Below are 144,179 nucleotides of genomic sequence, written 5' to 3'. Positions count from 1 at the left end.
AAAAATTAACAATGTTGCACCTTCTTCCTGCCTCCTGTTGCTGGATTTTTAATTTTACAGTGGTATTTTCTGTGTAATTGCTATGTAAAAAATACAAAAAAGTCAATTCTGCAGGGACCAGATGCAGAGTAAAAGACTGAATAATGCTGGCTGTGCATTGGCACACTTCTAGACACTCTGATTGAAGGATAAAGAAAAACCCTGCTAATCTTTCAGAATAATCTTCAACAGACTGTAATCTTCAAGCTGATGGTGTCTTTTCACTCATATTATGTTTCTTATCTCAATATTTAATAAAATGTTTATTAGATTATTGTTTTTTCAGTAATGCATGAAAAATGGCAGATGTTTGGATTCATACAGCTTCAGAAGGTGTGTAGAAGGGTCCTCTGTAGAAGTGGGCTACCTCTTGTACTTACTCTGCAAAAAGTTTGAATTCACATTTAACATTAGGAATCTGAGTACCCCCATCAAGTTAACCGTTACTGAACGTGGTTTTGCTGGCCTGGGACACTGTATGTTCTTAAGCCAAAGCTGGCTCATTTATTCTGCTTAGAAAAGCCAAATTGGCCATCAGAGTAAGCCACTAAAATGCCTATCCCACATCACGTATCCATACCGTAGCTGCTCCCAGGTAGTTTGTTAGTCTGTGTAACTTGTACTCTGCTGGCATAGCAGAGCCTGCTGCCCTCGCTGGGAGGCAGATTAACTGCAAGGCGAGAACAGATGGTCTTTCTGCTCCTCGCTGAGGGCACTCTATCATGGAGGGGGCAGAGTTAATCTGCGGCTAGGACGTGCTAGCCAGAGTGGCTGAAGGCGTCCTGCTGGACTGCACGACTTGCTTTTCCGTTTGCGCAGACCCCATATGGGCTCTTAGAAGGACAGGAGGGCTGGGGCTGCTTGGTGCCAATATGTTTTCCCTGTGGCTGCCTTCCTGGAACTGCAGTCCAGGGCGACGGTTCTGCTGGCAGAAGCTTTCCTAACTAGAGACAAATCTGGTTTGCAGATTATACGTCTGAATTTCCTCCTGAGTAGCACAGTGCTCTGAAGGGTAGGAATGGTTAGATTTGCTAGGCAATCGGAACGATTGCTTAAGTGTAAACTGTGTGAAAGAAGCAGATAAGAGTATATTTTTCCTGTAGCTCCACAGTAGCTATTTAAATTTGACAGGCGAGGTAGTGCATCCAGTATTATAATTGTATTAAATAATTCGAATGAGATAAAAATGAGAAAGGGTTACTTGTATTCCTGGATGATTTCCAGTCCTGTGTTACCTGCAAGTGAGACATGTTGCCATAGGGAAGTTTCAGCCACTCTAGAATTTCAGTAAAATTTTTCTGTTTGAAATAGTAGGACAAAAGTTACATCTCTACATATTTAGCAATTTATGACTCATTTTAGTTTGTGAGAATATAACGAACCCTCTAGTTACTGTAAGGTTTGTCTCAATTTAACTGTAACATAATATTTAAGCTTCATAGTTCCCTACTGACTAGTATTTTTTTTTTCCTATTGGTTACTTAAGAGTCTGAACCATGACTTCCCACTAGAATAAAATAGCAATGAAGACTGCTTGCTGTAGGTCTGAATTTTATCTGGGGAATTGGAGCAGAACAGACACTAAGTGAAACTGCTCTAAATCTCAGCCATAGAGGACGTAACCTCTGTTTCTTCCTTAGCTGTCAAATAAGAGTGTCCTAGTTCCTTTTTCCTTTGTGTGTGGTTTCCCTCTGGTACAGTTTTTACTAATGGGTACTTTATTACAAATATTCTGAGCTGACTTCTATCTTAATAGATGCTTAGGAGCTTTTACAAATGTCTCCATAAAAATCTATGGTGTATCTGTAAAATGGATAAATCTGCACTCTGCTGTAATGTTTTAAAACTGAAACTGTGTATGCGCACAAAAAATGTGGTTAGATGGAAAATTGTCCTTAAAACAGAATATTTCTACGTGGTTTGCGAATCTAATGGCACTATTGAAAAATATTAGACTGCATATTAATCTGTGGGTTTACAAAGTAATTTAGGAAGGACAGGAGAAAGTATTATGCTAGCTGTGGCAGGAAGACTTTCCATGCCGTAGATTCAAAGGTGGTTTATGTCAGTCATCACTCTAAATATTTTATAGTAAGAATTGTTGTATGTTAAGTGATGTGTGTTTGTCTGTTCCATTACAATAAGCAAACAAGAAGCACCATGAAAACAGCTTCCCCAGTTGCCATTCCTGGGGATGCTTTCAGCAGCACTGGTGGCTGTTGAAAGGTTATGGAGAGGGACATGCCTCCAGTTTGGTGATGGAAAAAAAGATATGCTGGTGGTGTACATACTCGGCAAACAGAGGGCTTCCATTATTGGTCACAAAATTCTTATTGTATTGCACTGTCAGGGTTTTATGCAAACATAATTATTTCTTTAGCACCATGAGAGAGTACGCATGAGTCATTTGGTAATTATGTGCCAAATTATGACTGTTCTTAAATTCATCTAATACTAAATATAAAGCATTTAAAATTACAGTGCAGTTCTTAAAAGATTTTCATTATCACTGTATTGAATTTTGTGTACACATATGTGAGTTTTATGGCTTGTAATGATAGATGCAAAAGATGCCTTAGAATAATAGTGATTACTAGTGTGACATGGAATTTATTTATGGTAGTACATCACCCAAGAGGTACTTAGATGCGTTTTTAGAAATCCTAGATAATTGTTTGTTACTGATGTCTAACTGTTTCTTTCCTCTTTCTCTGGATGTAAAATGAAGTCCTTTACAAGACACATTGAGTCTGGGGAAAAAAAAACGAGGGAGGGGAGCTCATTTTACATGTCAGTGATTATATTATAAAATACAGCTATGGAACAGACCTAATCGCTCTATGACTGTTGCCTATATCTGGCTGTGAGCATAAGAGAAAGCTGTAGAAACTATGGCTGATACAGATATCATTAGAAAGGAAATCCCACCTACTGAGGAAATCCCACCATCTTTTAATGTGCCAAATGAATATGCAACCTGCACATGGTAACAAACTGAAGTCTCAGTAAAGCTCGTGTAATATAAATTGAAACGGGGAATAATTAATGTGTTAATGCATTTTGTGCCTACTGTGCTCATCTAGTAATCAGATTATATTGCTAAATGTAATCAGAATTGTACAAAAGAATAATTACATAATAAAGCTAACTTCACCAGAAATTTGAAAAGAAACTAAATTGCTGAAATGAAGTGAAGCAAATTGTAGATTATTTATTCTCACTGGTAATCGTCCTTGTAAAATAAAAGAGTAATTTTTAGGTATGCTTCTTTTCAAACTGAATTGAAAAAAAAATTTGAGAGGAGGGAATCAGGAAATCAATATAATCAGAAATAATAGCAATATACATGTTAGTCATCTACCCAAGTCAAAAAACATAATGTGTTTCTGGTTATACAACCTGAAATTAAGGAAAATTTCCATATCCATAATATATGACAAAAAGGTGAATTATTATTGTTGATGCAAATGGATATTGAATGAAGCCCATGCCCAAACAAACTAATGCAAAATCATTCTCAGGGTTGAATTCTATGAAATAGTGATTTTTTTCTTAGCTTGTGAATCCTTTTTTTTTTTTTTTGCTAATATTATTGATATTCCTTAAGAGGATGACAGTATTAAAAGTGAATTAATTTTACTAGAGGTTGTTTCAATAGCATACTGTACTGAACTGGACCAAACTGTCTCCAGCATGGCCCTGCCTGCATACATTCGGAGTAAAGTTAGCGGCTAGATTCAGGTAAACACACTAGAGTAGAACTTTAGTCCAGGAATGCTACTTTTGGACCTTATTTAATGAGTGAGGTAGTTAATCTGTTTGTTGCTAATAGCTTGGTATGGATTTATGTTTTTAAAGCTCAGTCCTGTATGTTGGATGAATTTTGTGTAATTATTTAATCAGCTCGGTCTGACTGAATCACTGTTACTTTTCATGAGTAAGTTGGTAAATGCTCATGAGAGGTGCTTCCTATCTGGAGCAGAAAAAGATGAGATTGTCCTGTAGAAAATATCAAGAGAGTATCCCCTTTGCAATTAATTCAAGGAAAAGAAAAAACTTCAAGAACAAACCCACATTGAAGAATTTAGCCCTAACCTTAAATATTCTTGGAAAAATAGGTTTAAAAATAGAATCTTAGTGAAGAGTGTTTGGAAATGGCTCAAGCCTTTGCACATACTTCATCTGTTTGTTGGCATATGCAGATTGTTTCCTGTAGGTTATAGATCAACTTGATAACAGACTAGGTGCTAATCTTAAGAAATATTTTATTAAAGTAACCAGAAGTATTTTTTTTTTTTGTGTTACAGGGAGATTTGAAATGATGTTAATCTGCAGTGATAGTGCGGAGCTTAAGCACATTTAGTGGTTGCAGAAAATGGCTCGGTTCCCATTTTGTTTAGTTGTGTCCTGCTTAGTCTACATGAAACAATAGTGGTTCACTTTCTTTCCAAAAAAGTTACCACACAAGGCCTTTTGTTCCTTAAGTGTTACTGTTTATAAATACTGCTTTATCTTACATTTAGTGGTGCATTAATTACCTGAATAATGTCCAGATTAAAAGAAAGAAAGAAATGTACTCCGACATTTAAAGAACAAACCAAAAAAACTCCACTTCAATTGCTAGTTTTCAAAATTTAGCAAAACTTACCACTTTTCCAGTTACTGCTGTGAAATAGCAGGACTCTCATCTGGTACTGTATGCAGCACCTTAGTCAAGGAACTATTGTTATAGAGCAGATAAGATTAAAAAAGTCATTGGGTTTGATGAAAACCTGCATGAACAGTGGGGAAAAAAGCCAAAGTTACCATAGCAACCACCAGTGCTTTAGACAGAAGCTAAGTAAAGAGAGGAGAAATGTAACAGAAAATATGAGGGCTATTTCATAAAGCATTAAAAAATAAAAATGAAATTTTAAGGCAAATATGATTAATACTCAGCTTTTATCACTTAAATGCCTGATAAGCAGCTGATTGTCTTTAAAATAAAAATATGAGGACCAGTATTAATAAAGAAGTTTTAGTGCTGGAGTCTGTTAGACCCTATTAAGGAGGTACTTTTGTGAATTTGGTGGAAAAATGAGTGAAAGTTTTATGACTTGGGGGGGGGGGGGGGGGGGGTGTCCTTATATTCTTCCCTGCAGATGGTTTTCTGAATAACTGCAGTCTTAACCCGTGTGGTAGAATAGGCTCTGAAAATGCCTTTCATGATATAAACATGACCAAAAGTCTTCCTAATAAAAGCGGTCCCACGGTGGGAATACTGCGAGTTCTTCATGGGATGGTACGTTGGGTCAACTGACCGTGTAGCACTCCTTTCAGTACAGGAGTGGCAAAGGCAGCTTTAAAATTCTTGGACATCAAAATTTGAAGAAAGCAGCGTTGATATGTTTAGGGGTGAGAGTTGCCCATATATAAAGGCTTTAGGTAAAAGAATGTGCAGCCAGTCGCCTGTGCCTTTGTGTCTGAACCTGTGTTCTGATATCGGTGATTAATTTAAAGGCTGAGCTTTGGTATTTTTTTTGTCTTTTTGAATGGAGTCAGCATTCTACAGTGATTTGATATTGAGTATGAAGTCTAGTGGTTTGCCTATATATTGCTTCACAGTTGTGCAGAATTAGATTTTTATGTGGGTGAACATCAAATGTACATGGGATAAGATTGCAAGCATTGTTTCTTTTCTACTTCCTATGCAGCTATTAAGTGTTAAATTTGATCTTAGTCCTCATAGAGCAAAACAGCCCATGTTGAAAACTTAAGCAAATAAGAAAACTATGAAAATGAAAAATGCACTTCAGTGTTTTATCCTGAAAAGAGTGCTTTGTATGACTATTGAAACAGTCTAAAAGTTCGAGTACAAAAAGGGAAACAGAAAGCACTTTATCATTTGTTTAAAATACAGTCTGACTCTGCTCTTGCCGTCTCTTCGAAGGACTGTGTTGGTGTCTGCTTGGTTGCAGCACAGTTATCCTCTGATATTGTTAGAATATGATTCTGTCGTATAGTGGTAGGTAGTACCTAACTGTCCTAGACAGTACCATAGCCTGGGGCTTTGCATACACGTCAGTGCAGTTGTTACTAGTGTCTGTTTCTTCTGGGAAACAAGGCATTGTTTCCGAAAAAAACAGATTTTGGTTATTTTATAAACCACAGCAAAATGAAAATGTTTTCCTCTCCTCCTTGCTCGTATGGAAGTTTATAGAAGGGTAAAAAGTTTTGCATTATTCCCCAAAGTCTTCCTGTGAATCCAAATAAAACACTTGTGATAAGTTCCTTATTGTAAAGTGGGCATAGTATTTTTTTTCTCCTCTGATATTATATGAATTACAAATATATGTCTACATTAAAGTGAGAACTGATACTGGTTAAGCTGAAATAATGAATGTTGTAGAGAAGAAAGGCAGTCTGAATTTCTGTAAATGCTTAAGGTTCCTAGTCTGAAAAACAAGTAGGAGATCTAGAAACACTTTGGCAATGATCTCTTACGTATTTAATTGCCCTGTCTAAAAAGACACTCGGTAGTATCTCTAGAGCATGATTTATGCTCCAGATTAAATGCAACAGATTTTTACTACAGTATATAAATTTCGCTTTAGGAAAAACTACGAGGAAAATGCATTCTAGATCAGTTCACCTATGCCATTCAGGACTTGTATTTAAATATTTAATGAACTCTTGTCTGTATCAGGTTGGGGTTTGACCTGAGAAAAGGGCTTTCTAGTGTGGCTGGGCTTCATGTAGTAAAGTTTTGTGTTGGGACAAGGCATTATAAAGCAGCCAACTTTGAAGCACAAGCTGGAGTGGAGCAACCAGGAACCTTTATAAAAAAAGCAGTGTAGGTGCTGGTTCCTGCTGCAGTTGGACTTTGGCACAGGTGGTTGCTGCTCCCTGCTGAGCCCTCTTTCCTGCAGACAGAGCCCTTTGCACCGTGTGCCTGCCTCTGCTAGAGGCGTGATCCAAAAGCCCTGTAGAAATCTTCCAAATCTCAGTATGCGGCCTTGTTATCACGTAACACAATCTGTTAGACTATTGAGGTATGTATGGTACGCCCTGACAAGGTACTGTTGATGTGTGTTTCAAGGTAGAAACTCATAAACATTACGTTCTGAAATAGTTTTCTGCAACATCTCTGTTAAGTTCCTGCCGAGCTTGTTTAACACAAGCAAAATAGGAATTGTTTTCTAGCCTGGTTTTTTGTGCTATGTTTTTATAGATGTGTGAAAACTTAGAAGTGTAGTGCTGTTAGTGGGTTGTGCAGGCTTGAAATATGAAGCACGATGTGAGAAAATGTGGTCTGTCACTAATGTCATGAGGTAGGAACACGACTGAACTCTGACTGTTTGGGTAGATTAAACTAAACCCCACTAGGTGGTGCAAGCAAATAAATCACCTTGCCAAATACTTCGCTCCAGATGAATAAATTTGGGGAAAGGGTGTCTTTCACTAAATTAAAATACAGTCTTTGTTTTTTGATTTGTGATTATTTATAGTAGTTACTAAATTTTTACATTTAATTCTGTCTTAGACTGCTCTTTCCATATACAAGAAAAAAGTGCATTCTGGTTTTTGCTTAGACTTGCATATCTGCCTTTCTTGTAGTGTAGGCTGGTGTCACGATGCTGTATTCATAGCTGGGGTGGTGGCTCACAGAGGAAATAGCAGAGGACTTCCACTGTGTTTCGCTGTGCTATCAGAAGTGGCTGCTGTGAAATAATATCCTTCCTAGGGGGCTTACTGAGGCATTTTCAGACTTATCATCTGCTTGGAGAATTCTCTCTCAGGATCTCTCTTGTTGAGGTTTATCTTCTGCTAGGTTCACTTTGGATTTGCTTACCTTTACAGCAGTATTGTGTACATACAATTAAAACTATTTATTGATGAGAAAAAACAAATTTCAAACAGTAAGTTACAATAGCATACCGTCAATTTACTGTCCTGATAGAAGTGGAATGAATAAGGTTCCAGTAGCAAATAATTTTTGAAACACAATCTATGCTGTTGGTCTGTAAGAGTTGATGTACTATGTCTAATAGATTAGTGGTTCTATTATGTATTTAAAAAAAAAAAACAAAACAAAACCAAAAACAACAACAAAAAAACCCACCAGAAAACCACAAAACAAAACCCCAAAGCTGGAAAGACTCCTTCATTGTACTCCTGGAGGTGATTATAATATAACATTATCAGTGTATGTTGCACTGACTATATCATCTCTCAATAGCTGATTTTTTAAACTGTTTTTTCTTTTCTTCTTCCTCTTCTCCATTGAAAAGACCTCTTGCATAATGGTGAGTTTACTAAAGATGCACTGGCTGATAGTTGGTCAACATCTTTTTATAGCTGTAAGATCAGTAGGAAAAGTATTTGAATAAAAAAAAAATCCACATTCTTGAGATAAGTAGAAATTCCTGGGGCTTTCCACTTATGGAGAGCTATCAGCACTGTCACTTTCTTGTTATAAATCATATTTCACCAGAGTTTGTATGGCTTCCCAGTCGACCCCAGGCTGCCAACTCTTCTGAGAAGGCAGTGGCATCGTGGTTCTGCCAGGAGGCTGAGGAAACCCCTGCCTGTGCTAAAGGGCAAGTGCTGCAGTGAGAATGTTGTCGGCTGCTTAGCAGTCCGCTTGAGATAGCAGGTGTTCTTCTTACTGCTGTCTTCCCCACTAGATCTGTCTTTTGGGCCTTTCCCTCTCGATGAATACAGTGTGTCTGTGAGTACTATGTTACCTCGTTTCAGTCCAGGACTCTCTAATAAGGCAATAACTGCAGTTACTAAGCAGCTTTCTAGTGAAAGTTTAGTACTTTTCAGTGCAGTCTATTTACTGAAATGGAAATTTTTCATTTCAAAGTGACTTATATATTCATCAGTGGGGATGGGTGTGTTTGCCGCATTCCTCCTAGTCTTGATAAATGCAGCAGAAGCAGGTTTTTGGTTTTTGTTTTGTTTTGGTGGGGTTTTTTTAGGAAATAAGGCAGGGAGACATTAAAGTATAAAAAGCCTGTGCCCATGAAATCTTAATTGGCCAGCAGCCATAAAGAATACATAATACCAGCCACACATAGTCAACACATACTCTGAGTTATACAATAAGATTTTGTTAGAAAGTATAGCCTCTATAGGGTAGACATAGAAAAATTGGTGCAGAGGTATTAGGCTTAAAATGCAGAAAGAAAATTTTTTTTTTTTCTTAGTTTCCTTGGGTAGTAGACCAATATACTTGATTGCCATCATACACTTTTAGTTATCATTAACTCCAAAACCAGAGTAGAATTATATGATGATGCACATAGAAGAGGTTCATAGTATGTATGTTAACCTACTTTGATATTCCTGCTGAAAAAAATCATTGTCTGTTGTTTTGGTTACTTGTATTGCAAAAGTGTATGTGAGTCTCACAGTCTCACTCATGAATGAGGATCCGCTGTAGCTGAGCAATGAAAATACACAAGAAAGATAACACACCTGCCACCATGATGCTTATGTTCAAAGTACTCTTAACAATTTTAGTGACAATATGTTGAACATTCATGAAAACATGAGAGAAAAGGGATGATTTAGAAATCCAGTTTGTTTTTCACAAAACACTTAAAATATGAAGTTAAAAGGTGCAGGACAGAATGTAAACTCTTTACTAGACTTCATATATTTGATAATATGTAGCATGGAAAATTTTGTAGCAAGAAATCTTCTTTTGGCTACTGCATGTCTTTGTGCTTCCCTCACTTCGGATTTTTTTTTGAGCATATTCCTGTGCAATTGGAGTTGTTCCATTGTTTCTGTAACCATTAGTTATTCCATATGCAGGTGGTGAAAGAGAAGTCTGGCCTCATTATCTGTGCTAAATGAACCAAGAAACTTTTAATTCTTGCCTTAATTTCTTAGTCGCATTTTATGTATATGTGTATACACACACAGAGACACATGTATATTTATATATAGGGTTGTGAAAGACCTTAGCAGCATTGGAGATTTTGTTCTTTTACGTAAGGTGTACTGAGAGCCTGAAGTTCTAAAAGCTGAGCGGCAGATTGGCATTGTGGTGTTTTCTGCTTTACACAGTCTCTTGCTGGTAGTATCTACTGATAATGTATACTTAGCATTCAGATTTACTGATACAATGTTCTGTAGATTGTCAACATTTGCAGGAAATTACTTAAATAGCGGAAGAACCTACCACTGGAATGAGATAAAGACCAAGATTAGGTTAATAACACTAGGGCTCCAATCTTAGTTAAAATTGCAAGTAATTTTTATGTAAACCCTTACATTTGTTTAAAAAAAAAATCCTCTGACAAAAGAAGGGATTTTTTTTTTCTGTGCTTTGGTTTTGTTTTGGAAAGTAAAATCGGATCAACCCGTTTAACGTATATACTCTACTGCCTTAAGACAGTCTTAGACAGTCATGGTCAGCTGAAGTTTGGGCATGTTCTGACTGAATACTGAAGGTTTAATTTTGAAAGTTAAAGTCCCATTTTCAAAAATAACTTTAATATTAATTTTTGTTTGACATTTTTGTTACGATAATAATTCTACTAACTCATAAATTATTTTTACTGTGGGCAAGGTCCAACCCATATAAGTGTTCTTGAAAAATGTATTACTTAATTTTTTAGGAACTTCATATTTCATAGAAGTAGCTTTTGCTTTATTACATTATAAAGAAGATCTTTGATGATTGCTTAAACATTGCTTAGCATTTACCATGTTGATGATTAAGATGTTGCAGAATTCATATCAACATAGGTATGGAAATAACCCAAAACTTCTGTAAAAAAGCTTTTTTGTATTAAATGGTTTTCTCTCTTTACTCTTGCAGTAAGACAAATAAAACACCACAGAGAGTTTAAGGTAACTGAGAAGGAAAGATGGGGATGGACATGCCTGTAGCCCTCAGAGCTGCTTCTGTTCCTGCTTTAGCCTTGCCCCTTGGAGACTGCAGAGAGAAAGGGAGCAGATAGTTTGTGGCATGCTCAGAGCTACTGCATCTGTCCCTTCCCAGCAAGAACAGAGTGAGGTAATTGAAAATCTGGACTTGGCAGGTGTCTGAGATGCCGGGTTTCATGTCAGGTATTTGGATTGGAAATCACCTTGGAACATTAGAAATCTGGCTTGTCCGGCCTACTGTTTGGCATTGCAACCAGGGATAACTTGCAGATCTAGGCATATGTCTTGTACAGGTATAGCTGGCAGATGCTGTAACTACTACAGGATTGAATTGGGTGGAAGGAGATAGTGTCCCTCTCTCTGTCCCACAGACCTCAGACCTAGTGGCTTGCTTGGATAGGCAGGGGAATTCCCAAGTTTGTATGCCTTCTAGGAGCTTGGCAAGTCACGTGCCGTGTATTTGACCCAGGAAAAGTACAACTTGCTGCCACTGCTTCTGTTCTTGGGAGTGGACCACTAAAATTGTTCAGGTTTTGAAGGCTATAAGGTCTGTAAAGTCACTGAACTTAATATAAGGTACTCTGGTTAATATGCTAGTGGTCTGTGGTGGACAGGAGATGAGTCCTTTCTCGTGCTAGTACTATGAAATAAGTGAGGACAGAAAGACAGGCCATAAAATACCAATATGAAGAAAAAGGGTGACTGGTTTACAGGGTCAAACATTAATAGATTCACTGTTCAACATCAGCAGACTCAGTAACCTGCAGTACCTTGGCCTCAGAGAGTATAATATAGCTAAGTGTTTGGTTTTGAACTCGAGGTTTCATCTGCCATTAACAAGAACAAACAAAACCAGAATCCAGGCAAAAAAGTGCACAAGTCATCTATAAATAACAGAAAATAACAGTCCAGAGATAAGACTGATAAAAAGCGTAAGAGCTACATACATTCTGTGCAGCTTTCTGTGAAGAAAAGCCCTCCTAATGTGCCTAGCCATATGATGTTACATAGGTACATGTGTTGACAGGAGATCTAAAGCATTTACTGCTAGCTGACTGGAATGCTACTCAGTTCTGTCTGCCATGGCCACCCTTAGGACTCTTAGAGTTGGTTACAGAGAGGAACAGTACTGGTGAAAGAAGGGAAAGCAGTTGGTTAAGTTTTGTGGTACAGTGTTTTGCAGTCCTTGGTGTGTCTTTGTTGTCTGCTTTATGGAAATGTGTTACTGATCATGTTGTATCCCAAAAGATCGAATGCAGCATCTAGTGTTCAGAGGAGACTTGGCTGGACAGTAAACCATTTCTCTAAAGCCCAGAACTGTAATTTTTATGATTAATTTTCTGAGTGCCCAGTGTATAGCATGTTTCTTTCAAGAAAACCTGGGTCTCTATTATTGGTACCAATATATGCTCTTTTCTACACCCATAGAAAGAAGTTCAGTTGGTGCCTTTTCTTGTTGTTTCATATCTGTAGGGGCTGGAAGCCGACAGGCTGATTAGCAGCTCTGCTGTAAAGGATCTGGAGGTAGTGGTGGACACCAGGTTGAATATGAACCAACAGAGTGCTGCCATCATCAATAAGGCAGGCTGCCTACTGAGCTGCATGAGGAGGAATATGATTAGCAGATTGAGCAATATTGTTATTTCTCTTTGATGCTGGTGAAGCTCCACCTGAAATACTGTGTCTGGCTTTTGGCCTTCCCCTTTGAGAAACATGCTGAGACAGTGGAGAGGGATTGCCAAGATGGTCAGGGCTCAAAGCACACAACCTGTGAGAGGTGGTTGAGAGATCTGGGCTTGCTTAGCCTTGAAAAGATGGGAAATGTAATAGCAGGCTGCAACTGTTCAAAATGCAGTTACGGAGATGGTTAAGGTAAGCTCTTTTGGTAACAAGGGGCATTTGCTCTAGGTTGTGGCTTGGGAGGTTCAGGTTGTATGTTAGGAAAAATGTTTTTGCAAAGAGGGTAAAGTAGCACTAAAGCATGTTACACAGAGAAGTTGTGAAGGTTTCGAAGACTCAGCTAGCCAAAGCCACGGCTGACCCGATCTGGTGTTGGGAGGTTGAACTGGATGATCTCCAAAAGTCCCTTAGAAACAACATTTCTGTAATTCTTTGTAGTTATCTACATTGATGAATTGGAGTAAAGGGACAAAAAGGTAAAGTAGGAAGCTTGAAATGGAGGGGGTAAGGTAGAACGTCTGAGGATGGTGCTGGGCAGAGAACAGACGTTGCCACTGCTACTTTGACAGATTCTTGTAGTGAAGTAAGCGGTCTCATGAGAAATTATAGCTGGATGGTACATTACGTGACTCATGAACTGAAAAAATAGAAATATGTACTGTAGGTGTAGAAATATTGGACTTAAAATGTGTGTATTACAGGGTTTTTAGAAGGTGCTTGTTGAAAAGTGTACCACCATGAACAAATGCAGGTACGTTGTTTAATTTGAACATATGCAGGAAGGAACAGTGGTATTAAACAAAATATGAACTTTGCTATAAAGACTAATTGTAGCCACTAAATAATGGAATTGCTATCCTGGCACATTCCCATGTTAATTCTTTGTTTTAGAAACATCCTCCTGCTGATTTTTCTGACTTTCTGTGCACTGGTAGGTGGTATTGAATTGACCTATGTAAAGATTAGGCACTGCTGATAAACTTTCAGTTACGAAAAATGGACAAGCTTGCTTTATCCAGCTGAAAGTATAATTCTAACATGTACTGGTAGTAGTATTTAAACTGCGTGTGTGATGTGGTGGCAGGGGAGGGTTTGGTCTTTTTTCTTTGAGAATTCTGTGAAATTCAGTCACAGGTTTCCAAAACAGTCATAGAGTGATAATAACCTGTGGGTTTTTTTAACCACCCTTTTAAACATTTTCCCATGCACTTCAGAAGGACTGGGTCCAAGGGGGAAATTTGCAGCCTCAGTTACTAGATACAGCACATATGCACTTCAAACTAGATTGAACGTTTGCTCAGCTGGGTGGGTGGTGTTCTTTTCTGACAGGTTTGGACGATCAGGGGAAGCTCCTCTGATATTGCTGGACTTATCTGCATAAACATGCCCTGAGCTTGGGCAATCTGATGGAGATGCTTGTTCTCTTCCTGCGCCTCCCCCCCACCCCAACCCTTCCTGCTGTAAGAATGAATTAACATTAAGCAATGAGTACCTACTTTTAGCTGTGGAGTCAGATGATGATTTTTAGTGATAGAGGAGAGACTTTGCTGGTCTTTTTATCTCCAATTTTTGATTAGCATTTTGGGCTTCAGCAACATCATCATGTTGAAGTTTAAATTAATTCAAAAGAGATTTTCTAATTTACCTAAAATGTGGAATATTTGAGATAACAAAATGAAGCCCTACAGGTCATGTGTTTTCCAGTAGCAGCAAAGTCAGTCTGCTTACTTAAGCTAATATTCTTTTTAATTCTTTTCCTGTGTCTTGCCTAAGTATAAAAATAGGAGCAGGAAGGATAGAGAGTCCCTTCAGCGACTAAACATATTTTGACAAAAGTCATTGGCTAGAAAAGAGCAGAGAGACAATATTGGTCAACCTGGGTTAAAACACTGTAGACTTCTATCAGCTTTTTAGGTTCTTGGGATGGTTAAGAATATGTGGCTTGACAAAGGTTTATCACCTGAAATTCTTTGGATAAGAAATTATGTGTGGATCGCAGAAAGGCAGAAGAAACATTTGTTACAGTTTAGTTTTATCCAGTTTATGAAGCAACAGATTATAACTCAATGTGTCTGGGAGACTCTGGGAACACCAGCAGACCTGTTTATGAAAAGGTCCAACAGAAATCACTGCACATTCAGAGACTTAAGGTATTTTTTTAAACTCCAGAAATAAGTCTGTACAACTAGTTTGGGTCAAAATCTTTCACTTTTATTTGAAAAGAAACGAATTTTGCATTTCTAAACCATAAGATGCTTTGCTGCCTTGTTCTACAGGAATCTCTCTGTAAAGGCCAGCACACTGAAGTAAAATATTTTTTCTTTTCAATGCAAGTCAGTAGCTTCCTTCTTCAGATAATTATAAATCTGATTGTGCCTAACATTGATTTAGTTTTTCATTGCATCAGAGATCATTTTTGCCTTCAGTTTATTTTTTCCTTCATCTCCATGTTGTATTGTTCATTTTTGTGCGATCTTCTTTTTAAGCCATCTTTGATAGTATGCCACCTGCTGCATTAGGTTCTGCAAGCATCATGAAGTGGCGGTCACAGCATTCAAGGACCAAAGAATCTTGGTGTGCTTCGCTGTACTTGTGAAATGCCTGCATATTTCCACTGTAGGCATAGCTCCCTCCTCTCCTCGTCTTTGAATATGCACTAATCACCCACTCAAAGACATGACTTTTAGACTCCACAGCAATGAACTGCAAAAAATGGACATTAGCATTCTGCTAGACAGTCCTGCAAGGTCGCCCAAGGTAAGCTGCCAGCTGTCCAGCTTACCAAAGGTCAGCACTCTGGTAGTGGATGAAATTGTTTGCATTATTAGGTATACAGGTCTTTAGAGGGGAACATCTACACTCACCTGAGCAAAGGTTGCGGCAACAAAGCCTACACAGAATGCTTTCTTAAGTAGCCGAAAGACTTGTTTTGACCCTTTAACTGAAGAAACTGATGCCATGAAGGAGATGTTGTAAGGAAGTTCCTCAGAATGACTGTACTCTCGAGTGTTTGCTTCTCTTTTTTGTGACTATCCATGTGGTAAACATGCTCATAGGCAAATCTTGCATTCCCTTAAAAAGATAAGGAAAGGATTGATTAGCACATTTTTTGGGGGAAAGAGCAGAGTTAATCATGATCTCATCTTTTCAAGCACTGGCATTTTCCATGTCTGTTAGTGCTTCTGTTGTTTAAACATACCCTATTCTTAAATACACGTGACATTAGGGTTTAGCAGATAGATCAAGTACCTGGCGTTAATCCAAGGTCTAATTCTTAATCTTCTGTAGTATGGATATGGTAGATAAATTTCTCAATGGCCAATTTTAAAAACTATTCACTCAAACCCGACATAGCCCATTTCAGTCTCTCTTTAATAGGAAACCTAATAACTTTTTCTGATGTGGTGCATAAAGCTCTGGCATTTTGTTTTCTTTTTATTGCCAGATTCAAGCGTGTTCATGTATTTACAGTCAATAAAGCTATCAGTGCTGTACACAGGTTTAGATTAATAATTTCAACCTTTCAGTCTGGGGTGTCTGATTTAGGCCACTGCTGTGTTATTTGCATCCTTTGGTCACATACTGACTGTCCGATCAATTGCAGTATTTCTGCTTTCGAGCCACTTCTAGAAGTGGGACAATCCGTTCCAGTATTTTCATTCATACTATTCACAAGTTACCTGTCAAACAAACCAGGCCACACTTTAGGAGCAGTGTGAGTCTTGTACATTTACAGCAAATAAAGAAGGTAACCCCCAAACTCCTTTTTCCATAATGCATTTTTGTCTCTGATACCATCTTCTTTACCCTGTTCACACTCTGACTTTGATTTTGCGTAGTTTCCAAGAGAGGTGGTTATATATTAGGACTTTGAAAGTATTGTTGCTTGATGATAAAGAGGTACAATATTACCTATGCATGGGTCATATGCATGAAAGAATGTGTGAGCTGTCCAAACCCTCAAATCTAGAGACTGTATAGGAAGGAAGGAATATTGATTGGCCTTAGTCCTATTGCCTCATATAATTAGTGAATATCTATATTTGCCCAAAGAGCCAGGTTTTATGGCTTGTCCCATTAGCTAGACTTTTCTCTCTCTTGAGGTGTCTTAACAGTCCATTTCTGCCATGAGCAAACCAGTTAAGGATCACATGCTGCTCTTTTTTTTTCCAGTATTTGTAATACTTGCATGACATAAAATATATCTCTGCCCTAAAGCCACTGTACCTATTCTGTGTAGCAGACTGTAGGCTGGATTAGCACTTGTGGCAAAATGTGCCACCTCTTGATGCTAGGGATTTATTTTTCTTTAGCACACGTTGACTCTCTCAGGATTTTTCCCATAAGACCGAGCATGCAAATATAAATAACAAATAAGATTTTTCACTAAATATCTTGACACATTTTACTGGATTTAGATTCGTTTTCTGCAGTTTCTGTTTCATGCATACTTTCCTTCATCTAAGAGCAGTCACAGTGGCAGTATAAAAATAACTTTTAAATTGAATTTCTCGAGATCCTCCTCTTCTGCTATCTCTTACTGCTTCCCACTTCTCTTTTGATTGTATGTTTCTTTCTAGTCTTCTCCCTGAAAATCAAGATCTCCTTATGCTTTGCATTACCAGCTGTCAGGCGTGATGCCGTATATGCTGATATGCCACTGTGTTAGCTTGCTTTGGCACTGTTGGCAGTGCTCTGCTGTCATGCTCAATTGAGACAGAAAGGACCATTTCTTACTGGAAAATTAATTCCTGAAAAATGACTTTTGTTTTTGTAATAGAATTGTTTTGAAAGAAATTAAACATACGAGGAAATTTGTATTACAACAAATTAGCCCTTAATTTTATAAAGGTTTAAGTGTCAAATATAAATGAACTAAACAGTGAGGCCAACTAATTTTGTGAAATTACAGCCTCAAATTGCCACATGTGATTTGAGGGCAAATTCCATCAACTTGAGATTTTTTTTTTTTTTTTGGTATTTTGTTTTTTTTTCTTGACATAGCTGCTTTTGAGCGAAAGTGAATGCCACCCCAGGCATCTGGAAATTTGGTCTGGAAGGAGTAGTAACCTATTTACTAGCATCCCTCTGTGAAAGGGAGAGGCAAGGTCAGGATGATTGTAATGGAGATGATCTTTCTCCTGACCTGTTCTCTTCCTCCACCCTGCAAAAGAGGAGGAAGTAGAACATACGCTTCTGTGTTGACATTTTTCTCCTCTCTAGTCATGGCCTTCCTATCCTTTACGCTTTTTAGAAGAGGATTGCCTTTTACAGGTAATTCTGCCAGCCTGGCAAGCCCAGTGTTAGTGGGCTACTAATCTTAGGGCTAATGTAAAATTAAGTAGCAGTTTTGCAGCAAGTTTCTTTCTCCTTGGTACTAACTGCCCTGATCGTGGCTTTTCTTTGATCCATTTGCAAAGCTGACCAAGGTAACCAATGTAATTTTCTTAAAGACAGAATACAAGGCTTCTGTGCTTGTAAATGAGACAGACTGATGTACTGTCCTGCAGTCATTTGGTGTTTAACTGTTAGCACGGTCCCTGATGCTATCTTGGCTCATGCCAGCTGGCGCTCTCCCGGACAATGTTTGTGTGTGGTTCAGGACATAACACGTGCCTAGAGTAGCCAGTTTTGGATGCAGCCCCCACTTTGGGGGAGAGAATGCAGCCATGTAGTTGTGAGCTCCGTCAGGTCGCTTGATCTTATTGGCAGCGAGCTGTCTCTCTTCTTATTTAAAAGACTATTTAAAATACAGCCTCTGTGCCCACCTGCAGGGGATTTTAGGCTCCGATAGCTGTTTCTGGCCTTTTCCCAGGACAGACAAGTCTTGACTTTACCCTGTTCTTGGAGCTTTTGTGGTGGATGCTGTTCCATAGAAGCCTTTCGTATGCAGTGTTTCATCCTCTGTGCTGCTTGTAGGATAGCAATTTCTTGTTGCATCATGCAGTTTTCACCTTTGTTAGAAAGAATGACTGCACAACAGGTTTTGTTGATAAGATAAAAGAAGCAAAAAGAAATTTATAGGAAGTTGCCTTATACCTGGTATACAATTGTTTAGACCAGTAAACTGGTGCTTGCTCTGAGAAATGAAAACAAGATCTATGGAGGCTTCATAGCAAGCAAGTAAACAAGATCTGTGGAGGCTTCACTCTTCAGAGGAGTTTATATTGCTTATATCTGTTAAAATGAATACTGAAAGTGGTATTGCTAGCTGACAGTTATACTGGTAGAACTTTGCGTGTTGGACATTTTGAAGCACTTTGAAGCATTTTCCAAACTCATTGTATATGAGTACTTGAAAACTGAGACCAGGAAGGTACCTCTGTCATCAAGTTCAATTTCTGTCACAGGTATCATCACTTGACAGAAAAATTGAAAAGATAAATCAGGCAAAAATTGTGGTTTTTCTCACAAAATTTTTACTTTTATTTGCTTAAAATACAACATAACTTCTAGGGGTAATTGCCTTTTTTAGCTAAAAAGAATGTCACTAGTATTAGATGCTTTTAATTTTCCAATGTGTAAATAGCTATGAATAGTGAATATAATTGCAGTTCGGATCTGACTCTTGGTCAGAACCATGAGTAGAAGTGGATGAGAATAACCCTAGAAAAATATGTGTTGAAATATTCTGATAATTGATCAAAGAAGAGAAAAGAGCTGGGAACAAAGCATTCAGGAAAACCTCTGTGAAGCCATATATATGCTTATGAATTTAGGGGGAAAAAAAAATCGGTCATGGTCAGTAAGAACTTGTTGATGACTTATGTTGGCTCAATAATCTGCATATTCTTCTCACAGTTAATTTTTGCTTGACAGATCTGAGCATATCGTACTAGGAGGAAGTGGTATGTTCTTTCATTTGATGAAATGCCATGCAATGGCTTTAGATGATGGCACTGCAGTATCATAACAATGAAGAGTACACTATTATTGCCAAATTTGCAAAGATCATTTAATGTGAGTTATTCTTGCACTTTATTTAGTAGCCTCAAATGCCCAAAGTTTATCGATACACTGCTTTTTTGTACCTGCTAGCTCAAGTTATTGACTAGCTCCAGATAGAGGATATAGTTGGGCAATATTTCATATGGCTTTTGTCAAGAGTTTTGAGCTTCCATGCTTTAATTTATGCAGTTTAATATAAAAGATTGAGATACATGCTCATCCAGTTGAGGAGGATTATGTGCAGGAGAGAAGAATCAAAACTCTCTTTTGTAGACTTGACAGCTAGTACCTCACTGAGTATGTAAGCATGTTCATGGGAGAAGTTTATGGCATTTAAGCAAAAATTTTGAGAGAACAGTTCTGAACTTTCCTTCCAAAATACCTGTGCGCATGTGTGTATACATATTATAGTGTGGGTACATATATGTAGACACATGTATGTATATATAGTATAACATGCACCTATCTTATCTATATCTTATAATTTATATATATAAAAAATGTAGTGTAGTTAAATTGATTTTCTATTTTAGAAAGTAAATTAGAAAAAACTAAAAAAAGTCTTTCATGATGTTGAAAGGCTCCTATCAGCCTAATTTCAATTTAAATCTAATTACTTTAAAAAACATGTTTATACTATTCTCCCCTCCCTATTTTTTTAGTAAAGCTTCCTAAGGCTCAAAATTATCTTGATAATTTTTCTCTTTTTAATCCTTTGACATTTGAAGAAAGGCATTTTTTTCTGCAGTCGACAAGGAGGGTGTTTGACTATGCAAGGGAGTGCTGTCTCTGTCTGGACAGAAAACATTGCCCAATGTACAAAGTCATTGATAGAACAGTCAAACTTTATAGTAATTGCAGCTGTTACTTGCAGCTTCAAGTATTTAGTTTTGGGTTTTGAGATACTGGTTTGGTTTTTTTTTTTTCCCCAGACTTGCAGTGTCCCTGTAAAGGCTGTAGAGATAAGTGTTCAAGATATTGATGAATATTTTGTTCTATGTACAGTGGTTTCATATCTAGAACTATGGCTAAGAAATGGGTTTATGTAGCTGGTATCCATAAATCAAGGTATTGTGTCAGCTAACAGGCTCCCAGTAGAACAGAAGTCATCTCAAATTCACGCTGACTGTGGGTAGCAAAATAGGCAGTGGTATGTTTGCCAGTCAGGACTCCGCAAATGATAGAAAGTAGAAAGGAAATGAGTGGAAAGGTTCCTTCTGCACACCGCAGTGGAGTTGTGGTGCCCACTCTAAGCTCTGATGGTTGTGTTGGACTACAACAGCAGTGTATTTCATGTTGTGAGTACAAGTTCATCATTGCCATAATAGTCCAAAACCTCTTAAGTAAATGAGCTGTTTCAGTAGACCAGGTTCAGTAGTTCGGAGCTTGCTTACTTAATTTTTCTTAAGCACATTAGGCAGTTCTAGACAGGCTGTCGCCATGATCTTTGAAATATTGCCATGTTTCCTTCATTCCCTGCTTTTAAATTTCTTATACAGTAAGACTTTCATACATCCTCATACTCTGTTCATTACAGATTTCTGGGTATTCAGGCTCTTATTTGGAGCTTAAAAGCATTCCAAACCACAACATAAATTCAGAAATGGAAAAGGGAAGAGATGTGCATTTATTGTCCTCTCTTTTACCACAACCTGTTCATATCCTAGTGCAGAGTCTAAGTCTGTAGTTTCTGGCTCTTACCTGACAGCCAGTCTGCAGGTAAATTAACCCAGCAAGTATGTATCATTTTTCACTAGACTGGGTCTAAGGTAGTAATTTGAACCTGGAAAACAATGTCTTGGCCACAGTTTTTGTCTGAAAGTAACTCTGCTTTAACTTTGTAGGAAGGCCTTGTTTTTGTAGGGATCTTTTTTTCCCCCCTTCATTTCTTGTCATATTACTCAAAATCCTATATTCAGAACTCTTCAGAAAGATTGAGCAATGACTGATGAAAACCATGAATGATACTTTGAAAAATGTAGCACATGCTGTGCAGTTCCAGTAGAAGAAAGCAGTGGGGTTGAAGGGTTTAAAACAATGCTTTCATATTAATTTACTATCATTTAAATAATCTTTTAAGAGACTGCTTATGGATTCTGAATTTTCAGTTGCAACTACAGTTTATTCGAAGCTTAAAGGGATATGATGCATTTTCTTTGAAGTATTCTACTCTTTTTGTTCATGCTGGTTCTCTGGCTTATTTGAAACCAGTAGTACACACTACTGTGCCAGCAAATGCACATCTGTTTGTGGTGTTGAACTTCTACCACATCTGAGCACTGATGTGCACTTGCAGCAAAAATGGGAAACGGTGAATAATCCCTCCTGCCTTTTGAGATGGTCATATTTGAATTATGTTGGCAGGATTGAGTTAAGAAGCTTGTATTGTTACCAGTGCTGAATCCGCTCTATAAACGCGTAAGGCTTTTTTCCTGTGGGGATTTCAATCCAGCTTTCACCAGCACTTTGTCTAAAACTAAATTTAAAGGTTTTCTTAGGTGTCTGCTGCTAAACTTGTGGTTTATGTTTTGGTCAGGGAAAAAATTCACAATGTTATATACATTTCTGTTTACTATAAATTCATTCTTTCACTCAACTTCGTAAGAAATATATTCAGTTAAGGTCTTAACATGCACTTTTTCTTCTTCTTAAACAAAATAATCTCCCAGATACCACACATTTAAAAGTAATGTACCTGAAACTCTTAAATTTCAGTAATTCAGTAAACACTGTACTGATAAATGAGAACTTCTTTTCTTCCCAGGCTTCCAAAGGATGAGCTGGCAACGGAACCACTAAAATATGCTGAACAACTTCCTGTAGCTCAGATAATACACCAGGTATGTCTTTCTATTTTAAGGGTTTTCTTTGAGAATAAACAACATCTGTAATAAAATCTGCTTTTCTAGGTCATAGAGAATCAATGCCCTCACTCTGGAAGTATGTAAAAACAGCATACTCTTGTTCAGATGACAACTATTAAAGTCTTACTCTGAACATGGCAATAAAAAGATGCTTGCTGTATGACACAGTTGACACTTCAGAGGTTGCTGTTAAAATTGTTGTGTGTCTACTGATACAAAAGAAAAAAAAATCCATTAATTTCTTTGACTTTGCATCGTGACCTAAATTGTGTTCCCCTTTGTGAAAAAGCAGCCAAAGTATAGAATCATTATTGTGCAATAATTGTCATGACGAGTTGGGTAGGGAAAACAATCTCCCCTTCAAATACAGTTCTGAATTAGCACTCTATTTTTGTTTGCTTTTTGTTTTGCACAATAAAAAAACAGATTGAGATTTTTGCCTAGATTGTGCCTTCTAACCGTGTCTTCATTTAAAATCAATACTTTTCTATCGATTTAGGTAAACAAATGAGGGATGATGTGGTGTCATGGTTTAACCCCAGCTGGCAACTAAGCATCACACAGCCGCTCGCTCACTCCCCCCCACTGGAATTGAGGGGGAGAATCGGAAGGGTAAAAGTGAGAAAACTCGTGGGTTGAGAGAAAGACAGTTTCATCAGTAAAGCAAAAGCTATGCACTCAAGCAAAGCAAAACAAGGAATTCATTCCCTACTTCCCATTGGCAGGCAGGTGTTCAGCCATCTCCAGGAAAGCAGGGCTCCATCATGCATAACAGTTACTTGGGAAGACAAGCGCCATCACTCTGAATGTGCCCCCTTTCCTTCTTCTTCCCACAGCTTTACATATGCTGAGCATGTTGTCATATGGTACAGAATATCCCTTGGGTCAGTTGGGGTCAGCTGCCCCAGCTGTGTCCCCTCCCAACTTCTTGTGCACCCCCAGCCTACTTGCTGGTGGGGTGGGGTGAGGAGCAGAAAAGGCCTTCACTCTGTGTAAGCACTGCTCAGCAGTAACTAAAACAGATCCCCCTATTATCAACACTGTTTTCAGCACAAATCCAAACCATAACCCCATATTAGCTACTATGAAGAAAATTAACTACCCCAGCCAAAACCAGCACATGTGGACATGTGAGCTGGGATTGAATAGCAGGCTACAGTTTTTATTATAGCATGTCGTCACCCCCCCCGCCCCGACCTTTTTTCCAATTTATGGCAAGGAGGAGGAAGAGATCTTTTCTGTGCAGAAGATTCTATACTCCTTTCTTGCTCTTTTCTCAAAGTTCAAGGTCTGATTCTCAGTCTGTCCTGCTGGTAGATTAGATGGCCAGCCTGCATTCACCTATCTTCTCATTCTTTGCTGTTAGCCACAGTGGGCTCTGCCTATTTTGTGGAAATGCTCATGGCCAAATAACATAAATAAAACTTGTGATATACTGTAAAACATGATATGGAGACTTAGCATCTCTCTTCTTGGTGATGCATTAAAGAAAGCAAAAAGACCTGCTCTGTTGCAGTCGTTTGGAATTTTCTCAAAAAAAAAAAAAAATTATTTTGACTTGTAGATGTGAGTCCTGCTTCAGGGACAGGTAACTATAGTTTTCCTAAGTCAGGACTGAATAGGTCAGATTACTGTTTTCCTCATGGTACCTTGGTAGTACGGAATCTTTCAGGTAATCAGGTATACTCTGAAAAATTGACCTGAAAGTTGGGGAAAATAATGACAGTTCATCATGGGAGACAAAATGGTACAGTCCATTCACTGCCTTGGGATAAGGAAAACTTCCAAGCTGAAAACTGGGACTTGGTGTTGGTCAGGGTAGCAATAGCCAGATAGACAATGTGAGATAAAGGTGTGGTTTCAGGCTGAGCTGGTTTTGAAGTTTTAAAGATCAACAGGAACACATAAAAGTCCACTAAATATCAAAGCTGCTTATAAAATCCTATTAGTGTTAATTATTACTGTAGATCTTTTCAAATACCTTTGTCAATCAGTGTTTTTAAGCAGTTGAGTCCTACGCTGCAGGCAGTGCTGACTTTACCTTAAAGGAAACGTAAGCTTTATTTTAAAACTTTGAAGTGTACAGGTCTCTTCTGCGAGATATAAACACAAGGGATTTTAAAACTTTTGGCTGAAATCTGCACCTCCAGGACAACTCTCTGATGTGTTCAGAACATGGAAGATTGGAAATCAGGACCAGTTTGTATGTCAGGAACTCCCTGGTGTTGTCAGAGCTTCAAATGACCCAACAGCCTGCAAATGTCACATTTAAAATTCTGTCTTCATGCCTGACTCTCAGCATAAATGAATTAAACAGCAGAGCAGGCAGCCAGTCAATATGTTCTTAACAGTGAGAGTGAGCAATGAAACAGTTTGGGGGTTGTTTGGAATCAGTAAATAGAAACTGCACGGAATGGCTCACCTAGAGGAAAATCTCAAATAGGAAACAGAATTAACCTTTAAGATGGTTGACCGGACGAAATGTCATAGTAATATTTTTACAACATTAGGTAGGTAATAACCACAGAGGGTTCATTTGGCTACTCTGTGTTACAGTGCAATACTCTATTGTACTGTGGAAAGGCAAAAATCTGTTTTTTAATGTACTCTTATCTGTTTTCTGTAACAAATTTGCCGGTAGTATAGAGCTGTGGTCCACACAAGGCAGCAAAACAGACCCAACAGAACTGCAGATGTCTTTGATGTAGAGAAACGGAATAAAATGACCATTGTTTAGCTATGATGTCAGGGAGTCAGGCATCATGCCCTGGTTTTGTATGATTGTGAATGCCCTTTTCGAGCCTCGAGGAGCTGTAAGCATACTCTGCACCAGTGACCTGGTGAATTAGCACTGCAAAGATTATAATGTATTGTTTCTAAGGAACCTGTGACAATTGGGACATGTAGTGCAAGGCCCATGTTAAGTTTATATGAACAAGTATTTTTTACTTTAAGAAAACAGAAAGAAATTATAAGGAAAACAATTAACATGAGTAAAACCAGTTATTATTATGTGTGGTGTTATGATGCTTTATCCAAATGGGTAATCACTGTGTTTAGTATGGGTTGTTTCTTTATTGTTGTTTCTATGTCACATGTAAGATTTCTTTCATGTTAACCCATGTTTTGTTTACCTCTAGGCAGAAATAAAGGCATCAGTAATGTATATTTATAGTATAAATATAGATTAAAACTTCACAATGATAGAAAGGTATCCTAAATCAGTATAATGCCAAAGTACATTTTAATTATAGTTAGTAGCCAACATGACCACTAATTCTATCCAAACTTCACTATAAATTTATTCTCCTGAACACCCCTAAAAGTCTGCATGTTTTTCTTGGGCATTTACATGTGATTTCTAACATTTTCTTCAGTACTTCATCTCTGGTATTTTAAAAAATGTTATACTAATGAACAGAAAGTACCTTTTGATTTCTAATCTGGTTATTCTACAAGAAAATTTCAGACTCGGTACATCCTAAGCTATTTAACGGAAGGACACACAGAATCTGACTTTGGCATTGATCTGAAACTTTATGGCACTAATAATTATTTATATTATATAGCAGTATAAAACCAAAACCGATTCTCAGAAATGTGTTATATTTAATGCATTAGGCCATGGTTAACTAAAAAGACAAAATGTGAAGAAATGTAAATAAATAGCAGAATGAAAACAAATACTAACATATAAGCCACTAGTTTTTAGACACAAACCAAAATCAGACATTTGTAAATAAAGTAGCTTTCTCCATTTTCAAAAACAAAAAGGAAAAATGTGTGCTTTTAACTGAAATAACAAAACCACTAGTGCTTGGTAAAGGAATGCAGTCATTAGTATAAACATCTAAAATGGCAAAAGTTAACCTTTCAGAGGAATACCCACATAAGACAGCCTTTTTAATGAGGTTCTTTATGTACGGCCATGCATACAATGTTGCTACTTAGAATTTTATGAATAGTAAGGCCCCCCCCCCCCCCAAAAAAAAAAAAAAAAAAGAGAGAGAAAAAGGAGAGGGGACTCTAATTCTGCAGTTGTCTTTAGTAGAAACAGGTCTGGTGAAAACAGGATAAACTGCATTTGAGAAGATTGTTTTCATTTATCATAAAGGATATTCATTACTGGCCTTCCAATTCAGCAAGGTATTTTAATAAAAGTACCTAACTTCAGTGCCAGTGCTCATGCTCTGAATGTCACTATGTGTTAATATCTTTTGCCTAATTGGGATTTAAGGATATTGAGGAGACTTAAACTGTTACAGTGTCTTAGTGATGGAAGAATGTTTTATTGATGAAAGGCACGTTTCAGTGGATAAATGCCACGTCTCCTCATGTTGTTATAATTGAAAACAAAATGAAACAGCAAATTCAGACCACAATCAACTTGCATACTTGTTTTAGTCCATTGTAAAATATTAAGCAGATCAATTAACGTGCTGTTGAAACAGGATGGTATTTCAGGAAACTAACTTCCAGCCCATAGTGGCAATTGCACAATTTACGTAAAATTTGACATGGCTTACAGTTGCACATTTACTTAAAAATAAGAGTTCCTAGGTGTTTTCTCGTGTAGGGGAATGCATGGGGAGAATGATAGATATAACTTCTCATTAAATTAGATTGAGTTTCCTTTTGAGATATGTGTTAAGTTTGTTTGTTTTGTAGAGTTTTTAACCAGTGTGTTTCTGTAGCCTCTCTGTAAAAGCCTTAGTGGAAAATGCCTTCTGTAATGTCAGATTACTGAGATATTGTGCTAACCCTGTTGGGTAAATGTCTCTCTATTCCAGATTCCGGTTGAGCAACTCATAGGAGCACCATTAGCTTTGCTGAGTTTAGACTCGGAGAATGTTAGGGAGTCGCCACATCCAGTCCACTTTAAGGGTATTGACTGCAATCCACAATAAGGGAAATTTAAATAAGAAATTTAAGAAAGAAGATGGGAGCAGATTCCCCAGAGTTATAGATGGACAGGCTGATGGTCATCAAAGATGACTGTAGAGTTGCAGTTCTGTATTAAGTCTTGCCAGAAGGTCTTTGTTTCCATAATTTCTGTGCTTCTGTAATGAATTTGCCGTGTTCCCCCTCCCCCTGCTCCCCCCCCCCCCAAAAAAAATCCTTTTGCTTTGAAGATTAGTTTTTATTCATTCTTGGGACTTCATTCTCACACTGTAGAGGGGTGTTAGTTTATTGCATTTGTTGATGTTATTCCCGTTTCATGCTGATTTAATTGAGAGAGGTTTTCTTTAGCAGCATTTGGCAGAAATTGTTGAAACAGTATTAAGAAAATAGAACACACCATGTTGTATAGATTTTTTTGAAGTATTTTTTGATTATCTATAACACAACAATTTTAGCTCTCAGACTTAAATGTTTTCACAAACATTAAATTAAAGTGGTTTTATGTGGCTTACGATCTTTGTGAAATGCTCAACATGAAAATTAACCCATCACGTGCTGACAGAGTCTTGAAAGCATAACTTTTACAATTCAGGGATCATGCTGGTGCCCTGCCCCTCACCTCGTAGCTGCCCCACAGCAGTTGTTACCTTTCAAGCGGGGCCTCTCGCACTCCGTCTGTGTCTGGCCTGACAGTGGAGTCTTGGTTCCTGTCTGTTTTGTGAAAACCATTAGCGGTGTTCAGAACTCTGGTCAAGTATGCAAGGTGTTTAGTAGCACAGTGGTAGCACAGATTTTGAATTTTTTTATGCAGATGGTAATTTTGGTTTATGGATAATAATTTATTAAAAGTTTTAAAGTACTTTGATAAGTGACACTTGCATTTTACTGTGTCTTCACAAGCTAAGAGGTTCAAAAGCAACTTGTGGTACTTAGATGTGTCAGGTTGGATGTGTAAAGTTTTAGACACAGCTGTTTAACCATTTTCTGAAAATCCATTCTTGTAGCTGTGTTTGAAAACGACTTTAAGCATTAGCTTGCTTTTTAAAACTCTGGTCATAGTATTCAGCTGGATGATGTCAGAGATAAAATACGACCTTTCACCAAAAGGTCCAAATTTTGCCACACCTGTTAGCACAGACACAGGTCTTTCAGGAACACTTTTCTTTGTCAGAACTGAATTTTTTCAGGTTGATTGAAAATTGAATTTCTCATATCAAAGATTAGAAAGTGATCTCACTTTAGAATTCGATTTTATTTTAACAAAATACATTACATGGCTACCCAGCAAAAAGCCTTGTGGCACATCACCTCGCACTAGGACACCTGCCTGGTCAGGTTTTACTTTTGCAGTTCTGAGCAACATACTGAAGACAGTGTTGTCCACTTACCACTGCCACTTCTTGTGCCACTTTGGAGTATATGGAGAACAGCAGCCTGTTCTGGCAGTGTTCATGTCTGCTCCAGACTGGAGGTGAGAAAAGCTGTTTCTGATGTATGTCATGGAAATCTGTCAACATCTTCTTCCTCACCAGCTGACCTGAAGTTCTTTTTGGGGCTCAGGTGTTCTGACTATACTCATGTGCAGAACTAAACCCAGGTGTGCTGTACAGCTTTTGCTGAACCAGTCTTTCTTCATCTAGGGCGCTTGGGGTGTATAGCAGTTAGGAATTAATGTGGTTTAGTAAGATTTTTTTTCAATTCCTTTTCTGTATTAAACATATGTTTGTGAATTGTGTAACCTAGAGGTGGTTTGCCTGCATTTTACAACTCTAATGGAATTGGTCTCAAGTGGAATCATGACTGGATGTTATCCAGTAAATAAGAACTTGCTTCTTTCCCTAAATCATATACAGTATGTGGATTTAATTTCTTTCACTGTTGCATAACTTAGAGATTATTTAAATTCTTTTGGCTCCCTTTAAATTGAATGCTACCTACTAGAAAACTCTGTGCTCAAAAGGAGCAGAACAAACTTTCTGTGAAAAGCTATTACCGCACAGTTTTGCCAACCACCAAACCAAATATAGTATGTCATAGAGCAGCACAGATACTCCTGCCAACACTGTGTGCTACTTGGTGCATATAGTTGCTTTGAAGTTCACTCCCTAATATTTCTTATAATATTAAGGTTGATTAAAAAAATTGTGAGTAGCAGAGTCTTGCTGTATATATGAGTCATGTAATGTATGCAATGTGTAGCTTTATATCTAGAGCATGACTGCTTAATTATTTTGATAGTACTGTTTTCTACAAAATAGTAAATGAAGAATGGAATACTCCCCTGTTTCTCTGACTCCAAGAAATCACCAAACATATTCTTGACTTGATTGTAGCTTGTACAGATGTTCTACTGGGAAAACATTAAACCAGAAACATTTTCAGGCATTTTTTCATCTACTGCAGAGACAGTGATGGTATTCAGCACCTGCATATGTAAGCTGGTAGTCCACACAAACGATAAGGTTGTCTCTCTTCTTTTTCTTAGTCAGAAATTAAGTAGCACGTTAGCCTAATGAAATCTCATAAGCAAAGTCTTGACTTTGCTGAATATTCCTCAAATAGAGCGTATTTCTGAGTGTAGCATAAAATATTTTTGTAAAAGATTTAAACTATTTCTTTTATTTGCTGTTGTTTTTCTCATCAGTGCTTTCTGATCATAGAAGACAATGATGTGGTTTTAGCATAAATTAGTGATGATCTGTTTTTACAGACAAGGTGCAGCTGCTTTTGTTTTGTTATGTTTTTCATCTGAGCATGAGAGAAACCCTCTGGAAACAGAGACCTAGTAAAGCAGTCTCTTTTCTTCCATCTTCCCATTAAAGGGCTGTTATGGGTGATCACTCTCTGCCTATCCAGGATCATTATTTTACTGTTTCTCAACCACAGAGAAGGTTCTGCTTCTTTTTCTCTGTGTTAAGTTGAAGTATTAGATGGACGTTCTTCTCTTAGTCTTCAAGGCAATAAAGATAAGTATCTTAGAATTATTTTTCTTTCAAATGTTGCCTCCCAAATCTTAAAAATTTAGCAGTGATTATGAGGAACTTCATTTTTGTAAGGATAGACTACCAAGATACTTATGCATGGGGAACTCTTCTTTTGTCTGCACACAACACTGCTTGGCAGAGCCAGAAAAGAAGCATGAGTGGTTTTTGTTGCTGACCAAGCATTACAGGGGAACTGAATGTAGTATTAAATTATTCCAATTATAGCTGAATACAATGGATTGAATAACTAAATGCATTGAAAGGTAGCTTGCATGAGGAACCTGAGCTGTCAGTTGTAGGGCTCTTGTTTTTAACTGTTTCCTACTAGAAATGCCACACTGAACATTTTCTGTAAGCCAAGAAGCAGAAACTTTGCTGTGGCCTGTTCCAGCTACCCAAAGATATTGTAGATGGAGGACGGTAGCTTTTTCTTGCCAGAAATGTTGCACGCATGGTCCATCCTTTCTTCCCTGTTTGTGGATTAAAACATGTAACTTTACCTCCTTCCAGAATGAAACCAAAGTATATTTTCAAACCAACAAAAGAATTATCTCTTTTTTTTCCTATTACACAGCTCTGTTAAGAACAGTTAGTTGAGCAGCTATCAGAATGTTCTGTTTGATGTACATGTACGTTATTAGCTTGTCTGGGCGCCAGTAGGGTCCGGTCTCTGCTGTCATGTCTTTGAATGTGAATTTATCACTTCTTCACAGAAGTGGCACCCAGCAAGGTGACGGTAACCCCTAGACCACACTCTCCCTCAGATAGTCAGCTCTTCAGGGAGATGCAATAGCAGAAATGGATGCAACTGATGCAGTGTTTTCAAAATGACCATTTTGGGCTGTACAGATCCTGCAGTTTGGACAAAGAAGTATAGCACCGAACTGTTCAGTTTTCTGAGGTCATGTCTTTTTTCTCTTTCTCTGACCTATGAAAACCATTTCAAGATTGGCATTGTATCTTCATTCTTCTTTGGCACAGAATGGGAGATCAGTTTGACAGGCAGCTTGGAGTAATTTAACTAGGGGCTGCCCCTCAAGTGGCCACACTCCTCTCTCCCTCACTCCTGTTAGAGTCCTGTGCTCATTAAGCACAGCAGTGAGCTGAAAACTACTGCTAAAAAAAAAAAAAAAAAAAAAAAAAAAGGCGTTTGTCAGCCTGGCTGGATATGTGACTACAGAATTTCTAAAGCCAACCAGAATAGGTAGTATCAGCCAAAAATGATAAAGTGTATGTATATTCCCTGCAACGTTTTGTTTATACTTCTCATGAGCAGGTGATAGAGAGTGCAAATAATTGTTAACTCTGGAAAGTTGAAGAGGAAATAAATTTAAGGCTTTTGTGCATAGCATGGGAGTGTTCAGTTTGCCCTTGAGAATACTAGTAATATGAGGCATTATATGTGAATGTAGTGTCATCCATTTCATAGATTATAAGACATCAGTTTCATACCCACCACCATATAGAATTGTCAGACGTACTATTAAAAATATATTAAAAGATACCCCAGCTTTATAGTAGCTATAATTGTTAGAGGTGCCACATTGGATTTGCAGCTCCTTTAAGAGGTAATTCCTGTAATAGTTTCTTTTTAATAAGCACTATCTAAGATGTAAAATGAAGGAAGAGGTTCAGGAAGTGACTGTAGCATGTCAGGCTTTATAGAGTGCTGTAGATCTTTGTGGTTTACTCATCTGAACTTCAAATAACTGCATTTGAAGGGTTGGTAGTAGCTGTATAACCATGAACTCTAAAAATTATTACATTTCTTATATTAAAAAAATGACTTGTGCTTTTTTTCAGCTGAGTCAGTCATATCTTTGATGATCCTATACACACACAAACCTTTCAATTTGCACTATTGATCTTGCTATGTCTTTATTTTGGCTTTGGACTTGATTGTGCTACGAACCCCTTTTGTTGTGCTTTACAACCTGCTCACAACTGATTTTAAGACTGTGGTTACTGTTTCTCTTGTGCTGTAGCTATGCTCAGAGCTTTACAGAAAGAGGTTCAAAAATGCTTACAGCTTAAAGTAAACTTGACATAGCATGTTGGCAAAAAGCAAAATAAGGTTAACAGTGAGAGATTCTGATTTGTAGACTAAGGCCATAAAGGACTGTTACGTTAATCTCTTCTGAATTTCTGCACAGAGTACATAGATACTTGATTTATATTCTCCCTTCTTTGTGGCTATATTGAAATCAGGAAGGATGACTAGAAGAAGGGAGTGAGTAGAGGCTGGTAGGTGTTTAATCAAAATATTGTAATTATGGGGGAATATAAATGAGGCGGACAATTATGGCATGTTATTACATGTACATGATTACAGGAAGTATGCACGATATTACAGCTGTTACTGAAGAAGCAATATGTACATGTCCCAGGGGTCTCAATTGCTAACGTCATGTGAATTGTTGCACAGTGCTATAGATAAAATATCAATAGCTATCTCGCTTTGTTTTGGGCAGCTTATGTTAGAACTGCTGCTGTTGCTGCAGATGTAAGGAGGTTATTTTTAAGTGAGTTCTGTGATTTGAGACTCTTTGCTCTCCTTTGTGGTCATAATAAGCTTGGCTAATGTCCGAGCTTTTTTGCTAAAATTATCTCTCCAGCCATTTTCACTCTCAACATTGTAGTCCTCTATTAAGCATATAATTCACTTCTTTCATCATTCTTTGCTTCTGTGAGATTTTTTGTGATACACTGGTGTGCATTCATTTGCATTTGTCATTTATAAACCTGGATTCTTAGACGTTCTGAGTCTTTCTGGATTTGTCTGTACTGGGTCCCATTTACTTGCTGTTCCTTCAAATATTGGAAAAGTGAATACTATTTAGGTCACCGTGGTGAGTTGTCTCCAGTGGGGATAACTGAATAGGTTTTCAGTGCATAATGGTATGCAAATAATATACCTCTGCCTCTCGCGGGAATAGACTAAATATATGCACAAGCTTTCTGTGACCTTAATAGGTTTGTAGGCATCATAATACACATGGTATCTGATGTACAAATATTTCAACTGTGGTTGAGAGCAAAGAAATGTATGAAATAACTCTGTGAATTTAGTATGTGATCCACATACCTTACTCTGTATGGAAGTGGATACCAACAATATAGCTGATTTACTTTTGTAACATAAGTAATAGGTTTTAATAATAGTCACCATTAATAAAACAGAAGATGCTTAATGTCTTATGCTTAGAACATGCTAATTCATTACACTGGTGGAGTGTATTCATGCACAATGCAAGATGAAACTGAAAAACGTACAGTAAAATGATAAATCAGTTACTCCATTAGACTTTTTATGTTTCTGATGTTTCGCATGTAAAAATGCCTTTTAAAAATTTTGCTTCTTTTTAGTTTATTACAGGTTCTAGAGCAATTCAGGAAACAGATGCTGCATTTAAAAAAGCTTTGCTTTAGTGAAGCTTTCTGTGCAAGAGAATGCATTCTTCCTAAAACTTCATTTTACTTAAATTAACTTGTATTTCCACTGAGGATGGCTTATATTAAGCACAAAGGGAGGCTTAGCAGTTTAGACTTCCATCAAATAAACTGCATAACTAAAAAGAGAAGATGCCAAGCCTCACACTCTTGTACTTGAAAGTATTGTGTTCTCTCTCCTGGGAACTCAAGATTAGAGAAATTATAAAGGCTTTGCATAAAAACAGGGAGTTAGAATTAATTTTTGCTTAAGCGGGGAAGTGTCAAAAGCCTATTATGGTAATTTTTCAATTTTGTCTTAACTATTCACACATTTTTAAATAGTTGTACAATTGAGTGGAGGCATAATTGATGTGTTGTGGTTTCTTTTTTTTTTTTTTCCTTGGGCCATCATAAAACATAGTTTAGGTGCACTTAGGCTTGGAAGAAGTAGGTGTGCTAATTAAGTAGATGAAAATTTTCATATCATAGTGAGAAAATTTGCCTAATGGATTGGAATAGTATTCTAAGAATGGTTCCCCTATGCTTAATTACATCCAAGTACCAAATATCAATATTACATGAAGACAATTAAGCTACAAAAACCTTAGTGAGGAAGCATAATTCCTAGCAGTAGAATTTTGGGGTTGTAGAGACGATCATCTTCATTATTATTATTATTATAGTAAACAGTAGCAGTAAAAGTCTACATAAAAAAGTTACTTAATAACTTTATTCATTGTCTTTTAATGTAAATTAAAAGCTGAAAATATAATGGAATGAAGAGCTACTGCTACATTTTTTTGTTAATCTTTATTGAATTAAAAAAAAAATAAGGCTTGTCTATATCATAACAGCCTATAAAGTGCTAGGGTAATAGTTTAAAAATTATGCTTGATCTAAAACAAGTTTTAGGACTTCCCTAATTAAAGGAAAATTGATTTAGCAAAACCTTTTAATGGTAAATTAAATCACTTTTTCTTTTAGTAAATACAGTATTTAACAGAAGAAGTACAACTCCAGAGTTGCTTTAATTTTGGTGATCAGTTTTGCTGTTCCATAGGAGGAGTCTTTGGTGGAACAAGCTTTGCATTTGGAATGAGACTTACTGGCAAATGTGAAAGTAAGCAACGCTCCTAAGTGGTCATGGATTAGTAAGACTTTTGGTTTTATATGCAGAGAAAGGGCCTCTTTCCTACCTTTCAGCTAATTTTTCTGCAGATGCCTCTTTCGGCTATGAAGGAGCTGCCTTTGGCATCCCCAAATTGTGCCCAACTTGTTCAGAAGTTTTCTGGCTTTGTCTGCAGTAGAAACTGGTGAAAAGACAGAGATTTGCTGTGTTACAGGGATGAGGCGTGTTCTGCTTTATCACTTTTCCTGCCGCTGCCGAATGCTTCTGTCAAGACCCGCTTTTAGTTTCTCTTAACTTGTACCTTAGAGTAGTCTGATTCTGCCTTAGCTCTTCTCTCGCCAAAAGCTGTGACCGGGAACTGCCCAACCAGAAGTACAATATGATCATGCGGGTTTTGTGAGATGAGGCCTGGACTGGAGGGTCAGCATCCATTCTGGCTGTTAAATCAGTTCTTCACTTTACAGGTTTGGTGTCTTGTGTTGCGTCCCTGGGATGATAATGCCGGCAATGAGAAAGCCAAGTGCAGGCATGGATGTGTGTGTGGAGTGGAGAGAAAGGAGGGAATGCTTTCCTTAGGCAAAGGGCAAAGTATTTAGTCTTTATTCCTTATTTTATTGCTTAAAACTGATTGCGCTGGACATAGAAACAATGTTTGTGTGTGTGTAAGAACATGTGTAATTTGAGTGTAAAAGTAAATTCTTGGCTTAGTTTGTGTTACCTGTTACTAAATATATGCAGGATCAGGACCTTTCTATATAAAGCAGATTACTGAAGTATGTTATAGTAGGTTGTCCAAGATGCAAGATTTAATTTCGTTTTCTGGTGTTGGTTCAGTGTTCTGTAACATTTTCATTTCTCACATAACCTTGTACAGTTTTTATTAATCATTACTTTTTTATTGTTTACACATGAAAGCTTCTCTGATAGACAGTGTTTATTTAAATGGTATTTCAGTGAGTAGTAAAATTAGCAGTAACAGTTTTGCTAGGTTTTTCCTTCTATCTACTATATTTCTTCTGAGCTTATGCAGCATAAAAAGTAGCTGTTACCAATCAGCTCACAGCGATAATGAAAAAATATAAATGTTATCAATCTTAGCTTGATGTATTTTGCAGTGCTGTGGCAGCAGATACCTTTCTGAACACTTTTCCTCGGGTGAAGGCACTGTTAGCTCCAAATGTATTCACACATTTATCCCACTTAACTGTGTAAACTTAGTGAGGTGTTATTGGTGATTTTTTTGTGTTAAGTTAATTATATTTTGTTTACCCTTCAATAGCATGCTGTGAGGAGCACGGCAATGTAACTCGCAAGCTCTTGACAGGACTGATGAATGGCCAGAGATAGAGATATTGGCAGGCTGCTCTCTAGTGCTCTGTCTAGAATTGTTTTCCTAAATAATTCAGGGGGTTGAAATTTGATGAAATCATTTCCATTTGAAGAATGAATGGAAGGGGTAAATGAATGAAGACTCCAGTAATGGAGCAGTTGTGTTTATACTGTTGGACAGACGAGACGGCATCCCTTGTCGTTGTCCCTGCGCAAATTCTTTGCATGAGGTTGTGATTCAGCTTTGCGCAAGCGATTACTTCCGTAGTGCCTGGCTCTCTTGCCGGGTGTGTGGCACCCTGCCGAAGCCAGCTCTCTCCTCCCCCCCGCCTCCCCACATGCTGACAGCTGGCTCCTCTGGCTCGCTGTTCTGGAGGAGCCCGCTCCAGTGATGGGGCTCTGTGAATTAGTGAGCGATCGTGTATTTTCAGGAGGGAGTGCTTAACACGAAAGACCATAGACAAATACATGGCTGACGGATGATGAGTAGTACTTAGAGGGGACTGAGTGACAACATGACATCAGTAGGGCGGCAACCTGTGGTTAGTTGAGATGGTAGGCAGGAAAGGTGCAACTGGTTTGCCACTAGATAAGACCATCTGTGGTTTTACCTTTTTTGAAGAGTTACCCTTCTGGAAAGATGCTGATACTGTACATATTACGTGTGGTAGTCTGGGGGGGGTGGTGGTGGTGTGTGTGCACGCGTATACTCAGCTACACTCCTTCATTTTTCCAGAAAGATGGTCTTTTTTTACCCCCATGTAGCATGCAACCGATGAACCTAGTATCATGCAAATGTCATGTGGGAACAGTGAATATTTATGATACCATAAATCTGCCATTCTTTCTTAATGGCAGCTGCCTACAAAAACTTTGCAGTAATGGATCTGCTCTCAGGGACTCCTTGTTCTTTGACATACCAAGCGTAACAGAAATGGCTTTCTGGTGTAGGTGTAATTATGTGCAACCACTAAGTAAGTGTCTGTATTACTGCTGTGTCCGTGTTTTATGATTTGTTTTCGAGGTTGTATAGCAGCTAGAGTAGCCAAAAGTATTAGGTTGATATTTCAGAATAGTTCTTTTTCCTTTTCCTTTCTTTCTGCTCACATAGAGAGTACATACAACCTAAACTTGGGTGAGAATATTTGTCTGGCATATGAGTGCAAAATTACTGAAGAGAACAATTGCCTTTAAAAACTGGGGGGTGGTGGGGAACAAACCGATCTATCACCAGCTGTGATACACAGGTTTCTCACTGAAAATGAAAATGTTTTGCAATAAAAACACAGCTGTATTTGATCTTGCTCATATAAATGTGCAGGCACCTTTTGCCTCAGCCCTGCGTCTCCCTCCATCCATTTTTTCATGCCTGCCTCTTAAATGTAGTGCTGTTTTGAGCTGTGCAAGCTGGAGCCAGAAAACGTGGAGCTGTATTGCACACATGTATAATGTAGCACACAGCTCAGGGCAAAGGAGAACTTTTTTACTGCTCATTTTTTAAATCACTGTAACTATAATTTAAAACTGCGTGAGTAAGGAATATTTGTTTGGATTACAGTTTCTTAAAACGTAGCTCTTGAGATATTTGATTAGATCTTATACTCAATATGGCACATTGAGTATAAGATCTAATGTTGTCTAACATCTGTTGTTAATACAGACTGTCACCTTGAAATAAATTAATAGATACTCATGGGATATCCAGAAAAAAATGTGTGGTTAGAAGCATCGCTACTACTTTGAAAGGAATAGCGTAATAATTTATGAACATCATGGTATCTCCATATAAACGGAAACAGCGTCGTTTGAATTTGAATGATGAAAATTATACTTCATAATGGAAGTTCTAAGGCATGCAATTAATTTTACGAGACCAAGAAAAAACCTGCCTCAGAGGATATTGATTTAAAAGCATTTGAATGGACTTACATTGTAGTCCAGAGACACTATGGGAAATCCAAGTTAGATTTCCAAGGAGGAAGCGGGAGTGCTGTGCTCCTTAGGAAGGTTGGGCTGGGTGAGGCTGGTACTTGGAGTAATCATCCCAGGCTGAAACAGGTCGGAGCCCACGCATGCACATACTGCCTTGTCTGCTTTGCTGAGAGGTTGGGTCTGGTTCTGCTCCCGCTGGCAACATGGCGTTGCATTTGTATGAACAAGATCTGCACCGTAGAAGACTTGAGATAATCTTTTCCCAGGGGAAAGTGAGCGGTGCATGCTGCTTGGAAAAGTAGTGCTCTGAGAATAGCTTGGCCCTCTTTACACAGTTGTATTTTTGTGAATGCAGAATATCTTTGTCTCTCTAGCAGCCTCTACGCACCCTTTTCACCTCCTTGGTTCTTTGCAGCTGCTGTGTCTATCTGCTTAACCCAAAGTTTCGGTAGCAGCCAGTGAGTTGCTTTTCTATCTGATGATTTTTAGAGGTCCTCTCCACTGAGGTCTGCCTCGCTAGTGCATATTTTTGTCATTTTCTGACCCCCTCCAGTGTAAGGACCTCAAGAAGTTTATCTTTCCGTTTGTGGCATGGCACTGTGCACTGAATGCCTTTAGTCTTGTTTTTGCTAATCATCCTCCTCTTGTTTAAATTAGTTAAATACATTAAAAAAGAAGGTTACTTCTCAAAGTAGCGGTGGCCAAGTTTTGAATACCGAGTCTACTTCATTAAGCTGCTCATCTTCGATTTTTGCATGCTTCAGTTAGCATGCAGCTTTGTGCTTGCAAATGTAATTCATATATTTGCTGTGGACTTAGGTGCCCTTTTGTGAAAAACCATGATCGTGGCTTCATGTAAGACTATGAATTTGATTAAAATATAAAAACCAATTTGCTTAATATACCTTAAATAGATGTAGTTGGGTTTTTTTTTCTAAATATGACTTCATATTTTGATTTTTTTCATCTCCACCCTAAAGCATACATGCATTCTGTAATGTAACTCACTGGTAGCTCAGCCCTTGCACCTCACCAGAGGTAAAACCTCTGCTGTGCCAGTCTCTTGAAGATAGATACGGGTGGCTACTGCTGCCAGTACAGAGCTGTGTGTGTTAGCTTTGGATGTGGCAAATCACACGCCTGTTTGGAAGTCCCCTAGTACAGTCCCCGTTGTGTTTGCCAGGCCGGCATCATTCATCTGAGTGCTGGCTTGTCTGGGAATTAAACTGCACTGGGTCCCAGGTGCTGGGAAAGCTCCCTTTGATTAGAAGTAGTGTGTTATGAATTGTGTCACAGGTTGGAAGATTAATGAATAATTGTTAAACTGCTCAAAGCACTTTAAAGTGTTGTGTAATGCTGAGAGATAACACTGAAAGTAGAGAATAGTATGTAGAATTTCATGTCTAAAAAGCCCTTATAGATTATATACTTTAGAAGGAAATGACAAACTAAAGCTATCGTAACAGTACTGTAGTTTATATTACGGTGATTATACAGTTTTCAAAGTAAATATTTAAAATGCAGTTGTTGGCATTGATACATTAATTTAGGTTAACTGCTGTTCTTTCCCATATCCTTCGTGAGTTTTTGTTGTTGATGAGTGAACTTTCTTCATTATTTTATTAATACTGGAGACATCAGTAATCATGGCACTGTGGTTAATAAATACAAACTGGGAGATTAGACAAAAGTGCTTTAAATTGTTTTGCAAATTAACAGGCACTGTTTATGTTGGAGTTCTCTTATGACTTTAATCTTGCTGTGGGCACAAAAGAGGATTAAACTATTTACTAGATGGCTGGAGTTACTTGATTTCCCCCACCCCCCACGAGGACCCCAAATCCAAACTGTGACTGACAAATTAGAAGCGTGTACTTCCACTAAAAGCTGTGAGGAGATACTTTATGCTGTGATTTGCTTGTGATACATATAAATTCATTCTGAAATTAAACTTTGTTGTGTGCTTTGTCATAAGAACTGAGTGGATTACCCAGTTTGAAATTTTAAATTGCAAGTAAACCTGAATTGTTACCGAGTGCCTCCAGGAAATATATAATGTGCTGTTTGCGTGGTGCACTGCATAGCAGAACTTGGCTTTTCCAAGGAGTTTTCTTGTCCTTCAGTTTGAGATCAGTGGGGTTTTTTCTGAGATGAGAAGCAGGTGGATTGTTCCAGTTTTGGATCTGAGGTTGGCTGTGGATTTCCAAGACCTCTTTTGAAATGTGGCTCGCTCTTTTTTTCAGATTTCAATATTGGTCTTTAACACAGACCCTAAGACCATAAAATTACGTATCTTGAGAAACAAGAAAGAAAACCTTTAGTATTGCAATGGAAGAAATAGAAATGGTCATTTAAATAGGGAATGACCAAGAAGAAAACTTGGAAATTTACATCCCAAAACACATAGAATTCACCCCAATGATCTGATAGCGACGGCGAGCACTGCACAGACAAGCAGCAAGCATGCTTCACTTCCCTGCAAGTGCTTGCTGGCCCCCAAGACTAGCAGAGGTGGAGAACTCCGGAGGGGTGCACGGGTTTTCTCCCCAGTGCTGTAGCTGCTGCTGTTTGCCAGGAAGCCTCAGAATCCTGGGTGATGTTTTATACCTCGTGTGCTGCAATAAATAGGCCAAAACCTGGTCTAGGGCACTCTGCATTGAAACTCCAGAGAGAATCAAGCAGGGATTAATTTGAAATACGATAGCTGCCACTTTAATGGACTCGTTGGAGCACAGCACTTCTAATGTTTTATTTTTGTGCAGTTACATACGGATATTTTGCACTCGTCATACAAACGCACACCATCTGCCTCAGGTTGGGGAGAACATCCCCCCTAGCAAGGATGCTGTGCGCGTTCATTTTTAAGGTTTTGCCCACTTTCTTAAAGCCCTGTTCGGAATAAGATGCTGGAGGAGCCTGAAGAATTTACGTATCCCTTTTCCATTTGGGAATTACTACATTCCTGACTATAATACTGTGTGCACCGCTTTCTTTACTGCCACCATCCCAATGTGGATTCTGGGTTTAACCCAAAGCTTTCTGTACCGATATTTGTGTCCTTATTGAGGATGCTAATGCAAAAGGAGGTCTGTTGGAAGAGGACTGTAAGGTTGGATTATAATGATACTTAGCACAGTGTTTTCCACGTGAAATGTTAATACATTATGTTTTAAATCTTATTTCTGTTCTGATGTAACACTTTAAAATTAAACCATTCTTAATGTAATTACCACTTCAGCTTTAATACTTTTTTATTATTTTTTGCATAAAACTCATTTTAATTGGAGTAACAAGTATTGCATGTTTTATGAAACACCTTCATTGAAAGTCTTGGATCCTTTCCATTCGGGTCCCTGCAGACCCATCCAGTTTGAAAATACACTGCTTTATCCTCTCCTTAATTACAGTACTTGGAGCAACTCTCTGTTAACTGTTTTTTAAGTTCCACCGGATAATGAGTCTACCAGAACTAGAGAGCGTACAACAGAAAACTGTTCACAGGAGGAAGCTTGCTGTTGCTTAGCTACCTATCTTTTAAATTTGGAATCTAGCCCTTAAGCTGCTGAATGTATTTGTTCATGACACGTTGTACCATTTTATATGTGCATTTCACCTATGTGTTACTGCTATTATTGTAGGGATAAAGAGGGCGTTTATAATGGGGTTGTATTGTGGCGTAGATCACAAAACCTAAATACGTCTGTTACATAAGCACTAGTGGGTATACTAAGTCCTTAGGTGGGTACTACAACAATGAAATTCAGAATAACTTGAGCCAAAAGAGCTACTGCCTCTGCTCTTACAGATCAGTCGCAAATATCAGAAAGTGGTGCATAATTTGTAAGTACTGCAGCTAACCTGTAGTCTTTTAATAGTACACATTCTCACATCAATTTAGGCATAATAAAGATACATAATTAATTGCAAAGTAACATACTGCAACACTGAACATTTTTTTTTGTCCATGTAGTGTTTTCTCACAAGTGAGAAAATGCCTGACTTTCACAGAAATTTGCTGGAATAAGACCCTGAACTAGGCAGTGTTCATAGGATAAATACTGATTTTTTTTTTTTTTTTTTTTTTTAGGAATCTGGGAAAAACATTCTATTCACTAATGCTTTCTGATCAGTCCTAAAATTGATATAAAGGGACCTAGGGATTGCTTATGGCCACAGAACTGGTATAAGCATAGAAAGAAATTCTGTCTTTTCTAAACCTTCTTCCAGTACATGGGTCTAAAAAGGAAACTTCTTCATTTGCTATTAAAGTGATTCTTTCTTACTTTGATAGTTTTTCCCATTAGGAGGCATGTCTGTGACTCTTCCCCACCTGCCTGCACAAAATAGTCAAAGCAGCTTCTGCAGCGCAGTTGAGGCTCACACGTGTTTATAGAAGGGCATCCCCGCCTTGGCCTCTGTCTCCATTATGCAAGACCGCTGACGTAGCTGTGACAGCTCGGAGCGATGCCGTGCTTCCTCGCTGACAGAGGCACACCGGCGGTGCCCGTGGTAGCGACGCAGCTCTGCCAAGGGGAAAGAGTTGTTGAGTCTGGCTTTACAACGGTGAGAGCCGGCCTATGTTACAAGTGCAATTCGCTGACATAATTTATGGTAATGGTGACTCCATCTTACATGTCGATGGGTTTGATTGACAGGTGCAAAATGCAGCTTTTTGTAAAGGAACTTAAGTGCTGTTTGCTGCTTAGCTGAGATGCCCAGCTGGACTAAGATTTGTTATTGAAGTTTTCTACGTTATATTTGTTATGATTTTAGAAGGATGAACTTGTCAATTCAAAAGCTAATTGCATGTTTAATTCAGCGATGAACTTTCTTGGGAATCTGTGATCAAGTTAATTTAAAGAACATTACATATTTCAGCTCTTACAGGTATACTTTGTAGGTTTAAACGTGGATCTGTGTAATCCTGTTTTAGGTATTCATAAGATTTTGATGTTTATGCCCCTAGTGGAAAATACTGGCATATTTCAATGTAATTTCGTGCTCAATTAACCTCACTATTGACTTACAGATACACAATAGAGTTGCATCTCTTTGCCCTTTTACTGGGGTTTAGTATTTATGTGTAGATTTCAGTTTCTGGGTCTGTAAATCTTTCTCATTAAGATAATTTATTTTTAAGATTACTAAGTCTGTAGCTCTTGTATAGCCTCATATGTATGTTTTGTTGTGCCTTCGTGTTTTTAATTCTTCACATTTTAACATCGCATCCCATGGCTTTAAACTGACTATATCTATGTCCTTGACTTCCCAGCACGGAGCCATTGCCGTGCTGGCCTCCGTTTGCTTGCGGAATTCCATGGAGGCTTCAGTACGTGGCGTGACAAAATGTAAAACCATACTCATAGATCACCTTATAAATATTTATTCATATAAATTCTTTAAAGAAATTAAATTACGTGTTCTATACAAAATAGGAGAGAGAGGCTTTTAGTGTCACTGACTGCAAATTGAAGTCATTTGTCTAGAAGGGTCAGGTGCCGCTTTGTGGTAAGGAATTTGTCTGAGATCCAAGAAAGGAAAGATTGATAGTACAAAGAGATTGATGAAACGGGCACTGCAATATGCATACGAAGTTACGGGTTAATTAGGAGGATTTAAACAAGAAAGTTCCTTTGTGTGGAGAAGTGTCGTGCGCTGTTTCTTTCAGAAGCGAGGTGTGCTGGCAGCCTTTTTGAACACGCAGAGCTAATTTTCTGAGATGTTTATATGGAGATGGGTGGTTGCGAGTGTCAGCGAGGTGGCAGATTACTAACAGCATGAACACTGCAGCTGATCGGTGCTTCTTAGGAAATTGAGTGGTTTGCATATATAGACACCATCTCCGCTTGTATCTTTGGTTTTGTTGTTGTTGATGTAAATTATAATGCTGTGATTCCTGTATCAGAGTAAAATCATTAATATTTCAGACTGCCAAGTTCTTCGGGTGTCTCAGGTGACATGGCTATTTGCTGTAATTTTTAATTACAAGCATGGTACTTAGTTTTAGCTTCAGGATTTTTCTCTATGTAGCTTAGAAAATGGGAGCCTCAGCAAACATTGTTTTCTTGTTGATAAGAAAGCTGTTTTGAAAGAACAGACGCTGCAAACTGTTCCTTATTGCATTACAGTTCACTAGCCACCTGGTACATTTAGTCGAGAACAACAAGCTTCCAATGCAGATTCACGCAGAAATGGAAACTGTACCATCTTTTGTAATAGTATTCACATGGCAGAAAGAGAATTTTAAATTTGACTTAAATGCAACAAAACCAAAATACTCTCTGTACCCGTTGTGTCTCGTTCTGTACAAGGACAAAGTAATGCAAATCTTTCAGCAAGGCAGGAGTAAAAAGCTCAGCAAGCATTCAGTATTTATTATTGTAATAGTAAATCATCTCTGTCTGCCTAGAAGATCTGTAAAACATACCTGCTGAGGGCAAGAGTAGGCACAGGCATGACAGACCAAGTATACTTCTAAATACTTTAATTCTGATATTTTGTTACGATAGTCTTAACTAAAATTCTGCACTCATATAGCTTCACCTTATTCTTAGCCTCAGAGACAGATCTTGGGGCACATAGCAGCTCTTATCTTCTACAATCCATTTCTCACTGAATATGGAGTATCTGAAATTTTTTTAAATATGAGGAGGAAGAGGACAGACAAGTTTTATCTTGTGTTACTGCTAAGTGTGAGATAGAAAAGGCCTTAAATTGCAGTGTATTGCTTTTTACTGAAGATGGAAAAAATTGTTGAAGGGACAGGTATTTGAATTGCAGAATATATTTCTATGTTAAGGAAAGGCAGTTAGACTCAATGAGGCCCCTGGGAAATGTGATTGACATTAAAACCAATCCTATTTTGGTTTATGATACTCCTGTAATAATGAATCGTAGCTTCTTATGTGGTTAAATATCTGTTTATTCACATAATTCTGAGTACAAAAGAAGCTGTAGAAAACATTCCAGGTAGTGGAAAAACACTCTTTTTTTTTCACATTTTCACATGTTAGGAACTGTTTTTCATACTCACAGCATTTTTCTCTTGTATTAAGATGAGACCAGATACGAGAAAATCTATCCAAACAAATGAATTTCAACACGTCCCACAAGGCTGATACGCACCGTCAAAGTGGTGTCTCAGGCACAGTTCTAGTAGCCTTTTTGTGGTAGCTTGAGTAGCAGCTCACCTCCCATCAGCCTTTCCACCACGTCAAGAAGAAAGATGCTTCTACTTTATGAAGAAATACAGCTTACTGGTATCTTTCTCTACTGCACGGATGGGGTTTTTTTCCCCTCAGTTGATAAATACAGTGCCTGTTTAATGTGAAAACTAAGTATGAATTCTTTGTTTTTCTCTTTTTTTTTTCTTTTTTTCAGAAACCAAAACAAAAGGACTGGCATCCTCCCGGAGGATTTATTTTAGGACTCTGGGCATTGATCATCATGGTTTTCTTCAAAACATATGGAATCAAGCACATGAAACACATCTTCTGAATTTGAGCAAGCAAGATGATTGCATTGACTGCTACTTTGGATTCATTGGTGTCATCTGAGTGCTCTGTATGTGTATTGTGGTTGTAGTGACAAACAGTGTTGAGATTTTGCTTCTAAAGGTACTTTTGAAGTCATCTCTTCTGCCCCTTTTTCTGAAAGGAGTCTAACAAATGGATTGAATGTTAGACTTTTAATTTTTTCTTGGTTTAAACATATTTTAATGCTTTTCTGAGCAATTTTTCTTTCTGGTCAAACTTAAAAAAAGAGGAGGGACCTAAACACAGTAACAGAATTTCTGAGGCTGATTGTGAATTGTAAATGGGCAAATTCTTTCCCCCGTACTTCAAAGTAAATCTTAGAAGTAGTCAACCTGTCACCAAAGAACTAGACATTGTGCAGAACGTTATTTAAGATGTCATTTTATCAATAAAAACTTAAGCCACTTGGCAGACTTTGGCATGACATATTGAAAGCTTTCTTCTCAAAAAATAAAAATACTCTAGAATATATTGATTTTTTTCTTACTCTTTTTTCTTCCCTGTTAAATACAACCCTTAGATCAGTCCTTTCACCTTAGGCAGTTTTGAGTCTAGGATTCTATGAGTTGGTGAAAGTGAAACGTATGATATATATGATGGTACATGATGACCTTACTAAATCTACTTCAAAAAATGCCAAAAACCAGTGAAACTACAACTTCAACATGTCCATTAGGAAGTCTTCATAGGTCTTCTATTTTCACTCCGTACAACGTGGAGTTGGATGTTTTCAGGATTCTCAGCGCACTGGATTTTTGCACAGAAGAAAATTGACTCTGGCATCAGGATGAAAAATGTTATAAAATGTACTATTGTATTCAGTAGTTTCTGAGCCCTTGGAAAATGAGCTTTATCGCCTAGGTTTTGTAAATTCTGTTTTGGCATATTGATTTGTTCTTCTTGGACATTTACTGATGAATGTATGCTAAAAGGGTTTTGTCTGTATAATATACGGATATTAGTGAAGAGAAGAGCAAATTTGTGCATGTATAGAAACAAGTCTGTCAGCAAGGAGAAGCTTTTGCAGTATGCTTTTGGGACCTGTTCTCTAGCTTAATCATAATAAAGCTTACATGATGCATACATGGTGTAAATGCTGGATATGTATGTCTAAAAGTTATTAGGAATTACTTGTAATCACATATAATACCAGAGCCAATGTATTTTTCTTAGAGTATGGTATTGAGCGTTTCCATATTGCACAGAACATACAAATTTGAGTGCTTAAGCATTTTTGTTGTCCTTTTTTCTTCTCTTTCAGATTGATTGTGGCATCATAGCCTTGGGTTCAGGGTAGCAAACTTGTCAGAGAGCTGTGTGTGTACACCGACTAGGAGGGCTACAGAGAAGGCAGCCATTGAGGCTTCCAGCTGCTTCTAAGGGCTGATGCCAGAGAACAATAAAAACAGCAGTGTAGTACATCTCTTCAGTATTAAAAGCTTATTTTTTTTTTCCTCCATACATCTTCTAGGCTCAGAGAGGATAAAGGTACAAAATGATCCGTTACCAGGAGGTAAACACTTGCCTGGTACACCCCTACCTCACTGCAAATTTATGGTACTGAGAACTTCCAGTTGTGCTTTTTGGTGAACAGCAGGAATTGTTTTCAGTAGCGTGTGCTAAGCACCAAGAATAGGAATTAATCGGTATTTAAAACAAAAGCATTCCTACACCACTGTCCTTGTAGTTCTGTAAACTGATACTCTGTGATGAATAATACTAGAGATTTCTTCCCAGGTTGCTGATGAGAAGTTTTTGTATAACTGATGCACAGGTATCCCCTGCCAACAACAGTGCAACTTTAATGTGAAAGATGAAAGCTTTGTTTGCTGGAAGCATCTCCCTCAGAGAGGGGGGAGTTGAACGGTCTGAGCAGCGTTCCTAGTGCCAGCTGTCTTCAACAATGCGTTGGGTTTTGGGGTGGCTTTTTTGGATAGCACCCTTCATAAGCAATGACTTTGTATCCAAAATCTGATACAACAGTTATTTTTCTTAAAAAGAGAAACCTTCCCCGCCTCCCCCAGCTATTTCTAATGCTACAATCAACTAAGATCTGTTGTAGACTGTATAGAAGTGCAGAGACACACTACTGAAATGTGTAGACACAATATAGAAATTAATCCTACAGAATTTTGTAGAGGATTTGCTTAGCTTTCATTTTTTTAATCCAGCCCTTGATACTCTTTTTCAATTGTAACGAATATTTTTAATCAAATATTTATTTTATACGCAAGTTTTGTCACGCTTCAAAAAGTGGCTAAAGTGAAGTTGATACAGCTTTGTGCCTTGCTTCAGTTGCAATTACACTTACTCAGACTCCTCAGACCCTATTAAATTTTTCTCTTTCCTTCTTTCAGCCACCTTTTGCAGGAAGTGATAGATAGAAACATCAACAGAACTCAGCTGAATTTTGCAAGTAGCAGAAGATACCAAAGATGCACTCCTTTTAAAATCTTATCTGCTTGGGGAAAAGGAGGCAATTAGGTGGGTTATTAAAATGCAATTTATGAATAGAAGCACTCAGTGAGCGTGCCTGTGAAGGTGATTAAATTGAAGCGAGAACAACAATTTGACTGGAATGCAGCAACCTATGCTTTGGGCATTTCTAACATTTTCATTGCACAAAGTGAGGAGTTACAGATCGTTCTCAGTGTCACCATAAAGTTGCCTGTGCTACTTATGACTCAATATTTTCTATACAGTGGTAACTTTTATTCCTTGAATAGTTACAGTCTGAAAGCAAGTATAGAAATGTCGCGGAATTGTCTGTAAATGTGTTGTGTGTGTTTATTTATTTAAAGTTAGTAATCTTTTCGTTTTCCCTGAGAGCCCTTCAAACTCAGTTTGGAGTCTGGGCTCTGGGAACCAGCCAGGTTGTTCTCGATCACAAACCATTTGTGTTTTTCATGCCAAACAATGTGCTTGTGCAGTATAGATGCTTCCTCTGTTGTGCGCAGATGATCTTTTTAATGGGATCCAGAAAACAAGCCAGATGGCAGTTTCTTGATGTTTGTTTGCATAGGAACTTCTAGAGCAGAATTAAATTTCAGCATTTTGTGAGTCTACAAAGATAGGTCTGTGAACCAAGCATGCCCATGCTTGCAAAATTTTGTACGTTCATGTCTACACCCTGTACTATGTAACTGCATTGACAGGTCTTGCAATGGGTTTCATAGACATTGTTTAGAATACTCATGGATGATAAAAACGTAAGTTGTTTCATTTCAGTTTTTCAGCTGTCTTTCAGGGTCACATATTGAAATGCATTACTATTACAGAACTGAAGAAATGGTAAGTTACCAGTAGGTTTATACTTGCATACACATTCTCTCATGTCTCTGCACTTCATTTGATTTCTGAACTGTCTATGAAATGCTGTATACGTTTGAGAACACTGTTTTGTATGACCATGCCCAAATGTTTATGCAAATTTATCATGCTAAGCTACACTTTTGGAACAGACTGAAAAGTGAGATTCCCACAAAAATCAGTGAAGAAGCCTGAGTAGTGATGAGGTCATCAGCATTTCATTGGCCTATGCCCGCTAAATCTTTTTATATTTATGTGAATATCACCATGAAATGCTGTTGTCTTAGCATAAGCAAAGATCATAAACTGTTCAAAAGTATCTTTACAAATATCATTAGTGAAGTGTATCTCTTCTATGGAGCGGACTCTTTTTTGTCTGTTGTTTTTTCCCCCTAGAAGCTGGTCTCCATTATTGATTACAGAAAAGCAAATGTAATCTGGTTCTAATCCTGTTGCTGAATGTCCGCAGATTGAGCTTGTTTCCATCACTTGTTTCAGCAGTCGGGGACTTCCATTCTCTGGTACCACATCCACAAAAGGTATTGGAAGTGAATGGATCTCATGGTCTAATGTGCCTTAGATGAGCATCATTGCATGCTAAAGCAGGGCTGAGTTGCGCATAGTACTAAATCAGTGATATGTGAAGGAGAAAAGACCAGATTCAGCTGTGAATTTATCATGGGTGAAGAGGATTTGCGAAGTGATGAGGACAGGGAAGTGTTGTACTGTATTCCTCAACATGTACGAGGGATTTGAAGGACTAACTGTCCCACAGACAAGCGAAGTCTGCAGCCTTGGCAATTCTGATACCAACAGCTTGTCATTCAAGGTTTTTTTGAAGCTTGAGAGCTGCTGCTTCTCTTCTTTGATGGATGCATAGAGGGAAGGAATAAAAAGAAGCTTCTGGTCTGAAGACTTACAAAAACTGAGCTAATTACCCCTTCAGTATAGATGGGGAAGTGGGATGCTGCCAGTTGTTGGTAAATAGCTAGATTTGTTCCAGTACTTTGTTGTGTTGTGAACTGAAAAGCTTCTACAAGTTCAAGATTATTTGGACTTGAAAAAAATAGATGAAGTGGAAGGCAGTTCACAAAGTGGGAATGGTGTATCTCACAGTCTGCAGCATTTGGAGAGATGACAACCTTTGTATATGTCACAATGTGGGGACAAAGACTGGGGGCGTCAGAAAATTCAGTGTCCCTGTGTACAGATCTTCCAGCTCTGTCTGTGTCACAGAGCTGTGTGTGACCTGGTAGAATTTTATCATGCTTCCAGACTAATTCACCTTCGGACTGAGGACAAGCATAAAATATGTCACCCATGAGACTAATCTATCCATAAAGTTACGAACTACAGAAAATAGCAGGGTATATAATGAAAGTGTCTTCTCAACCATCACTTCAGCACTTCTGTACAATAATGAGCATAATAGTTTTTGCGTTTTTTTAAGTGGTGAAAGATTTAAAAAAAAAGGGGGGGGGGGGCGGGAAATGTGTTTCTTGTGGAAGATAATATCTTCTGCTGTGTGCACTCTGCTATTATTTCTGCTTTCCCTCTTTCCGTGAACTTTTAAAAATAATATGCTGTAGGGAAATGCATCTTGAAAGCGTTTGTGTTTTATGATGAAAGCTTGTATATGCTGCATAACATACTCTGAAATCAGCATTTCATAGCACTAATTTCACTTGCAAGTTCTTTAAAATGAGTTACTTTTTCTCCCTTAATGAGGACTTTTGCCTGATTTAGTGATTAAATTGATAGTTTTAAGGTTTTAGTTCAAAGTTTATGAAGATGTACATCTATTAATGTTTGATTGTGCTGTGTCGTCTTCCCCATGCAAATTTTGGATTTAACCTTTTTTTTTTCCTCTCTCTTTCTTTTAATGTACATGCACAAAGAACACTGAAGCCTTGTCCAAAACTGAGCCAGTTTTGCTGCTCTGGCCACCAGCGTTACTAGAGATGTGAATTGTATCAGCAGAAGTTATTTTGGCGGCATTGTTTACAGCAATCCATTGAACAAACCAAGCTATGCCAGAAACAGACTGTTTCCATAGTATAACAGCAATGCTGGCAAAGCTCAGCCATAGATGCTCTTTCTTCTGAAGTGACTTCTTTTCATGCTGCTGGCCACTACACAGCTGTGGTGACAGAGCCTATGGGACCAGGCGACTGGGCTGTGGTTTATTTAGGAGATTTGTGGCACGTCACAGCAGTCCCTATGTCAAAGCTGACTAATCCGAAATAGCAAATATATTTCCTTTCTTGTCTGTACAGGGACTTACTGGAATAATGCTGTTATATATTAAATGCTTGGCTTGGTCCACTGGTTTTGCATGTAGTGGGCGTTTTAAGCTTAGGTTCTGTCCTTTATATTCAGTTCCAATATAATGGTACTTACTTTCTTTGTCAAATGCTTTGATATTTACCAAAGAGCAACATCACTAAGCATTAGATACTTCTGTTCTTTTTCTGTTAAGTTACTTGCTTTTTCTGTACTGGTTTTCCTGTCCAGGTTAAGTTTGTAGCTCAAAATATTATGGCTCAAAATTGTGATGGTTTTAGGGTCCCCTTCCCTCCCTTGGTCTTTATAGTGCAAATGGAATAGCAGATGAGGTCATCAGTATATCATTGCAACGTATGTTTGTATTTTGTACAGTTCTTTTACATACCATTCTCTGCAGCAGTCCCTGTCTTTGCTTGGGTTTTTTTTGTGTATAGAAGGTTTTCTGCACTTGTTTTATTGCTCATTTCTATATAGCTGCTCCTTCTCTGCAATATCATTTTTAATGGACTGACCAGGAATAGCTTTTTAGTGTTTCATGTAATGCTCGTCTACAGATGTATAGCCATATTTTTAAAAAAAAATCCACACCACTGCTGTAGTGGGAAATGTTCCAGTTTTGTCCAACACAAATGAACAGTCCCACTGAATACCAGTAACCTCTTTCAATTTTGGCGTGTGCAGCTTGGTTACAGCAAGGATGCAATGGGAGGCAGCATATCCTCATAGGTTACAAATCTGTTTACTACTTTTGCCTTTTTTGTTAAAACATAAACCTAACCTAAGCTCTTGCCTTTAAATGCAGCCACACCAAATGGTTCCTTTCAGAAATTCCTTCATTTTGCTATTAACAGAGTCACATCGTGTTGTATGTTTGCATTCTAACTAATAGGCTCCAACTGATCTGATAGCCAAAGTGAAGTCAGCAAGGTCCTAAAACCTTATACCTTGCTAAATATGCATTATTCCCTGTATCTTCCCTGAACTTCAGGAAGGATCTAGTATCCTAAAAGCTATCTTAACAGTTGTCTGGGTTGTGTAAAAAAGCTGACAGATTTAAATATCACCAGGCATCTCCTAAATGAGATAAATCTGTTCTGAGAAACCATATTACTAAGATGACTTTCCTTGGCTGTTGAAAAGGGTCCAGTCTTGCTCTCCATCTGAGCTAGATGCTTTGACATTGCTTGCAGTAAAATGAGAAGGTAGTTACTGTTGTTAGATCTTGTGGCTGCCTGGCACACTGTGAGTATGGCACAACTGTAACTGGGCTTTAGCATACAAGTTGATGTTCACTGGATGCAAGAATTTTTTTCATATTTTTTTATCTATTTATTTAGAGAGTCAAGCCCCTGTATCCTGTGTCTAGGAGTGACCTATGGTGGATGCCCAGGGAGGAGTACAGAAAAGCAGAGAAAATAAATTGTTATGTTTTCCTGTGGAATTCTGCTTGTAACCTTAAGCTGATGATGTATCCTCTTAGCCTGCATTTCCTATGTTCAGATGGGTTTCGTAGGTGAGGAGCTTCTCTTTTATCCCATGGTACCGTAGCTTCTTTGGAAGTCTTTTGAGAGATACCTTGCAAAATTAGTTTTGTGGAGCTCCAGGTGGACTCATCGCCTGGATCTTCTTGTCCACTTGCTTCAGAGAGCTTTGAAGAACTCTAAATGGATTGGCGAGGCATGACTTTTTTTACAAAAGCTGCACTACATCTTAGCCAATTTATCTTCTTTATGACTGCTAATTCTGTTCTTTGTTACAGTTTTCCATCCATTTGTCTGGGTTGCTGGGGTTGCTTGTCTGTAGTTTCCTGTCTTTTCTGTCTTCCTGACAAACTCCTGGTCAAAGCACTCCGCAGTGAACAAGGACACTGTGTGTTGATCATCTGCCAAGTAGTTTCTCTGGCTCAGTGTGGTGTTCAGTGACAGACAACACAGGGAAATTTCTTCCTTTTCTGCTGGCAGTGCAGGCGTGTGTCCTGTGACGGCTGTGCGCTCTCTTGCCGGCACCCCGGGGCAGGTGCCACAGCAGGGAAGGAGACGCTGGTTCACGGCCAGTTTCCACATGTCTGCATTTGCCGTGGAGCCTGTTCTAGTCAGCCGTGATGAAAGTCACCATCTTTGTTTCTACTGCGATACTGAAACTCCATCCTCACAGTGGTCAAAAGGTATCATTTGACATTTCATGTTTTGTTGTAATTTTCAGTATAGAAAACAACAGTCTAGTAGTTTTAATGGTGTTTAGCATAAGCAGAGCCATTTTACAGCCATTTTATAAAACATCCTCTGAGTTTTATACTTTTCTGTTCCAGTATGGAGAAATTTCTCACCATCTTAGACTTTTGTCCTTTCATATTTCCTAGGTTTTTTTAAAGGAGATTGTCCTTAAAAATTTTTTTTTCTTCTCATAAAATCTTATACCTGTGACATGTAAGGCATGCTTCCAGGAGACAGCTGGAAACTCAAAAGTGATCAGTATTAACTGATGGACCAGGAAAGGTGAAGTACGGATACCTGTAAGGTTTCTGTACTTCTCTTTTGGACTACATTTTGTTGTCTTATAAGTACTCTTTCACTGCTTAATGTTTTCTTTCTTTGTTTTTTATCCCTAAGCTATGCTTTTAATTGAACTAGATATTACATCTCCTTGCATTAAATAAAATAATGAACTTTCATTAGTCAGAGGTGATTATCAGAATTTTTCAAAGAGTTCTTGTGGCACATATGATAGACCTGTAGAATATTGAAAAGAAACTTCTGCAGGACAGCCATTGCTATTGAGCCACAACTTTCTACTCTGTCAGCTCCAGCCTGACTTTCATCTTCCTGTTCCAGGGGAATATAGCTAGAGAGCTGTAAAAAGCCCCACGTTTTATTCCTTACTCTTTAGCTTCCCCTCACCCCATCCCCCAGTGTTTTTCCAGCTATTTCCTTGCCTTCTCAGAGCTATCTTTGGTAAAAATCACTTAGTTTCCCGTGAAGTTTGCCTGAGAAATACTGCAGGACAAGACCCAGGTAAGCACTGCCTGCAGAAGTTTATCACTTTACACTCCTGTCTGTATGTATGTAGATGTACTATATGACATTGCCGTTGTGTGTTCTACTGGCTAGAGCCAGGAGTAGCTGCCAGCAGACCTGACTCTCTTCTAAAACCTAGTGCTAAGGCTGTAACTTGGTCTGAGTAGTTTCTTAACCTCCCCTTTCCTCAGTTTCCTTACCAGGAATAAACAGTATTAACTTGTCTTTCTGAGGTGCTTTAACACTTTGGATGGAAGGTTCTCTCAAAGTGCATCGTGGTTTTGCTTTTTATCGTGATGCTGTTAGCTGGGCATCTCACAGCCATTGTGCCAAAACAGCAGAAACCAATAACCGTATTTTTCTGTTCCTAGTTGCAGAGATATTTTATCATTTTCAATTCCAGTTGCACACACCACGGCATAAGAGCTATGGTTCTTCCAAATGAAAAATAGCTACTCCGATGAAGCCAAGCATAAAAGCATAAGGTATGCAAGGAGTTCAGAACTAAGGTACCATAGATCTTAAAACTGCTGATGTCTGTAAACACTGTTTTGCAACAGTTTTTAATATGTGAAATGATGTGCGCTGAAGATCATGAATCGATCAAATTATAGTGAAGAGTGTAAGATGACAGCATAAACCAGAGAATGGCAGCAGTGCCTAGTCTGTACTACTTATCTCTGGTCTGACAGCATTTTCTCTCATAAATCTGTTTGTTTTATAACTAGGCCATAAAACCTTACTTCAGGCTGAAAGAAGCAGGATATGCTGTAGTTCAAACACTGTGCTTTTGTAGAAAAATAAATCAGTAATTTGTAAATTAAAATTGCAGCACTTTAAAAATTATTTACATTTCTTTTACACTCTTATAACTTGTGCTTTCTACACTGGATTTATATTCCACATAAATCTGTGCGATCAATCCTATTTAAAACTTGCTGTCTCCTTGGCTTCATCACATTCCTTTTGCAGTGAGTTTTATATATACAGGTGTGACTTACTCTTAGAAAATACTCCTTCATACTTTTTGTAATTGGGGGAACCTGCTGAAACTGCACAGGAAGTTGATGAGAGTAAAGTGAGTTCTGGGCTTGTTTTGTTTAAAAGCCTGCATGTGCATAAGGGTAACAAGAACACATGGTTGTTATTAACAGAAACTGAAGAAGGAATATTTATAATCCTTAGCTTCACTTGTTAGGAGATCTAATGTCAGTTTATCCCATGTTTCACCTTCACATTCTTAATGCTTCATCTGATCTGCTTGGTATTGACCAGTCTTGCAGGCAGGAAACGAGCAGGTGGAGCACAACAGTCTGGCAAGTCCTCATGTTTCTACTGAATACTTAAAGTAGATCAGTATAATTTATTTTGAAATGATCTATTTTTAACAATAACATAACTAAACATTTAGCATACGCATCCCGCAGCCCTCGATTAATGGAAAAACCGAGAGCGCTCTATTTTAGAATGACAAGATCTTTTTATAATTATATCACTAATAAAATAACAAAAGGATGATGGCATCAGAGGACCTGCTGTGACCTGTACCATCTCTTGCAGTCGCATTAGAAATGATCTGTAAATCAATTTGACAGCGTTCATCAATTTGAGCAATACATGCTCGATACACGCCCCAGTACACATGCTGAAAGGGATGTTCAAATTACCATTAGTTCAAAATCCAGTCTGTGTTTTGTAGAATGTTGTGAAACTGAATGGAAGGAATAAAACAGTCCGTGAAAGAGGGAGAGTTAAACACCAGCTGACAAGAGACAGGTTACAAACAATTGGCAATAGTAGAGCTTTGCGTTCAGTTTGTATGCTGAGCGGTGTGTACCAGGAAGAACACCAAATGAAAACTTTTAAGGCAAAAGAGGTTATAGTTTCTTGCTCTTTGATAGTGGGGAGGGCTGCAGCAAGGCGAGTGGCTCTTGGACGCCTGCTCTTCAGGTCCATGCAGTGTTACAGGGCTAACACTGTTTTGCCCCCGACAGGGCAGTTCACTTTGCCCCCAGAGATTCGGGGTGTCTGTAGGGCAGCTGCAGCTATTGCTATCCAGGTTTGGAAAGAGGAAGACTGTGGGTTATAAGTGGGTTTAAATGATAGTGAGCTTGGTCCCAGTTCTGCGTATTGCCTCTGAGGTTCAGCTTCTTGGATTTAGATGTTTTAAGGTAATATCTTTGTTCTAGCTTTAGTATTTGTCTAATGAGACACCTTTCGTCACCTGAGGTATAATGTTTCATGCAATAATTACTCCTACTGATTACTTTGAAGAAATTAGAGATTTAGTATCTGTGAGGCAAAAGGAAAAATAATACTGTAACTGAAATCTTCTTTATTCACAAGCCAAGCGTAACCCAGTAATTCACACTGTGAGGTTCCATATACAGCACTAGCATCATCCGTCCCCTTGGTTTGCAGGGACTCGCCATGCACGTGTACGTCACAAAAAACCCACCAAGTGTAACTTTGCTCTTTTCAAGGGGTCAGTTTTGTACTTGTGGAACTCTTTTCATGTCCCACCTTCAGCGCGATCCAGGATCTCCGAGATCAGCGGTGATCTTGGAACAGTGGAAGGCAGAGATTTTTGCAGGTGCAGTGTTGGCTTTTTGGCTACTGTGGCTGGTATTGTAGTACCTGATAGCGCAGCTTCTTGATTTCAGACATTTGGTCATGTTTCAAGCCGTTGTTCCCTGGTTTGTAGTCTGTTGCCTCAGGGGGATTGCTCCTTCCGCCTCTTGCAGGACTACAAGAGGCAGAACAGAACACAAGCCCTCCAGCCTTAGCTGGTCTCTTCTTCATTGAAAGCATGCTGCTATAGACAGTGATTGGGGGTTTTTGGATAAACTTTGCCCTCCTTCCTCCCACCCCTACTTAAAAAACAGCAGCTTGATAGCACAGCAGCAAATGCACATTAATATCAAACAGAATTTTCACTACCATTTTCATATTAACATGAGATGTCAGAATATAAAGTTAGCTAGATCTGCACATGGGACCATTCTTGCTGTTAAAGGCTTTAGGCTGGAACGGAGCCCAAAATTTTTAAAAGAAATGCAACATTTCCAGATCAAATATTAATTACATGCTATATAGAATCATATTTTTCAACAAATTTTATAAATAAAAAGCTAGGCCTTTCAACCCATCAGCAATATTCATTTTGGATTTGAAAGATTATGAAAGATAAACAACCACAGAACTGTGAATTAGAAAAATACTGGCCTAGGTTGCATAAAAACCTCCATTAAATAAATACTGTAAGTTTTCACTATGAAAATTCAGTGGCATTGTACTTTAAAAAACCATAATGAAGTAACCATCCCATTAACGATACTCGAGTTGTTTTCACAAATCACGTACACATACAGGAAGTCAGATGGCCAAAAAAAGGCTATATACGGGATTAATACATAGTTCGACAGAAAGTACTCTTGATATGCTCTGCTCCTTCATCATAACTTCCTGACTGTTGTTGCAGTTATCAGCTGCAAATCCCGTTACCCTTCTCCTCTAGGTCGCCTTGCTGTCCTACAAGGTCCAACACCCCGAAGGCTGACACAGCGGGTGACTGTGATTGCGGTCTTGTGCATTTGTCCCTCAGACCACTGGTTTAATCTCAGGGTGACGTACAGTGAGCGGTTCTGGTTTCCAGTCTGGTTGGAAAAAGTGAATATTGAATGTCCGTGCCCAGTTCTCAAACACTCGTTTCTCTGTGATGAAACGATGATGGCTGCCCTTTCGTCCCCGCTCGTGTGAAATGTACATTGTGCATTCATCAGGTCCCAAAGGTTCGTAATAATGATAAGGTACTGAAAGATGATTAGGATCCCTGTGGAAGAAAGAAAACAGGTGGAAGCCTGAGATGTTCTTTTTTACTGATTGAAAAGATGCTATCTTTAATAAGCTGATGGGCTCAAATCCACTTTTTCTCCCAGTTAAACCAGATTTCTAGGTAGCTGTATTTTTCTTGCATATTTAATACATCAGAATGGGGCAAAGGTGTTTTCTTTGCTCTTTCTTACTGTTTTCCTTTAAACCCCTCCTCCCAGTTAAATAAAGGACAGTAGTAGCTCAAAAACAAGGGAGAGTGCTGCAGGGCTGTGTTACTATGAAATTTGAAGCAAACTGCTTAAAAGAGAGTTATATCTAGGTTGTGATTTGGAAAAAGCCTTGCAGAGATATTTACTGAACTGGGGGAAGAAAGGCAAGGGGAAGATAGAGGGGATAGGGAAGATAGCTAATGTCACCTACGCAAAATTCTCTAATTTTTCTTATTTTACCATTACCCATATTGTATGTGCAGTGGTAATGTATGATATTGCTGCTGCTTTCCATTCGTACCTTAGATTAACGTTTTAATTCAATCAATCTAGCTTCCTGGTAACACAACACGGTGATCAATCTTACAAGACCAGAATAACAATACAATTACATTTCTAGAATAAGATGGATTCTAAATTTACTGTCTATATTCTCACCGGAATACATAAGACAGTGAAAAGAAATCCTTCAATACTTCACCTACAAAAAACATATTTGTAATGTGAAAAATACCCTTCATATAGAAATTTAATACTTTTAGCCACAATTATTAGATCTCAATCTTTAATTTTTCACATACTTTTTTGATACATTGGATCTCTTATTATAATCTCTTAAATGAATCATTTGTATGGTTACTGTAAATCTAACAGGATACATTTTAATGTGATTTATTTTTTCTTAAGAACTACGAAACAAATAGGCCTCTGTCTCTCATTTAGACTGCTCACTCTTTCTGCACTGAAGCTGGATTTTACTCTAGCATTCTCAAGGGTAAACCGATATTGCTTGGTGGATATTTACTGCTTTAAAGTTAGGATTAGTGAAGTTGAAAACATATCTCCAGCAGACTTTGAACAAATGCAGTCACAGTGGAAATAAGTTAAATTGCTCAGGGCCCGATACTGTAAAGTGAGCCTGCAAGGCTGCTGGCCCCGATACCTCCGGGTAGATTTGGTTGGGATCCTCCCTCCGCTGCCCCATCCTACCCTTTTTTTAATGAAGGCTTGAACTGGGTTTGCAGAACATGAACTAGAAGAGCAAAAAGCAGGAAATTAATCACTGTATGGCTCTTCCCTATTCCTTTGCTGTACGCTGAAATTAGCAATGGGTGATAGCGATAACTGGAATCAAACCTCACAGAGGATCTACAGGAACGCTGGTCTGTCTTTTTTCTCCACACAGACCCCAAAGTAAACAGGTACAGGGGGTGGGTGGATCAGAGAGGAAGGAGAGGAGGCTCGATAGTGCTCCTCTTTCTTCTCCCGCACTCTGCTAACTCAGTATTTACCTAGGTCTTATGTTATCAGTATTCTACCAGTGGATATTTTAGCAATTGATTTCCCTTTTGAAGACAGGGATTCTACATTACATCAAAGACTCTGAAGCTAACACCAGAGTACCCTGAGCAGATGCCCTTAGCTCCAGGCTGTAACAGGTCACTGTATTTTGTGCAACGTCCCATCAGAAACACCTGCTGCCCGGGGCCTGGCAGGCGAAGAGAGGCAGAGGAGCGCAGTGCGGGCACCCCGCTGAGTTCAGGCAACCCCTGATGGGTGCTGTCAAGGCTGGTATGCAGGCCTACTGGCTGAACTGGAGGTGAATTCAATGCAAAAATGAAAATGCTAGTGGCTTTAGACCTCTCCGAGACTACTCTGCAGCTGACCGAGGCTTTGAGGCTGAATTCCAAATGTTGTATTTCAGATTTAGGAACTCTGAAAGGCAGTTAGGTACCTAGGACATTATGTCTGAAGTCCTTCTCCTTTCATGGGAGTTCTGGATTCCCCTAGATTGCATGCTAGTAAGGTTTGGATTTGAACTCTGGCTAGAGTAACTACACCATAACCCAAATTAACTGTACTGTGTTATCTTCTAACTCTGCAATTAGCTTGTGTCACTGGCAAATGAAATGCATGAGTAATTTCTATACGGAAATTGCTTGCCACCTCATTTATTAACATTAAAACAGATGCTGTTTTATCACTGACTGATACTGGACATTAATCAGTATTTTGTCAGACTTTGCATGCATATTAATATCACAGCTGGGAGGAATCTAGGAAAGTTCCGCTGTAAAATATACGATACTTCCTGCCTAAGAGCCTGCCAGCACAGCAACCGTGTCAGTGCTTGGAGCCAGTGTCAGTCATCTACTGTTTGCCACTTCGGTGCACATTTTCCCACAGATGGCATCCACCCACAGTGAAAGCTTAAAATACAGCCAACACTGTTTGCCGCAAAAGAAACAAGGCAGAAAACCAAGGCCATCCCATATCAGAGTCTGGTCAACCTCTTCCTTTACCAATGAAGAGCTCTTATAAATCAACCCACTGAAACTATATGTACTCACACACTTTGTAAAATAATGCATATTTTGAAGGGTGAATAAAGTGTCATTAACATGTTGAGTGATGGGCAAGGGACTATGAAGATTGCTGGATAATTTTTTGCCTTCTGTTCCCAGGATCCCATTTCCTCACCCTCCATACTAGCCCTGTTTCTCAAACCATTTATGCATTTTTGTTACTAAGGTACGGAGGTGAGATCCAGGCGTATGGACAAAAGAGCATGACTGTCTCCCATGCAGTTTACAATCCTGTGAGCACCCCTTCTTCCATCAAGTCCCTCATAAGCCCCAGGAAATGTAGCTAGCAACAATTTCTTCTTTGCACTTGATTTAAAGCAATTGGAAGTGGAGAGAGGGAGGTAAGAAAACACTAGATTTAAAAGCTGTACCCAAAGGAATAAAAGGATTTCAAATGCCAATTTTCAGGCAAATTATCACAGATGGGAAATGGCCTGGCAGTCAGATGAGGATTCTTACAGAAAAATGATCTGGCTCCATAATTGGAGCAAAAATTATTCGTATTAGTTAAAATAAGGCTCAGAATAAAACTTTTAAGTTTCTGTGAGTTCCAGATAGGCCCATGAAGAGCAGGGGGGGTTAAAGAGAGCTCTTCTCACTAACAGCCTGCGTTTTCCTTCTGTACATGAGTACCCAGAGATACCTGCAAGGAGCCAGCCTCTCGCTGCTGCCGATACGCCAGCGGACAGGGATTGGAGTCACTACAAACTGCGTTAAGGCTTGTCTGGGTCCTTCCCACCAATGCTGCTGAGCAGCCACAAGGAAAAGCGGCAGCACTGCAGTGCCTTCAGGAATTGTGGTGCTGCCTGTGCGCCACAATCTGGCTGCTGATGTAGGGAGGCAAGAGGAAAATCCTTGACGTCCCAGTTGAGGAGTGAGTCCTGTGCATACGGCAGGCTGCCAAAGGGAGCTCAGAGAGAGAGAAATGCTTCCCATCTGGGGTGCTAGTTTGCTCCAGCAAGGGCTAGGATTGGATCCCTGGGCACTGGAAAAAATACAGCAAGGTGGCTTGTCTTCTTGTGACGAAAGAGTGAGGGGTGCACACACTCCAAAATCTTTGCAATGTGCATGGAAGCACAAGCTTTCATCTTATTCTAGAATGTGCAAGTCGGATGTATTTAACAGCATGAGACCAATATCAAAGTCATTAACCCTTACTACAGCATAAATCTGTAGCAAAATAAAGGGATTCGATATTTACATATAGCTTTGCTGTAAACGACTAGAAATTTATAATAATCAGGTCACCAATTCCAGTTCAGCTATAAAAATCAATGTCCAGTGAAAGTAAATAGAAACGAATCTAAAACATGTTGTTGCAATTAATAGTGACAAATCTTTTAGTCTGTACTCCAGACTCCTTCACTAGACTATTTTTCCTGCACGGGTGGGAAGCAATTTGGTTAATGATCTTAAGCTAATAATTTGTAGCAGAACCAACAGTATGATATTCACGATACCTTTGAGATGTCCTTCACGTTACAGATGTGATACTAATTTAGTTCCATGACAGTGATCACCCACGCGCATTACTTACTCCACAAATTAATATTTAAAAAATAATGGGTAGCTGCTGAAGTTATAAATTTGGTGATATTAAATCTGAATAGAAATGAGTGTGTTTGGTTTGTTTCTTTTTTTTAAAATCTTAATGATTCTTTAGTTGCAGAACAACTAGAGTTCCTATATGATCTCACACGCACACGAGAGAGGTAGGGTGGGATTTTGTTTTGGTTTTTGTTTTTTTTTCTTTTTACATGGTACATTTGTATTTTTTCTGCTTGAAAACCAGGAAATATGGCTTAAAATTACAGAATACTTCTTTATTTCTGCTGTTCTATTTTACTGTCTTATTTCTTTGAAAGGAAGCACTGTTCAGCTTCTTAATGAGTGACCGAAGAGCAAACTAAGAAGGTTAACTGTATTTATGGCAAGCGTTCCTTTCATAGATCTTCATGGATAGCTTCTTCCAGGCATGGCAACTGCAGTTTTCCCCTTCATCAGCTGGGGAATAAACCTGAAGTAAAGACACTTCATATTCTTTTGATTAAGAAATGACCTTTTCCCTTTTTACAACCAGGTAAGTGTACCTTTATGTTAAGATTTTTTTATACAGGCTGTAAGCATTATTACATCTATCAACAACAGGATTGATTACAGCCTTTCTTGTGTTATATTTTAATATTATATCCACTTGATTTCAGTGTATCAATTCTATGAAAGACTTTCATATAGTCTCAGTGACAATTTTAGCCTCTTTAATTAAGTTTATGTATCTAAACTAGTCTGACTGCCTGAAAAGTTAGGATTGACCGTTGCTTTCCGGTGAATGGCTGTCTTCTGCATTTTTAGCTCATCAGTTTCTTTAAGAACTATTTCCATGTGCCACTGGAATACAGCTACTTCTGGAGTAAGACAGACCAGCCACTTACAGAAACTGAAGAAGTGTGTCTTGGCCAACTGAAATGACAGGGGAACTGAAATGATGTGCTGTGGAAGGTATTTATGTTGTCTGGAATATCTGATCTAGTTTGTTATTTCCCTTGGAGAATTCATGATGAAATCTGGCAGTACATCACAGCATTTATCATCAGTGTTTTGTTATAATTTGTAGCAATTCTTACAAAGTGGAATTTAGTGTTGACATTTTATATTGTAATTTCTTCTGGGATTTCTACTGTGTGCCCAGGACAAATGCAGATTCCCAAATAATCTTTTTCAGTGCTCAGAAGAAAGTCAAAGCAGTCCTGTTCGTTGATAGATGAGCTAACCTGTCACTGCAGCCTTGCTCCCCTTGCCCCTGAAAGGCATCTTGAATTAGTCAATGAACCAGACTTCAGTGAGATCACTAAATTTGCAACAGAAAATTCAAGCAAGTACTTCTTAGCGAAAGGGATTCATGAGCAGGTGATGAAACGTGACACGGATGCCATCGTTCCAGACTGCCAGTACCAGCTCTGCGCATTGCTGGGTCACCCAGCAGTGCAGACGGGATGAGGACGGGGTGTGGGCACGTAACCACATTCTTCCGAAAGGCCAGAGTGCGAGGCCTACTAATGGGTGGACAGGTGATACTCCAGTCAGCACAAAGACTGCTGATGTAAAACACATTTGTGCGAATTTATACTGGATCAGTGCTTTGCATCATGCAGCTAACCTGATTTTGGTCCAGTACCAGAAGTCCTGAGCATTGTTTCCCTCTGTCGCTGATCCGTAGTAGGAAACCTCAACCAGCACCTTGGGCCTGAGTCCTGAATATGGCTGGAGGCACAACGCAGCCGTAAAACGTACACATGCTGTTACTTTATAAAACACCACGAAGGGGTCACATAGCTTCCGCTGACAGAATTTGTGTGCTGCTTCTACCACTTGTGGCCCACGCCCTGCCTGACCAAAATGGGTGACTACAGGACTGATCATCTATTCTGCATGTCTAAATCCTGAGGTTTTATTTTTTTGGTGGGGATTATTTAGGAAGCTACTTTACTGGAAGATTGGGATTCATGTGACAGAGATAAAACCACCTTAATTTGAGTTGCGTAGAAAGTTCAATTTAGAAACTAGTCACTGTGAGAACTCCGTTCCGCTATTAACTTGGGGGGAAACTTTAAAAACAAATTAAAAGTAATGTCTTCCAGTACTCCTTTCTTCAAATTAATTTCATGCCAATTATTGCATTACTTTTAGCTGATAAATATTCAGAGACTAAAAGAAACCAACAAGATGGATTAATTCTCCCACACTACAAACAAAATTTTTAAATATTTTATATAACATAATTAAATGCTGTTTGTTGTTTTCAGAATCAGATCTTGGGACATGTTAATTAATTGCTTTAAGACAACTGAAGACATGTTGCAGAGAAAAAAAAAGAAAAGATTCAGATATTTATCTGTAACGTTCAACCTTGTTGGCTAATAATGATTCCAAAATAAATCCTACCTGCAGAAATCCGGTGGCACCATGCCATAAACATTTATCCTGTCACAGAGCTCTAATGCGATAGTCATTGTGAACCAGCCCGTGCTAAGCCAAGTGTTGGATATCTTCCTGAAAGCAAAAACATAATTAAGTTTCTAGGCTGACAAATGATTCTTGAGATATGTGAAGCAATTTCTGGGCATTTTTTTCATTCTTGTGAAAGGTTATGAAAATTGGGCAACCAAGACTACTTTGCTCATTCATCTTTAATGATTTCGCTCGTGTCTTCTGTCAGTGGACTAATCTATGCAGAAACTGCCCTTGCTGTAATTAATTTTGGGCACAGCAATGTTAATATTTAGCTAACCTTTTGGTAAGTTTACCTTAAGTGACTGAAACTTTATGTCCTATATTTATATTCTTCTGCTAGTAATCTATACACATCTGTAATCACCTAATGGAGCTTACACACTAAGTGCTCAGGAAGACACATTACGGGGGATGAAGAGCGCTGCTTAAAATGCCGCCTCCCACAGCATACAGAGGAGCCTGGCTGCTGGAGCGAGGTCTGGCCTCAAGTGCTCGCTCTAACCATCTTTCCTCCCACCTCGTCCATGATTTGGTTTCCAGAAGCTCCAAGCCACTCGCTGCGACTGCTGGCAGGAAACTTTTAGTTAGCTGCAGCTATGCCTGTCCCTTAGCCAGCATGGGGAACCTTCATCCTAGGTGCTACCCCTCTGCCTGCCCAAAGTCCCAGCCCTGCCTGGTGGGACGCTTGAATATGAATGACGGTGCTGCAAGGGAGCCCTCTAAGGCAGCTCCTTTCCTGGCCTTCTCTGCAGGCTGGGAGAAATCTTTAAAAGAAGCACAACTGATCCCAGCATTATTTATGCAAAATAGGAGATATCGCCATGTAACTGCTCACAGGTGTAAGAGATTTACAAGCTGCGCTTCAATTTTGCTTCTTATCTGCAGAACGGCAACAGTAGCGTTTCCTCTTCCTAGCATTTGCTTGTCACCGCTGTTTAGCCTGTAAGAGCTGGGCACTATCGTGGTTACTGGTTGCCTGGCATATGCGCTGAAAGTCCCAGTCCTCTGTTAAGTTCCTGCACTGTCCCTATGCCTGGGGAGAGCTGGCAGTCTTGGAGCGGGAGGGTCAAGAGAACGCCAGTGAGGAGCACGTCTTAAAGGTGTCATGAAGGCACAGTTAGGGGCAGCGCTACAGGACCAAGTCGGGCACCTCTCTTCGAAGTGGAGGCACATAGTTGGGTATTTGCTCCAGAGAAAACAAGTTCACTCAAGGTCTCCTTTCAAATGCTGTTAAAGGAGGAGACGGCAGGTCTCCCGAATGCTGCTCACTCAGCTGGAAAAGTCCCAGAGGAAGAAGTTCAAGCTTGTGTCCTCTGTGTCCCAAAAAGGCCTCGGATTCCTGATGCGGTCCTGTCACAGCGACTGGCTCTCCTTTCATCTCTTACTAAAGCTCAGGCACCGTGAGAGCAAGTGCAGGCTCCTGGATGGCTTGTGTGCTGTGTCAGATTGTATTAATATGGAATCTACATCAACCCCCTTCCACCATGCCTACATCTGCCTGACACCTGCAAATTTGGTGACTCCCCCCCAAAAAAAGCAGAGCAAAGAACATGAAGTTCTCATCAGAGCAGTCACCTGGGAATCCCAGGTCCTGAGCCCAGTTCCAAGGCCATCTTCTGCAGTTTACCCAGTGACGGCGGAATGCACAACAGGCCTGGAAGCAGGGACCTGAAGCCACAACAGCCACTGCAAGCAAGGGCCAGCATTCACTAATGTAATTTAGTGGGCAGGAGCCCACCATGCAGCTTCCCAAGCCAATGCTGAACAAGTTGGTTCCAAGTAGGTCACCTACAGGGCAGTAGGAGGGAGATGTTTTAAGCACTGTGAGATTGAGGAATACTCTGTACCAAAGTTTCCCGTTTCCTCGGTGAATTAGACTATTACAAAGGTGGTTATCAATGCCAGCTGCTTAAAAGGCACTTCTAAACATAAGGGAATTCTTTAACCAAAAATGCCAGAAGGATGCTGGGGAGCCTACGTAATTTGTCCTGTCCTTTGTGGGTCACCTGGTAATGTATGAACTCCAGAAACGTACATTTTTACTGCTCCTGACATACAGACTTCCAGGCTAAGCTAGCATTTGGAGAATAACATGATTTAAGTATCTCATTAGTTCCAATTATGGGGCCTTATTTATTTTTTGAATTTGCACTTAAGCTTGGAGGGGGTGTTGCAATTTGTCACAATGTCATAGCTGGGTCATAAGCTCAGCAGAGGCCTTCAGGCACCACAACAATACCAAACAGTAAATAACAGGCTTTGGCTCAAAATTATTAGGAAAGGGAAAGCTGGGGAAGAGCCTCAAAAATTAATTTGCTTTCCTGCCACTTGAGAGTTTCTGAGCCAATGAATTGCTAGGTAATGCAGGAACATGGTCAGGCTAATAGTACTTTGGAGCTTGCACAAGGCCAGCATTTTAGGTGCCTAAGACCTCACATTCCAAAACCGTGGGAGCAGTTATAGCTAGACCATGACCGAAGTGGCTGAGTTTTGCACAGGTCAGGCAACCTAGCTAGGCTGTCCGCTGGGTTAGTTTTCTTTTTGCTTCCACACACTTATGCTGTAATTTAGTGTTTGCAAAAAATAGGAGAATAACTGAATTTAAATAAACTAGCTTAAAAGCTAAACAATGAAATACAGATTTAAAAACTCGAACTCAAGTACCACTTTGGCCTCTTTAAAATACGATGTCTGTAGGACAGCAACATAGAAACAGGGTTACAGTGTCTTGCCTTTTCATAAAAGATCTGAACAAGAACCCAACAAAAGAATACTGTTTTTATACCTAATCAGCTGTAATGAAAGAATATGAAGGACTGTCATGTGCTTATTAGGGGAAATTATCAGATATTCTTTTATACGATGAACTAACACACTGTGCTGATAATTCTGTAGTGCACACTAAATTACAATTAAAGGCCTTTCTGCTCCACCAAAATCTCATTTATAATCTCTATGGAAATACTCTTCCTGCAGTTATTTCATTTATGCTTCCTTTATCTAATTACTATAATATTGGTTCTGAATCATATTTTCTTAATGTACCCTTATTCAATTATAAAGTTATTTTCAAGTACAGTTACTTTATAATACCAAGTATATTGCTCTGCAGCCTTTGTCATTCACCGTACTATTTAACTGGCAATGTTTTCTGAAGGTTTCCCTTCATTTCAAAAATCAGCTTTTTTTCGAAAAGCACAATACATCCAATTACCTTTTTTCTCATCACTTTCAAGACAGAAATGAATGGTTTGATTATTGCAACCTTGCAATCAGGCTTCTCTCTCCCTCCTTTGATTTTTGCACGCCCTAATGTCAAGAGCTCAGCAGAAACCTCCCAGGGAACAGCAACATTCTGGGCTGTACAGTGTTCTGCTCCTGCCCCCACAGCTACAGGAATTTTCTTCCCTTACAAATTCCTTCCTACCCCTGTTTCTTTTCATCTTCCCTCTCTTTTTCTATGTTGCCTATTTATTTATTTTCATCTCCCGTTTTAATCTCCTTAGCCCTTCAAGTATGCTGTATGTGCCCTCTAAAGGAGCGGTTCATGCACAGCAGAGCCTGCAATTTCTTAAAAGCAGCAGGACCTGTTTGTGAGGCTGCATTTTTGCGAGCATCCAGGTGCCCTTCATTCACACTGGGGGTTCAGGGTGCCCAAAACCGAGTCCACTATAAACTCGTTTTAATGTCACTAATGTCTCAAACGCCTTGAGACTATTTCGGGAGCCAAGATTGAGCCTGGTGCCTGTGCAGAAAAAGAACTGCTTTCTTCACATGCGCAGCTGCAGGCCTCCTGCTCCGGATGGGTGATGCAGAATCAGAAGGAGCAGCTTGCCTGAAACTGCACAGCAAGTGCCAGGAAAGGCCTGGGACCCTGGCTCCCCGTGGCAGAACTGGCCAGGCTGAAGCAGAGAAGGTAAACGGTTCCTCAAAACTGGGGACTGCACGTGGTCTTACACTGAAAGAGTAATCCAGGAAAGGAGGTGGCAGCGTGCCTTCCTTGTGCGCAGGGTCAGACCCTTAGGGCTGATGGTGGCCCAGTTCCAGCGCAACTACAGCTTTGGTAACTTCCATGCCTTTGTAAATACTGGACATCATACAAATAATCCTTTGCACTGTTCCTGAAGGGTTCAAATGCTTAATTCACCTTCTCATTTCGCTCTACTCTGGGTGAACAAACCTGGAAAAGACAGTAACACAGCAGAACTGGCAGGGTGTCTCCCCTTGTTATCCTTCCTTCTTCTGGCAGAGGCAGTCTCTGGCAGAGACTCACAAGCACGGATTTGAGGATGAAGAGAGAAGGACCTTTAATAGTAAGACACTGACCAAGTTACTGCGTGCTCCAGCATTAGCATGAGTCAGCCAAGAACTCAGATACGTAGTTTGATCCACTATAACTGAACAGAGCTCTACAAGCAAACCATGTGGGGGGCGACAGGCAAAGGCAGCAAATGCGAGGCAAAGATACAGTCGCCGTCAGCTAAGAGGACACAACAGTTTCCTCTAATACTGGTTCTGCCTTTGTTGTGCAGCCCAGAAAACAAACTCCGCGCTCTTGAGTCCTCCCTGTCCACAAGAGGATCGAGCCCAGCTCCAAGCTTTGGTGTGTATGTACAGTATTTGTGAAGCTAGAAAATCTCACAGTGAGTTACTGCACAATAAACCTACCTCTTCATTTGTACCCAAGTGGGGACCCTGTTCCATTTTTACCGCAGCATGTTTAATAAGTAAAAAATAGGAGTTCATTAAAAATAAATGTATTTCTTGCTAGGAAGTCTTCAGTTTAAATGCCCATTTTCAAACATTATATGTGAAAATGCTCAAGTTCTGCGGTTGGTCACTTATTAAAAATTTCATTTGAAGATCAGCCTACAAGTTGTAAACAGTCTCATGAAGATATAACTATCATAATAACTTTCCTTTTCCCAGTTGGAAATACAAGATGAACTGTTCCGAAGCACCTAATGTATGACTAATGTTTATTTGTTTTACAAGAAGCTTTACTGCAATGTTCCAAGAATGCTTAAATTCAATAAACAGCTATTATATTTCACTGAATGGTGGCATTTTCTCTGTAAGAAAACATAACCTATCCATTCTGATTTTTCAGAATCGGTAAAAAAACTTTCAGGTATATTACCCCAGAGTGAGATTTAAACAGCTTCTGCCTCCTTGGCTGGTACAAACACTACATCCAGATTTTGGTATTCTAAGTTGATGAGGTAATGCTCCATACAAATTATTTGGATGGGTATTTTTTACTTATGTTACAAGTGATGTTATTTGGCATGTCATACCATATTACCACTCATGAGGCAGAGGATTTAATGGGTGTGATGGTCCCTCTGAGCAGATCTGAAATTAGTATATATGAACTACATTATTTTACTACTGTATGACAGCATCCACATAGGTTCTCACCTGTCTTTCCCAGTTTCCCGTTTAAAAAGGTCATCAAATTGGAGCATCTTGTGGCGAGAAATCATATACGCTTTTAATTGAGGCAGTATCTGATTCATCAGCTGCAGGTTATTATACACCAAGCCTTTACCATCTCTCCTCATGTAGCTGCTAGGACCCCAGAAGATAAACACAGCACCGTGGCTCATATTTAAGAGTTCGTTGCGATTTCGCAAAATCCTCTGAATACTGGAGTGTGCAATGACTCGAAGGCTCGTTTTGTTTCCAACATCTTTTCCATAACCTCGAGTAGGCGCATCATTCATTCGTATTACGCACTCTGTCTCGTCGATTCTGTCACCTTGTTTACTTCCCAGAAGGTGTCCAGAGCTGGTCACCAATGCACAACTCTTGCAGTGCATTTTTAAAGGCTGCAAAAACATACATACTTCAAAATTAGCTGTAAACATCTTCCCGTTCACTACATGATAACTATATTTTACATGTACGTGGCATATTTTACAGCAAAAATCTCAAGAGGACTTTACGTAAATCTCGCCCGGCAGTCTTCCCAAATAACTGGGGACACATTACCTGTACATTTTGTAGATGGGGAAAATGAGGTATAGATGTATAGCCCTTAAAGTTCCTCTGTGGAGTTAAGTCCACTGTTTAAATCCTCCTTGCCACTGCTGCATCATATACAGTAATCACAACGGCTTCTATACTGTTCCCAAGTTGCATAGGATTGTACTTCTTCCATTTGCCATAAATGAGCTATAATTGGAGTATTTTTGATTATTCCTCTTCCAATTTCTTTTTCAGGAAATAATCAATTGTAAGTCCTCAGAAGCACAAGTGTGAATAACTTTTCAACCTTGGGGTCAGGACATTTTGCTAAAGGAAGAGCGTTATACCTTGGTCCAATCCTTCCACCAAGTTGGTGCCCTTACCACTGCACTGCTCTTGTACCGCCTTTGTGGTTCAACAGTCAGAGCTGGTCATTAATGGCTGCGTATATTTTACATGACAGTGAGTTAGTGCACTGAACTTTTTCTAGCTTGTCAGGTCACGTTTAAAAGTTACACAGTAAAATGGAACAGGAGGTGCCTGTTCAGTGAGTGTCTGACTTCATGGAATCAGGAGAGTAAAACAAGCTTTCATGAAAATGAAAATGCATTATAAATCATATTACTGCAGTATGCCACCAATATAGATATCAGTAAGAGGAGTATGTAAGTGTATCTGCTATACAGCATGAGAACTAAAAAGGGGCAGCGGGTTAACAGTATCCCCAGAGTGCTAATTCCTAACAAGAATACAATAAACTGGGTGTGCCTTGTGCCCTCCATGAAACAGTATCTTGCAGCATTTAAGACCAGTAACAATAGATTATAGAACATACAGCGTGTGTAAGCTTACTAAAAAAGATTATAGAACATACAGGGTGTGTAATCTCTGAGGGGGGGGGAAAAAGGCAAAGCAACTGAACTGGCTGGTCACCAGTTTGAAGTTCCTTGGAAGGCCATTTTGGTTCATGATCATTTTTGATCTATTGATCTTCTTCCCTAAGGTTGTCTACCAGAATTTTATTTTCATCATTAACCATAAAGAATGGCATTCCAATACATTCCTGGTGAGTAACAGGCTTGTTTAATTCCAGAGGCTGAAAGGCAGACACAGAACATGCTGAGAGCAGCCATCTCCTGCACTGTGGCCCTGGCCTGATCCTGTAGCATACAGAAGAGGTGACAGGTTTCATTGGCTCTGGAGCGTGCTAGCGACCTAAACCCATCTTTGACAATGAGGGCCTGTATTGGGGCTGGCAGAGATGGAGTTAATTCTCTCCATAGCAGCCCTCATAGTGCTGTGCTTTCCATTGGTCACTAGAAGGGTGTTGATAATGCACCAGCGTTTTGGCTACTGCTGAGCAGTGCTCACGCAGCATCAAGGTTGTCTCAGCAGCATTCCCACCACCACCACCATCAGCAGTAGGCTGCGGGTGGGCAAGATCTTGGGAAGGGACATAGCCAGGACAGCTGACCTGAAACCAAAGGGATGTATGACACCTGCTCAGCAATAAAAGCCAAGAGAAAGGAGAAAGGGAGGGGACATTTGTTATTTATGACATTTGTCTTCTGGAGCAACCGTGACGCATACTAAAGCCCTGCTTCCCGGGAAGTGGCTGGACATTGCCTGCTGATGGGAAGCAGAGAATAAAAAAAGATCTTTGTTTTCCTTTTTCTTCCATGCATGGCCTTTGCTTTTGCTTTTATTAAACTGCCTTTATCTTGACCCACAAGGGAGGGGTTCTTTTTTTCCCCATCTCATTTTCTTTCCCCCTCTGTCCTGCTGAGGAGAGGGTGACAGAGCGGCTTGGTGGCACCTGGAGTCCAGCCAAGGTCAACCCACCACAGGGCCACAGCACCTCAAGCTCAAACCCTGTGGCTCTCCATGGCAGCTCGTCGTTCATGTCATTACAAACATAGCTAGCATGTCTCCAGGTGTAAACTTGGGGTGTTTACTAGCAATGAGAAGTTATGATGACGTATAATTACACTTGGTATCACCCACATGTATATAGGAATCAAATGACTCAATTAGCATGCTGTGAGGCACAGCTTAAAACTCTAAAGCTGAAAAGAAGACATAACCTAGCTTTGAGATAATCTCAATCCCCTGTCTGGAAATGTTTTGGCCCCCAGCATTTGAAGGGTATATTTTAAGTAACTTGTTTTTAATTTTGAAGGTAGTAAGTGGTTGCAGTCTGAGCTTTTTTTCTATGAGAATGGCTAATGAATGATAAAGTGCTTTTTAATTAAAGGCAAAGTAACGGAACTATAAAATTTGCGTAATGATACAACCAGTAAGCTTTATATCTCCATCTTCCCCAAACAACAAAGTCCCTTTTCTTTCACATACATGGCTTGTAATCCAGAGCTAATGATATGGGTAGAAACGTTCATGCCTTTGTGAGCCAAGGTTCCTAATGCAGTATTTACATGTATTTTCCTTTAAGCTTTCATCTGCCACTTTGATGAATTACCTAGCAAAAGGCTCTAAGGTGAACTTGCTGCTCCACCATCATGCTTGGGAAAGCAAGATGAAGTGCTAATGAGGTTCAAGGAAATGTAGTCAGCACCAATGTTAACTCACATGGGTGGGAATATCCACATAGCAAGACATTTGCACCTAAACAATCTCTGCTGGTTTCTGGCCTACTGAGCTACAACTTACTTGTTTCTTTTAAAAGTCTTCCAGAGAATCCATCAATTGTTAGGAAACAAGGGTGACCATCAGTGGAGCTGTGAAAACTTGGGAGGGCAGGATGAGAGAGGGGATGTCAACATTTGCTAGATGATAAACATTTAACACCCCTCCAAAACATCTGTCCCAGATCTTGTTTGAAAACCGTTCCTTCTGGGAAAAAGTCTTTAGACTGAAACATTCAGGTATTGCCCAGCTACTTCTTGGATGATGCATGGGGGCTGAGCCCATGTAGCTGCTCCGGGCAAGCCATTTTCAGTCACCTCACTCAGACTCTTTCAGTCGAAATCTACAAAACTCGCACCTAAAAATTGTCAGAGGAATTCACAGCCAACAGCCACAACATTCTCATACCAGCTGTTTATAATGCTTTGACAATATTGGAAGCAAGGGGAAAAAAAGCTATTGGCTGTAATATCATCTCATTGGGAGGCAGTGGTTGCACCAGAAATGTCATCTACTTAAGCAATAATAATGGAGGCACAAGGCAGTTCTTTGGGATTGATGACCAGCTGGGAAAAGTTGATGGCCTGAGAATAACCAGGGGCCATTAAGCCAGAAGGACATTAACTCCACAGAAAGCTCTCTGTTACGGTAATTATTACAGTGATATTTGGACAAAAAAAAAGCAAAGCCATGACATACGAGTATTTTAGGTAGGCGATGCAACCCTTACTTCATCAGCCTTGCTTCAAAATGCCCAGAAAAGGGATAGGGTGAGAGGTAGGTGAGTTTTATGGCGTCTGTATTAATTATCTTGAAATGTAACATACAATGCATGTAAAAGCTGCTGACATTTAATGGTACCCATTGTCAAAAAGCAGCCACATTTTCATGTGTACCTGAACTGCATATACAGCACCTGGCACAACGTGGCAGAGCACGTGGCTACTTCTGCAACACAAGTCACTCATATCAATACTCGGGGCACTTGGTGAACAAGCCAAGTAAATTGCCCAAATTACCTCTCAGTTCCTGTCACCTAAAAGTACATATGGGGAGAGAGAAAAAAAGAGGTTACAAGAGAGCAACCTCAGAGTGCTAGAACCCGAGAAGATGGCAAAATCGACTGGTGCTTTTCTGGGATAGATGGGCTATCCCAAGGGAATGACGGGAGCAGGTGAACCTTGCTAGGTTCTGGTAAACCCCATAACAGCACCTCGGTGGCCATAACAAATGAGTGCTGCCCTGTCACGGGCCAAACTGACTCCTGGCAACTTTCACTTACCTAGCTTATAGCCCAGTAAGTCCTGTTGCTATATCGTATACTTCTGATTTAATACCAACCAACAGACAAACAGAAACAAAAAACAATGCCACAGTTGTTTCTGTGTTTTCCAATTTGAGGCAATCTGCTCTATTATTGACTTCAAAATCTATGTTAGCCAATGATCGAAAAATGTTATTTTCAGACACTTTATTGCTCAAAAAAAAAATCAATGGGAAAATGTTATTCCTGATTCAAAATATGTTACTCTTAGATATAATTATTTTCTTTGTGATGAAATCAAATGATCGATTTTTTTTTCTGCTTATACAAGTTTTTTGATTTTAAAGCCAAGATTTAGAAAACAAGACAATTCCCTCCAGTAAAGTCAGGAACACTGGAAAACACACTTTTTCCTATACTGAGTACTTAATGACCTACTTTCAAGACCCCTGGGTTCAGATCACTCCATTATCAGCAGTGTAAGTTTCCCTTCTATAAATGAAAAAATAGAGCATTTTATCTTGGCAATGATGACCTGGCCAACAACAACAACAGCAACAAAAAGTTCAGGAGCGAAGAACAGCTCATTACTGAGTTCAGCCAGAAAGACCACCTGTCAGTTCATCAACATCAGCATTCCTCATGGACACATCTGGAAATATTACAGATGACTTCAAAGTGTATTGGGAGAGAGCAAGAGAGACCGAGAAAGGTTAAAGAATATCCAAATTCCTTTTAGATGAATAACCTTTAACTAAGCATTTGAGACTGAAAGTGCAAAATACCAATAAGGTACTTGACAGCTATGTTTTTCTCTTGCACTGCAACACCTCTACAGCATTTTGTTAGCCAGTGCCAGCATGCCTGTCGTCTGTCTGATCTGGAATGAAAAGCTATAGGGCTTCTTCACTCTATATTAACTACCTGAACCATATCACTGAACCAACAACCTCCTCTGCAAGAGCTCCCAAACCGACGGCTAAAGTAAAAGCAGTGGTAGAAATAAGAAAACTGACGTACAGGAAAGCACAACTGTTTCCATTTTCAATTGCATTAATTCAGTATAGGGCCATATTAATGGTTAAAAAAGCACAAATAAACACCACAAGAAACACTCTTACAGGTCAAGAAAAAGTAAGCTTATTCCAGAGCAGTCTAGCTTTCTCTTTTTGTTATAAAGCAGATAATTTCATTGGTAGGAGTTTCACATCTTCCCTACCTAGTGCCTGGCCTAAGCACAACAGCTAGCTTGTGACGCTCGCTGTATGTTACCTCGGTACTTACTTTTTATGTTTCTTGTCTTGTGCACGGAACTTAATCAGCATTTCATATGTGATGTTAATGAACCCTGCATTTACCCCATGTTCAATGTAATTTATTACAGTAATAAATCTTTGTCCTGGCAGTTTCGGTTCTAACTTTTTACTTTCTTGCAGCCTTGAGCAGCTTTGAGGCTTCTCACAAGCTGCTGGCTTGGGACCACTGCTCCACTAGGCTGGCTGCTCTTTCCCAGTTCTCCTCTCCCAGAGGCTTTGAGGACAAGCCTCCTGTCACAGCGGGCACCCCAACCTCTGCAGGAGCTCCAGGCATCCCCAGCCCATTGCTGGCACATCACAAACCGATGCTCCAGCTCTTGTGAGCCCGTCACTCAGCACTCCTCCAGCTATAAAGCTTCTCCTGCCATTCCGCCCGTCCCTCATGAGGAAGCTATACATATTGTTTCGATTTGTGTGCCTCCTTCCTTAATATTCTTCCTAGAGGACTGATGACTTCAAGGCCAAATCTGCTTTTCTTTGAGAAATTCCCAACAATCACCTTGAAGTAGAATAGAAACCCTGAAGCTTCACATTTGCGAAGTAACTTCTGTTCTGTAAGTCAATGCAGCAAGCTGTGGGGCTCAAACTGTCTCATTAGTGAAGTACACTTCTGTGCATTCAGAAGCAATTTCCACAATGCGAGTACTCTGGGAAACATGATCCTGTGAAAATAATGCAAGTTCCCTGATAATATTTGCTTTGTAATATACTGATGTTGGAACAGTGCTTTCATAGTAATATGAAAAGAACTAAAAATGAAAACACATACAAGCACAAAGAGTTTGCTTTGGTATTTTTCAAGTCCCATCTACCTGACACCCTCTGCAATGATGCCCTCAAACTAGTCTTCTCTGAACAGTAAAAATTATTCAGATGCATATTGGGATATTTTAGGTAACACTTCTGTGCATAAAAAGCTGGAACAAAAAACCAGACTGAAACATTTAAAGCGTGAAGAGAGTTTTGAACTTCAACCAATGTCAACTTGCTGTGGTATATACACCTTTTTCAAATCTCTGGGAGTTTTGATTTTGTGGTGCCAAGTTCTGATCTAAGAGATGATTTTTGCTTTGACCATGACATTTTCACACGTATGTTCAGCTAGGGAGTGTAGCTTAATTTCTACGGCATGCATGCCAGCTCAGACTTTCCCCTCAAGTTTCATAAATTTTCATTCTTTTTAACCCTTATGCTAGCAGGTACAGAGAGCTCTTAAAGAGAGGAACAAAAATCCTCTGAGCACATACATTTATAATTTTTGTTGAACTAGACTTTTGGAACGTTAGAGAACCTGCCATGAAAACAAACTGCATTATCCACTGAACTAAAAGCACTGATTGCCTTGAAAACTGTATCCCAGTGACTGGTATCACACAAGTAAACAGAAAGGGTTAGGAGATACCACTTGTCCAACATTGTTAATCCTTATGCAAATCCAAGTAACAAGCATTTGCAGCAAAACTTTGCAATTCAAAAAAGGTCTGGCAAGTCTGTTCATAAAGATAAATGCATGTCTGTTTGAAAAGATAAAAGATAAAACAAATGAATTTCTTATTATTTCTCTTTGTTTCTTGGGCTGTGGAGCTTGAATATGCAAATGCTATGGAAACATTAGCATCTTCATTTCCCATTGATTCTTCGGAGTTAATTATATAACTGGACTCTGCCTTCAGATATTTGATAAGTAAAAACAGTGAAATACCCAAACTTCAGTGAATGCATTCATCACACTAGTGATCAGAGTGCCCGAGGTTTTATTCCTCTAAGGAACGGAATATTTTTGTTTTCTGTGATACTATACTGATGGGCATCTGCAAAACCTGTAGTAAAAATCTAATAATTCTATTTTCAAAATGTCCTTAGACATACCTAATTCAATTTCAAAACATGAGGCTATATTATGAAAAGAAAAATAGAAAAACAAATGCACTCCATAAAGCTTTCACTGGGATAATTTTCTTAGAAAAAGTACCGTTAAGCACATTAGTCAATGAAGAGTCTTCTGCTTGTGTGAAGTGTTTTCCAGCACATTAACTCTTTTTCAGGGGACTGCCTGCTAGTCAAAGCTTCCATTAGATTAATTAAAATATGGCTCCTCTCGCTGGAAAGAAAAGGCATGAGTTTGGTTACAGGACATTGACCACCTATAGAAACAGAGCCCTTTCTAGTTGCATAAAATACAAGCAGAAGCAGCACAGGAGACTGAACAACATGATAACTTTTAGTATATGGAGCGCATTTCTCTTCTTATTTGGAAGCATGATTACCAGGTGCTGATGTTTTCCCCTAAGCCACCTGAAGTGAATATAAGGTGCAGCCTTGCAAATTGTCAGCACATATAAAGCTAAGATTTAGAGAGTAGTTTCCATCCTGCATCCTATAAATGTGTCCCATGAGGAAGATTAGTATCAATCATAGGCTTATTGGAGAGGGAGATAGGATACAATGATAACCTGAAGCTATCAACTAGAGTAATGGTCTAAGAAGAAAAAGCAATCAGAGAAAGAAAAGAATATCCTCAATGAAAGACAGAACTGGAAAATCAGGCAGGAATGTATCATGTTGATGAACATGAGCTGCTATACAAGAGAGAGAATCATATGAACAATACACAGGCTCTAAAGGCATGGTTATTGCCTAATGTTTATCTTAAAAGGAGTGCAAATAGACATCCATATTACATCAAACTGCTTTACTTTTGTTCTGCAGCTAAAGTACTTGCACTAAAATGCAATAAAGCCACAAGCATGGTGTCTTAACTATGCAAATTGTTATCACTGAAGTCAGAAAAACAGGAATTATGCCAACAGTCTATAGAAAAGGTATTGGACAGTCTGGATTTTTGCTTCAGGAAGTTTTCACATCATCTTCTCTTGTCTGCTTTGGTATGTTTTGGCAATGCTTTCCAGTTTAAATGCTTCATGGAAATATGCCCTCATCTGCTCTCTCTGCACCTGCCATGGCTGTGCAAGATTTCTTTTTGAGCTTCAAGTTTTACAGGGTCACTTTTTTTTTTTATCTAACCCAGCTTCAGAGCTAAGCATCACTGATCCTTAAACTCTGTGCCTAAGTTTTCAAATTCAAGCACTTGTTGCTTTCTGTGACACTATTCGGCTCATCCAAAGGCATCTAAACTCTCACTATGACTATTATCACTACAAGGCGATATGTGATAATGTGACAGCAATTGCAAGGACACAGGCAAGCCTTTCCAATGGCACTCAGTTTTAACATAACTTCAACCCAGCACACAGAGTCCCTAGAACAGGTCAGAAGAAATTTAAGTCCAAATGTCTAATTAGAAAGACTTAATGACCCCACAGAGAATTTTCTCTAAAATATATTTTGTCTTGTATTTATCTTGTTGAAGTAGACTGAAATAAAAAATAAGACTCCTCATTCCTTTGAAAGGTCTTTGTTCAAAAATTTTGTTCAAAGGTCTTTGCTTCAAAAACTGTCAAATGTTCAGCCTCACGGTGTTCTCTAAGACCTTTTTATTTTCATGTGGCTAGCTCCATGTAATCCTCATCAGCCTATTTTATATTAATCCAGACTGCTCTATATGCTCTTACTTCTGTCCCTCTGAGTTAACAGCACATCAGAAATTAGGGAACGCAGGCAGACTAAAAATCTTTTTTTTTTTTTTTTGCCCAGAAGATACTGCATCTGAGTTTAAAATGTTTTTCTGAGGACATACCAGGTTCAACAATACACAAAGTCGTACCACCTCTGCAGCAGGATCCCAGGGTAGCTTCCATAATCATTGGCATATTGACACTAAAGACAGATGCTGGAAACCGGTACTGGCAGCAAAACTGGTCAAAATGTCCATTTCATTCAATAGCTACAGGATGCAGACAGTCACTTGGAATTTCTCCCATGTACATATGTAGAGAAGGAAAAGAGAGTGTGCTTTGGGCTAAAATATTTGTATGTTCAGTTTTGGACTAAAACCAGATGAAAAGAAAACATCTTGAAGACAGATGTTTAAAAATCTGTATCTGCAACTATGTATCACTATCATTTTAACTGGTTTTAGACTACAACCAAATTTGAAAAATAATCCTTTGAATTCAGGGGTCAGCTCTTTGGGTCTTTTTTTTAAAGGGTCTCAATCACTCCTCCAAACATGTCTCTCCAATTTTACTATTATTGCAGTCCTGATCAGGAGACAAAAATAAACAAATAAACATATTTATCCAATCAGGATGTTTGTATCAAGTCTATTTGTCAGTGTGCACGTTAATACGAAATTAAACACCCGGTGGATGGAAACATTTAGCACTGAAATGCACCTACCACCAAGGGTTAATTAGACAACCAGGTACAAGATATGACACTGTGTCTGCCAACACGGCATTGCTTCTCCAAAGAGATGCTCTTCAATTTATAGCGGAATGTCGAAACTATCTTCTGAATAAGTTAGGGGTAAATAAGTTTGGGTGAAAAGGATGAGGTTAACTGGAATCTCTGGAGGAACAAGAGGAAAAGGCTGGCTGGAGAGAAAGGAAGGTCTCTCTCGGGCGAAGGTACCCTGAGCTGCAGGGAAAATGAGAGGAGGGAGTCCTTGAAAAACTGAGCCAGGAAAGAGCTGATAGCAAGTCAGCTAATTACCGGGAGAGAGGGGTTTTGACCTTGCTACAAGTAGAGTTAAGTCTATTTCCATATCTATGTATTTCACAGACAAGTATAACTGTGCCATCTCTTGTGGCTGTGCCACATAAATGCTTTTATTTATGTTTTACCGTCAACTGATTCGAGTGAAGCCTGAGTCCCAGGCATTTGGCTAACACTCTTCAGTAATATTCCTTGCTTAAAAGATGTAGCTTATCCATAACCGGGGAAATGATATTACTTAAATCCACAGTTACCCAACGCATTTGGTCAAGGAATTTGAAGTGTGGAAGGGTGTGCCACAGAGAGGATGCAAGAGGTAGGTTTAAGAACAGATACCACAGAAATCAGGAAAAAAGGAATCATCTTTTAGTGAGCAGCAGCAGAGACAAAACCTTCCTGCAAAGAGGTGAAATGCAGAGTACCAGAGTCCCAGGGGATTTGTGGGTGCTTTATACACTTTACCTGCTTTTTATTTTACATTACTAGTCCTAAATTATATTCTTTGGATGTAATGTGTGTGTCATTTGATGTGCATTTTACTTGGTAGTGCCATTAAACAATTCCTGCTCACTTCTTCCTGGGTTGGGGGGGAGCATATTTCACTGGATCACTCCTTGGATCCATTTCACAATGGGAACAGGAGGCAAAGAGAAGTAAAAACAAGGCAGGGAAAAAAAAAAAAAAAGAAGATAGGTGGATGGCACTGCTTTCTTTAGTGACACTGAATGTATATAAAATTCAGCCCAAAATGCTAGGATAAGATGGGTGATGGTGGTGGTGGCCATGGAAGAATAAAAAGGAGAACATGACAGCATGACCAAGATGTGCCAGGCTGCAGAGGTCTTTCAAAGTCTCTCTTAATCTTTCATTGTTTCAAGTCACCATTACTGAATGCCTTGACATCTAACTGATACCTGTCAGCAGGAAATTTTAAATTCTGTAACCAGCGCTTGCTTTTCAGCTCTCTGCACCATGCCTGGCTGCAGCCCAGGATTCTTGTTTCATGTGAATGAACTTCTGTCAAACAGCTTCTTCAGAGCAATATTCTGAAGTAATTTTTCTGCGCTGGGCATGTAGGTCATCTTTCCAGCTTTACTGCCCCAAATAATGCCCACCCACCTAAATAGCATTTTTGACAAACCTAGATCTCTCTAGAGCCGCAATTTCAATTCTCGGGAGAGATGGCAGGGTACTTTCTTCTCGTAGGGGAGAAACACCGAAGTGCCGACAGATTTTTGTATCGGAATCTTCCAGCAAAGAATTAAAAAAGAGGAAGACCAGCTGCTCCTCAGGTGTAACAGCTTCGCTCCGCTGAACGAAGATGTGACCAGGTGGTTCATCCTGCCTTTACCCCGTGGCCCTTGGGTTGCCCTCAGGGGCTGCTTCACCGCTGCCTGCAGCTGCCCGAACGCCAGCCTCGCTGGCGGGGCGCCGTGGTACCAGCCCTTCTGCTGCCCGCACGCCCACAGCTATCAGGCGGTTCTCAGGAGCTGCCTGACGTTTCACCCTCTTGGCACACCCTCGGAGCCCGGCAGTCGGGTCCCCCTTACCGCGCCCCGCGCAGGTGTAACACCTGAGCCCGCAGCCTGCGGCATCCCCAGCAAGGCCCCGCGCGGTGTCCCCGTACCTGCGCCCTCCTCCCCGATCCCCCACCGTGCCCACACGAGGCCACCTGCAGCCCCCCTGGCTTTCACGCTGACCTCACAGGGCGGGCCTGCTGTGACAAATACATCTGCAGAGGGCAGGGCAGGGCGGAAGGGACACAGACAGCGTGGAGAGGCAAACACGGTGACAATCTGCCAGGAGATGGCATGAGAGCATAATCCTGGCTCGGCCTGCCCGGTCGCAGGCACAGTGAGACCACAAGTGTCCACACCGCGCTCAAGGGAGAGCCCCTGAGGACACCTGGCACTCTGACAGCCTAAAATCCAGTGAACGAAGTGGGAATTTCGCCTTGAGCATGGCAGTGTCTTCGCTGTGTCAGGCCTGCCTGTTTCCCAGATCTGCGCATCTGTCCTGGTTTCGGCTGGGATAGAGTTAATTTTCTTCCTAGTAGCAGGCACAGTGCTGTGTTTTGGATTTAGGAGGAGAAGAATGCTGATAACACACTGATGTTTTTAGTTGTTGCTGAGTACTGCTTGTGCTAGTCAAGGCCTTTTCAGCTTCCCCTGCTCTGCCAGGTGCACAAGAAGCTGGGAGGGGGCACGGCCAGAACAGTTGATCCAAACTGGCCAAAGGGCTATTCCATACCATATGGCGTCATGCTTGGTATAGAAACTGGGGGGAGCTGGCCGGGGAGCAGCGATCGCTGCTCGGGGACGGGCTGGGCATCGGTCGGCGGGTGGTGAGCAATTGCATTGTGCATCACTTGCTTTGGATATTATTATTACTATTATATTGTTATTATTATTATTTTACTTTATTTTATTTCAATTATTAAACTGTTCTTATCTCAAGCCAGGAGTGTTTCTCACTCTTACTCCTCCGATTCTCTCCCCCATCCCATCGGGGCAGGGGGAGTGAGCGAGCGGCTGCATGGTGCTGAGTTGCTGCCTGGGGCTAAACCACGACAGCATCCGAGGAGAAAACACCACGTGCTCCCAAGAGAAACCGTTCCTCCTGTTAGCACAGTACAGCCGGGAGGAGCCTCCGTCCTGGAAATCCACATTTGAAGAAATGAGCAGCCAAACTCCACCAACGTGTCAGCATTTCATTACAGCTGGAGTGCAGTTCAAATCCTTCCCGTTCTGTCATGTGTTCTGCTTCCCAAAACACAAAAACCAGCAACAGTGCAGGATTTCTACTCCTCAAAAATAATGATCACACTACAGCCCTACTCTTATAATTAAACAGAAATTAATTACATTCTATAGAAGGGGACAGGTTCTGAAGGCTTAGCTGGTTTCCTTTTTAATTATTCTATAACATTGTGAACACAACAAAAATCTTTTTAACATGCTAAAAGTGCTGGGGGTTTTGTTTGCTTTAACAGACTGCGATGGATGTTACATTTGCATTTAATTAAAAAAATAAGTTATTAAAATAGTTTATTTTGGTTCAATGTGTATTTGTTTAGCATGAGGATGGTTTCACATCAAACATGAGATTTTTTTTTCAATCGGTATTGAGCAACAGACATCTGGGAAAGCAAATAAAAAGAACACATCAATATATTTTCAGAAGCAAGCTTGTTAATGCAAAAACATTTGGTCCTGTCACAACTAGACTATTTTTGAATATTCACTGTTTCCAAAGGAATCAATCCCTATCCCAAAAGATAAAGAGTAAGTTACCTTTTTGACAGGAATGAAATAGCACAACAGAAACTGGAATGCATGCAAAAACCTCACACCAAGTACAAACTACCCTCTAGCCAACGCCGGTATGAAGAAACAACAACTATGGGTAGACAGCACCAGCCCTTCCAGCTACGTTTCTAGGGGCATGGCTGGCTGTAAGAATGTAGGGTGGGTCTGCCGAACCAGGCAGAGCATTTGGGAGAAAGAAATTCTAATTTCCAGCTCCTGAGCAGCCTTATACAGGAATCAGGCGAAGATTTTGGCAGACGCAGAAGTAGTGTAGGCATCCAGTTCACTTGAAATTCAAATGAGGAAACGGCAAGTTGGTTTATGTGCTTTCAGGGTTAGACAGCAGCTAAGCAAAGATTTTTTTACACTGCAATTTTACATTTAGGTTTAGGAATGGAGGTTTAATCGGGTTAAGTCCTGCTTTAGACACCAAAGCTCTTCACAGGATCTAACTCTCTGTTCCTGTATTAAGTAAAAGTCCTAGGGAACCACTTCTCCATAGCCACATACCTGATTCATCACTCTTTGGAAGGTTACAATAAATCTGTCATGGAAACCTACTAATTGCTAGTAAATCACCAGAGTTGGAAGTGTCACAAGCATATCCAAAAAGAGTAAAACTGAAGAGCTGAACATTCAAAGAGCTCTGGGGTGAAATTCTGTCACTTTACAGATGAACCTGTAATCTATGTGAAAATAAATGATGTATAATGATTACTAAGTTTGAAATCGAATCTTCACACGGGGATAATTCAATAAGGTTAGGTGATTATAGGACTATGCAGCAACATCAATTATGGAGCCAGAAATAGTTTCACGTCCCTCAGAGGCTACAAAACCTCTGCATTGCTTTTGTCACCAACATCAGAGGACATTCACTTTCACCAAACAGTCTGGGGGTTCTCATCTGGGGGAAAAAAAGACAGAAAAAACGGAAGGCATGAGCCCAGAAATGACTGGCAATGATCCTAACTTATCATCTGAGCTACCATTTGCTCTGCCAATTGATGGGAAATGAAGTGTGATCAATTCTAGTCCATTGTACATCGTTCCCATTGACTGACCTGCCAAATCCTTGATTGAATAATTAGTTAAGATATCAATATCTGCCGTTTTGCACAATGCTCACAAGACAAATCCCTAAGGTTTTCATAAAATGGACAAGTACCATGTTATCTGTAACTGTACATTTTCTTTCACATATATGACTAAACCTTGACATTGCCAAAATATGAAATAAAAACATAATGGTACATAAGAAGTAGTAAAATCCAGAAGCATGAAATCTAGAGGTCAGCGCAGCCCCTGAAGTAATACAACATACATTTTTAATCTTACAGATGGATAATAAGCCATATCAGAAAGGATTAAATCTGTGCTCCTCATTTACAATAGTTCACTTTAAGTAGCAACCCGTCTATTTTCCATTCTCGATACCAGGGGAAACAGCACTAACTCAGGTACTTGGTGGTGACTGACAGCAATGCTGACATTTTAATAGCAGCTACTGTTTAAGAGCACTATCACCATCCTGTGATTCTTAAATAAAGATTTAATCTACTTTTGATGCAGCAAAGCTCTGCAGACCAGGCAATCTGCTGTTAGGGCACAAGAAAAGGTGGGGGTTTCTTTCCTCCCATCACCCAGTCCCACACCGGGTGTGTAACAAGCTGTTCCAAAGCCATAAATTAGACCAGGCGAGGCACTGCCCCGCATTATACTTTACATTACAGTCCCAAGTCTGAACTGCTAGCAAACAGGGACACTACATTTACTTTTCTATCTCAGGCACAAATGGTGTTAACTGCAAATACAAATCAGTTATTCAGTGCAAAAAGTGACACATGACTTGTAAATTGGGCCCTTGGCATTTCTATGTTTAGTTCACACACATGGACGTAATTCCCAAGTATCCAGATGCCATAGCAGTATCTAAAGATACCGCTTCTCCCCAGACCATTCTGCTGCGGTTTGGGTGTGCTCACCACCTTTCCCCTTAATTCTCCTATCTATTCCCCTCGTATCTGCCAATGAAGAGCAAAACCAGAAAGGGAAACGTACAAACTGAAAATGCAAATGCATCATCTAAAATGCAGGAAAATGCTACTGGCTTACAAGGCAAAAATAGAGAAACCATGTGAAAGAGAAAATATCCTACTCCACATCACGGATGACTAATTTCTTCCCACACTACATTGTAATAAATCCTAGCCTTTGCTAAGATAAGAACAGGAAAGCTCTTCCCCAGAGCTAATAAAGACATGCCCTGCTTAGTGCTCACTTTAGTGTGCATAAATGGAAGACATTTCTGGTTTGCCAGGTAGTGGCACCTCAGATAATCCAAAGAAAACAGATTCATCTTTCCTTCCAGGCTGACAGCAGGTTGAAAGCATAATGCCATAGCTTGGTATCCACAGAAGGCTTCCTTTGGACATTACACCAACCCTATCCTAGGTCTTTCTCTTTATATTGGCAGAAAATATCGTACCAGTGCGATCCTAGTGCTTGCCGGCTGATTGGTTTTTCGATCCCTGTGCTCGACAGGTGTGTGTAATAGCTGGGACATGCTGCAGTATATTTCTATGGCTGCTGCTGTAGTGCAGTAGTTTGCATAACACTTTGAAGTGAATGTTTCTTAAGAGAGGAAATCTGCATTACAGAGGCAGCACTTGTATCACAGACAAACTATATATTCAAGTTCAATGCGTATCTTCTTTTGTCAAACCAGCTTGTTTGTGCAACTCTCTATCAACGGGATTTTCAAATTAAGGAAGTGACACAAGTTGGACTGATCGCCACCCTGAATTGCTTCAACAGCATTTGCCCACAAAGTATAGGCTATGCAAGCTCTGTGCAGCGTGCAAACTCTTACTGTGGAAATGTGAATTACGTATATATTTACTATTTGCAGAGGAATACAGTCTGAAGCAATCTGGTACTGTGCATTTTGCATGTTGAAACAGCTTTCTCTCATTTGTTCTGAATGATGCCTTTTAATCCTAGTTGAAGAGCAGTTACCCAACATTATCTCACAGTCTTTTACAATGTGTTTCTCCCTCCTGAGTAAAAGACTGGAATGACCAACTCAAGCCCACAGACAGACAAAACGTTAACACACCATCTTCATCAGAAATAACCACATACTTTCTATGTTACCCATGGCAATTTGGGTCTTAGTAGTTGGTCAGCCTCTCCTTCTCAAGAACAAAAAATCTTATCTGTGGTTTTCTACAGGGCTTAGCTCTGGTGAGTATTAATTAAGCAGTGAGTATCACAGTAGAAAAATGCCTCCTTTCTCCCTGCTAGCAAGACTAGTAGCAGGGGGTATATAAAATACAAAATAAAATATTCTACCCTTTCCAGATTAGCCCAAAGCACAAACAAGTATGAGCATTCTCTTTGTTCTTCTTACTCAGAGAAAATGCTACATCAAGTTCAAGAAAGGCAGTTGCATCTTGAGCAAACTCGCTCCAGGAATCAATCAACTTGTCTCATCCAAGAAGAGGTAGGATGTCTAGACTTTTACATTTGTGGAAATGGTTACCAGGCATTCAGTAATAATGACAAGATGATGGGCTGACAAGACTTTATTTTCCTCTGAGATTGGAAAATTCCAATTCTGCTTGGCAATAAATGTAAATTATTTACAGTGTAAAGATTTGGTAGATACCATGCAGTCTACTGCACATGGGTGTATGTAATTCTTATATACCATAATTGTGCACTATATATGCATTGACAAAATTAATAGAACTGCAGGCAGAATATTTCTGTCTTGAATAATCTTCCACATATTAACCATTCATCTTAATACTATGCCTTTTCTTATCTGATTATTTTATTAAGAATTGGTAGGGGGCTGTATTCAGCTAAAGCTTACTGAATGAAGGAAAACTTGCAGGTGTTTAGCAGGTCAGGTAAAAAGCGGATAAAGAAGCCTCAGTACTGTGTAAGACGCCAACACCCTCCAAAATAACATTTACTAAATGGATTTTCACAAGCAGCAATTTCTATTTACTAAAGCAGTAAATGCAGTCTTGCAATATCTGAAAGAATTAAACATTCTCTGTGCAAATTAGCCGTACAGCATCACAGGAGGTTCCCCTTTATCCAGCATCAGTTAAATTTCTCTCTCTTCTAAGGAGGAGATTAAATTTCCCCTTTACAACTCTGTTTCCAACTGTCTAACACACTTCAGCAAGCTTTCAAAGGCAGGCTGGCATCACTGAATTCTCTCTCTCTCAAATCCAGGATGCTTCCTTTGCACCAAGCTTCTCCACTCACTATTTTTTCAGTGTTTTTTCCTTTCTTTAATGGTTGCTCACTCCCCAGTATATCTTTATTTTCTAGGCTAAAAGCTCTATGCCACCTATATGCCATTGCAGTGATACAACATAAATGAAGCACATATGGCAAATTAAGGTAAATTACGAACGCTTTTGAAACATCCCTGAAATTCATTTGAAGGACGAAGGGAGCCCATCAGAAATTGAGGATGTGAATGTGAATTTTAGGATGTTATAGAAATCAGCTGGGCACACTATAGATTACAATCTTTTTTTCTATTTCTTTTGCATTTGCTATCCGCATAGGGTTACCAAAGACTTCACATGGACAAACTGCAGCCTATGGGCAGTTTATGAAATGTGTTTTCTGTATGTATTTGTCACTTGTTAAAAACATATAGCTGTTACTTTAAATAAAGCGTATTTTGGTAACTTCAATGTATTTACAAGTTCAGGGTCTACATTCTGGTTTTTCTTCCTCTCAGGAATACAGTGATGGTTGCTTATGACTGAAACCTGCAAATTAACAGCATTTCTGGACCTTAGTAGACAACCTTCCTTCTAGTGACCACACACGGCTTTTCTTGACTCAGGCATCACCAACAGAGAAGGATGAATTACTGCATATAGTAGTCTTAGACTGATGAGCTGTTTATTCTTCTTACCATATTGCCAATTGTTACAATTTTATTATATCCTTCATAATATCGCGTATTTTTCTTAAATCTCCAGCTCCTAGAGTGATGGGATTAGAAGAGAACAAGTTTCTCCGAGTGGCTGAGAAACTGGGAAGTGTAATGTGAAGTACACAATGAAACTTGAAAAGCAAAGGTAAAAATAAACTCAAAATATAACATTAGTATTTATAGCTTACGATTTTTAAACCAGTATTTTAGTTGGACACAATTGCTGATTGTTTGACTTGGATTGTCCAGAGCTATGATATCCAGGGAACGTGAAGAATAGTCATATATGCTGACTTTAGACTTCTGTAGTTACCACAACTGAGATACTGCTGTTTAATCTGTATCTACTCTCTACCCAGAAGTTTTGAGTAGTCCTCACAGGGAAGCGTTGCATCATATTCTCCTCTTTAACCCTGTCAGTGTCAGGATACCCAGGAGGGGTTTGGGAAGCAGTGCTTCAGGTGCTCTGCCTCCAACTAACTACGCCCAGCATTTCCTCTGCCTCAGTTTAATACGTCCTCTTCCCTAAAATCAGTTCTGCAGCAAAACCTGAGAATTTCCTGTATACACAAAGCTTCTGCAGGGTAACATGCCTTCAGCATCACAGCAGCTCCCCTCTGCTTGGCCACCCTGCTGCTGGCTCCATCCCTGCTCTCCAGGACATGCCACACGTGTTCCGGCGCATCTATTCCTACTCCCTCCCTCTCAAACTGATGCACTGGAGCCTCTATTTGCTCTACTCTTCACACTCAGCAAAAGACTGTACTGTGCTGCTTCCCCTCCACTTCTCCTTCTCAAGAACAGGCCACTAAGGAGTCACCTCCCACATGTCCTGGTAAAAAGAGTAAGGTCATTTGGACCACTCTTGTCCTTCCTGCTCTTGCCTTCCTCCCGAGAAAAACCCAGTGACTCTTCAACTCATTCTTGCAGGCAAAATTTCTGCTCACCCTGGGAGAGCGAATTGATTGCTTTTCAGTCTCTCTGTCCAGTTCTCAGCACTCACATACAACTCTCAGAGTGACAATGTGAACGAAAGGAAATGTTTTTTAAAAAAAAAATCGAGCAAGATTGTAACTGTCTCATTGAAACGCTCTGCAAAATCTTGCATGCCAAATGAGAGAGATGTTACAAGCTGCCTTAAAAATTGACCCCGAATGAAAGAGTCACCTTCTTAGTAAGTAAGACTTGGCAGGTCTGATTTGCATCCCAAAGCCACCACTGCCTTCTGGCATCCTGAAGGCACTGTCAGTGAACAAGCCAAGGACTGAATGGATATAGATGCAGATGAGAATCCCTCCTAGGGCAGGCTTTAGCTGCAGAGCTAGCCTGGAACTTAAACTACCGCTCCCTACCACTTTCTTACCCACACAGGAAAGCTTATGATCTGTCTCAGAGGATGCTTTCAGCTTGTGTTAACAAAGTGAGGAAAGTACAGGCTTGAGCCCTGACGCTGGCTCTCTCCAGGCTGGCAAGCTACCTACTGACATGCAACGCAGGGGCACATCAATCACACATGCTGTTATTTCCCAAGCGTTGCTCGACAGTTCAACTAGGATGAGATGCTGTTGTTCTCCAGCACAAATCCTAAATTTTCTACAGTGAACTATGATCATCAAGAGTTGCTGGAGCAAAAATAGGCCATGAGAGGACACCATAGCTTTCATCCATGTAACTTCATTTTCACATAGAAGCAAGAGCATCTTCTAAAAAGCTCTTCCTTGGTTAGCAGTAAATATGCAGTATCGTAATTTATCACCAACAATCCCATTATTACACTGAAACTAACTCCATTTAAAGAACTTTCAACCCCTAAAGGGTTTCAAGCAATTCCCATTAAATTTCCATGTCTAGATATGTCAATAAATTCAGTCTCCTAAGCAGCAAGAATAATCCACCAAGGGAATAATACTGCATTTACCAAATGTATGCAAATAAATTTGACTACCAAAAAATATGTTTAAAAACAAAAAGACAAATACTATTTGTATTTATCAGTACTAAGCACAATTTTGCCCCATTTCTTTTGTTTTGTACCAGACAAACTGCAAAAGTGTGATTCCTTCACAGCCAATAATCCTGCTGAGCTTCACCTTTTACCCCAGACTCTTCATGAAATTCATTCCAGCTGCCGAGTGTGACAGGTATGCAGCAATATACGCTTGGTGATGAGCATTTGTGACAGCATTTAAGTTGACCCAGTTTTCAAGGTAGTTCATATATCTTAGTGGAAAAAAATCCATACCAATGAATAGGATAGGAATGCTATTATTACATTATTGTCTCTACCGACCCCTCCCAAAGAGAGAGAGAGACACTCTTCCTCTGTATTCAGCCCTTCTCATTCTTAGGTAATTTTTATTCTAGAGGCATGTTACTGTTATAGCAAAACAAGTATATTATGCCAAAAGAGCAGTCCTATCACAGAGACAGCTATATGGTAAAGAAGTGCTCTGTACCAGGCAAGCTGCATTACCCCCTCACAATCAAGCCAAATTCTACCAGACTTACGGGTACAAATGCTTCTACATTAGTCTCTTCCAAAACAACTGTGCCAGTCCCTGACCACACCTTTTCTCCTCTCTCTACACCTACAGGGCTCCTTAGCGTAGGTCTAGCATCTGATTTCCTCCCTTGACCATCAACAGTAGCACAAAGTTATTCTCATTATCCACATCCTATAGAAGCCAACAACCCCCACTGCCATTTCAATAAGGCATTCCCCCAAAAAGCTCTAGAAATTCCAATTTCTTTAGCCTTTCTTTTTGGCAAACAAACAACTACACCTGGTCCTCCCATTGGCCAACTACAAAATCAGACTGACCAGTAATGCTTTGAAAGCTTCCCTTGTTCACTTCTCTGCTTAGCTGTCACATGGGCACAGCCTTGCTTGTTTACTATTAAAAATGAATTTCATCTTACTATTTGCAGTCCTGCTTCTTAAGTGCTTTTTACAAGCAAGAATAATGGTAGTTTATTTCTCTCAAGCCAACTATTCTCTGGACAAAACCAGAAAAGCAAATAAAAAATCCCTCCTCCCTCTCCTCCACATCAGATTTGTTTAATAAAAAGGCCATTTTGTTTTTCGCCCATGTCTCTCAGCACCTGGGATCCACACGTTGAGCTAGGTTCTTTCTCTTTCTTATACCATAGAGAGTAATCAGGATTCTGCACTCTCTGCCAGTTGGCAACTTGGTTGATGAGGAGCAAGGCAAAAAAAGCACTCAAAGTTCAATACTCCTTTCTATTACTTAGTGCAGAAATCAGCCAAAGAAAATCTAATGCGAATAACAAGAAGAAATGGTGAACAGAGGCTGTACAACATGCTTGCCTGAAGGCTGAAGAAGCTAGTTGATGCTCCAAGGACTTCCATGAGTTCTATGTAAAATAGCCATGGGATAATACGCAGAAAGAGGAGCACGGGTTGAACCAAGCTCTTCCCAGCCTGCAGCTCACACTCACACTTACTCAGTTCTTTGCGCCTAGAGGCACAGCTCCAACAAGAAGTACTAAGTACTCTGACCCCCACATTAGTCTGTAGTTTAGAGATTAGGGTTGTATCCTTAGAGAAGAATTGTAAATCACCTTTGACCAAGGAAGATATGAAGGTTTTGCCTTCTGCATTCTAGATAAGCATTCTAACCACTAGGCTACTCTTCAGGGCAAAGCAGAGGACCTTCTTGTTTAATTGAGGATTAGATGGTTTTTTGCAAAGGTGACCTTGGTCTCTGATTTTTGAGAAAAGGGCGGAGGAACTTATTTCAGCATCAGCATTTAGCACAGAGTGAAGGAAGGTGTTTCTCCAGAGCCATGAATAAGCATGAAGATAGGATATTTAAGACATAAACCCTCAGTCACTGTTTTCTATTACATCTTGGTTTGTATTTTCGCGGTTTTTTTTCCAGGTAATTGTATACTGTCTTAAACATATGTTAATGGATATATATTTACTAAATACTGCATAAACCAAGGAGATTTGGCATTTTATGTGCGTACGCAGTTATACCTCCAAGGCTTAAACAGTATCTATTGAAATACTTAGGATCTTCAAATATATTACTGTGTTTTACACATTTGATGCACGAACAGTTCTGAATGTGATACAAACTCTTCTTTCCAATAAAGAGGAGATGTTATTTCCTGCCACACAAGTCCAGTGAAAAGCATGGCTGTGGTTATGTAACATGTTTTTGTGTTTCTTCCATGCAACTTTTATCTCCATCACTAATTTTGTAATTTCAAGTAAATCCCAATGTGCATCTCCTGTGAGAACATGAAACACTGTATTCCCTTCACATTTACAGGGAAGCAGAGATACTGCACTGTTTTTCTTGAACACAAACTTGAAGGTGTTCTTGCCAGAGAAGTGCCCACCTTATTGATTCAAACAATATCTGAGAGGCATCAAAACTTCAGCAATAGTTTAGCTGCTAACATGAATCACAAACTCTTTTTCCAGCACGTTCAAGCTAGGATCTTACTGCCCTGAACACTGATACATAAATACAGTTATCTGACATAATCTAATTTCAGAGCAAAATCACATCAGTGCATTGAGTTAATACCAGGTTCTATATGAGAATCTCACATTCTTGGCTGATTACTTAGAAAATGCAGCCTAAACAGCCCTGCACAAGGAAAAAATATCTAACCTATAGAAAATAAGATGAATAACCTTATTGGACAGATGCACTCTGAGATTTTAATTCTGCTTCAATTCCTGTTTAGCAGAAGTTCATTAAACTCCTACATCATGAGTCTGACCTAGAAAAGTAAATAAGTACTCTGTTATTCCCTTTAGAGCCCTGAGTTACTAATAAGGAATTATAAATCTCCAGTCACTTTGTCAAGCAGCCAAATACATCCCAAGTGAAACACAACTGCAAAGTTCATAAAAATGAGACCGATTGAAATGCAAGACTAAAAATGTGATTTTGTTTTATAGACCATGAATTAATACCACATTGTTTCCGCTTTTGTGAACTACAAATATGGACAAGTAGGAATGAAGAGAATACAGCTACATTCACCCAAGTCAACTCTTTCACTGGCCCTTGTTTGTCTCCTCCTTGAAAACATCAAGTTACTGCACTTCTATAGCACTATTCATCATAGATGTTTAAGCTTTTTATGAAGACAGATAGGTAGTTTAGATGTGGAGAGACTTGGGAGCAAATAATCATAAACATTCAGACGTGCCTCAGCCAAAGTCACCACGCAAGCCAGTGATGGATTTGGTAATAGGACCGTAGTATGTACCCTGTCTCAACTTCCAGCTCTAAAACCCACAGCGTATCATGGGCACTGCTCCAGCAAAATGCTAAGCATATACATTACTAGAAATTCATGAATAATCACATTGAAGATGTTTTCTGAAACAAAGCGACAGTCCTATGCATAGGATGAAACCTGGGCTCTGCTGGAAAACTTGACTCACTAATAAAAGTCCTCTTGGCTTCAGTGGGTCTAAGACTTTCCATTCCTTTCTAAACATTTCTTGAAAATCTGCTTTGGATTTGGTGATTCGTTTATTGGATGACCCCAGTTATACTATCCAGGCTATGTTAAATATAGTAGCTTGAATTGTCATTACCTACAGCGATTAAGCCTATAATTAGATCCCCTTCAATGTCCTCTTGACTTGCAAATGCATCCCTCTAACCTTCCCTGATGCTGTTTTACCATTTGACCCTGAAATATCTCTGGCTTTCCCGGTGCAATAGCTCCAAAGTCCTGTTTGAAGTAATCTGGCCAAAAAGCTGAGTGCTACTTTTAATTAATAGCATAGTGAGAATTATTTATAATCAAGTTTCCTCTGCCTAACTACAAAAGACCTAAGGCTTATTTACAAATCATCCTACTACAGCTTATCCCACTGCTTTTGCAGCTGTCCGTCAGAGCACAGCTTTGCCTGTAGAGTGTTCTGAATGCTGCTGAAACTTCAAAATATGCAACTGTACACGTAAACATTGGTTTTGGTAGGAATTTGGCTATATTACTAAGACTGGTGAGCTCAACCCTTGACGTTGCGAGGCTCACTCAGTTCGCCATGAGGAAACCCTCCTAATGAGGCCATAAAAACCCTGAAGTCCTGCCTGCTCCCAGTAATGAAGATGGCATGTCTTATTCACAAGAGTCACGTTCGGGCCATGACTAAACCTTCCCAAACCAGATACTGTCCACTTGGCTGCTGCCTTCTGAGGACAGAATGGTCTGTACTATGATATTCTGCATATACTCTGTAAAGCAGTTGGGGATTCTGTGTTATGAAAATAATTTAAGTATAACACGGTTTCACAATTTGAATTATACCTGATGTATTTGTCATGCTGATTTTTTAATTCTCTATCCACCTCTAAAGCTGAGATGGCACCATTAATTACGTAGCTGGAACACTATACCTGTGTAAAAATGTGAATGAAATCGCTAAATTAAGACTGTCTCCAAGAAACTGTTGCTTAGTCTCATTAGCAATACAAAAGTGCAGTAATTGAAATGCATGCAAGAAGCTGTTTATTCAACTGGCCAAGAAACCTGACAGTTACTAAAGGCAATCTTAATCTACACAAAGAGAGGGTTAATTAAAGAGGTGCAAATAATTTGTTTTCTTGTGTTTCAAGCCAGGAAGTACCTAGCATCCCATTTAAATAGGTGACAAGAAGACAATGGATCCTCTGAAAGATCACAATGAGATGTGAAATACATTGTAGGAAAGGTGATAAAAAATCATGTGCTAAAATACAATGTACTAGAAAAATGGAAATTAAAATCTTGTATACTTGGCCCAATTTGCATGTATTTTAACATCCCACTGGGAAAATAAACATGTTTTGTAACTACTGACACCTTCACATCAAATTCAGAGACCAAGTCACTGAGGAGGTTTTCCAGCCACACACAGTGTTTCAAAGACAGCACGTCACAGGTTTTCCAGCTCTGACAGAAAAAGACAGACATGGCTTTGGGCTGTGGGAGAGCCAATGTTTTACTGTTATATGGTTAAAACCAGCTAAAAATCCACCAATTATTCTGTAAATTCAAGAGTAATGCTAGCAACTGGACAGTCTGTATCTCCACTTCAGGCAATTTAATATCTCCTATCTTTTCTTTTCCTTTTCTCTCCATTCCATAAAATGCCAATAAATCCTCCTTTTCTTTAATCTAAGCTTAATTGGGTTTTTGGCTGTTATCTGGGGAAATTACTTTTTCGCGTTCCTGAGGGAAACAGAAGAGTGTTCTCAGGAGAGCTGAGCACAACAGTCAGCCCACTGGTCAAGGGCAGGAGAAAAACTGTTATCTCCTTTCAAGGAATTGCCTCAGAGGGGTCAGTGGTATCATTATGAACGGAGAAAGGGCTAAATGACTTGAGGATACAATGCACCATCAGGGACTCAGATACACGTAATAGACTACTGGTAGTGAGAGGTAGGATTATACACAAACATGCTAGGAATAAGATGGGTATCTTCAAAAATATTTCAAAAGCAACGCATTCACTGAAATATAGTGCACATGCAGAAGTCGTATCATTTTAATTATGAAAGTATAATTAAAGCGGTACAACTGTCTTAATGTGGATGCAGACTTACAGGTATAAAGGTGTTTGTTCCATAGAATCATAGAATCGTTTAGGTTGGAAAAGACCTTTAAGATCATCCAGTCCAACCATTAACCTACACTACCAAGTCCACACTAAACCAATCAAGGGCAGACTAGACTAAACCATATCCCAAAGTGCCATGTCTACCTGTTTTTTGAACACTTCCAGGGATGGGGACTCCACCACCTCTCTGGGCAGCCTGTTCCAATGCTTGACTACCCTTTCCGTGAAGAAATTTCTCCTAATTTCCAGCCTAAACCTCCCCTGGCGCAGGGGACATTATCATATTCCATGATAAGCTAGCCTTGGAAAACAAGAATAACAGGCATTTCTGGGCTAAGGCATCTTCACACTATACATCTATGCCCATGGCAGAAGATGACTATTTCCACTAGGGATGTGAACATAATAGAATAAAAACTGCACGAAGACCAGTCCCAACAAAAGAGGGCACATTTTAACAGAAATGGGGAAAACAGGGTTCTTGATAAAAAAAGCATAAAAAAGCAGTTATCTTTTGTTTGTACATCAAAGGCACACCGTTATCAACACAAAGGAAACTTTTCCTCTCGTTGATGCCCTCCTCAGGGTTCGCACAGACTTTCCACTAATAGTTCTCCGCATTGTGTAATTACAGAAGATGGAAATAGACCCACAGTTATGAGGTGCTTTCAATGGAGTTATCACTTTGCAAGTCTGAGCCTAGCATTTTTATTATTCTTGCTGCTTTGTATCACTGTGCTGTTCAGAATATTTATTCAGAGCATATGTGTTCCAAATATTTCCATTTTCAGAATACAATTTAATGTATAGACAGAGAAGCAGACTGTCTGCTTCCTGACAGGGCTGATAAGAACCAAAATGTTTACAACGTAAAACTGTCTGAGAAGCAAAGCAACAGGCCCCTGCAGGACAGGCGCTCAGACAGGAATATCTCCTAGTAAATCTGAAACATCTCACACTGACAGAACCATCCTACCTGCTATCCAGAAATGTTCCTCTTAAATACCAAAGTAACTCATGAGTACAACCAAAACTATTTTTAATGTAAAAATATTACATTTTCCCCTACTGGGGCCAGATACATTCCAGACACCAACCTATTCGAAACATTTTCCGGTGACACCAACATACATGTAGTTTTTTTCCTCCTAGCTGAAAACAGTATCCTTCCGAACAGTCTGTGATGTGCTACAATGAACATACATACTGTCTTACTCTGCTTGGATTTCTTCAACAACTCTACAGAGCGCGGAAACTTATATTAACCTTTGTGTTGTGCCTAGCATTGAGCTTTGTTACCTCCAGCTGCATTCCTAGGCAATGCCTCCTGCAATCCTAACTTGCACCCACAATCTACTAAACCGTTGTCCAGTATCAAGCTGCCCTCCTGGGGCAATTGTACAAGTAATTCGCAACAAGATCACAATATCCATAATTCTGCTATGGCTATTTTGTGAGAGGGCCTGGGAGGAAATAAACAGCCCTGAAACAAACTCTGCTTTATGAATTATTCTGATGCAAATTTGTACTCTAAAACATTATTCTTGCGCTAGAAGAAAAGAATATAAACAACTGAGGATATATTTTTATATTTGGATTTACAGGGGCCACTATGAAAAATTGATTAACTGTAACAAACCTCCAAACAAATACTAATTTAAGGAGTTAGGTGAGAACCACAGCAGTGATGAACAGCTAGCCAATACATTCACCTAAGACTGAGTCACAGTCAAAAGATGTTAATTTCCAGTATTCCTATTTAATGTTGTGGATTTTCAAGTATTTTGGCCTAGATCTTTAAAACACATAGACACTTAAATCTGCTTGAAATGAGCGAGAATTTTCATCAAACTACTTTTGAAGAACTGGCCCTCTGGATTTCTCAGGGTATTATCATCACAGTTAATGTATTCACGCAGGAAAGAAATTGGCTTAGTCACACAATCCATCAGCTGGGGTTTGCAGCACCCTCCTCACTGAAGAAAATAATTGCATATTAAAATTTTGAACATTTTCAAACTGTTTCAAACACTAGTATTGTTCTGCACAGCCTCATCCCTCCCTACCGCAATGGCTAATATGCTGATACCACTGTAAGATCAGGGTTCTAAATCCATGAAATACTGAATCATACTAAAACTACTAGGCGCTGATTCTACCACGCTATCACGGCATCTGTGTGCCAGTGAGGTCCAGCAGCATCCTGGGGTGCAGGAGCAGTGGTGGCTTCCCAGGGAGCCGGCAGGGCAGAGCCTCCCCACCCCAGCCAGGAAGCAGGGCAGCGTGGGGGCAGCCCCAGCCCTGGGCATCAGGCACCTCCGTGGGGATGGGGATGGGCTGAGGCCAGGCCAGGGTGTCAGCTCACCGGCAGAGCTGGAGGCTGGCACTCCTGCGGTGTTGGTGTTGGTGTCGCTGGGCCTCAGGCTGGGCTGAAATGGGGCTCCTGGGCCCGCAGGGGCGATGGGTAGGGCTGTTCACATCCTTCTCCAAAGCAAAAGCAGAACTGCTATGCAACTCATACAAAAAATGTCTGTAGGTTTTGAGGAGAACACAGATGAAGACGACAGCTGTGCAGGGGAAGGGTCCTGTCATAAGGGAAAGGCTGGGCAGGAAGGTCCCAGCATCCGTTTGCGCTGCAGTAGCCAGTCCACAGCAACATCAGTTTCAGATCTAATGATCTGAAACTAGGCATCAGAGAAAGGATAGATAGCTCAAACAGCATTTATAGTATTTATGGGAACCAGGCAAAACTTCTAGATGGCAGTGCCCATCACTCCTAGGTACAACGATTCCATGACGGCATGGCTAGACCAAGCCACACTAACCAAGTGACATCATTTAAAATTTCATCAGTCTAAGGCATGTCAGGCTAAGATGCTAGGTTACGATCTTTCTCCCATGTGTATCATACTGATGAGTTCTACAAAATGCCAAATTATAAACCTGGTGTCGTTATTTTATAGTAAGAGATGAGTTCTTCCCATTTAAGAGCCCTAAATGTGAGATACCAAGTTCAACACCAGAAGTAGTCAACTAGCGTCAATTTAGGGCAGCTTGCGTCCATCCAACCAACATACTGTTAATTGCAAACAGCCCTCCTTTAACTTCTAAAAACAACTTGTGTCCAGTCTTTCAAAAAGTCACTATGAAATTCACTTTGAAGAATCTTATTTTTTTCCATCTCTTCCTAATGCAACTTTAAATTAACATGTTCAATACAGCAAGCAACACTCCAGCTCTAATAGCCAGAATCAGTCTTGACCCTCATTTTATCTTAGCTGGAGATAATTACTTGATCCTAATGCAGAGTGCCGAAGACATTCCTGAATTTCACTGAATTATTATTAGACAGGTTTTGGTTCAAATCACTCAGTCAGTTTATTTTGCAGTATTCTTGCTTGCTTGCAGACAAAGGTTACAAACCTTGACTGCACTTTCAAGTAAATCCACAGACTTCAGGACCAATCCCATAATCTGATACATGCGAGTAATCACATCAATTGGTTTGTATAAATCCTCCTCAAACAGAAAAGTGCATACTTGCTTCCCTGAACCACATTCAGTGCATTTATTACAGGCATAATGCATGGAATATTATATTCCGAACAGGGTATCGTATGTGTCATACATCAGCTACGTAGCAAGTAGTCGCTGCTTTTTGTGGGGGTGTGTCACTTGAGTGGTCAATAGAGTTTGTAAAGCAGTACCTTGAAATTCAGTTATATCTCGGTGGATGACTGGTTAATTTTATGGAGTCTAGGCGGAAAGTCTGAAAATTAACATGCATAAATTTGAATCAATCATTCCTGTGCATTTAGCAGTCACTGCACTACTGATATCTATGGAAAAATGACCAGAGCTGCCTGGAATATCAATAAGAAACCCCACAATAGGTGGTTACCTGTCAACAAACACTGAAGTATCGACATAATCACAATTCTGCCATGTTTGAAAGGATACATGATCTCTCTAAATAAGGTGATCATGCCCTCAGCAGCTATTAGCATTAAGTAATGGTCAGTCACAGTGGAAAATCTCGATGATTCAGCCTTAGTATATACAGAGCAGTGTTATATGTCACATGAGCAAAGACTGGCTAGATTTTCACTAATCAGTTCTGAGAGTGCCAAAGGCTCACTGATTGTTTCATCAACTCAGGTTTATTCCAAGTACAGCTCATCAGATTACAAATCTGACAGACGCTGAAGTACCTTACAGTGTCACACCGCTGATGAGCGCAGAGGTACAACAGCACACCAAAATGAGGCAGAACCTTTCTTTCAAAATATATTCTACTAAATATTAAGCTTTCTCTTTCAGAATATACTTCAAAAATTAACTGTATCGTGCCAAAATTCTTTTAATATTCAGATGCCACTACTTAACTGCATACTTCAAAATATCCTACTTTCACTGTGTGTCTGCAGTGACGCTTCCACACATGTTGGAGTAACATGACAAATGTGGCCTTTTGTATTCTTAATGGATCAGAACCAGTACAAGGACACAAGATGGTTCACCTGAAAAAGCAACAGGCACACAGACACTAATTGAACGATGTACCTGATAAATGAGGTAATCCCCACAGTGGCTGTTTCACATGCATCAGATATGTTGCTTTGATATCAGTGCTCTAAAGAAATATTTCAACCTTCCTCGGCAGCCTAGTAAGTAGTTAATAATCTTACCCGGTTTTAAACACTGTAAAACATTTTGTTCTGTGTCATCTACCGTACACTTTCAGCCTAACCAGGAGCGACACACAGGCATATATCCTCACACTTGCATTGAGAACCTCATTTCTACTAACAGATCACTTTGGAGCCTTCAAAACATTTTGCAGTACTCAGGAACCTTCCACTGCAGCAGCACTTACACAAAGCACAGAAAGGGTGGCCAAGCATTGGAACAGGCTGCCCAGAGAGGCGGTGGAGTCACCATCCCTGGAAGTGTTCAAAAAATGGGTAGATGTGGCACTTGGGGACATGGTTTAGTCTAGTCTACCCTTGATTGGTTTAGTGTGGACTTGGTAGTGTAGGTTAATGGTTGGACTGGATGATCTTAAAGGTCTTTTCCAACCTAAACGATTCTATGATTCTATGATAAATTTGTAGGTAAATCGGTTACTTATTTTATCCTGGGATGCTTCAACTTTCTTCTTGACTTTTTTTCTGGTGTTTGATACAGTTACATTATTTATTTAAATTACTATGTAACTGTACCAATATGAGATAAGCAGTACCTGTAACACTTCTAGCACTTATAAAAACTTCTCATAGTTCAGATGCAAGTGTACTGTAACAGTCACCTGACTGTTACTTTATGCTTTACCTTGCAACTTCTTGCCTTACCTGCTGTCTTTCTTCTTACTTAGTCCTCAAATTCTTTAGCTCTGGGAATTGATCTATTTATTACACGTTTGTAGAGTTCCTGGCACATTTAGGCTTGGTTCCCTACCTGTGCCTTAAAAGAAATACACAGTAACAGAAAAGGTTCTCTACTGCAATTCCATAGGGACTGCTCACCAACGCCTCAGTGCTCATTTCTTTCTAATTCTCTGCCAAAGCAATGCAAATTCGTACATTCCACTCACAGCAAACTACTGCATCTAAGAAAGGGCAGTTCAGCACAGCTTGACCCATACAGCCAAATGTAATTAAGTAGAATTTAACCATCCTTAAAAAAACCCACTCTATAATCTATACTTTGTAAGATTAGCGGAGTGTATGCTGATTTACACAGAGCAACAATTGATCTCTCTGGCAGAACCAACAGATACTGCCCATTATTCTGATCTTTTTCAAACAGACTCTGACCTTAAATGCACAAAAATGCATGCATTTTTTTATTGTTAAGATACAACATTAAACTGAAAGCGGGGGAGAAGGAGCCCTTTTTTATGCCACGGGATTCAGTTCAGGATACGAAAGCACTACAGGCACTTCTATGGATTACATCATGTCAGTAGTAACTAATCAAAAGCCACCCGTGTGCAGATTTAAGTAGCCACATATTCCTAAAGACACCGGATCACTTCATGAGAGGCTGTCACTCCCTGAACCCGCTGACGACATTTACATGCACCAGGGGAAGCCGATGCCATTTTGGAATCAGACTAGGATAAGCAGGAGTCCAGCACTGATTACTAGGAGCCTTCACTAGCGTGATAGTTAAGCATGAGCTTAGATGTTTAATTACTCTCGCTGAAGTAACAGACGAACTCACGTACTTAAGTACCTCACTGAAATATAGCTGTAATTATTATGGTCTATTTTTCCTGCCAGTATCTTTCAATATCACAAAATAAAGATTCTCCGCAGCGTGTGGGCATTCCTGGAGCAAGACTTCGAGCAGCAGCTGCGAGGAGGGGCCTCAACAGCAGGCATCGTATAGTTTCTCAGCATCACCTGAGATAGTACTCGCATGCTGCTCTACCCCATACATGAGGTACCCCTAAGTATTCAGATAGCCAATGCAGTCATGCTTCTAAAATACAGTAGTATCCATTATTTGACTAAACTCAATGCCTCCCTAAGGGCCTGTGAAGCAAGAGAAAACCAGAGTGAGTTAGGCATTAAATAGGCGTTAAAACCGATTCCGAGTCCCCTTTCCTAAAATCTTCTATACGGAACAAAAAATTGAATAAAATCTTCATCCTACTAAATAATTCATGATAAACACGATCTTTGGAATTTGAACACATAATTAAATGCTGCTGTCATTAAACATTTATAAAGTTTGAAAGTGTGGTAGAGTTGAAAATACCAAATAGGTTAGTTACAGAGAAATGCGACTTGTCCTGATTATTCACTGAACCCCTGACATGCTGTAACGCACAGCACTGATGTTGGAACTTGGAACTTGAATTACTGCAATCAATGTTTGTTCACAACAGAACGTTACAGACTATGAAGGAAGTTTGGGGGTTTGGGGGGTTTGTTTTCTTTTAAGAATCTGAAGTTGTACAGTAAGGCACTAACTGAGGGGGAAGGAGAACCGCTTGGAGGGAGCTAGATGAGTCCTGGCCTGAAAAATTCACAGATGTAGGTAAATATTTCGGTTATATGTTTAATAGTCAAACTTACAACCTTGTAGCAGCAATGTGAAAGGCAACGAATGATTCGGCAGGATAAATACAGGTTCTTAACGGCACATCTTTACCTCTCAAACTAATATCCCATCATAACCATTACTAACTGATTGCTTTAGAAGAAAAGCAAATTACTGATGATGGTCACAATTTGAACACAGAGTCTCTTCACAGAAAACCTTTCAAAACACTTCTGGTTTGAAAGTTGTTAATATTTTTTTTACAAAAAAAACCCTAAGCTTCCTGAAAAGTGCTTTTTCTCTCAGTATTAGGTTTACTTGGTTTTACTAAAATGCAATTTTTCATTTTTAAATGCAATGTAGTTTCTTAAAAATATACAGTTTTCCAGATCTCAAAATGTTAATATAAAATATGAAAATCCATTTCTGAAATACCTAAAATGAAAAAAAACCCTTAATACAATTTTAAAAAATGCTTTCATTTTCAGGTAGGTTCTCCCTAAGAAAGAAGACAGATACACTGATAGCAAAGTACATTTTCTTTAGGGCTGGTCCCTTTACATACAGCATAGTATGGGAGAATGGTGAAAGAAACTTACCCTCTCATTACTATTATAATACAGCTCACTGGTAAACACATAAAGTATACGAACTATATGCAACACTTTCAGATCCATTCCATTCACTTAAAAACAACTGAATAAACACTCTTACCATGCAAATTATTTGATATTAAATCAGTAATTAAAATAAATTTAATTGCACTTGGGAGTCCTTTTTATCTTAGAGTGAAATAAGTAAATAGATCCTATTTGTTGTCATGTTTTATGCTTTCTTTGATCTTCAAAACACAGGGAAATATCCTGCATATTAAAGTAATTTTGTATACTCAGTATCATTAATTCTTCCACAAACCACAGTCACCAAACCACAGCCTCATTTTAGGGCAGCATATTGGGATGCTCAGAAGAATTACCTCTCTCCCATAGGTTATTTATGAATGCCCATTAAAAAGTGCAAAGGTGCAGACTATTAATTTATCCAATAAATAGCTAAAATAACATTTTTTATATCCTGTAATATTCCTGACACTCAGTATCATTAGGTTCTTAGAAGGCAAGTTGAATTCTCCATTCAATCACCTACATAGGACAAACAAATGTTCACAGCTGTCAGGACATATCTACAACTGTATTCAAACAAACAAGCTATCAATGAAAACACCTGATACATAATAACAAAGAATATTTACAGCTGCAAATAACTGACCTTATAGGATAGCTTTTATTTAGTAACTAATATAAAGAATTGGGTGCCTAGCATCAAATTTAACTTCTCTTTTATTACAGTGTAGCTTGGGGAGCTAATTAATGATAAATCTGTTCAATGCTTAAATTCAAACCACCTTTTTTAGGATTAAGGCCTTCTATGACAAAAGAAATACAACTGCAGAAACACAATTTATAGATAGACCTGCATCATTAAATATGACTGAGAAATTAAATATGACTGAGAAATCCTACACAGCTCCAGGCTGGACGCCTGACTGGATTTACTCCAAAGAGGCACAACTTTTTTGAGCTCTGAGTACCAGGAAATTTGACAGGGGTTGCGGAGGAGCTACGGTCCTCCAAATCCCCATCTGTTTCTGAACAGGTAAGCTGTCTGGAGCAGTTTGACTATGGACAAACAAACTTAAGAAGTCCCTTAAGAAGACAAGGGTGCACCACCTCTTCAGAGACACAGTATTGTAGAAGTGTTCAAAAGACTGAATGGTATTAGACTGTGTTCAGACCAGCTGAGAACTTAAACTGAAGTCTTGAAAAAAAAGATCATAGAGTTTTATTCCAAAAGGAAGGAAAACTACAAAACCTCAAACATTTGCTGGTTTCAAAAAGCCAGAGGTTATGCTAATGAATGTATAGGATGGGAGACAGGCAATGCACTTTGCATTTAATCAATTCACTTAAAAGCTGTGAGTAGGTGGTATATGAACAAGTCAAGTTTCTAATTCAAGAACACCTATGCTAGAGCATTAAGATTCATGACACAAATTACTCCATATTTCAGGTTTTCTCATATTCCAGGAACCAAAATAGTTTTCAGTGTGCAAATTACAATAATGTATTACATGATCACATATAATATGTATATCCCCATATAGCTCTCCAGTGAAAATACATTCTACCATAGATATCAGCCTGTTACAGCTCAGGCTAGAGCAACTCAGTCCTTTAGCTCCTACTACAGCATTCTTTGGTGTTAAATCTGTGGGTCTGCAGTACAAGCTCTGATGTCTGTCACGTACGTTACTAAATAAAATACTGATACGACTATTAGAACAGCTCAACATCTGAACTTATGCATATATGCTGGCAGGACTGTGGCTTTCGGCTCTACATAACTGGAAGTTCTTGGGAAACGAAGCAAAAGGAAACGTATCTCCTAGCTTCCTTGAGACAAGAGACTGCCTGTCCCAAAGTAAAGAATGAAATCTTTTTTTGTCAATAGCAAAAAGAATAGAAAACTATCACAGAATATATTTCAGTATTTATTACTATCTCTTAAGATGCCCCATAGAAGTCACTGATGAATTTGGTATTGACTCTGGGACATCAGAATCCAACGCAAGACATGTTCATTTAATAAATTCTAACCAAGTACAAGATGAAAGTGCTGCCTACATTCCTGGAATGCCTAATGTTGTGTTCACCACATCGGGCTACCTGACATTCAGGATGAAAACCAAGATAACCCTAAGGAAGAACTAGTCATTAACATTCCAGAAGACAGCACCACTACTAAAGGATGCGGCTACTGAAGGATGCACTTGAGTAGATAGTTTGGAAAAGCACTGAATTTTAGAGAACCATCTCACAGGAGGTGGAACAAGGGGACAGAATATGGCACCATATGCATTCCCATCAAAAGAGGTGAGTAACTAAGGTGCCTACAGGCCAACAGTTTTTCAGAGAGTCACAAGATAAAGCTTTGCAAAAGGGCAAGGAGAAAGAGCAGGTTTAAGACTGTAACCCCCCAAGTAATGATATAGCTCTCTCCTGATAGACATGATAAATAAGCATCTGTCCTTCTGGAGAGGAGTGTACAGTCAATAACTATTTAAATTCAAGGAGATGGTACTATAACCCTACGATTACTGATTGTCCTTCCTCTCATTTCTTAATATGGCTCTTCTTCTACCATAAATCCCCTAGATGACATATATATTGTAAGTCTTTACGCTGGCTGCCATGGACCTCTAAAGATCGTTGCTTCACTACCTACAGCACAACTGAGTTCTCCACACCAAGACTCAAAGTGAGTAGATCAAACTTACATTAATACACATGTGCAACCCCATCATCACCACCACCACTCTCCAAATGCATATGTATGCTATATATAGGTGACAGGACAAAATGAGGGACAGGAAGGGGAGGAAAGACAAACATGACATGACACGATATACCTATCAGAAATGTCACTACAGCAAATCATTCCATTCTGAGTGCTAATTTACCTGGTAAGTTTTAAGGGTAACTGCAGTACACGCAAAAATACCCTTTTGGTAATAAACCCTTAGAAGCTCTAAATGACCAAAACATTACAATAAATGAGCATGGTGAATAGTCACACATCCATTTCTCATTGATTTCAATGGGATTCAATGTACCATATCTGATAAATTATACTGCGCAGCTGGTAAAACACATATGGCATTACATGAATAATAATGGGTATTTCTCTTTTTTTTAACTCATAATTCTATAAATAGTACTTTGTATTTTATACTGATTTTAGGGCACATATAATAGATTATGTCCCATTAGAATCAATGAAGAGTGAAAATACAATTACTGAAAATAATTTGGATTAAGATAAATATGATTGACCTTTTAGCCTTCTTCCATGTTTTCAACAAAACAGGCTGAGAAACAAATTTAAGATGACATTTACATTTAAGAGTAGCACAAAGGAATAAGAGATTTGTGACATCCAGAAGCGTGGGATGGACCTACAAACCAGACAGTAAAATTGCTCAGGTGAATAACAAATACATGAAGAGTTGATCTGACATTTATTTTCTTACCACATGCTTCTTGTCTGTCCCCTATCAAGCTTAATTTGCTATCTAAATCAAATGCTGAAATCATCAGCACTTTTCTTTCAAAAACTGGAATTCAGATTCTCTAGCACATGCTTAATCTTCTGGAAAACAGCATTAACACAAGCACAGGCAATTATATCAGAATATCAAATAAATGGGTTTAACAGATTTTTGCAAAAACCATATAGACGAACTCATCAGTCAAATTTAAATGCTTGAATAAAACAATAATGCTACTTACTAAACATGCCTATGAAGAGCTGGCAGATTCTGTAGTTGCCAAGAGTAGCAACACACACCTGAGAATAATCATAAACACTGTAGCTGAAAACAAAAACAGAGTTGCCAGCTCCTCTCACAGAGGGTGGGAAGGTAAACAGCATAAAGAATATTGACAGAAAGGCAAATTACAAATAGTGAAACATATCAACATGCCATTTTGTATCACAAACAAATGCAAAATACTAAGTTTTCTCATGCAGGACACAGGCAAATTAACTTCAAAATCAAAGACTCTTCCATTGTCTTCCAGAACATTAATATTGAATGCGAAGTGTATTGTTACCTCAAAAGAAACATTTTCCTTCCAACTTCTACAAACTTAATCATGTCTCTTCTATTTCTTGCTTTTTTAAAGCACCCAAGTGCTATGGGGTGGTTCTTTCAAAGTAACGAGATTAGAGACTTACATTATCACTATCTACTAGTAAAAGGGGAAATGTGTCTCACTGGACTTCAGAGCAGAGGCTTTCAGTATTATATATCTTAATGGTATATTTTATTTGAATGCACAGCAACAGACTGCACTGAGATGCAATGAGATGAGGAAATAACACACAGGAAAAAGAACTTTTTTTAAAAAATGTCACACTGAGATGATATATAAAGCACAACTGGCACTTTTGAGACTAGTGTTCTTCCAACACTGGATTTAACCTTTACTGAAAGAAGACCAAGGAGCTAGTTTCTCTGACTTCAGAACAAATGTTTCACTATGTTCCACTTTAGCACTGGTGTCTCAAAATAATTTGAGGTAAACACAGCTATGATATAACTAAAAGCTGATTTATATTGTCATCACTGGGCTTGAAAGCACAGACCTTTTATTTTTTTAAAACCAAATCCACCATGTATCACAAATTCACTACATGTGAATTACATATCCCTTCTGTATCCATCCCATATCCCAACACTACATATCCCATCCATATCCTCACTTTTACTGCAAATAAGAAGAGGAACCATTCTGAAATGCAAATCTGAACTGGCACAACTGAGCCATTTCAAAAGCTGGAAGAATCCTTCCAAAAGCTTTATCAGTGAGAAAATACTGAATCTGATGTCCCCTCCCTCATATCTTCAAAACTGGTGATTTCACATACACCAGTGGACTAAAGGGCAAAGGTGGCAAAGAATGCCTACTACTTTTGCAGTTAGATATGCTGCCAGGGTAAAATAAGAATTAACACCGTTGAATCCTTCCACAAAAATAGAACATGACAATCGCACGCAAAACACTAACACTTGGTTGTGATGCTCTCTGTATAGTTTTCCAAGGGTGAGGATGTTTCACCTGCATTCCACACCTAGCACTTCAGTTAAGCAACTTTGTAGGGCAAATGCATAACACAGAAGTGAAAATGTCTAATTTCACTCTCTATCCCATTTCATGGCTGCAAGTCAGCCCCTTACACAAATAAGAATTTGCTGCCTTTCATCAACCAACCACACCAGACCCACAGCAGGTCCAGCAAGTGTGGGTACAGATGTGAACTGAGTAAGTCTTATTCTAGGTAACCAGGCTGGACCTCTCGATCAGCTGTCAGGATCCTTCTGGTCAGCCACTGGCCAAGAAATAGAGAAACCCTAGGCAAACAACGCAGGCTGCCTTTCAGTCTAAGAAGCAACCCTGTGGATCACTTTGAACCCATAGGCTGCCTAGTTTATAGTGAAATTATCACTTTGAATTTCATTTTTCATCTTTAAAATGAGAGTCGTAACACTGATCCCTTCTTTACCCTAAGGGCTCAAAGCATTTTAGGAAGATCTATGCAAATGCTAGGTACATCACCTTAAAAGAACAATCAATAGAGTGGGACTGTCTCCTTGCCCTGTGTTTGAAAGCACCTGGCACCTCAGAGCCTGCTCTGTAAGAAGGCTTAAAGAAATAATGTTAACATAAATAAACACCTTATTCTGTAACTGTGTCCTAGGTTTGCATTGCCCTTGGAGCCAATTAGTCCATTGCCAGGAACAACAGCAAGGTCTGTTCGTAGCAGTCTACTTCTTGTATGGCCTTGAATAAACAGTTTCTCACATACTGTCACACTATTTTCATTTCTGTATTAAGAAAGCAAATGAACTGCCAAACATCACTTGCTGAAGCCAAATTATAATTTGTCTTCTTTAAACGCTGCTTTCAACACAAAACATTAGGTAAGCACCATTTCATGGGAGGTACGTCCTGTAGAAAACATCAGTCCTAGAAGAATACATCCGCAGTGAGTGTTTAGACAAATGTTTGAACAATTTGCTTAACACAGGAAAGTGCACTCCTTGGGGTTCTTGAATTTGAGGTCAGATGAGGGTGCTGATAGGATTCGTTCGATACCTTCACTGTTTCTCAACAGCCTCTGTAGGAATGAGAGCTGAGTGTTTAAAAGTGAGAGCCAGAGTAAAGGGTAGGAGACATGGAGCTTTCACCACCACTGTTTCAGCCCTCACCTAAAATGTACTGCTAGTGCCTTCTACAAAGTTATCAACCATATGCCTTATGGGAAAGCCTGTAGCATCTCAGGATATGGAGCCTTAATTTTCTTCGGAGGGGGCACCCGCTCTGAAACCTGGGGCACATCCAGACACAGACAGGTTCATCTTGAAATGTTGGGGGTTTAATATCCAAAGATTTCAAACTCAGACTAGTTAGCCTGGTTCTATTTTACACTAAGCCAATTGCATACTTCTAAAATATTATATAGGAGTGTTCAAGTGGGCAGACATTGTGAAGTGTCCAAGAACGGCTTTGCACCAACCTCTCCCTTAGCCGTTAGCATAGGCTGCAGCAAACGGTACAGAACTGAACTACTCTGCTTACCACAACAAAGGGTAACACCAAAAGGAGAGAATAAATTTAGAGACAGCATGGAGCTGCTCTAACTCTCACCAGGGGCCAAGAGCGATACAGTCCAGTTCCAGAAATATTTTGCTGTTTGAATTTCTCTTTCAGTCTCAACTACAGGACTAAACCAGAAGTCAGTTGCAGTGTAGTAATATTTACAAACAGGATTTATACTTAAAACAGTAAATCTCTCAAAAAAGCATACTGAAGTATAATAAGGCATTGCATTTTTGCATTCATAAAGGTTTTTTGTACCTGTATCTCCAGTTTCAAGTTGAGTGACACATCCTTCAATCCCATCAGACAAATGGGGTTTTGGTTTGTTTGTTTTCCTGGCCTTTTTAATACACACAAGTGCTCTTCTCCATTTCCTCAGATTTAGAATAACATATTTAAAAGGCATTCAGGACTCACATTACCATCTAACCAGCAGCAAAAACTGTCACTTCTATTTTATCCCTCTTAGCTCCCCGATTACAAAGTTCTATTAACTGAAAGACAGCACCAGTTCACAAAGATAATCAAGAAGAAAGGTCAGTGGTTTGTGAAAGGAAGTTCTGGCCTTTCAGGGCACTGCTGGGACTTGAGCTCAGTGCTAGTTTCAAGAATGAAAAGACAGAGATTCAGTGTCCCTCAATAGTATAATCCTGGCACTGCTCATAAAACCATACAGATTTCCTCAGATCTGAGGATGACCACTGAAACATCAACCCTCAGATGGGAATTCCTTACCAATGGTCATTGCACAGACACTATCAGAATAACGTGCGACAATAAGCACCGCCAAAGTCTGTACGTTATTAAAACCTAGACCTGTTGATAGAAAAACAAGTGTCACTTTCTATCGCTGTCACCCTTAAATGCAGAGAATCCTAAAAAAATATGATTATTTCCTCACTCCCAATTCTGTATTAACACTCTGGCTCCAATTTCCTCTGCAGTATTCTAAGTTCTTGTGCTCCTTTAACAATGAGACCCATATATAAAGATTTTTAGAAACATTCAGCGTAGAAGTACTTGGGACCTAACTATTATTAGCCCTGGACTGCAGCCTCCCACTCTTTTCCCTAATCTGTACGAATCTGACAGAGAGGGCCTGACCCTGCATGCTACTTGCCCTTCTGTCTTCAAATTTTATTGATCTATAGATTTCAACACTTCAAAGCAGAACCAGGAAATCAGTCTCTGTGCCAACATAAGAGAGGCGCTCGAGGAGGCGATGAGCCGCCGATGCTGAACGCCTCGCAGGCCTGCGCCCGCAGCGCTGCCGGCTGCTGCTAATAACAATTGATTGGGCTGCAGACCTGGGCACTAATCCTGCTTCCGCTGATTTCCAGGGGAGAACTCCACAGAATTTTAGCAGAAGCAAGATTGGGCTCTTTGAATAACAATATTTCATTCGTAGCATTTTCTGACCTCGTGTGCCTCTTCCTAGCTCTGCAAAGCAGCAAGTGGGAATGGCCTTAGCCACCCAATGCTATGCTTTCGCTCTCCCAAGAAATACAAAGAGAGAGAGTTACAGGAACGCCTGCCAATATAAGACCGTTAGGAGATGCACAACAAGAAGTGATGGATTATAATAAAGAAAAAAAAAATTTGTTTGAGGCTGCCTTCCCTGACAGAGTCTCAACATCACTTGATGGATTATTTGTCAGGGTTCACCATTTGTGAGTCATGTATCTAGCTTAAGCTACAACATTGTGGCAGGAATATGTGTATTTCAGTGTCTAGTCAGAATGGTCTGGTTTGTACACCTTCACTCTGAAAGCTGTGCAGTGCAGCTTTTATTGCAGTTTTATTATCCGTGATAACAAGATTCACTACTTGCAGTTCTCTTCTCCAACTTTCCTAATTTAAATGAGAACAGAATTATCTTATCTTTATTTTCACCCTTTGAAAGGGCGGAGAAAAATATGTACACCTAATCCACGGAAAGCAAAGAAAACTGAGGTCATTTAGACTTCAGCTGTGGAATGTTAAGCCTGAAAGAAGACCTTCATTTTTTTTGAAAGATGATACTCCATAAATCCTATATTTCTGTACCCATTTGCTCCTATCTCACTACTGCTATACAGAAAATAATTAAACTTTTTATATCTGTATTCTTGTATTGTGTATAATTTTTGTACTTGCTCTCTAGACTTTGCAAATTTTAGGCAAAGAAAACCAAGGGCTATCTAAACACTAAGCATACAGTGGATACAGCCTACAGAATTTCAGGAGACCTACCATTTTCATCTACTAGATCAAATACAGGCACACCACAAGTGATTTCGCCACAACTCAATGTCCAAGGAAACTCTGGATCAGCATTCATAGGGGTTAAGGACTGAGCTGGCAGTCTAAAGACTACTTCTACCTTTGCTCTTGCAGATGATCTTTCCAGGTATATGGTAAGATTCTTCCTGCTCTTCTCAAACCGTTCTTGTTTCACAGGATTGTGATAGACTTTATACTCCAAAACTATCAGTCAGGTACTTTATACAAGCACATTTATATTCAAATATATTTTTAAATCATCCTAGTTGTTGGCCATCTTCTGCAGTCAAGCAAGGATTTTATTTTTCTTTACACTAAAATATGACAGGATTACTTGAATATGCAAAGGGAAATCTTGACATGTGCTACCATGATTCTTCTCCCCATCGCTGAAATTCATGTATTTGATTTTTAAACAGAATATATTTTCAATAGCATGTCATATAATAGATACCAAATGCACAATATAAAATATATACCAAGTATTTTTAAGGCATAATAAATTAATGAACTTTGTATAAGTAGTTGGTGCCAGTATGATGAATACACTGTTTACCTAAGGACCCAAGGGTGCCTATTTAATGCTGTTCAGTGCCTGTATTTGCACGCCCCATTAAAGTTTATTAGAGCCAAAATACTGTGCAGCCCTGCTGCGCACATCAAATGCCACGCTTAAAGAGTTAACCTGCCATAAGTCACCGAAATGCATGTGGTTCAACATGCTCTGAAAATTAGGTCATTTATTTAAGTGCCTGTGTACTAATTTGGAGGGATCTCTCAGTGTCTCAGACATAGTTGATGACACTTCGACAGAACCTGAAAGCCAAAACCAGAAGTGTGGTCCTCAAAAGCCTTGTTCAGCCGCCACCTAAATCTGCGCTTCAGGACTGCTCTTTCCGCATGTCTGACTATGATCTGACAGGGGCTAAATCTGGCAGCCTTGCAGGACATCTAACATTGCCACACATGATGAAGTTGGGGGAGTTACCCAGTTCCATAAAACAGATTAGAAGGCTCTTTGGAAAGTTACAAGGTAATGCTGTAATCTCCAGTTTATGTGCTTCTCAAAAGATGTGCTTTAACAGCTTCTGGAGCAGGAACTCAAATGCTTTACACACCATTTCCATGTAAGAGCTCCAACTCAAGACCACAAATTGTGTTCTCTTCTGTTATCTTTCATCTGGGCTAAAACATCCTCCACCGTGATCCTGGCCAAGCAGAAGGGCTGGACTGAAAGTGCACTTAAGTATTTTTCTGTTTGGCAGCTCTACACAGCAAAATAAGTATCTCAAATCCATTTCAGGTGCATAACTCTGCCAATCCACTGTATATAACGTCGGTATTATATGGGACAAGGTCTGAAATTTCACTTCCAAGCCACGCATGGAAGTCAGGTATCTCAAGTGATTGCTTGTGCACCTATCCTGAGGTTGAGTCCCCTCAGTTTTCAACAATGCAGCACTTTTCCAGCTCCCACCTGAAATTCCTCACTGGACACCCAAGGTCAAAACTATGGTTTGAATTTTTTTGTTTCACTATCCCCCTATGTCATAAGGAATTAATACTCCTGTACTTTAAGGCAGGAGTCTCCATTTAATGCTTCTAAGGCACTTGGAGATCCCCAGAAGCAAGGTGATATGTAAGTACAAAGTATTATTATTTAATGAGTTGAGGGGAAGAACCTCTTGTTTCAGAAAATGGGAAGGTTGTATGTGTGTAAAATATAAAACCAGCCGCTGGAAACTATATTTGAAGGAAAATGCAAAAGAAAATTGTTACTTGTTCAGGGTTTCTTTTCCTACTATTTCAAAAAATCTAGCCTGATTAGAAAAGTACAATTTAGGCATCTACCACACTCGAAAGCTTCTCTGTAGTATATTTTACCTACTGCTTCAACATACAACCTGTGTCGCTTCATTGAATGATTATGCTACCACTTTGAATGAGTATTTGCACAAATTGCGTTAGTCGGCTATTATCAGGTAATTGTTAAAAAATTCCTCTTCACAAGTTTTAGCTAGGACAACATTAATTAAACAGTACAGACATCCACAATGAAATGTAAACCTTTGCTACCTATAACACAATAATGTGGCTCCTTACTGCCAGTTTTATACCCTGTTGGGGCTAAAATATTAGCTTTAATCTTTCACAGTGAATTTAACTTTGCCTCCCAGCTTCACCATTCTTTTCATACAGTTTTGTTTCAAGTCTTGCCTTGTCTAAGTATCTGCAAATATAGCACATTTCTTCTTTTGTGAATTAATGTTGTAACTTGAAAGGAAAATGTAAGAGTAATTACTGATGTAATAAAACACGAACATACTGTAGACAACTCTATGGAATTTTAATTAGGAAATGTAGGTTCACAAAATTTCCCCTGTCCTCCTTTCAATGAGCTGCCACCCACTGCAGATCGTGTTTTCATGAATTTAATATTTTGAACACTCTGTCAACTTTGTCTTCGTATTTCACAAGCATAAACATAAAGCAAATTATGATGCTGCTAAATAAGAGCTTGAAATGCAATCTTCTTACAGAAATATGTATATCTAACACAGCTTCTCTTTTTATTGATTGCTCTGTGCAAAAATATGAAGGCGTAAATACTAGGAGAGTTGATTCATTTTAATTTCTTTGCACTTAGACATGGCCTCAGTCTAAAGAAGGATCTAACCAGACTCTGACAGTTAAAGATTAACAGTCCTGCCATACCAACAGGCTTGACAAAGGAGCTTAACTTAATCCTTAAGGCAGTATAAGATGTCTTATGTGTATTACTGTGTAGGAGCACAACTTTAATAAACACAGTGTAATGTAATTTTCAGTAGTTTTACTGATGTAAACTATGGGATGTGAAACAAAAAAAATTTGACACACTATTTGTTTTCCAAGGGAAACAAAAAGGAACTAGAAAACTTACTTCTTTTTAAAGATTACTTTTATTTTGAATTTCAGAGTCGGTGCTTTGCACAGACTGGTACACAAAAAAGCAATTCCAATAAAAAAAAAAAAGACAAGCAGATGCAACCTCATCATCTGCAATCAAGAGGCAATGGAACTACAATTTCAGCGAAACGGGCTTACACACTGCTCTGTTACAGCTGGTTTTACCTCCGATCTCAGTCACAAGGTTTTCATACGCTTCCTGTGAGCACTGCACTCAATTTTAAAAAGTCTTGAGAACTTAAATAACTGTTAGTCCTTGGACTTAGCATGACATGGCTGAGATCACCTCTTCCAGCTTCAAGTGGAATTAATCTTTTTTTATTTGCTATAGACCATGAAAATGAACCATCATACCTGTAAGTTCAAATGTTAGGACACTAACTGTCACGTTAAAATTATTTTTTTCATGTTATGCACTACAAATTGGATATGTCATCTTCATAACACACTGAAAAACATCCCTAGGAAGTGGCATAATTATAAAAAATCATTTCTGAGAAACTTTAATAAAGCTGATGCATCTTATCATCAATCAATTCATTCCATATGTGTCTGAGAACACTGATATAAGCATAATGGCTCTGCCTGGTTTTAGCATAAACTCTATTTCTAAGGTGCTCCTAACGCAGCAGTTTCACTGCATTCCATATCAATATGAAGCCTCGAAGACAGGTTTTCAGGTCCTGTGAATTGTCTCAAATCTAGATGTGATGTGAAGATACGTGCTATTAGAGGTTATAGGTACACGTATGTATAGGATATGTTGCTGTTCCATCTTGACAGCAGTTAGAGCTGTGCCGCAAAGACTGAGAGCCAACTGCACCTTCTCCTGAAGCCCAGGATGCTGCACATTCAGTGTCTTTCATGAGAGCAGAAACATGATCCCTGCACTTAGAAGCGGGTAACAAGCTGTTCGAAGTTTCAAATCAGCACAGCTGGGAGTGAAAGGTGACTCTAAAGCCTCATTTCACTTTCCAGGCCAAAATGTCCACAGGCATAATTAAAGATACCCTGAAAGCTGTTCTGTACTGCACAAATTGCTGCAGATCAAAAGGGATCACTGTGCTGGAAGAAATCAGACACATTAATACCAGAGATACCCTCCTGGCCCTGATATCCCTCCTCCACATCTACCAGCTGCACAAAGTACCTCATTTATGCCCTTAAACCCTCAGGGATACACCAACACTACTCCTGAGAAAGAATATGCAGCATATCTATAACTAGGTTCATCGCTTCTTTGCGCTGCTACCGAGACATAAAGCAGATACAGTGAAAGTGAAGAATTTAGCTCTAGTTTTGATTCTACTTGTAAAAAAAACAGAGCTTTTGGCTATTCATAAAAATTAAAAGATAAATCAAAATCAAATCTATTAATATGATAATTACATAAGGAAAGAGTAACATGAAGGCTCAGCAGTCTTATGTTAGATAGTGAAGATATTACTGAATATCCTATCAGCAAAAGTTCTTCATTGACTGAAATTAAGATACAGTTGTCAACATTTCCAAAGAAATACACACAGTAAGAATACCAGAAAACACAAACATTACAAATAAAGTAAGCTATGTATATAGAAATAGCCATGTTACAAGCAGAAAACCCCTTAGCTTCACTCTCAAACATGATTTTTCTGAAGCAAAGCAATTAAAATCTTTTCTTCAGTAAGTATGTGCCCAGTGAAAACAGCAGATTTTGTCATAAATGGTGACTTAGAAGCTCTGTGAACTTAATTTAGGGTCTCATTTCAAACTTTGAAAACCTGGTCCACAACATCGTCTATCGTATTAGGCTGCTGTACAAAAGAGAAATGCTGAAAAATAGTCTTTTTTGTTAAGTGTACTATGTGTGACTATGTGGCAATCTAATGACCAAAATTTAAGTAGCAAGAGTACTGTGAGGTATGTAAGTAAGACTTCTGACTGAACACGGAGAAGTGTGCAATTGTACAATTGTACAATAAATCTGTCGGTTGCAGTTATATTCTCCAATCGTATTAGGTAGGAAATTCTTGGTGGTGTGGCTGAGGACTGAAAACACTCCTCTGGAGCAGGGTTAGAAAACCATTCGGATATGGACTAGCAGGTTTTTGCAGGGAACGCAAGCAAGTACTGCCCATGCTCTGTACAACCAACCACAAGCAAGCTCTGCCTCCGCATCGAGATTGTACGACACAGAGAAGCTCTACGGCGTAAGCTACATAACCACGCTAAATATGCTGCCAAGCCCAAGATAATAAACCCTGCCTCTCAGTCAAGCTTATTAGTTCTGGCTTAGCAACATGCTAACTGCAGCTACTCAGCTGCCAGAGCAGAGCCGGTGCATCTCCAACCAGCTCAAAGGGAGGGCAGAGCATGCTCTCGTCTGCTGGCAAAATCCCATATAGACATATGCTCAGACATCACGTCAGCTGGCACTCGGCGAGAGGGGGAAACCCTTACTGAAGCGCTGGTTATTATGCACAGTCCCATTCATGTCCGAGGTAGTTCTCATGGATAATGTGAGCAGCATTGTAACAGCGTCTCAGTCTTCATAAGGCTCATGAATCACTATTAAAACCAGGAAGAAATCCGGAGCAGTGTTACAAAGAGAATACGTAAGTAGGTGAACAAATGGAACCAGTGGTGACTGCCATAGGTTTTGAATTTGTAAAATGTATTTTGGATAGTCACCAATAACATCAATAATAATGACCATTTTGTGGAATATAAGTGTTAAGAAAGAAACTATCTAAATAAAACACAAAGTGGTTTTGTTATGTTTTGTTTTTAAAAAAGAGTTCACCTACAATTGTGCAGGCACAGGCAGAGAAGCTGAGGAGGGCCAGGCAGTATTAACTCTGCGTCACTCGGGCAGCTGCAGTCAGACCACTGGCTGTATTTTGAGGTTTTATGTTCCAATTTTAGAGCCAACCAATATGCTGAGATGTGTAAAACTAACCCTTTTACGGTAGCATTAGGAATAAAATGGACAGCAACAAAATTTAAGAACACATTTGTCATTATTCTAATCTCCAAGGATGGAATTTAGCCAAGTGTCTGAAGGACAGACCCAAAGATGCCACACTGAAAGGCAGAGCAGAGCAGGGAAGGGACAGCATGGGTTGGTTTACGAGAGGAAATGGGCTCAAGCTGCGCCAGGGGAGGTTTAGGCTGGAAATTAGGAGAAATTTCTTCACGGAAAGGGTGGTCAAGCATTGGAACAGGCTGCCCAGAGAGGTGGTGGAGTCACCATCCCTGGAAGTGTTCAAAAAACAGGTAGATGTGGCACTTCGGGATATGGTTTAGTCTAGTCTACCCTTGATTGGTTTAGGTGGGCTTGGTAGTGTAGGTTAACGGTTGGACTGGATGATCTTAAAGGTCTTTTCCAACCTAGACGATTCTATGATTCTATTCTATGATTCTATGGTTATACAACTGCACATACTCCCTGTGAGCCTCCGTGCTCTGCGGAAAGGCTGAGGATAAGGCTGGGGCAGCGCTGCTTCCAAGCATTTGGCCAAAAAGCTATCTCATACAGCCTATGGACAAGTCTTGGAAATCATCATGTTTTCTAAACATGTCTTTGCTGTGGCCAAATGTTCAATCTCTGCAAATACGAGGTGTATATAGTTTGGATGGCTAAAGTTAAAGAACAGGTAGTATTTCAAATGCAGTTTCAGTCCCTGGCACTCCACTTGAGAATTGCCCAGAACTGTTTTGGGCATGTCTGTAGCACCGTTCCCTAGGCACCCTGTGTAGCTTCAGCCTATTCTGACCCTGAATGCCACAGAAAGCACAGTGCAGAGCCAGCCCAGCTCCAGAAGAAATACACCTGCCAAAGGTCAGGATTTACTTGTTCAGACACAGTGCGACTACTCTGCTTTCAAATTCAAGCTAACAAGCCTGTCTCGAACTACACTACGTAGACTTACTGACCCAGCCTCCGCTAGCTTTGGGATCTCTGCATCGCACTTTATTAGCCCGGAACCACGTGCCGCCTTCCTGTCAGCTGCCTCAATTATGTGCTTCCTCAGATGCTTATGTTTCACACAAGTCACAAGGGTGAATTTCATTGAAATGGAATAAAAATGCCTATCCACAGAGAATGCAATGCAGGTGAGAAAGTTTAGAAGGCAATGAGCCTGAATAGCTCAGATCACTATCTACGAAACACGGCCTGTTGCCTCAAACTGGGAGAAAAGGTTTTAACCTCATGCAAGCAAACTGGTAAGCAGCATGTGCTTGGTGATGAATGCAGTCTCTAGAAGCCTATTTCTCAGCCAGCCATTTCTTAAGCATAACAATATTCCTTTAACTTTCCTGTGCACAAAGCTTGATACATTTGCACAAACTTGCACTGTTGAATTTTTCTTTTCCTTAGAGATAACTCTTAGACTGATGCTCTGCTGAGTGTTATTACATCTACTTTTATGACCTGCTATAGCTGAGGGCAAGACATATTCTAATTTACTACTGTCCAACAGTACAAAATTTACAGAATATTTTGCTTGTGCAATATTAACATCATGCCAATATCTGAGGATGCTAATAACATACTAAAATCAAAATATAATATTTGCTAAATAAAAATGCATATTCCAAATGTATTGACTGTTTAGTGAGAAACATTCTCTTCCTCTTTTCCAGGTTATTTCTTACTAAGCCATCCATTCTGTAATGGAAATTTTTCTACAGCTGCAATGAATTCTTAGCGTGTTGTATTCGACAATGAAGTACACATTTATATATTCTTGTTCCTTGTTATATATATATACATATATATATAGTATATATATATATATGTTCCTTGTTATATATTCTTGTTACTTACCACAGTCCAGATTATTAAATCTGAGTTAAGAAAACCTGATCTATGCTGCCTGTATACCATATAAACCCATTACTGCTCCCTTTTCTTGGACAATGAACATTTTGCACTAGTTCACTGTCACTGTGAAAAAAGACTCTAGTCCTCTATTAAATGTATCGGTTTGCCCCCTCCGTATTTTAAAATAATCTTATTCTGTCTTACAAGGTTCTGGTTAGAATCTAGTATTTATTATCACACTCAATATACACATTGTGCTTCTCTTACATTCTATGTCTCTCTGAATACAGTCCAGGCACTACCAGTATTACCGAATTTGCCCCACCTCAGTTCAAATGTGGTATATTCTCGATAGGAATGCGCACGTGTTTCTCAGTGCCCAACTCTGTCTTTCAGGTAACACCATCAAGGGGCACCTCAGAGCTCCACTTCTCCATCTGTATTTTGCACTTCTGTTGCAAACAGGCTCTCTGAAGGCAGAAGGCTTCAGCTTTGACTTGCCCCTTCATTTCCTACGTGACTCTTATTCTTAACTGTATTTGGATATTTTCAGAATGACAGTGGAGAACAATTAATAGCAGTTTCTGAACTGAAAATATTTGCTTTTCCAGCTGATAGCAAACTTCAGTAATTACGGTCTTAACACTTGAAGCTTTAACTATCAGAGCAAGAGAATGATGACTAATGGAGATTGCTTAGGAATGAGGTGAAACAGAGTGAGGTGAAACATCGTGATGCTTCATCTCACCTTCAAAGTAGCTTTTGTGCTGTCACATCTGCTTACATCAGCACCAAACAACTGCTGATTTGATCATAATTGCCCTAATTAGAAGTTCAATTAATACACCGAGTTCTTCGTATCAATGCCACCTCAGCATCAAGGATGTGCATACCAAGCGTTACTGAGCAATACAGGTTAAACTAATAAGGAAGGTCACTGGGAAAAGGAAACTACCTGCAGTCTATTGTTCTGAAGATAGCACATAGTTAGGATGACACTCAATATCCACTTACGCCCCAGGACAAGCAGAAAGGGAGAACTTAAGGAACTCTATTGAGAGATATCCATCAGCTGTGAACAAAAATGACATTTCCTGTCATTGAAAAATCTCATTTAGTTCAGACTTGCTTCCACTAAGGATTAAAACCCTTCAGAAGAACACTTTGTCTTCACAGGAAGATGAAAAGAGCCTAAAATGCTCACAGTGGAAGACTGTGTGCAAAAAGTGCGCAATATGGTAACTTTAAATGGTTGTCAAATATACTTCAGCACATACTAGAAATATAAATGTGGTAATTGAAACTAATGACGAAAATGAAAAGAAAAAAAATTAAGGGGTTTTGCACGAGAGACAGACAAATGTCACTAGCAGACAAAGCATCACCAATTCCCTGCCTGGCAGTATTTTGCATATCCATCAAATGAAGAATTTTGTATGTTCACAAAAGAAGATAGGGAAGCAGACAAGGGAAACAGACAGCACCCACTTATTAAAATATGATGCATAGGATATTCACGAAACAGGAAAGAGCATATTTATTCATTCTTCACTTTTCACAATTCAGGATAAAGGCTATAATCCAGAATCAATCAAAAAACCGAAGTGCAAAATAAATAAAAACATCTTCATGCTTCTGCAATTTTTCTTCTATGAAGAAAAAAAAGAAATAAAGAACTTTGTCATAGTCAGTTGTAAAAACATATTATGACTGATTTCACGGTATCAGATATTGCTGTGAGACGTGCCTTTTTTAAAATGTGAGAAAATTAAAACACAATTCTGCACTAACTGTCTTGACCTGACCATCTACCTACTATTTAGGTTTGTACTGAAATTATCATCAAGATACTGTGATACAGTCTCTGAAATAATCTTTTTGCTTCAGTTTCTATGAAAGAATAGAGCTACATCACAAAATGTCACGAATTACATGGGGCAAGGTCTTCACCTGGTATAAACTCCAATACTTTCTCTGTTTTCAGTATAACAACACTGATTCACTCTCCTCTATCTTCTCAATAACCAGGAAATGATCAGAACACAGCTAGTTTGTGGTTGGGTAGGTTTTTATGCACCACATTACATGAATGAATGTAATAACACCACGTATTAGATGCATACCAAACATCTTTCAATTTTCAGGGACATCTGAATATTTAGTGACACCTGTACTCTTTTTAGACAATTCTTTTAAGCAACAGATCCTGACCTCTGCCTGGAGTCACTACCTCTACTAGTCAGATTTCTTCTTTAACGGCACTTATTTTAGAAAGAATTAGGCAACGGTGACAACTGTAAAATATTATTTGTTTTTATTATCCTGATAGCTAACATTTGTGTTCTCTCTCAAGCAGACACTGGAGTCAGAAGTCTGTAAAAAACTTGTTCAACTACAGAATATGGCCTTCTTCATAACATAAATGCATAAACTGCACAGCTAACCGATACCTGTATGTAAACATCTGAAAATATTTCAAGATACTCTAAGTAGGAACAGTTCCAAGCTAGGACTACTGGTTCTTTGCAGAGGTGCCAAGCAACCTAGAAAACAGGAAAATGTGCCATCATTTCCTATCATTGTCGTGCGCTATGTATTGCACACTAGGTATTATCATCCATCATCTAGTGCACACAGAAGCTGCTAAAAATTTTAGACAAGGGTCATCAAAATGCATGAATCCAGTATTATGATTCGTTAGGCTGAAAAAGCACACTACTGCAGTAGCTCAAAAGCAAGAAAATAAAAAGCACAAGATAGTCATTATTCAAACGTTGGGTAAATCTGGTAAAACAATTGTCTCTGCTCTGTGCATGTGGATATTCAGTTATGTTCTCCAACTGTCACAGTCCTGTTTTTTTTTTTTTTTACTCTGTCAACTCTATGAGGGTTTTAATGAACCTACAGCTTATCAGCACAACAGATAAAAAAGCCAAGAAACCAACAAAATGCTCAACAAGGGGCTTTTTGGCCTCCCATCTTGCCTAGCTCTCCAAGAGATGGAAGTGTCCCCCAACAAGGTTATTCTAGAATAAAGTCTCCCCCTTGTGGATCTCTCACATAATAAAAGCTTCATCAAATACTTAATTGCATGATAAAGTCTGTGCTCCTTCCTTGGCAGGTAAGAATTTCAGAGGCAAATAGGAACATGTGATGAAATCATGGTACATGGTTTATTTCAACTCAGTGGGCTCGATCCCACCTCAGGCAAGACAAGCTGCTTTGTTCTAAGCTACCTTATGATTCTGTGATAAACTGATTTGAAAGACACTAAAACCCTCAAAATAATTTAATCCCATCCCATCTCCACATAAGTTAGTTATGAAGGCTGGTTTAGTGACCCCCCCCAAAACTATTCAGCCCCAAACTGTCCATAGTTTAACTATTTAGCTAAAAATTCAAATTCCAAACTCTTTCTATCTAATATTCATTAAAAAGAATATAAAACATGGCAAGATTCCCCCCTATGTTAAGTGCACAAAGTTTACTGTCCTCAAAAAAATAGTTTCATCCCAGAACAACTTACCGTGTCTCAGAGATTAAGGAGCTAACGCACTATTTGCAGAATGACTCTTCCTCAAACAGTTCATTAACTACACTGTTCTCTGATCTGCATTAATTTGAAGGGATCACAAAGATTTCTTTGCATATGATAATTTACATTATCATAAACAAAGAAATCATTGTGATCACTTAAATTATCATGTTGATCGCAATGCTCTCAAGGTATTTAAACTTGGTTCTAATAAATCATACATTTTGTCTGCAAGATTGATTTTGATTTTTTTTTTTATTTTCTAAGAAACAAAATCCTTGATGGCTTGAAATATTATTCAATTACATACGCAACAAACTCATATTTTATTCGTAGTGCCAACTGTTGAGTCAATACTGGGTAAAAAGCTTTTTAACTATCCAGAGACATGTTCTCACATTCATTTCAGAATAGTAATATAATGGTTAAATATTTATTTCTTGCAAGTTCTGGAATAGTGCTAGGTTTCCTCCTTTCATTAACAGTCTCCTATTTGTATGCAGTAATTGCTTTAAAAATATTAGCATTGTAATTTCTTGCTAGCACTATGATAAATCAACAGAAAGTCTTATCCCTGGGCCTCCCCACGGAAAAGGCTAATTCTGCTTCCCTCGATGCCAGTGACAAAACCTCTTTAATTTCAGGATTACACTCAAAGAATTTGTGAAAGATGTTAGTTTGACAGTCTGGGACTCTTGTCCTTCCTCATCGCAGAACAGATGCAACAGCTAAGCAGCGCTACGCTCCGCCAATGTGCCTCTGCAGGAAGCAACAGCTCCTCAGAAGTACAAGGGTAGCTGCTACTTCTCCACTTCATTTCGGTCCTTGACCTCTCAATACCAGCTATCAGCAAACCATGTTTTCTGTTCCCAGTGTGAGAGGTTTTAGGATATAAACAGCTGGCTATTAGGAACAAAAAAGGTATCATTCATTCATTTCAAACATCCATCAACAAATGACTGTCAAGTGCTGTTGGTCTGGGACACGCAGAGGCGAAATGCCAAGAACCAAACTCTGAATCCACTGCATTTCTGACTTTTCTTGTTTTAAGAGTTCAGTTCAACAAAAACGAAGTTTGCACTGCTAACCTGTGAAAGGCTGCTAAAGCTAAGAACGTGGGTTTTGATCTCTGCTGCTTGATTCAGGGAAAAAAAGAACTAAAACAAAACATCACAAATCTGACCAAGTGACAAGAGACTTCTGCAAAAAGACTCTTCAATCCACTAAAAAGAATATTACATATTTTAGCTGTACTCTCAGAGACTACCAGCTTATCTTGACAGAATGGATGAAGAACTACAATTCTTACTGAATATAAAATAAAAGGAGGAAAATAATTGGTAATTACAATATTGCAAGCTGTATTTTAAAATCACTGGTACTTCACTAAGTACCTTGATTTTCTGGCAAATAGTCTCCATACATGATCACCCAGCACTACTAAATGAGCTGTATTGCTAGTAGTGCCAGACATTTGTAATATATCATATTTCACAATGTGGACAATTGTTAAATTTTATCCCTGAAGAGAAATGTCTATACTGCCATGTAACATAGCTTCTGTACGCCTCAATACTCATACTGTGATTATGGATAATAATAACTTTAGTACTTATCATATAGCTTCTACATATATGTGCATACTTATTCTCATTAAGTGCATCAGAATGGGTACACCACCACAAATATGAAATTAGGTTTTCCTATTAAAGCAAACTATGGGATCCAGAAACAAAGTCTTTCTAAAGTTACAAACATGTTTCAGCTCCTAGATCTGAATGATCTAGACATTTAGTCTACTGCTGTCATTCATGCATGAACACATACCAAGGATGAATTTTGTATAATGGTCATTCAGCTTCAGGTCATTCAACCTGACAGATAATCCCAAGATTCTATATGGGAAATTAAGGAAGCTGTATTGTGAAAAATCAACCATCCATTGTCATTTCACACTGTCACCCTCTGTGCCACTAAAATAACACGTACCATTGCTGAAGTCATTCCCTCCCTTACCTTTCAAAGCCTGTTGTCCTCAAACACAGGTAGTTTTCATCTCCTTCCAGACCTCCCTGTCTCTTCAAATACCATGTCCTTCTCACAGCTACAGAATTTTATCTTGCTCTCTTCTTGCAGCTCTCCTAATATTCCATCAACCTCCCCGATTCCTTCATTTTCTCTCACTTTGGGCTGGACTTTTATGCTGCTTGCTATTCAAGCTGTCTTCTCTGCAGTCGCCAGTGTCCCACCCGAAAAACATGTTCTCTGAAAATTTTTCACCATTTCTCAGTTCTTGCAATCTCTCTCCCTATTCTCATCATCACCGATCCTGCGTCCTTCTTTTTCCAAACCATTAATGCCTGCGATCTTTTGCATTCTCCATTTTTTATTCTGCAGGAAACCTATGTATTCTGAGATTACAAATCCATGTTGAATATACGGGTCTGTTAAAATACTAATTAAGAGTCAAATCTGAGCCCTTCTCTCCCCCATCATCTCCTTATGGTAATACAGTGTCCTCACTGCTCTGTATACCACAGTGGCACAGCTCTCTGCATGATCTCATGTGCATTAAAATAAGACAAAGCAAGCTGGAAACCCAGCAGGAACTGCATAATCTTCTTTTTGACCCCCAGAAGTTATGTGGAAAAGTTATTAAAGCTTCAGCAGATTATTACTGTGAGGCATGAGCTATGTGAAATGAAATTCAGAAATGGAGTATCTGTGGGTTTTGGGCCATATTACAATATATTAAAAAGCCAGAGGATCAGCTTTCTCCAAAACACAGGGAAACATTAAAATTACCCTGGAAAATAATAAACACAGAATAGCGATTTTCAGTACATTCTATTAACACAGGGTGTTTGGGAGTCAGGAGAAATCCATGTAAGGGGTTACCAGTGTCAGAAGGCTACTCACATACACACCCTAAAAACCTGTAGATACCTTTTCAATTATTACTGCTTACAAAAATCGTGTGCATATGTATCCACACTTCATCACTAGTCATGTTCAAGAAGAACAAAAGAATTAAAAGAGAACACCTCACACAGTAGGGAGCCCCATGGCCCAACTTGCTGCTTCTATAGAGACATTACATTTGAGAACTTCCAGGAGAACCATGTAAGAAAACAAATAAAGCCTACAAGGGACCATCATGAGCTATTTTTTCTGTGTTAAGAGCCCTACAGATAACTCTTGCATAGAAAGTGAAGCCAGAAGGAACAATAAAAATCTCTGTATATCAAAGTCACTAATCTTCACACAGTACCGCTAAACTGAGCTCAGTAACTTGTTTGACAACATATCTTTCAGAAAGATGTCAGTCTGGATGTGAAAACATGAGAAAGTTAAGAATCCTCACTTCCCTCGCTTATTTTTTTACAGTAAATTTTTCCTGCAAGATGTGTGTGTACACTAAACATTATCTGGGGTTTTGGCAGAGAGGCTCCTTGGAGTTTCCAGGTAAATGCAACAAACTGAACGCTGCACGAGAAGTAGAGGAACCTGCCTTCTGAGAAAATTACCGAAGCTCGAGTATCCCTTCAGCATGAATGTGCGACCTTGCTCACTTTATGTCGTTATGTCTGTCCTGTGATATATCAAAGCTTAGTCTGCCTGTCTCTGGTGAACGGGTATTACAGTCTGACAGGCCAGCCTGGTAATTCCTGTGGCAAGGGGAGGGACATCATTTTGTTCACCATTAAAGAGGTGTCCCCAGTTTCTAGAATGGAGACTATGGTTGACAACTTCTGCTTCCCAGGAGGAGGACGAAAAGGTCATTGGTGCAGGAGATACAGTTCTCTTCGTTTTCCCAAGAGGAAACGAACTAAGAATAAACACCTACCTACTGACTCTCCCTTTCAGTAACTAAACTTCCCTCTTTAACCCTTCCTGATAGCGTCATAAACAGACATTTGTAGTGCACCTCTAGCACCCAACATCAGAAACAAAACACTTCACCCTCCATCTTCTGCTGGGCAAGGGAAGAGAAAACCGACACGCCAGCAAAGCCCGCCGGCAGGCTGGCCACCGGGTCCCGTTCCGCCATGCACCCAGGGCCAGGCACGGGGCAGCGGGGCCCCCGTCCCGCCGGGGCGGCCCCGCCGCTCGCAGCAAGGCGGGCTCCGCGGGGCCGGGGCAGCGCGGGGTCCCCGCCCGCCCCGAGGGGCTGCCCGCCGCCGCAGGCTCACCTTGTGCTCCAGGACGCTGATGTAGCCCTCCAGGAGCCCGGCCCCGACGGGGAGCGCCGGGCGGTGCTGGCCGCGTCCCGGCGGGCGGCTGGGCACCGCCGCCACCTGCTGCTGCTGCTGCTGCTGCTGCTGCTGCCGCCGCGGCTCCGGGTGGCCCCCGCCGCCGATGCCGCCGTACATGAGCAACAAGCTGGTGCACATGGTGGTGAGCGCCAAGCAGACGGCCAGCCCGTGGCGCTGCGGGGGGCACAGAGAGAGGCGGCTCAGCGCCGGGGGGCACCGAGAGAGGCGGCTCAGCGCCGGGGGGCAGGGGCTCCCCCGCCGCCGGGCCCCCCGGGGCGCAGCGCTCCCCGCCGGCGCGCTCGCAAGTTTCACGCCGCCAGAAGTGCGAGAGGAGAATTGGGGAACCCCCTCCTTCCTCCTGCTGGCCCCTCGCCGGCCCGCTCCCCCGCCTCCCTCCCTCCCTCTCTCCCCCCCAGCCCTGCTTCCTTGCCTCCGCTCCCCTCCGTGCGCCCGGCTCCCCCGCGCCTCTCCCTCCCAAGCCGCCGCCCCGCTTTGGGCACCTCACCCGTGCATTTTAACGAGTGTCGGGGACTGGAGCGCGGCCGGCCGCGCAGCTACCTCCAGCCTCGTCCTTTGAGCAGCCGATCGGCTTGCTCTACGCTCCTTAAAACGCACGCAGGCACAATCCCCCCAAACCACGAGCAACACGAATAAAAGAAAGCAGGCGGAAAGTTCTTCGCCGCCGCCGCCGGGGCTTTGCTCGCCTTCGCGCGATCCCGGCGAGCGGCGGGGATGCAGCCCGGGGAAGGCGGGAGCGTGTGCGGGGTGCCCGGGGCAGCCCCGCTCCGCGCCGCTCCTCTCCTCCCCGCCGCCGGGGCCGGGGTGAGCGGTGCCAGCAATGCACTTACCATCAGGGTCTTCATTTTGAGCGCCTCCCGGCCGCCAGTCCTCCCGCTCCCCGCTAGGCTCGGCATGGCGGGGAAGCCGCAGACATGGCTCGGCCGGGGAAGCGCCGCCGTGGCGGGGATTAGGGGGGAATTACAGCCGGCCGGACCCTCGGAGCCTGCCAGAGCCGGGTCCTCGGCTGCCCCGCCTGCCCCCGCCCCCGCCTCCGCCTCCTCCTGCGGGCGCAGCGGCGGCTCCCGGGCAGGTGGAAGTTAACTTCTGCCTCCCTCGGCCGCGCTGCTCCGCCGGCGAGCCGGCTCCTCGGCGGGGCGGGGCGGGCCGGGGGGCGGCGGGGGCGGCGGGGGCCCCCTCCGGCCCGCGGCGGGCGGGGGCAGCGGCTCCCCCCTCCCTCCCCCCCGACCCCGGCTCCCGTCCTGCTTCCAGCCCCGGGCCGCGACCCTCACGTTACGTTATGGGTGGTTTTCCCTAGCGGAAAATCCGTCATGCTCCCACCGCTAGCTGGGTTTCCTGAAGCCGGCAGCGTTCAGGCAGTACTTTACATTCACGTTGGTAAAAAAAAAAAATCGCCGCCCTCAACTCCTTGTGCGGCGCTGACGACACCCTCTCTTTCCCAAGCCCTAAAAACCGGATTCAAAACCTTTTGACAGAAGCTTTCCTCATTTTCTTTTTTTAAAGTAAATCTCACAGGCTTGCTCCCCATGCCATCTCTGTGGTGTCTGAAGACGGACGTTTTCCCACTCTCATAAGCAGCCTCCTAAAGTCTTCTACTGTTTCTTTGTGTTAATGGTGTACAGTTCAGTTGTGAAAACTTCATTAACAGACCTCAAATTACCTAGATTTCTTGCTCTGGGAATTCCACGTTTATAAATGTGCCCCTTCAAAACAAGCCATTTTAAGGTTGATTTCTTATGAAGTTATTAAACTGACAGCATAGCATTTAAAAAAAAAAAAATCTCTCCTAATCATGAAGATATTTCTCTTGAAATTACTCGTGGAAATAATAGTTCTAATATATGGCTTCGCATCTAACCTATAGCTATATAACATTAAAGATTACATTAAGGAGAAAACGATCAGCAGGCTAACTCAACCATGGGCACAACAGCAGCTTTCTCAAGGCTGGAATTGTCATTGAAATCCATTTTTTATCTTTACTAATTCATTGGAGGACTAACAGTGAAACAAATGCCATCTCTAGCATTGGCATACCGAGCAGCATTTAGTGCCTTTTAAGAAAGTAAAAAGAAACAAGAATGTATGGCACATCAGCGGATAGTGCAGTAAACACGCTTTATCATTTCAAAGAATGCCATATTGCATGCATGCTTGCTATTTATTCAGTTTGTGGGTTTGGTTTCAATCGTACCAGTTGTTAAGACAAGCGAAGCAATATAAGAAGAATCTTATCAGGTCTTGGTAATTCTTTATTATGTGGTTGCACTTGACACTCAAATTAGTGAAACAAAGGGCCAACTTGATGAATCATTGAAAGCAAATTATCTGTGGCTCTCCAAGGCTTCTTGCGAGAGACTACAAAAGGCAGCTCATGCATTTTACAGTGTTGTTTCTCAACTATCAGCAAGCAGGTTGCTGGTGGCTGACCTTTCTAAGCCTTTCTAATATATTTTGCCATGCCAAACTGAAGCATCATTTTTATGATTTAGGCTCATGGCTGTATGTTAGACATCTGTTACACAGTATGTCTGACCAAATTCATTAAACTTATGGGTTTCGGTAGAATAGGCTGATTTAAAAATCTACTGATAAAGGAGACAAACTAAACTTTCTAATTTAATGCTGAGCTTGACTTGAATAATGTCCAGCTTTCTGCTTGTCAAATATTTAATTAGATTGCCATAATGGTCATAGACAGTATTCTTGGCAGTCAAATGCCGACTGAAACAAATACAGTAGTGTAATGTAAATCCTACGGAGCTTTTTATGTGTAAGCATGGGAAATTTAGAAATCATCTGGAAAACAGCCCAGCTATTTAATTTAATTTTAAATTCCAATGAATTAATAGTTCTAGCGATCTGGAGGTTTGGGTTTAACACTACTGGAATCTCCATACTTGTAGATATGCATCTGTATACCCAATAGATAGACTTGTAAAGAGAAGAGCATAGGCTCAACTCCTAAGCATTAAAGCAACTTGGAAACAATACAGACAACATCTTAAAGTCCATCTGACTTCCTGCTTCAACCAACTTATTTTCAATATGCAAGGGATACCGAACTGTCCACGCATTTCTATTCCTGCTTAGAGCTAAGGGTAAAGACAGATTAAAACATAAACAGCTGCTTTCCCTAGCCCAGAAGAAAAAGTGGCAGAGCCGTGGCTAGTTTTTTTCAACAAAGTCTGACTGAGGAGAGCTTTTCATCTGCATGGAAGGGACTGGGTTGTCCCCTCTTCCGATTCACCCTTCTCACTTTCACCTTTACGGTAGCTACAGCTGACAAAACAGTCACATGAAATAAAAATCTGCTTGTGGCAGCTTCAGGAGGACCTAAGACACAAATGACAAAATAAAAATCCATGTGGAGTGAGAAATCCATGTAAGAAGTAGTGAAGCCGGTAGACACAAACTTCTCAAAACTGACAATGGACTTGGAGCAACAGGGCTCTTTCACCGATTCCTAAATAAAACTGGTCAAACAGCAACTTTCCCTGAGCTGTCTGGATGAATTAAATAAGTATCTTTTTGTAATGCATTTTAACCCAGGTTGTCTTTCAGAGATTTCCTTGTATAGATATAAAACACCCTTTCACACTGTGGTTCATTTCTCATGAAGTTCATATACAGACAACATAGCATAATCTACACCTTAATATAACGAACAATTATAAACATAGTTTCCACATTATGGTTGGCCTGGAATGAGTACTCGAGTGGAGGAGCCTCTTACTCTTCATCTATGCCAGTGCATCTGAGCAACTGGTAGCCAAAATATTCAGTGCAAGTTAGGATGAGGGCAATGGCTAGTATTTCTGCCGATCACCCAGATGTTGTTTGCCAGGACGTTTTCCCTGAGCGCACTGGCTACTACCTGTGTGACTCCAGCAAACCCTGCCCTAGACCTTGGTGTCCCTCTCTCCTTTCCACCCTGACCAGAGGCAGGGGTTTGTGCGTGCAGTCAGTACACGGAACGCCTCCAAGCTGGAAGCTGCAGCTACTCTTCAGCCCTGTCACCTCCTCAGGATGAAAGCCCAGACGTCTTAAATGTTTCATTATTTTGTGATTCATTGACGGCAGCGTGGCTCCTTTGCTGCAAAAAAGAGAGTATTTTAGATAACTGATTTAGATCTGTGCCCAGTTTTAAAGAGAGTAAGAAAATGAAGTTTTTGTTTATCTACGACCCTTCACAAAAGAGTGAGAAGAAAAGGGATCTGGTGTGATAGAAGTGGTTAAACTCTAGGTGAGTTCTGCATGTTACTCTGCAGGAGTGCTGAAAGCACTTAAATACATTCACTTCACACTATGGTATGAAGATTTTTTCAGAAAAATATTGGTGATAGAAGTGCTTAAAATAGATTGGAGGGGGGAGGTTAATTGTATCATGACCACTTTGATATCCTTATGCCTTTGAAATGAAGAATCTGAGTTACTAAGATTCTATATGTGGCTAAGCATGAGAAAATATTTGTTAAAAATATAATCTAAAAGTGACCCTGTTAAAGCTGCATCATTTTGTCTTTTCCATTATATTCTGTGGTCTGTGAATCCTTGGACTGGTCTCCTCAAGAATAAAATCCTGGCCCCACTGAAATTAACTCCTATACATCTTCTATCCCTCTCTGCTTGCTGGGGCAAGGAGCTCACTAGCAAGTATAAAGCACCCACTTCTAGCTCTGCAGCCTCATGAGGTATGAGCTTAAACCATGATCACTAGCGTAGAACAGAATATTGCTTGTCCTGGGCCTCTAGCCAGTGACATTTGGGAGGACGGCTGGGAGTGTCACATCTCAGGGGGGAGAAGTAAGCATTTTTTGACTGACTAGCTAGAAAAATGAGACTAAAGGTGCTAAGGAGGTTGGAATATGATGAAAGTTCGTGTGGATTAATAGACAGAGGGGCAGTAAAGGTGTATAGGAAATGAAATACATCACACTGATATCACCTCCACGTGTTATTTTATTATTTATGTATATTTGAAATTTTAACCTCTTTTTCCTGAGAGAAAGGGCTGCATTTTTGCATCGCAAGCACAACCAATGGAAAACATTCAGCAGCCAGCAAAGTAATGAGCTTACACTATAGATTTTTCAAACTGCCCAGTGATTCATGAAATGCTTTCCAAAACTGGAAATATGCATTGAGGATTGGTCAAAAAAGGCAGAAACAATATTATAGATCAGTCAATACTGTCTCTTCTTTATGAAAGCAGGCTGCCTTTGAACTTCTGACAGAAGCAAACAGTGATAGATGCATAAAAAAATGAAATATTGCATGGAAATAGAAGTGCAAATGAAAACAGAAGGGGGAAAATAGTGAGATAAGATCTGCTGAATCTGCTGGTTTTTTCTTTTCTATTTCTTAGTTTTCTCCCCAATCTAGGAAGCATAAATAAAAGTATTGGATGGTTCAGAAACAATCTGTCCAGCTCAACTGAATGGACTCATTTGCTTTAAGACCACATGTGAAACACTGTGCTTCATTCTAATTACTTTTTTTTTTTTTGGGGGGGGGGGGGAGTTAAATAAGACACATCCGAGAATATACAGCATACTCAAAATTCCATGTCTAAAGTCAGAAACTTTGAAGGTTAAGAAATTAGCACAGGAGGCTGCAGATGGGGGGTACCCAATACCACTTGTGGAAGCCAACAGGCGTGACCAGAAACTATTCTTCATGGCCTTTTGTTTCACTGTCCACCACCAAAATAAAAGAAGGAAGACATATGTAATCTCTAAACGGAGCACAGATTTAACATACGGACTAAAGCAACTGAGGACGTAATTACTATAATATGGCAAGAGATTGGATACATTTGAATATTCTGGGGGTACCTTTGCTGTAATATAAGAGATGTCAACAGGATCCTGAATCCGTCAGCTTTCAGTGTACATATATCTGTTCCTTTGCAGAGAAAAACTACACCAACAGGAAGTCAAAGTGTTAAATGGTACAGAATTTCTAAACTTTTAAAAAAATTACCAAGCAAATATCAGACATGAAGCATTAGAGCAAAAAAGGAAGCAAAGAAGGGTAAGTGCTCATTATGGATTGGTTTGCAGTTCTTTATGTATTATTAGAGAGTCGATAGAAAACTCTCTTGCTATTACTAACACAAACACAAACATCACTTATGATGACAGGCTGAACAACAACTATAGCAACAAAGGGATCCATTACCATCAAACTGAAAAGGCACAGTCACAGAATCAAGTAAAGTCCTTCAGTGGCCAAGCTATATATATCTTATTTGGGTAATAGGTACTGTTCTTATCTACAGGTTTATAGAAACCATCTTTGCTATTCAAATAGTATATCTCTATATAAGCATATATGCAAATTCAGAGCAATAAATCAGTTAATGTACAGCGTGAGAATAGCTGCCAGTGACTCCTGTCATAGCTCAGCAATTTCATACTCGTGTCCCGTGTGCTTCTGAAATTATGTCATGGCCGCCTTTGTTATGTATGAATTTCTTCCATTTACCCAGCATACTCTAGACACAGTTACCTAAAAAGAAGTCTTGGGGGTTTGAGCTTACTGCTGAGAGGTCCTGAGTACTCTCATTCCCCAGGGAAGTCAACAGGAATTGAAGGAGGGTCTCTGCATTCAAGTGAGCCGCCTGTTAAAGATAGTGCTGGTTCTAGCCATTTGCAGATTCAGATGGGGATAGATTTCTGCTAGGAGATGTCAGAGATGATGGTCCCAGGGTGCAGTCATTTTAAAGGTATGGGGATAGTGACCACGTTTATGTAGCTTGATTAGTGAATTGCAATTGAACATGGAAGCTGGACCTACAAGAGAGTACAGAATGGCTTTAAAATAATTTCCTGTGTCCAAATCTGCTACTGCAAACCACCCTAGACAACTCTTCTAGCGAGGATGAATAAGTGTTGTAGGAACTAGCCTGAAACAGTGGGAGAGTTTCTTCACTGCAATACCTAACTGAATGCTTCAAACCAGCTGCTAAAACAGATGGATTGTCTTCCCTTGCGATGTGCTGTGTCCTTGTTTAAACATTTCTGCCATGTTATTGATATTTGTCACTCTTAAACAAATACAGAAAACAAGTCTTCTGTGTTTCATACAGGATAGATATCTTGGGTGTCTACTGGCATCCTCAAATCATGGACTGGAGCAAATCCATGGCTATATACACTCATTTTTCTTTCTTACACTTCAGGGCAGAGGACCAAGTTCAGCTCAGCTGCAGAGCTGGATCCAACATTTCCTGCAGCAGCTGTACCCTCCTTTTTTTGAACTGCTATTAATACTTGTTATCACATTCCCTAGCCTTTGTCACCACCACCTGCCTTATGCTTTTGACTCAGGTGATAGAACTTTAAAAAATCCTGTACTTTTCCCAGTCACAGTAAATATTTTATTCAAGGTGATGATTACATATCTATTCTCTCCCATACAGATTCGCATACATATTCTCTCCCTACAGTGCCAGGAACATTCTGACTTGAGTTTTGCTGCAGTACTTTTACTGCCTTCTGATGATTTCCTTGGTGGGAATTGCACTTGGCCTTTTGTTTTGCTGAATTTTTCCAGAGACCAAAGCATTCTAATCAAACACTCGTATTTATCTCATTGCTTTATTTTCCCTTTTTGTTTATGATTTATTTCTGTTTAGAAGGGATTATTTTGATGCCTTCTTTCTCTACAACAGTTTTTGGTTTTATGGTAAGTATCTAATTTTACTTGTTACCAAAAAAGCCCTCAAATGCTGTAAGGTTTGTTCAGTTTTTCTTGTGATCAGTACTTGATATGTGAAGCTAAGCTCTGTAGGGCATGTGCTGTTTCTGTCCCGAGTTCAAATAAATGAGGCCTTAGGCCATTTATGGTTTGGACCATAAATTCAGATGTCAAAGGAACAGGTGGTAACGTGACACAAGCTGTTCTTGCTCGTTGTATCAGTTTCCTCTGCTCAGTCTCCTACTGCTTCATCTCTGTCACAATGCCGAATCACTCTCCAACAATGGTTGCTCCATTTTGGCGGGTTCAGTTTCTGTCCATTGATAAATGAGAGCTTCTCTGCTTCTAAGCAATATCAGTCTGGAAAATGTGGAGCTTGGAATCCGAAAGCATGTCTATACTGGCACATTAACTCAGGCACAGAACCGCATTACTGTGACTAAAGCCTTCCGGGAGAAAGCTGGCTCACATCGCCCAGCTTGGAGCCTGTGCAGAGGAGCGCAGGTCCATCTGCACATCAGCTCCGACTCACTAGCAGTCTGCTAGATTGAAGCACTGTGGGTTGTGGTTCAAGAACTTGCAAACAGTAAAGAACAACAAAAGCTTACTAGACAAGTGAAAACAATGGGCATGATGCATTTGTACAAAATAATTGTTGCTCAATGTTTGCTCAGTCACTGATTTTGGAGAAATTTTTTGTATATAATTTAATATCCTGCTAGTGAGCAAGTGTGGATAGTGTTGGACTTTCTTCTTAAGTGAGGAGAGAAGGAATTATCTGCCAGTCTTGTTTGTGTAGCTGGCTGGCTCTATCATTTTAATCGAAGAAACTTCTGACTATCAATTTCTTTAGGATCCTCAAAAAAATTTATCCTAAGCACTATTCATCTTCAAGCATAGCCTACACACTAACTAGTCTTCACAAAATCCATGTGGTTTCATCTTTATTTACAGAAGATAGTTGCGTAGTGAACGTAAGGAATGCTGCTCACTCAACTCCAGCTGTCACCTTATAGCTATGAATGTTTAGTACCTTGGGTGTTGAAGCCCACAAAGCCTAAAGTTGGGCATTGAAAATTAGAAGCCTCTTTTGGAAACCTGAACCTTCTTGACTTCTCAAAGCCAGGAGTTCTTATTTCTCAGCATCACTTGAAGATTGCTGCGATAACAACATCTCCCATCTCAGTTAAAAAAGTTTCAAACAGAATTGGGTGGAAAGTGACCTCACACAAATGCTGGCTTGGAGAATTACTTGACTGTCTGATTCTGCACATTTCTGGCTACTGTAAGTTATGAAACCTCACAGTCTTTCCTGAATTACCATCAGCAGTTATCAAAAACTGATGAGACTAATTGGAGACTAATGGGTCATTGGAAAAAAATGTTTTTTCTTCACTCTTCCCCAAAAGGCAAAGATGGACTATGCACAGGCTCATTTTATGAGAAACTGGGCCAGCCTCTGTTAGCATATGTCCTAGACATATGGTCCAACTCTGGTTTTCAGTTTCCTCTTCTCAGCTTCTGCAGGGGCTTTGCTCAGCCCTTTTTGCTTTGCATCACCTCTCCAGCCAGCAAGGCATAAGGGCCTACAAGAAACTATGCAGAACTGAACCAGAAATGTCCAGGAGCCCATCATCACTGCAGTACTTTCAAATTACCCTGTACTGATTGTCCCAACACGTTACACCAGCAACTAATACCTGACACAAACCTTTCTCAAATCCCCCCAACCTCATCTTCAACTTGAACCACCTGCAGTCATTTCCTCCCTCCGGGACTACTCTTGCCTACCACCTACTCCTCCGCGTACTTACCCAATCCACGCAGAGCTCCGTGATGTAACTGGCTAATGATGGGTCTGCCTGGCAAGTCGCTTTTCAACAGAGCACTGGCTGATTGCTAGCACAGCTACTTATCTGTAGCTATATTATTACAGCATGTCTTTTTGATTAATTAGAAGTGCAGCACTGTAAGTTTTAGTTTCACAGTCTGGGTATTATTAACTAACATGCAGAAGGAAGAGTGCCCTATTCACAGCTTTACATATGTGAAGTTAAGAGAGGAAGGGGAAGGGATTAGAGTGGGGCAGAAAGCGTATATGCAGCAAATATGGATACAGTACAGGGTGGGAAGCACCTTGAGGGGTCTGTCAGGGATAGACAAGGTCTTAGACATTGTCACAGACAGTCAAGAAGTCAAGAGAGATATTAAGAAAAGTATTAAGTCCAATCTGAATAGTTCCACTCGCACAAAGAGAAAAGAAAGCTTTGGGGCCTAAAGGCTGCCCTGGGCTGCTGACATTTCAAGCCAGCTAATTAGGATTTAGCAAAGGAAGGAGAAGATGGTACATGGAGAAAGCATGGGATGCAATGGTTTCTCTCTGACCATACCAAATATAAGGGAAATATCATTTCTAAATCCTAATAAAGAGGTGGTGTGAAGGGAAATAACATCTCTGCCTCACCCTGCTTGGAGCTCAAGATCTATGAAGAGGGAGACTCCATATTCAAATCTGGGTGATTAAAGTATATTCCTAAACCCAAACCTAAATATTTCTGTATAGGGATGTTACTTCTCACCATGCTGTGCTGTCTTGAAAATACAGCTCTAGATCTAAGCTGGATCTTCGTCTTACCTTTCATCTCCCCCAAAGCTGCTTAGTCTTTGTGTACACGTGGGCTGACCTTTCACTTTTCTACTCTATTGCTATTGAATTGTTCATAAATCTTGTAATCATTAGGCAAGGTTAGCCTTCACATTTTAAAAAAGGAACATCTTTTTTTTTGCATGCTGATGTTGGCTCTTTTCGCATGTTTGTAACACTAGATTATGCAAACCAGGTGCTGACCGGCAGATACTTTGCAGACTGCAGGGTGCTGATTGTGGCAACATTGAAACAGACTAAAACACACAGGAATATGGGTTACATAGATCCATTTTATTCCTAAATGCAGGTATTAACAAATTGGCAAAGTTATTGGCCAATTGACTCAAAGTATAAGCATTAAAATAATTCATCCTGAACAATGCATGGTTTTATTTTATGTTTAGTACAGTAGGCTCACCTGCATGAATTTGCTGTGCTTATTTAATATCCTCTTTAAGATGAAAAATGATGCCAGTCCTGTGGTAATAGCATCTTTTGACGCTGAGAAAGCATTTCACTGGATTGAATGGCAGTTTCTCTTTACTATGATGGAAATTTTAAAATTTGCTGTAAATGTATTGCATCAGTTACACTGTTCTGAGCAAGGATGCATACTAATGTCACAATACTATCTCAATTTTGACTTTCGAGGCAGACTAGTCAAGGGTGCCCACTATCAGTGCTATTTTTGCTAATGGAAGCAAACCAATCTTTAAAAGACTAGGGAGATTGGGTGCAGACTGTCAAATAGAATGCATTAAAGCTGAGAGTTTGTATTTGCAGAACTGCCCTTAAAATGGGGTCCCATTTTGTTATACATTAGTAACCCTTTGGAGACTCTAAAACAGATTCTGCAGGGAGCTACAGTTCCTAAACAACTTCCCCGATATGCAGTGGATTAGGATTCAGCCAAAGATGGAGCTGAAGTGACGATAGCTGTGGAACCGCTGTGAGTCCCTTGCTAGTCATTAAACTGAAAACTCACAGGTCTGAGGCCCTTCACAGTGGTCTGCACAGGGTACAGGGGGGCTTCAAATGAAAAAATACTTTACTCCAGGCTTGGATTTTCACATTATTTTATGAAGGAAGAATTCTTTAGAAGCGTTAGGGACTGTTCTGTCATGCTGTGATCACTGGGGTGACGTAAGGAAGAAGTGTCTCCTCCCCTTGCAGTAAAGCATATCACCATGAAGAAAAACAGAAAATCCTTAGAAATTCTCAAAAGGCTATACAATTTCTTTATTACTTTTCCTCAGTGTTCTGAAAGAGTTGGACAGAAGTATGCCAGCAGTATTAGAATGAATAAGCCTTTGCCTCTACAAACAGAAAGTAAATACCTGCAGTCAAACCAGGCATCATGTGAGCAGCTGTGGTACAAGCTCTTCCTCCATTTTCTGGCCTCCTGCTTCCCCCAGCTTAAATATCAGAACCCTCTTCTATGATATTTTAGACTTTTCTTGTGCTGCTTTCCTGCATTATGTTCACATTAATAATGCTGAGAGAACACCCTCTCACACCGGTGCTCTCCAGTACACATCAAGCCTTACTTGAGTCTTTCCCATCCCTAGTTTCTGTTATTGTTCACTCATGCACCAGAGGAGTTTAGAGCTTCTTGCATATAGGTATTGGCAAAGATCCTTCCACTGCCAGCTCACTTAGAGCTGTAACCAGTAACCTCCACACCAGTCTCAATGCTACAGATTTGGGAAGTTAGAATTAGTCCCTATGGCAACAGAGAAATCAGCAAAGTACGGGTGAAATGTTGAGAGGTACCTGATGAAACAAACTAAACAGCTGGTCCCAATTTTTCACAGGCTTCTGCAATTAAGTGTAATCAGATCATCATTCCCACTATGAAGAAGATTGCAGATAACGCTGCATGGCCAAGGAAATACATTTCTTGGGCGGAATGTGATCCTTATGGGAGGACACAGGAGAATGGGAGAAGCTGATGGGATGTTTAGTTGGCACTGAAATCAGCAATGTCTAACTGCCACTAGTTCTTAGCAACCCTTGCCTTTCAGTAGCATGGTAAACTGAGGTATCTACAGAGGGAAAAACCAATCTAAATTCCTGAAATACTAATTTTCCATTCTGACACCAGAAGGAATGTTGCAACTGAAGGAACTTTTTGAAAATTCATTACTCTTATTCTCCTTTTAAGTTATTTGTATTTATGGACTTGTAACATGTTTATATAGTGATGTAAATCAAATACACGTCGATTCAAACATTTAGGAATAAAGCCCTCTAGTTACAAAAATTGAGATTTCACTAAGTGCTTAGAAGTTAAATACAAAATCAGTAAATAAAGTTTAACAAAGGTAAATTGAAAGGCAAAATGAACTCACTCTGATGAGTTAATGTAATTCCCTTATGGAATGCTAGTTTCCTTACTATAATTAATTTTAAACACTAAACCAGTATGTCTGTTTTTTTGTAATTATAAAAATGCATTCATCCATGTCCTTGCAAATTATTAATATTTATCATAAGGAATATCCTGTAGACATTAAGAATCAAGGGAGGCAGAGTTTTCAGCAAGTTCTTACACAGCTTTACTGAAACGATAATGGAGTTTTAAATACCTATGAGTTCAAAGCAGAGACATATATTCCAAAATTATAGGCAAACATCATGCCTCCTTCCTAGCATCTACCTCACGAATCACTCAGGCAAAACTCGCACTGAACCTCAAAATCAAAGATTTCAGGACTGCAAGTGTGTGATACTGCCAAGTATCCTGTGTGCTCACTTCATTCATGTTCCACTCCTGGGAGCCAAGAGTATTAAGTGTTCTAAAGGGATGAGGCCATAATGATGTTATAAAAAGATTATGAAAGCCCCTGTAGTTCTCTTCCATTTCAGGGATAACTTCACTGATAAGGAAGCTGCATCATGACACTTCTGAGTTACTTCTCTGACATTTCAGCAACACTGATTATCAGTAGTTCTGTTCATGGATCTTTTTAAGCCTCTCAGCACATTTGGACCTAAAGCTTCACACCTGTAGAAACCCAACCTCATCATCAATAGCAATAAGAACCTTCCCTTAAGTCAGCGGGAGTCAATGGGGATTTTGCTTGCATAGAAGCTGCTGGATCAGATGCATGTGATCTAATTATATGTTGGCTTGCTGGTTACAACAAACCTGAAAAGCAGAAACTGGAACCAAATATGAGGCATAGCATTCTGCAGTTTCAAAAACTTAGGTTCCATCTAACTTTCTTTTCCATTAAAAAAACCCAAACCCACCTGTTTCACTAATTTCTGAAATGAAATCTGACCAGAATGTGCTTTCCTTCAAAATATGCCCCAATCCAGAGGCAGGAAACAGAGCCATTTCATAGAATAGCTGATTCTGACATACACACTAAGGTGTATGTGTGTATATATGTATACATATGTAAGTGTATGCACTAAAACTTCCTTGATTGATAGGTTAGCTCTTAAACTTTAGATAATTTGTTTGTGTGAGGAAGCAGAAACTCACCCACAGTAGCAGCAAGGATTACAATAGCAATGATCAATAAACCCCACTGTGCCCTTCCAAAATTATAGGCAAACATCAGTTTACATGTTCATGAACTAGTGGACAACAAGTATCTTCTCCACAGATTAGGAAAAGGGAGCTGAACGTTGGTGGGAATATCAGGAAATCTTTGCAAACTTTTTGTGGCTGTTTCCTGCACCAGACTGAAGGAGCTGGCTTTTCAGAAGATACCCTGAGCTTTTCTTTTTTCATTTTGCTGAAGAAGAGCAGCTCAGCTCTGTTTGTGATGGGGACTGTGAAAACACAAAGGAGCCAATGAGACAGAGCTAGATAAGAAAAGACAGAAGTGTATTCCTTGTCCTAACTCTACTCTATAACTAAAGGAGGCAGGAGCCACAGCAATGTCAGTACAGGCAGATGTGCATTACTCCCTGCACAGAGTGATGGTGCAGCAACCCATGCTCCTACAATGCAAATTAACTTACTGCTGTTTCATGTACCAATGGAAAGACTTAAACCACCAAGTTAGCTAACATGCTATATATATACACCTATAGGCTGAGAAAAGAAACTATTAGATTTAGACTAATCCAAAAGTATCAGAGGTATACAGGACAAACATCGTGGTGTAAGACAGATGGAACAGCTAATGATGTATTAAGGATGAATAGTTCTTGCCTCTGAAAGTGAAGAGTTTTAACTGATTTGCACTCTCTAGCTTTGATCTGACATTCCCAATTTTGTTCACCTTGCTGACCACCGAGAGAGGAGTGAAAAGAGTGTGTGATTGTAGGGTGCTATTTTTTATGTCAGCATTCTTCATTATTGAGTTGGCTGTTTATGCTGCTGATGTGTAATGTTGTGAAGCAGATGAGCTGGTAAAGTATGAAGGGTATTCTATAACCTTTGCCGTACTTTCAATTACCTTACAGTAACTTAGAATTCAGAAAGGCTGCTCTGAGCAAAATCAAAATACAATAAGATAAACTCCATTAGGAACTGAAGCACTAGGGCTGTTGTTGAAGGAGGGCAAAATGGTCTAATTAATAGTTATTGCATCAAACTCACACAGCAGTTGCAGTAATGACACTGATGATATTGATGGCATTGAAGATGGAGTTTAGTTCAGAATGGAAATGAGCAGAGTATTCATCTTCAACCGCGTATTGCTGTAGGCAGTGGAAAGCCACAGAGCTTCTCTGTTTTGTTGTTCTGTTGTTCAGCTGGTTTTCTTTGATAGTGCAGCTCCAAGCGATTACCACATGTATTTACACAAGGCAGAGCACATTCATTTCACTGGAGCCCCATGGCTGACACTTGGCCATGCTGAAGAATAGGCATTTATTGGGTTTTATTCCTGCTGATTGGTTTTTCAGTGGCAGCTACATGTAGGTGGATAGTTATCTAAGGGTGTCTCCCAACTTCTTTATAATTTTTATAAAACATTTCTGTCTCTTCTTTGGTTTGTGAAAGCTGTTGGAATCAGGGAATGCCAACTCCTGCATCCTGAGATAAGGTTTCATTCTCATCAGTGTTTGGTTTCCATTCAGACTCCTGTTGATATGTTTTCTTTCTTTCACTTTACTGATATATCTCTTTGGCTTGTGTTATTGTTCAGAAATAAACACATCACAAAGTCTTCCAGTAACCAAGCTGATTCATGTAGGTAGATGAGGTCTTCATCAAACATCAGGGTCAGTAAAGCTCCTAGCCACTCTGATATTAATGCCCACTGTCTCGCAAACACTATTTATTAATATGAAATGTCAAATCCCAGAACTGGAACAAAAATCACTGAATAGGACCAAAAGCTAACAAGGGAATCCAAAGCTTGGAATATGCCTCATGAATTTGT

At 39.7% G+C, this 144,179-nt stretch overlaps 2 protein-coding genes across 2 annotated transcripts in view; one reads left to right on the top strand and one right to left on the bottom strand.

The window, feature by feature from the left end:
• PIGK (phosphatidylinositol glycan anchor biosynthesis class K) overlaps positions 1-45,718 on the top strand; it is a 71,230-nt gene extending 25,512 nt beyond the window's left edge. Inside the window, exons 10-11 of the mRNA XM_075711029.1 lie at positions 22,316-22,391; positions 45,504-45,718. Coding sequence (XP_075567144.1) covers positions 22,316-22,391; positions 45,504-45,620 — 193 coding nt within the window. The 3' untranslated portion in view covers positions 45,621-45,718. The remainder of the gene's footprint in view (positions 1-22,315; positions 22,392-45,503) is intronic.
• Positions 45,719-57,867: 12,149 nt separating this feature from the next.
• Positions 57,868-129,376, bottom strand: ST6GALNAC5 (ST6 N-acetylgalactosaminide alpha-2,6-sialyltransferase 5). Its single transcript, XM_075711264.1, has 5 exons — positions 129,311-129,376; positions 128,400-128,636; positions 70,109-70,518; positions 64,619-64,726; positions 57,868-58,099 (listed from the first exon to the last, which is right to left on the bottom strand). The coding sequence occupies exons 1-5, from the start codon at positions 129,374-129,376 to the stop codon at positions 57,868-57,870; spliced, it is 1,053 nt and encodes a 350-aa protein (XP_075567379.1).
• Positions 129,377-144,179: the final 14,803 nt, after the last annotated feature.

The sequence above is a fragment of the Pelecanus crispus genome, chromosome 5 (assembly GCF_030463565.1).
Source record: "Pelecanus crispus isolate bPelCri1 chromosome 5, bPelCri1.pri, whole genome shotgun sequence".
Classification (NCBI taxonomy): domain Eukaryota; kingdom Metazoa; phylum Chordata; class Aves; order Pelecaniformes; family Pelecanidae; genus Pelecanus; species Pelecanus crispus.
The sequence above is the reverse complement of the archived record's forward strand: the minus strand, read 5'-3'. Positions and strand labels throughout refer to the sequence as shown.

What these genes read in the sequence shown, in the direction of transcription:
- ST6GALNAC5 (XM_075711264.1), bottom strand. Translation starts at nt 129,376, where the DNA reads ATGCCGAGCCTAGCGGGGAGCGGGAGGACTGGCGGCCGGGAGGCGCTC. An exon ending in CGGGAAACTGGGAAAGACAG is followed by an intron (nt 64,727 to 70,108) that starts GTGAGAACCTAT and finishes TTTTGCTTTCAG; the next exon opens with GAAGATATCCAACACTTGGC. An exon ending in GTGCCACCGGATTTCTGCAG is followed by an intron (nt 58,100 to 64,618) that starts GTAGGATTTATT and finishes TTTCTTCCACAG; the next exon opens with GGATCCTAATCATCTTTCAG.